At 38.8% G+C, this 144179-nt stretch overlaps 1 non-coding gene across 1 annotated transcript; it reads left to right on the top strand.

Annotated features, from left to right (window-relative positions):
- The first annotated feature begins 31130 nt into the window (after positions 1-31130).
- Positions 31131-31237, top strand: LOC131252483 (small nucleolar RNA R71). The gene has a single exon (XR_009174502.1). It is a non-coding gene; the product is annotated as a small nucleolar RNA R71 (small nucleolar RNA).
- The last annotated feature ends 112942 nt before the right edge of the window (positions 31238-144179 follow it).

Here is a 144179-nt window from a genome sequence, read left to right as displayed (position 1 = left end):
ATTTTTCAAATCTGATCGTTAACACACCTAATCCTAGTTTTATTTAAGGCAAATTCAACAATCATCTCTATGATTGGTTACCCATACTTATTAGTTAAACTAGTGATTATGAATTTCAACTCCTGTATAACAAGATTACCAACTGTCACCAGAGTTAGTCGAGGCACCTAAGTGAAATTTGAAATCTAATGATTAGTCTTGATGATCAGACCCTAAGTAGATGATGAGAGGTCCTAGAGACTATTTAAGTGAAAATCCAATCATTGATCCTGTACTTGGATGGACGGATTTCTTATAGGCTTAATCAACGCCGAACTAAAGGATTCTAGGAGTCCTAAATCTAAGATGGTTGGTTAGATTTGCCCATCAGTGAAGTAGGAATCCTAAGAGTAGGTTTTTCTAACGATGGGGTGATCCATTTTGAAGAATATTTGATGGATAGCTTAATATATGGATGTGAACTATTTTCAGCAGTCGGATTTAAACTTGATAGCATGTGAATGTTGACTTGAGATTAGTTTGTATTTAAAGTTAGGTTACGCGGTAGCACCTGAGGATGGAAAAGTATGGGGTATTACAAATATCATCTTTTCAAAAGTATATGCTATCTTGAGATAAAGACGAATAATTGTTATAACCATGTTAGCATTGGATCACCGTTATGGGTGTTTCACAAAGATAAAATCATGATCGAGAAAAAGTAATCACTTTTTCTCTACTGATTATATGTGAAGGTGTTACGTGAATAAATAGTTGTTCTCACATCTCTTATTGGAAAATTAGAAATAGTACATACGAAAACAAGGGTTCGAATCTTCATTTTAAAAAATAATAATAATCAAACGCAACTGTTTACCGTAGTTTAGTTTTCTTATCGCTCATTTGTAGTGGACCCTTAGCATAGGGTTAGTTTCAGCTTGTTCCTGCGTAGATGCTAGACCGACTATTAGCTGTAGTTAGTAGTTATAATTCCATTCCATCTGCGCCTGTGTGTCAAATTTGAAGGAAGATCTTAACATTAGGATCCATCCACCTACACCGGCCATTATCCCAAAACAACTCCGCAGATGTTAATTGAGTTTTGGACAGCATTAATGTTAGTTTATGGGAATTAATAGAACAATCTAAGGCTCAAACTGATGCTATTAATATACTTGTGACATTCCTTAATGACATGTTGCTTAACTACTATCATTATAATATGGAATTACCTCAATTCGGTAATACTCCCATGGAGCCACCGATTATTCCTCCACAAAACATCCGGCCAAACCCAAGTCTGATTAGCTGAAACGTGCCAACTTAGGTAGGCATTAGAAGAAATGGATGAAATAGCTAAAATGAAAATGATATAAATCATAACATACTTGCTATGGAACATTTCATGTCAAACAATGAGACACTTGAGGAGTAGGTCCCAATGGTGCAACCTGTCCAAGGCATGCAACCTCCTCAGATGGTTAACCCCGTACTCCCTCTAGTAGGACGAGATGAGTTTATTAATTTGATAAATAAAGTGACTGACTAATGTCATGGTTGTCACACTAATTGACCCGTTTACCGGAAGGCATACCTAGACTGGGTTGATCGACTAATCGAGGTGACAAGAATACTAAAATTTTGTAGTTTTTGTTTTTGCTTTTTTTGTAGAGATATAAGCCTATCAATAGTTGAGCACATTGGTCGTTTTGCTATATGATGTGGTGAATTTTTAACTAATGAATATGTGAAATTAAAATGATTCACAAATTCATTAACTAACATCGCATTACATATAATATTAATTTGCGGGCGAATTTAGCTTAGACTTGGCAAGATATGGAAGAGATGTTTGATGCTTAGTTCTTCCAAATTAAACCTAAATTTTCTTTAGATGACTCATCATTGCTTGCCAAATCGGCACACATGTGCATAACTAGATTAAAAAAAAAAAGAAGCAAAGAACAAATGTGAGTATTACTTCTAGAGACTTAGTTTGTCAAATTAGCTATGGAAGGTCTCAATATTGAACTTTAAAAAAAATTTAGAAGGAATGGACTATGAAGATTTATTTGATCTATCTAATAGAGCAACCAGATATGAATGACTTTTTTTTTTTTCATGAAAAAAAAATTAACGAAAAAACTCATCAGTGGAAATCTATCACTGAGATCCAAATTATGAGTTGGCATTGGCCAGAATAAATTTCAACAAACTTTTCATTTGTATGACCTTGTCAAAGGTTAATAACGAATCTCACTCTCATGGTTCCAATATTGCCAAATGAATTTAGAATAGAATATGTGATTTTCCTATGATATTATGAATGCAGACAAGATTTGGAATCTCTTATTGAATGCAAAATTTATCAAACTTTCACCGAAGCAAATGATTCCGTTAGCAAAGGAATTAAAGAAAATTGAATATTATAAATGCAATGAAACATAGACTCACTCAAATAGAAATTGTATTGCTTTCAAGAGCGTGATCCAAAATAAAATAGAAAGAAAACGAAGCCATGTTAGTAGATATTGACCGAATCCCTCCAACGATGAGAATCAACGTCGTCTCCACTAATATGAGAAACATGAATGCCCCTAGGAAGAAGGTGGACCTCATATCGGCAACAAAATGACATGCTCATCAACTAAGTCACGCCGATAGGAAATCAAAACTTTTAAGAAGCACTAGGGGGCATTGTCATTCTAGTAATGAGTCGGCGATTAAGGAGAGTAGACTATGTGAATGATGCAATGAAGACATTCAATGACTGTATTTGATAAAGGTGTATTACGCATTGAAGAAATAAGTGAATGTACATGGTGAAAATACTGTTCAGAAAAATCAAGCCGGATATTGGAGAGGGCAACAATCATGCTTGAAACAAATGAACTTTCCTAAAAATTATAACAGAAAATGAACAAGGATAGTCAAGCCTATCAAAACCACATTAACCAATGGTTTATGGTCATTCATCTAAAGTTTCCACAATACCCTTTGGAAATGACAAGACCTCAAAAATGTTGTTGGCAACGATAGAGAGCAACAAGGAGAGTTAATTAATTGCAAGATCAAACGTAGAATATACCAAAAAGATCAACAACTCATGGTCAACAATCTTTTGGTTGAAATTGAAAGTGAGTGATTAATTTTAGCAAAAAGCAGAATGCTAAAATAAACATGACATCTGGAGGTGCACTTGTTGACCGGATGAGTCAAAGCAAGTCGATAGGATAACGAAAGATAACACCTTTGAAGAAACTTTACGTGACCCAAATTCTCTAAAAGAAGGCTTGATAATTGAAGAGATGTTGGAAAATAATTTTTTAAAAAGAAAATTACATTGATTTCTAGCAGGTAAAAGACCTGAAAAATAATTGAAACTCTATTAAATAAGGGACGTCAATCATTACATTCAAAAAATCATCGTAATTATTTTTTCTATATCATTAGCCAATTGATTCTTTTTTGCCTTAACCCGACCTAGTTGTTTAAAAGTCCATCCATTTAACATAGAGATGGTCATAGGCCTCTTGCAAGTCCTCATCTTCTCCATCTTCATCTTCTTCATTAGAAGAGGACTCTTCCTCTTCTTCCGAGGTATTATAGTCAGAATCTCCTCCTAAGTCTCTAGGGAGGGAAGTACTGGTAGATGGAGGCCATCAATACTCTAAAATAACCGAGGTCTTCATCACTCGGGGAGTCTCCTGAATTGGATTCAGACTCATTCGTATCATCTTATGTTGTTGTCATATCTTTGCCTTTAGATCTTACTTTGCTAGTGCATATGGAGGTAAATTTTTATAACCCTCATAGTTGGACCATTGGGTTACACTCAATTTTTTGAAAAATTTACTTATGAGTACAAGTTTAACCGATTTACCATTTGTGTCACAAACTTTCCATTTGTTCTTCTTAAAGAAATTCATAAAGTTTTTTTTTTTTTTTTTTTTTTTTTTTTTTTTTTTTTGTGATTTCCTTCATTTCTTCCTGATTATCATCACTATCATTTTTGAATTCCTATTCTCGTGCCTATGTGAAGTTTTCAAGACAGTTTGTTTCTTCGTAGAGGGTGTTTTAAAGTGTAGTTCATATGTATGTAAGCAACCTATCAGGAATGGACCTATGTGAAGTTTTCAAGACAGTCTATTTTTTCTACGTTAATTCCATCTGTCTCTACAACATTCTATAGAGGTTATATTAGGAATAAACTTATCAGGAATGGACCTAAGTATTTTCTTATATATATATGACCTTCTTGAATTTTCTCCTAAACTCCACATGGAGTTGTAAATATTATTTAGTTTCGAATAAAATACCATGAAAGTTTCAGACTCTTCCATCTTTATATTTTCAAATTGTGTGGTCAAGAGTTGAATCTTGGAACGTTTTACTATGTTAGTTCCCTTATAGGTAGTTTTTATTATGTCCTACGTTTCCTTTTTCATTTCACGTTTACAAACACATTTAAATTCATCAGGAAAAATCATATAGTAAATTGCATTGAGAGCTTTGGTGCATGCCTAGCTCTCTCATCAATACTCCAATTTGATTTGTCTTTGAAAGTATTAATGGTTCTATTGTTAGACACTTGTTCTATGGGCATAGTCCATCATTGTTCAACGATTGCCCAAATCATAGGGTCAAGGGACATCAAGAATACCCTAATCTTAGTCTTCTTATAGGTGTAGTTAGACTCATCAAAATAAGGTGGTCATGTGACGGCACTCCCCCATGGGTAGACATAATTTTAAAGCTCTTAATGAATTTTATTCTAAACGGTTAAGTCCTTGAAGAGCAACCCTCTCTGATAACAATTGAAATTACATGAATTGTTTACCATGGTATGCGGAAGTCTTGTATAGCTTAAAATTAAATAGGACTACTTAAAAAATTATGTCAATTAAAAAATAATTAACACTTAGGCTTCTAAGCCAAGTGGGTCTAATTGCATAGACTATAAAATGATACAATTAATTGAGTAACTAGTTTATGTGAGATACATATCTTGTGTGTGTATGTGCTAATAATAAAATGCTTAGCATCCAATCCATTAGCCTTCATATAATTCAACTAATTAAACTCATAAGTATGAATAGAAATATGCTTAAATCATAATCGCAAACATAATGATATATAATAGTTCGGATACTTACCCTACTAAACTTTTGGCGGATGTACTCTCCTTGAGTGTATCGGATTTTACTATTTCAAGAGTTTTCAATAGGTTCAACCCTAACCTTTACAAATATATTCTCCCACAAGAGGCTCCCAAGGAGACTTACATATATACACTCCCATCAGAGGCCTATATAAGGACTTAACAGATGTACACTCCCATTGGAGGCATATACAAGGACTTAACAAATGTATACTCTCGTCGGAGGCTTACACAAGGACTTAACACACGTACATTGCCATTAGATGCTCATATAAATACTTGATCGAGTTTGAGTTATAAACTTTATACTCGATTCTACACAATGAAAGACTATATAATGGACTTTAAATTTGATAACCTATTTGTCGGATTGAGTCCCGTTGTAGCATCTTGCTTGAGATGCATCTTCCTTTCTTGAATCTGCTTCTCTTGTGCTCCCTCAAACTTTGATACCGATCTCATTTAGCTTCAAATGATCGGCTACCTAAAGGATGTACCTATGAAGTGCCAATGTAGTGAGAGATAGGTTGAATCTCTTATAACTATGAGATAATTAGTTCTAATTGAGGATTTTCCTAAATAGGCATTCTAGATGACGATAGGCATGAGGATTTACTTATAGGTTTAGTGTCTAATATCTAGAGAATGCTTGAAATCATGCTCTTCTTGAAATGGAGCTTGAAATGCTCATTAGAGTGAGGAATCACTAAGAAGAGAGCATAAATTTCTTTGGGATAGATCCTATGCGTAATAGTAAGGCTTGAGATATACTAGGGCTCTAAAATACCAAATTTCATCATTTGCTCAAAGATGCGATTGCAAGTTATATGGAGAAAAAACTTTAAAAGATTTATAACTGCTAGCTTAATCGATCGAACTTAATTCAATAAAAAGGTATAAAGCTCGTTGGGCATGTTTGCACACTTTCGATTGATCAAACTTGATATGTCGATCAATTGAGCTTTCTATGAAAATAGGGAAGAAAGCTTGCTGGATGTTTTTGGCCATCTTCAATAAATCAAGTGAAGGGCCTTTGATTGATCGAGACTGATCAAAGGTTCCCTCAATTGATCGATGATCAATCGAACTTATGCATATTGGTTTTATTTATTTTACATATAAACTAGCCGACACAAACCTGATGGCTAAGGGTTTTTCTATATGGATCAAGTCATCTAAGGTATGTTGTTTTGGACATAAAGAGGTTTAAGGTTAGGATTACCAAGGAACCTCATGATTTACCTATTGTCTTCAACATTGATATTTCAGTCTTCAAGCCTTCGATCTTCAATTTCTTATGAAGGCTCAACCGATTCAAGACACCCTAGCTCACGTCATTGAAAAAATTGAGGCATTAACACGATTATATCATTTAACGAACCTTAGCCGTTCAATGAACAAATTATCATTCACTATGACTGTTTTACCTATGAAGCTAGCCAAGAGACAAACCAGACATTTGTATTCGATGACTGTTTTGCCTACGAACCCTGCTATTTTTCCTATTGATGAATAAACTGTCATTACTTATTATTATTATTATTTATTATTTATTTATATTTTAAGTCGACTATAGTTTTATATATAATAATATTATCGGCTTCGACTTTGTTTTACTTTTAATTTATATTGCTTTATAGTTGAACTGTGCAAGCTATCTTGTAGTTAATTGAAAGTCCTTTCATCGTAAAGGTAAAATGAACTCGTAAAAGGACGAATCATCCCATTTGCAAATCACTGGATTCTTTATAATTGGTAGTTGAATAAATGGCCTAGTCCATACGAATCTCGGTCTCTCAATCTATTTGGTACCTATGGTCACTAGGTGTTGGGTTCCTTTTACACTGCATTTGGCTCTGCCCAACACAAACACATTGTTGTTTTTGATGTTTTCAATCTTTCCAGAAGTATGGCGTGTTAATGCCACCGACAGATTGTTCAATACCACTTTCGATGGCATCGAACTATGTTCGATTTCATCGAATATTTTTGAATTTTCTCCCATTGGCCACTAGACTATTAAGGTGTTTTTTTCAGTGCCATCGGAGGGTGTTCAATGCTATCAAAGGAGATGTTCGATGCCATCGAACATAACACGATACAATTGTAAATTTTCGAAAAATCATGTTTTGCCTATGGACAATTGAGGTGTTTATTCGATGCCATCGATGTGGCTTTGATGCCATTGAAAGATTGGTTTCGAAGACATCGAAGTATGTTTGATGCCATTAAACGATTCCTCGTAAATTTTCGTAGAGTTACGATTTTGTGGGATTTATTTTCGATTTCGTTTGGGATTCTTCCATAGCTTATAAATATGGGTGTAAATGGGATTAAGAGGTGATTGCTAGGGTTTCTAATTCGTCCAAGGGTTTTTAAGGGTGTAGTAAGGGTTTGATTCGATGTTGTTCGAATTGGATAAGCTCTCTTCCTTTGTAATTGTTGGGATTTGGTCTGTGGAATCACACAGATATAGATGTAGGATAGCAATCTAAGAGCACTAAGCAATCACAAAAGAATACAAAGATTTAACGTGGAAAACCCTTACGAGAAAAAACCACGGTACAAAATAATAGAAAATTTTTCACTATGAAAGCATAGATTACAAAGATGGAGGACTTATCCGGTTTGAACAATCCTCAAATCTCACCTTCTTTCCACCCTTTGAAACCCTAGAGACCTTTTAGAAATCCTAGCACTCTTTTAGAAATACTTAAAACCTCTTAGAATACCTCCTAGTTCCGTATACAACCCTTTATATAGCTTTAGAAGAAAGTAGACTCGAAATAGGAAACAAATATCGCAAAATCTGCGTTTCCGCAGAAAATTTGTGTAAAACCTTCGATGACATCGAAACATTGAAAAATGACAAAAACAGTATAGCGACCGGGGCTGAAAAGTGCGGAAAAACTCGATGGCATTGACTGGCTTCAAAATCTTCGAACTGGCTTCGATGACATCAAAGCTGGTTCGATGTCATCGAGCCATGCTGACTGATAGATTTATGAAATGTATTTCGAACATTAATTTCTGCTTTCATAGTGATCATCTGTCGCTTTGTGCTGTGGTTTTTTCCTGAAAGGATTTTTTCACGTTAAATCGCTATGTGTTCTGTGTTTTCTTGGTACGATTGGATTACTTTTTTCAATTCTACTTTGTGTGCTTCTGCAGTCCCTCAACATACATTAATATAATGATTGAATTTGAGTGACACAAGAAGATCTTATCAATGGCTCACAAAAACAATAATTGATGGAAACAGCTCATGTTTGAAGGAAATGATTTTAACTATCAAAAGCTTGGAATATTCAAATCTGATAGATTTTTTTTTTGGCTATCGCTCTACAATGAGGCCCATAGTATAAACGGTTTATATTATTGCACCATAATCTCAAGTACAACGGCGGAATCCCAACCTAAAAAGTAGCAATAAGTGGATATGAATGGTACCAAATCTACGCTTTGCATTTCTCTTTGGCCGACTCATAAGGATTTGGGACACTGCTCATCCATACGCAGGCACACATGCCAAAAAGGAGCACGGAAATATATTGAAAATCTCACAATAATACTATGAGCAATACACTTAACCATTTTATCACAATATTTTCAAAAAGTCGCTATATCAATTAAAAAAATTAATAAAAACATTAAGAAAATTATATATATATATATATATATATATATATATATATATATATATATATATATATATATATATATACACACACATATAAAATTTATATTTATTTAATAATTTAAAATAAGTATTTTTAAATATTTTATTTTGGGCCAGATTTTCCAGACAATATCCCATGAAATTAATACCTCAAAATTTCCAAAATCTTTCGAGAAATTCCTGGCCTGAGAATTTGCCGATTTGTCACTATGACCCACATTTGTGGAGCCCAGCCAATCTATACTCACAAGCACGCTTGAAATATGGCACATGCTTGCAAGACATGATATTTCTCTTAGGTGGACCACAGTACGTGTTTATATCTTCTATCCTTAGTGGGCCACAACAAATAACTAATAAACAACCAAAACACATTTTCTAGCCATTCATTCGTTTTATCCACTATGGCCCCTTGACCAATGGAAGATCTTGATTTTCAGGCCAGAAGATCTAAAAAAATGTGACCCACCTGATGGAGAGCTTGGATTTCACACATGTGCCATGTTGTCATTTGTGCCTGGGAAGGGCGCACCTGTTGTTTGTAATCTCATCATTTCTAATCCCATTGGCGCCATAATTAAAATATCTTTCTATCATCATTGTAGAAAGGTTAGGTATCTCTTGGATTTCAGTGCAAAGGACTTTTAAAAGTCAGAAATAACTTTGAAAATTCATATCTTTTTGTTGTATTGTGAGTTGGAACCATATTCAAGTCGTTGAAATCGATTGGAATTCACGCTCTTCCTGTAGAAAAATTTCTTCTTGGTGTCTTTACCTTTGGACCCTTTCAACTTTGGAATATTTAAAGAAAACCCTTACTACTTAATTCTCTTTTCTCAATTAAAAATTCTTAGATCTTAATTTAATCTATGTCCTTTTGGTTTGTGGGGCAAGCTCAATTAAGAGATACCACACCATATTGGATGGGTCCCATATGGTTGGTATAGATGGTATGATGTATTAAGTATTTGGGCCGACAATGTATTTCTTAAAATTATTATTAGGGTGCTAACATGGATTGTTGACAAGCCCGAGTTGACTCGGACTCGTTTGGGACGTATGTGGGTTGGTCCAAAATCACCCATTGACTGACTCGGGCTATTTACTCTAACTTAGGTGAGTCATGACTCATAAAAGTGAGAAGAGCTGCAGGTTGTTTTTTTTTTTTTTTTTTTTTTTTTAAAAAAAAAAAAAACTATGGGCAAGTACATTAGCACAAGTTTAAGTGAAATGATTGGGTACGAAGAATGTATCATGAGTAATGATATATTCTTTTTTTTTCTTCTTCTTTTTTTTTTTTTCCTACCAACAGAATATCTAATTCAAGCAAAATGTGTGTCATACCATGATTGATGTGATTGTTGGCGAGGATCCAAGGAAATAGGGTTAGAATGTTCAATCCAAGGTCTAGTGCACATTAAATATAGGTTTTAATGGCCATAACTCTGCAACCAATTATTTATTTTGCATGTATAATATGCCGAAAGCTAGCAAAAATCTCTACATGCTAGCCAGTGCCTAAAGCAATTGGCCCCAAATGGTTTTTTCAAAAATAAATCATTTTGGGGTTAATTGACTTTTAGGTTAACACTTTCTATCTTTAATAAGTTACTAGTTTGGCTATTTTTATGATGCTATTTTTAGGATTTTTAAGGTTTGAAAAGGCCTAGTTGTATGGAGTCTTTGTTTGAGTCATGGGAAATAATTTGAGTAGGTTTAGAAATCATTTATATATATATATATATATTTATTACGTTTACTCTTTTAGAAAAGTTTATTATTTCAAAAAATTATTAATTTAGGATTTAGGACATATAAAAGTTATATGAAAAGGTTTTATAAACAAACTTTTCATCAATAATATATATTAAATTTCTCTTTATTTTTAAAGATTTATTTCTTCTCATGAATTTAATGGTTATTCTTGAGAAGAAGTGATCTATTGTTTTTATCCATGCACTCGCTGCAGTATTTACCATTAGAGCTATTTACATCACAAACCTACAAAGATGAGGTGAACAAAAAGAGTAGACCTATTCAAAAGAGTGCCTTTTGAAGACAGAGACAGAGTAGACCCATGCAGATGAAGGGTACCTCTTGATGGATCTGCCATTGAAATGCTTGATGGATCCATGGATAGATGAACCAATAAATTCATGGTTGAACTAAACAAGTTTTAATTAAATAGGACTATTAGTTGACGAACGGCCTAATAGAAACAATCAATGAAATGGCAAATACGGATGACTTGATATCCAAAGAGATTGACACTTTCATGATAATCTCTGTCAAGTTCTAAGTATTGTTACCCCTCTACATCCTTCAAAGTGACTAAAGTACATAGATGGAAGGCCCCTAGTGACCGCAACAACAACTTAATTAGATAGTCAACATTAATTTAGAGCAACTAATTACGATTGTTGTGGGAGAGGTGGAAGTTAACACATAAGAAGGATTGCAAAGAAATGGAATGTGAGGTTTTATTTCTAAAGTTCAATCATATATAAATATGAAATTTCAATCCGACATATATGCTCTCATTATTAGTTTTTGTTGAAGGCGAAGAAAATGTGTTACAAAGGCAGCCATCACAATGTGATACTACCATTCTAAATTTGGAGACAAGTTTAATTTTTCAAGTAGATGGGTTTGATGTAGGACAAAGTCAAGGATAATCACATAGATGGCAAAGATCGAAGGAAATCTGACTAGAAAGTTTGATCCAAGGGTTTAAAATGCATTATAGCTTTAGATGGCCATAGCTTCACGAGAGGTCATTCGTTTCATACGTATAATAATTTGTTGGAAAGTAGTAGACAAGCTTTACATGTTTGCTATGACAAGCTTTGCATGTTTACTAATGCTAATGGCTGTTGGTCCCTGAATGATTTTCTCAAAATAAATTATTTTAAGATTTAATTTTGAGTATTGAGAATTTACTATTTTTAGTAAGTTAATAATTTATTGTTTTAAAATTATTTTAGGGTTTGCGGAAGTCCAATTATGTTTGGAATCTGTGTTTGAGTTATGAAAAAGAATTTGAGTCAGTTTAGAAGTTGTTTTCTATTTTTAGTATAATTACTATTTTAAAAAAGTTTACAATTTTCGAAAAATTATGAATTTAATGTTTAAGGGTTATATAAGTCATATGGAAAAAAAACTTTGTAAACAAAATTTTAATCAATAATATCAATTTTATTTATCATTTTAAAAAATATTTTCTTTGGCGCAAGACTTAAGGGCTATTTTTAAGAAGAAAATGATGATCTCTCTTCTTTATCCATGCAGCTGCTATAATAATAATAATCACTTTGAAAGGAAAATCAAGTTGATTCACTCATTCGGTGGGCAACACCAACACCATGAGTTATACCATTGTCAATCAATTAATTAATTTTAGTGTTGTGTCTAGGTGGATTAGCAGGTTAGCCTAATTTTCATATCAGCTAATCATCATCATGATTTGGTACACCTTCATATTCTTTAGAGGAAAAAAATGGTCGTTTCATAGCTTCTGATACAATTAACTCTCTTGTCATTCTCCTAGTTCCATATGGCATTTGAAAGTTTAGTTAGAATCTATCCCATCATTTTGCCTGTTTGGCTCACATGCAAAGATGGTAGTATAATTGGGAAACTTCTTCGGCTGCTTATTTTGAATAGCCTAGGATCTAATAACCATGCTGAGAAAATGATCCTCACCATTGGTTTATTGGATTGACTGTTAGCAGTTAAAACTTCCCTTTTAATGGTTTACATATTTAGGTATATATAACAATAGTAAATGTTATACTCTATTTCTTATCGTTCTTAGGAAATTCAATTAGAAAGGACACATGTTATGGTAAGGGAAAAATATAGTATGATAAAAATCCTTAAAAATACTTGGAATGCTTTTAATATAATCACGGCTTACATGACGATAAGACAGAGACCAATTGAGAAGTATTCAAAAGTAAACCAAGTGGCCGAGAGACATTTAAGAGGCGATCGAGCGGTGTTCAAAAGTAGACCAAGCAGCCGAGAGGTGTTCAAAAGTAGACCGAGCGGCCGAAATGTGTCCTAAAACGGAGTAAGTTATCGAGATGTGTACGGAAGTAGAACGAGCGACCGAGAAACATATAACCCAGCCGACAGAAGATGAATAATTGTTGTACACTATTTCTAGCTATTTTGAGAAAGCCTGTAAGAAAAGAACTTGTGGTTGCATGAAGAATAAAAATCATCCATTTTGATTTTTCTAATCAACTAACCATCACTGCATGTGGGTCCAGTGACAATATATACAAATTGGACGTGTTTGTATGTGAGTGCTTGTAAGAAAGAAAGAGAATATTAGTCGGGAAAAAAATCTAAATATTTTATTTTATTTTATCATGGCCGTGCTCGGGGAAGCAGATTGCCTCCCTGGATGAAAATCGGTCTAAGCAGGGGTTCTGTTGGGCCCTCCGTGGTGTTTGAGTTTTATCTCTACTGTTCATCCATTTTTCCAAGATTATTTTAGGGCATGAGCTAAAAAACGAGCCAGATCCAATGATCAAATGAACTGCACCACAGGAAGCAGTGGTAATAATGACGCCCTCCCTTGAAACTTCTTATGGCCCACCTCAATGTTCATTTTCCATCCAACCTATTCATAATGTGTTACATAGACCTGGATGAAGGGAAATATAAATTTCAGATTGATCTAAAGTTTTAATAGTAGTAGGTGATCAATCCTTACTATGTGGTTCACTTGAGCTTTGGATATATCTCATTTTTGTACTCCTACATTAAAATGATTTGGAAAAATAGATAAACATATTGGATAAAACCCATACATCACTGTGGGCCTCACAAAGCCCTTGCCTTGACCGATTCCCTTGAAATGCGGTTGGACGCAATCACGCTTCACGTGTTTGGATGTAAACTGAAACTGACGTAGGATGGGCCAGCGACGACTCAATGATGGCATATATAAAGCGGTTCATATCATTACCTACCCTGTGGGACTCTGTGGGACGTGGATTACGTCCTACCCTGCCCATCCAGCCACGAACGGGCAGTTCTGTGAGTGGGCCCACCGTGATGTATCTGTTTATCCACGCCGTCCATTTCTTCTCTGAGATCATTTTAAGGTATGTGCAAAAAAAATTAAAATGAGGCAAATCTAAGGTCAAGTGGACCACACCAAATAATAACATTGGATTGCATTAAATGCAAGAGTCATCTATGGTGTGGTCCACTTTAGCGTTTGATCTGCCTTATTTTTTTGCACATACCTTAAAATGATCCAAGAGAAGGGATGGACGGTGTAGATAAATTAAATAGATACATCACGGTTGACCCACCCACAGAACTGCCCGTTCGTGGCTAGAGATGGGCAGGGTTAGGACCCAATCTGCCTCCGACTGTGGTGTAGATGTCTTATCCATGCAATCTAACCGTTTTTCCAGCTTAATTAAGGGTATCCAAAGCTCAAGTAGATCACACCACAAAACAGTGGGTATTAACCATTCCCCGTTGAAAGTTTCTTAAGATCAAACTGATATTTGTGTTTTTCCTTTATCAAGATCTGTATAACTTTATGAACGATTGGATGATAAATAAATATCATTGTGGGCCCACATAAGGTTTCAACTATGGACGTCATTATTCCCACTGCTTCTTATGGTGTGGTCCACTTGAACTCTGGATATGCTTCAATTTTGGGCTCATGCCCTAAAATGAGTTAAAAAACGGATTGATGGCTTGCATAAGATACATACATCACAGTGGGCTCTGTAGAGTTTATTCAGTACTCAATCCGCATCCTCACTTAAGATGGCATCCGGGGTGAAAAACCACTCATATACGGCACCATCGTATTAAAACCCATGAAAATGCTATTCAATTGTAAGATAGCACGCAAGTCTAGATTTACAATGAGAGGTCGCCATCTTAGGGCTGAGTCGTGACCAGTTTAATACGTAAACAATTTTAAAGACCATGTCAAATGGTCAAGTCTACGTGCTTGATCCGGCCAAACACCATATCTTATCATGGTCGATTAGGAAATGATAGATCAGTTCCCTCTTATTGGAGATTGAAGAAGCTAGCTAGGACATTGCACCGAATGTTACTTGGTCTGTCACGGCCAAACTCTGAAATCCGGGCTTTACTACTTTCCAAGTCTCGAATTCGAATTGTGACAGCTTTCCCGTCACTTGGTAGACTTGGCGAATAGGTTAGCAAACTCTTACTAAACACCAAATTCAGCTCTTGACGGAGGAATTTTTTTCCCAATTAGACTATTTAGGCGAGGTACAACTAAAACAAAAAATCTGAAAAAATAATATCATCCCATACATGACCAACGGGTACATCCAAGAGATGGGTCTATTCATTCCTATGAAAGGTGGTGTTACATAACGGCATACAACATCCCACATCATATACATACAATGGTACAATCATTCAACAACGATAATTAGGAAAAGGTAACAAAGCTCTGATAGTTTTGCATATAGGGCTGTACACGAACTGAGTTAGCTCGGTTAGCTCACTCGACTCGACTCAAAAAAGCTTGATTCGACTCGGTTCAAAACTGAGTTTGAGCCGAGTCGAGCTGATTTTTTGAGCTCGAAAAAATTTCTAATGGAGTTCGAGCTTACTCGAGCTCGACTCGACTCAGATCGAACCCAACTCGAATCGAACTAGGATCGAATCAGTTCGGTGACTCGATTACTTTGATATTGATGTTGCTCACCAAGTGTTTGATGAAATGACTCAACGAAGTGTCGGCTAGTGGCAAGGAAGGTATGTATATGAAACAAATACCATTTTTTCTTGATTTTGATGTTGCCTACAAGGTGTTTGATGAAATACCTGTAAAACCGCTGCTGCTATTTTACATACAGTGAGAATTTGAAGGTGCATTCCATGTGTTTGTGAAAAAGTTACACAGGTGAACTCGGCTCGATATTGGCTTGAACTTGGCTCGAACTAGCCCGAGTTGCTGATCGAACTAAGCCAAGCTGGCCAGTTAGGCTCGAGGACCGAGTCGAGCCAAGTTCGAGCTGGGGTTAGCCAGTGGCCAAGCTGAGTCGAGCAATGCTAAGCTCGACTCAGTTTGACTTGTGTATACTTCTATTTGCATGCACCTTGCAACTAAACTCTTCTTGAAAAATGTTGAAAATTTTGATATGAGCAAAGCTTAGCTCATTGAGTCTACAACGTGTCGGGAGTAAAACACAACTTATTTGGGTGCTCCTGTAAAAAATTCAAAACAAACATATACATATTATCAAACAAACATGTTGTTATGAGTGACATGTTATTGTAGATGAACATATTATCACAATTAGACATATTGGCTTGGATTGGCATGTTGTCATAATTCAACATACCGTCACAGATGGATAGGTTAAGTTACTATAGATGAGCATATTATCTTAGTTCAACAAATTATAAGAGAAAAGCATGTTATCATCATTATGTACAACACAAAAGATGTGATCTATCGTGAGTCATAAAAGTACCAAGTCATTATATACATGATAGTTAAGCTTTCGATGTGCTATCATATGATGTGTTGTCATAAGAAATATGACATAGAGTAACATGAATAAAATGCTAAATGGATGATCGAAATGTAGCGTGCAATGTCATAGGATGGTAGGAGGCTTGCACCATGGGCCACAACTTATGTTAGTCTCATATCTAATGTGTATGGTGATTACGGTGTAATAGACTCACAATCATAAATAGTCCCATACCTATCTATGGCCCATGAAAGGTTACACATGGATTAAAATTGTGCTCATGCTATTCCGATGTGCATGAATGCATGCAATGACCATGCATGTTATGCCATAGCAAGTAGAGAACAAAACTAATATATGGTATAGTCAAGATGGTAGTATGCGGTTTTACAAGCCTGTGTGCAAAATCCTGACCGTTCATCAGGTTTAGACCACCATGAAAGTGGGCCACATGTGTATAAAATTGGGAAGAATAATCCACAACACCTATTTTAAGCAGCAACAGAAAATACCCAAGCTGTGTTGGGGCTACTATGTTTATATGTAAATCTACTCCATCCATAAGAACCATTATTTTAACGGTAGATGTAAAAGATCAGTGTGATAAAAAAATTCTGATGGACTACTACAAATAATGCCAAACTGCTCCTAAAACCTCTAAGTTCACACGATGGGGCACAGATTGGGTACTACCCCACTAGACTTAGCTAGAGATGGAAGATATTATCAAGGAGATTTGTGAGGTTGATGTATATGCTTTATCCACTCCATCCATCCACTTTTACGTAACATTTTAGGACTCAGGCCTAAAAAGGAAGCAGATTGAAGGCTCAAGTGGACCACACTACAGTAAGCAATGGGGATTGAATTTCTACCCTTCATAACTTCCCAGGGCCCACCCCGATATTCATTTCCCATCCAACCTGTTCATAAGGTCACATGGACTTCTATGAAGGGAAGAAAATAAATAAATATCAGCTTGATCCAAAATTTGTCTTTAGGAAGTTTGCAACGATAAGCTTTTAAGTCCCACTAATTCTTATGGTGTGGTCCACTTAAGCTTGTCTTCTTTTTGGGCTTACGCCCTAAAATGATATGCAAAAATATATGGATGGAGTGAATACACCCAACACACACTGTAAGCCCCGTATCCTAGATCGTACCGTTCCGTAGGCTTCCACGATCTTCCCGATCGAATTTTGGTAACCTTCGACTTTTATCCGATGTTTGCGCGCGATCCTAAGCCGAGTCCTGTCAATCCGAGTCGGCTCAACCCGAGACTTGTACCCTAGCAACCGCGCTGTCACCGCGGTTCCGATGCCGCGTCTCGCGCGCCGAGGCAATACTCAGGCCAGGAGATGTGGGCCTGCGTTCAGTTCAAGAAAAACACCGCGCGTTGCAAAACCCAAGAGAACAGCACATCAAATCCCATCAATCTCATCAATCAATTACACATCACCTCACATGTCAAAGTACAACCCTATCCCCAAGCAACCCCAAAGTCAAACTCTCTCTTACACAAAGTACACCCATCACATCACTCACCCATCTCTCTCTTTCAATCTCTCTCTCACTCTCTCTCATCTCTCTCCCCCTCATTCTCTCCAAGCAACCGTCCATGGCTTCCATGAGAGAGAAACTAGTGTGGCCCACCTTCCTACCTCCCATCTCCACCATCCAAGTCCGATCTCAACCGTTGAAGTCCATCCATTTGAGCTATAGCCTACATTGGCGGCAGAATGAAGAAAAAATCTAACGGTGAGTGCCTCTATTTCTCTCTCTCTCTCTCTCTATCCTTTGATGTGTGGCCCAACTATTGGATATACGCATGGATGATCCAGACCGTCCAGTAGGTGGGACGGTTTGCTATCCACCCTGCTGGACTGACTGTCCAGTTAGACCGTCTGGATGGTGGAAATGAATAAATATCAGCTGGATTCTAGCTTCATAGCCATCCGTGGGGCCCACCTTGATGGATGTATTATACCCACTCCGTCCATCTGCAACAGTGCAGATCCAGAACTCCTGTGGGCTGCGCCATAGCAGCAGCAGGTGCTACTGACCGCTGATGAAGAGAGATATAAATATCAGCTTGACCCCAATTGGGTGGGCCACACTGACGTGGCACCACCCTGCTGTATGTGTTCTATCCACCGTCCATCAGGGACGGTGGGACTCCACCTACCAGCCACGTATCCAGCCGTCTGTCTATTGCTGGACGCTGGATGGTGGTGATTATAATAATAATTATTACAATTATAATAACAACAATAATAATATAATATTTATATTATATATAGATATAATATCTCTGGTGGGCCCTACGTGGGACCCACCTTGGTGTATTTATTTGAAATCCCCACCGTCCAGAGATCTCTGGACGGTGCGGTGGGAACCACCTTCATAATGTGGTGTGGGGCACGCCATAATGTATATGTTTTATATCTAAACCATCCATTCATTAGACGACAGCGTGTGGGGCCCACCCTGTATTAATGTATGTGCATCCATCCGGCCATCTGTATGTGGGACGACCTGATGTATGTGCTAGCCAGACGCCCAGTCCTTGGACGAGATCTGGACCGTCCAGATCGTGTGGGCCCACCTTAATCTCCACCTGGGACCACCTTAAATGCATGTGTCATATTCGTACCGTCCCAGTGAAGTGTGAGCTGACAGTGCAGTCACCTAACCAGGTAACAGGTTGGATAGAAAATAACGTTATGATGGGCCCTACCTTGAAGATGTGTTGTATCCGCATCATCCCTGTGAACTGGACGGTGGAAACTAACCTTTGATGTGTTTATGGACCACCCATGAGGCCCACCTTTGATGTGTTCGTGGCCCATCCGTCAGGCCCACTTAGATGTATTTTGTGGCCCATTCGAGAGGCCCACTTTGATATACTCGTGGCCCATTTGTGAGGTCTACCATGATATATTTGTAGCCTATTAGTGCGGCCCATTGATGCAGCCACTCAATATGTATGAGGCCCATATGTAGGGCCCACCTATTATGTATTTGAAGCCCATGGGTTGTGGCCCATTGTGATGTATTCGAGGCCTATGGGCAAGGCTTGATGTGATGTGTTTATAGCCCATATAATGGGGGCCTATTGAGATGTTTTATCGGCCCGTGTGATGCGGCTCATTTGATGTATGAGACCCTTGAGTGAGGCCCATAATGAAGTATATCAGGCCCTTGTGTGGGGCCATGGGCCCACTATACGTTTGGCTCTATGTGATCCACTCCTTGGGAGTAATGTTGGCCAAATGACCACATTGATGGGCAATGATGGTTGAATGCCCACATTGTGACCTTCCCTCAGGCTTTGTTAGGCTCATTCTCATCGATCTTTGAGGCCGATTCCGATCATCGATTCTGATTGCCGATTTGCCGATTCTGATTATCGATCAATTCCGATTGTCACGACCGATTGCTGATTCTGATTGACGTGACCGATTTGTCGATTCTGATTATCGATCGATCCCGATTGTCGTGACTCCGATTGTCGTGACTGATTTGTCGATTCTGATTATCGATCGATCCCGATTGTCGTAGCCGATTGCCGATCCCGATTGTCGTGACCGATTTACTGACTCTGATTATCGATCGATCCCAATTGTCGTGACCGATTTGTCGATTTTGATTATCGATCAATTCCGATTGTCACGACCGATTGCCGATTTCGATTGACGTGACCGATTTGTCGATTCTGATTATCGATCGATCCCGATTGTCGTGACTCCGATTGTCGTGACCGATTTGTCGATTCTGATTATCGATCGATCCCGATTGTCGTAGCCGATTGCCGATCCCGATTGTCGTGACCGATTTACCGACTCTGATTATCGATCGATCCCAATTATCGTGACTGATTTGGCGATTCTGTCTATCGATTCCGATTATCGTAGCCGATTGCCGATTCTAATTGACGTGACCGATTTGTCGATTCTAATTCTCGATCAATTCCGATTGTCACGATCGATTGCCGATTCCGATTGACGTGACCGATTTGCCGATTCAGATTATCGATCGATCCCGATTGTCGTGGCTCCGATTGTCGTGACCGATTTGTCGATTCTGATTATCGATCGATCCCGATTGTCGTAGCCGATTGCCGATCCCGATTGTCGTGACCGATTTACCGACTCTGATTATCGATCGATCCCAATTGTCGTGACCGATTTGCCGATTCTGATTATCTATCGATCCTGATTGTCGTGACCGATTGCCAATTTTGATTGACATGACCGATTTGCCGATTCTAATTATCGATCGATCCCGATTGTCGTAGCCGATTGCCGATCCCGATTGTCGTGACCGATTTACCGACTCTGATTATCGATCGATCCCAATTGTCGTGACTGATTTGCTGATTCTAATTATCCATCGATCTTGATTGTCGTGACCGATTGCCAATTTCGATTGACATGACCGATTTGCCGATTCTGATTATCGATCGATCCCAATTGTCGTAGCCGATTGTCGATTCCGATTGACGTTACCGATTTGCTGATTCTGATTGACGTGACCGATTTGCCGATTCCGATTATCGACCGATTCCGATTATCGACCGATTCCGATTGTCGAGGCTGATTGTATAGGTCGATTCCGATTATTGAAGCCAATTTCGATTACCGAGGCCGATTGTCGAGACCTATATGAGGCCCATCATGATGTGTATTAGGCCCTTGTGTGAGGCTATGGGGTCCACTATATGATAGGCTCTATGTGGGCCACTCCTTGGGGGCAATGTTGGTTAAATGTCCACATTGTCGAGGCCGATTGTCGGTGGTGGTTATTGATGCCGATTATGAGTATGTGACGGCATAGCATCACGATACATGCCCATACGCATCATCTGCATGTTTGTTATGAGATGTGGTTGATCATTGCATATGTCATTTGGCATGTTGTTGTGAGACTTCCTGATAGGTGTAGATTGTCTCACATAAGGCACGGTATGCGTAAGATTGATGCATAACTGGATTGTATGACTCATGCATCGTGCATTATGATTACTGTACGCCCTAGCGACATCAGGGTCATAGCCTCCACAGGCATATCGTGGATGGCCAGATGGGACACCGAAAATTTATTCTACATGGGGTGCTATAGATATCCCTGGGTGAAAGTCCCTAAACCCTCTTGGTTCCAGAGGTTGCTCCAACGTCTAGACCGAGTGGATGTATGAGCGCATGAGGGTCGTATACCATTAGGCCGCGTCTCCCACTGTGTCGTAGTCGGTTGGAAGGGGGTGCGGCCTTACCTGCCCGAGAGGAGGGGGCAATGCTAGGCTGAGTCTGACCAGCTCGAGGAATGGGTCCGCTATCGATAAGCCGGGCCCGATATTGGCAGGCGGATAGTGAGGTCTCTTCCACTCACCTTATTGCGCGCGATGGGGCGGCAATCTGGTTTGGAGTGTAATAGACCTCGGTGATGATCCTAGAGAGTAACCGTACTGATATGTGGACTTATTGAGCAGGAATTGCATATTCATTCATTCACTATCCACTCGGGCTGGTGGTGCGTAACTATTTGTTACGTGTACCTTCGCATGACCAAGATTTCGGTTGGGCGCGCGACTAACCTGAGATTAGGAGTTTACCACATTAAGTCTGACTATCCAAATTTAGGTATGGGACTGGTTTGGATAGAAGTCCTTTGTGGTGGACCCCGTAGTCTGCGATACTACGTACTATCATCCCGACTTCACACTCCAGCATGGTCATTACATTCGCACCGTATATTACATTGCATCCGCAGTACTTAGAATTTTGGGTTACTATGTTTCTACATTTATATGGCCTAGACGGACTTAGCAGGATTTACATCTTGCTTTGTATCCTCAGTATCTGATATTTGGCTCTCTTTGACTCCTCATTTACATGGATAATCTGAATTGCGTACTCTGATATCGTATGACTCATGGGCTTACCAGTATAATTCTGCTTACTCTGATTTCGTATGATTTATGATCTTGCTAGTGTTTTTGATATTGTATCATTATGGGTTTATCAGTATTTTCGCTTAATCTAATTACTCTGACATTGTTTACTTGACACTTACCTTGTGCACACACCTACACCACCCTCTAAGCTTTCGATAAGCTTATGCACAATAGATGCGTGCAGGTGAGGTTAGTGATGTTTTATTTAAACCAACCTGATTTAAATGATTTTAAACTCGCAAGTATACGAATCAGATGTAAATATGGTACGTATTACGAGATCGTTCCCACGAGGACTGGTTGTCACAATTCAAAATTAAAGACTCTTCTTAACTAATCCAATAAATATTTGAGATAGTAATTGAATAAACTAAATAAAAATCAATGGAAAAATAACCAAGAGCAATAAGGAAAATTCAATTAAGGAGAAGACTAGGACTTTCGAATCCACCCCTAATTATCATAAACCTTGTTTTACCTGTTGATTCACCCTAATCCAGGTTGATATCAAAATAAATAAAGCGCACTCTATGTCCTTGGTCGGGCACACAGAATGTATAATTCCTTAAAGCATATGGATCACATCTTTCCATCCATGGTCAGGCATGAAGAGATGTAAATTCCTGTTTCTTCCTTTATAGGAACCTGTTCATGGTTAGACACAAGCACCTAGATAATGTTCCAAACAACATCCATAACTAGACTTTGGTTAAGCTCCTAGAATGGAGAAGCACAAAACTTTCAATTAAGCATACTAGAGAAAGAAAAAAATCAATTAAATTAGGATTAAATCAACAAACAAGGACTATTTAAGTTGGAGGCTTCATCTCAGCCCTAGCTAAGGGATTTAGCTACTCATGAAATCAACTGGAAAGAAGAAAAAATATAGATAATAAAAGAAAAACATCCTTCCAATCTCTCCCTTCTTTCTTCCTCTCTATCTCTTGCTTCTCCAAAACGAACTCTCTCTCTCTCTCTCTCTCTCTCTCTCTTGCTTTCTTCCTGGATCTGTCCCCCCTTCCAAACGAGCTCTCTCTCTCTCTTTCTTATAGCAGTGTAGGCGGTGGAAACGCTATCGCAGCAGCAGCCGCGTGCAGACTCCCTTTCGCTGCCGAGTTCAGATGCAAAACCACACATCTTTCCTTGCTCAGTTACCATAAAAACATCGTCCCTTAGGACGTTTTCAAGTTATCTTCATGATGGACGGATCAGATCTTTCATCTGATCAAGTATGGTGGGCCACAACCGGTACGAAAGTCGGACAGCGTCGGTCGTGTGTAAACAGGGCGTTGCATTGATCGCGCTGCGACGTTGGTGGGACCCATTCCTTCATTATTTTGGATAATCCGATCCGTCCAATGGATGCAGGACGGAATTTCGATCGAGAATGAACTGTTTTCACTGTCTGATGATGCGGCCCACGTGATTTTAAACCTACCGTTCATTCTTCTTTTGAAGGGTTAAAAAAATTAATCCTCGTTCTCTTTTTCAACTCTGTCAACTAGGCTTGGATGAGAGGGACCCAGGGACTCTGATGGATAGTTCGGATTATCCGTTAGAACAATGTGTGGAGCCCACAACAGGGGACCGCAAGTCCCTGTTTCACGACAGCAGCAAAACGGAACTTTCCGTTTGAAGTCAGTGGTGTCAGATGACCCATGATCGAGCTCTGATTGTAAATCCATGCCGTCCATTGTAATATACTCAAAATTTTAGTTGTAAATGACTATTTTGGAAAGCTTTTGATGCGGTCCACCTGATTTCCTGCTCTACCGTCCAACCTGCTTTTGAACAGTTAGATTTCCATAAACGCTCTCTTTTGAAATTCGGTCACCTACAAGTTGGCAATAGGGACACTGGAATTCTGGTGGACGGCTTGGATTGTCCGTTTGGGCAATGTATGGGGCCCACAAGAGCAACCGATGGTGGTGCTATGCGAACGCTATAACGGCAATTGCCGTTTTCGCTGAAGACAGTCGGTCAAACCGGCTTTTACTGATTTGAATGGTCCGGTGCGGCGCGGCTACACATGTCCTCAATACACACGCCACCCATGCGGGGTCCACTACGATGCTGTAGAGAAATCCAATCCATCCATCCTGTTTCATTTCTTATTTAAACCGTCTGGGTCAATTTTGAAGTATATCCAGATTGTAAGCGGGCCTAAAATTGGAGATTAATGGGCTGATCTGTCCGTTGGCCCACTTCTCGAGATATCCAATGGTTGAAATTTAATATGTACGGTTTATTTATGGCTTCTAGGCCATGTATGAAGTTTCGAGTCAATCGGATGATGAAAACCATGTGATCTTGCATTCTAGACCATTTTTGGGCCTTTTTAACGTGAACGGCTTGATTTTCTCGGGTCCCTGACATGTGAATTCTTCAGTCTTAGTTCTCTGGAGTACGTCCCTTGCTCTGGTGACTTTGGAACATCAAATCCATGCTTGTAGTACTCTTTTTCCATCAACGCTCCTGATTTCATCCTGTAACAAAAATATAATTAAAATATTCCATTAAGCATTATCATGTACGTAAAATCATGCACTAATTAGGGTCTGATATATAATATTCGACCCTTATCACAACCCCCAACCAGCATTTTGCTAGTCCCAAGCAAAACATGCGAAAAAAAAAATAATTTTAGAAATAAAAGACAATTCCTGAGAACCCGAGTGACTTGTGAATAGATCGTCAAGGCACGAGAATCTTAAGATTCATGAACGGTGCACAGAATTTTTTCCTTTTTGGAATCAAGCTCACGATAAACTTCAAATCAATTTCAAAATATTAATCCAATAATTAGAATATTCTAAACATTGAGTTCCACGAGCGTATAGTGTAATCTCGGCTTACTATCATTAAGAGATCCAATTGTCAATTTCATGATATCCTTAGTAATTAACAACAGAATGCATGACAACTGAAACCAACACTTGCCTGATAGGTTAACTTTTCATTCTACTAGCCTTTGCTTTTCTTTATGAATAGTAACGCCAAGGAGGGGAATCAAGTCCTCACCTATAGGGAGCAAACCTATGGCGAAAACTTGTCGCCTAACCTTTTCAAATGACAACCATAGGGAATCGAATCTACACCTATAGGGAGCAAACCTATGGTTAAGATTATATGACTTACGCTTTCTCTCAATTCTTAGTTATAGACCGAAACTAAAAATTTCAGGCTGGTTTCTTTCATGCTTAGTGATTACTAAGTTAATCATTCAATGTTGAAACGGAACCTTAATGTGCAACCGAGATGTGATATGTTAGATCATGACTCAATCAATGTTTAAAAGTTCTAATTATGGGTTAACAATTCAAACTTAACTGTGAAATCTAACGGATGGCTGAATCCAAGAGTTATAAATTACCGACATTCTGTACCTTGCAATGTTAAAATCACCCTTATCCTTCACAATCACTTCAAATGCACAAGAAATTCCAGAAAAATTTAAAAATTTTCACAATTTGTGCTCAAGACCAAGAAATACTGATGAGGTAACCTGATCACAGGTAGTCTAATCGCCCACCCCCAACTTAAAATCTACATTGTCCTCAATGGAAAAGAAATAAGCATGAAATGCATATGAGACAACGAAAATAAAAGACGAGTGATGGACAAATAGTATATGTATGAAAGAATCTAGAGGCATTCCAAAAAAAAAATATCCATGTAAGAGCGAGTCAGCATAAGAGAGAAATCAACAAAAGCAAAATGATAAAAACGCAAAAAGAAAATCCTATCTATACCACTTTCACAGGTGCTCTCGATTGCATTTAGCGTATGCAACAAGCCTTTAAACCCCTAGGTTGCCCCTAGTGGACGAGTTGTAGTCTCGTGAGGGTTTGCAGTAATGCTACCCACAAACATTGAACTCATGAATGAGAAAAGTGAAATTGAATGAAAAACTGGGTTGCCTCCCAGGAGCGCTAAGTTTAACATCTTCAGCCAGACAAGAGTGGACCATGAACTAATCAATCTTGATAACCTGGGTCCGCCAAATAAATTTCCTCCACATCTTTATTCACCAAATCATCTAAATATGGTTTCAGCCGTTGACCATTTACTTTGAAGATATTCCCGTCTGTTAAATTTTGAATCTCAACTGCTCCATGAGGGAATACTTTTACCACTCGATAAGGACCATACCATCTCGAACGTAGTTTTTCAGGAAAGAGGCGTAGCCTGGAATTGTACAATAATACTTTCTGGTTCGGTTCAAATGTCTTGCGAAGAATTGATTTATCATGGAAGATTTTTGTCTGCTCTTTATAAATTTTTGCATTCTCATATGCCTCATTTCGAATTTCCTCTAACTCATTGAGTTGAAGTTTATGGTGTGATCCGGCCTTGTGTAAATCAAAATTAAAAGTTTTGATGGCCCAATAAGCATGATGTTCTAATTCCACAGGTAAGTGACAGGCTTTCCCAAATACAAGCCTGTATGGAGACATTTCAATCGGAGTTTTGAAGGCCGTACAATATGCCCAAAGAGCATCATTTAACCGTTGCGAGCAATCCTTACGATCGGGGCGAACAGTTTTCTCTAAAATTTGTTTAATCTCCCGATTTGACACCTCAACTTGACCACTTGTTTGTGGATGATATGGCGTTGCAACTTTATGAGTGATGGAATATTTCTTCATTAAAGATTCAAACGGTTTATTGCAAAAATGAGTACCCCCATCACTTATAATAGCTCGAGGAGTGCCAAAACGAGAAAAGATATTCTCTTTTAAGAAACGGACCACAACTCTATGATCATTCGTTTTACATGGCACTGCTTCAATCCACTTAGAGACATAGTCGACGGCCACAAGGATATACACATAACCAAATGACGGGGGAAATGGGCTCATAAAGTCAATACCCCAAACATCAAATATTTCAACCATGAGAATATTGGTAAGTGGCATCATGTTCCTGTGGAAAATATTATCAGTACGTTGGCATTTATCACATGTTGAACAAAAGGCATGGGTGTCTCGAAACAGTGTAGGGCAATAAAATCCACTTTGTAAGACTTTCGCAGCTGTTTTCTTTGAACCAAAATGACCACCACAGGCATGATCATGACAAAAGGAGATTATACTATGAAACTCACTCTCAGGCACACATCTCCTAATAATCTGATCAGGACAAATTTTGAATAAGTATGGGTCATCCCAAAAGAAATGTTTAACCTCAGCAAGAAATTTGGATTTATCTTGTTTAGTCCAATGAGAAGGAAGTTGACCTGTAACAAGATAGTTTACAATGTCCGCGTACCAAGGTAATTGAGAAATAGTTAGAAGTTGTTCATCAGGGAAAGACTCATTCATTGGCAAAGGATCCACTGTGGACTTTAAGACAAGTCTAGACAAATGGTCGGCTACTACATTTTCGGAACCCTTTTTATCCCGAATTTCAATATCGAATTCTTGTAGCAAGAGAATCCACCGAATCAATCGAGGTTTAGCGTCTTTTTTAGAAAGAAGATATTTCAATGCTGCATGATCTGAGAACACTATAACCTTTGATCCTATGAGATACGACCTGAATTTGTCTAGAGCAAATACCACCGCCAACAATTCTTTTTCAGTGGTAGAGTAGTTAAGCTGTGCATCATTTAGAGTCCTACTAGCATAATAAATGACATGAGGCATTTTGTTCAATCTCTGTCCTAGGACGGCTCCAATAGCATAATCCGAAGCATCACACATAAGCTCAAAAGGTAAACTCCAGTCAGGTGGTTGGATGATTGGAGCAGAAGTCAGTAAATGCTTCAACTTATCAAAAGCTTGCCGACATTCATCATTAAGGACAAAAGCAACATCTTTAGCTAGTAAATTGCATAAGGGTCGAGAAATTTTGCTAAAATCCTTAATGAATCTCCTGTAGAATCCCGCATGCCCTAAGAATGATCTAATCTCCTTAACCGTTCTGGGTGGAGGAAGGCTAGAAATTAAATCAATCTTGGCTTTATCAACTTCAATGCCTTTACTTGAAATAACATGCCCGAGTACAATCCCTTTTTGAACCATAAAATGACACTTTTCCCAATTCAATACCAGGTTCGTTTTTTCACATCTTTCCAAGACAAGAGATAGATGATATAAACATTCATCAAATGAAGAGCCGAAAATTGAAAAATCATCCATGAAAATCTCAAGAAAACGCTCAACCATATCTAAAAAAATACTCATCATGCATCGTTGGAAGGTCGCAGGCGCATTACACAATCCAAATGGCATACGCCGATAGGCATATGTGCCAAAAGGACATGTAAATGTGGTTTTCTCTTGATCCTCGGGAGCAATGGGAATCTGATTATACCCGGAATAACCATCCAGGAAACAATAATAGCTATGCCCTGCCAATCTCTCAAGCATCTGGTCTATGAAAGGAAGAGGAAAGTGATCCTTCCTTGTGACCAGGTTCAATTTACGGTAATCAATACAAACTCGCCAACCCGTAGTCATGCGCGTTGGTACTAACTCATTATCCTCATTCTTTCTCACCGTAATCCCAGACTTTTTAGGAACAACTTGAACTAGACTGACCCATGTGCTATTTGAAATGGGGTAAATGATACCAACATCTAACAATTTTAGCACCTCAGCCCGAACGACCTCTTTCATGTTAGGGTTAAGCCTCCTTTGCATTTCACGCGATGTTTTCGCATTCTCTTCAAGATGAATACGATGCATACACACCGCGGGGCTTATTCCCTTTATGTCCGCTATTGTCCACCCAATAGCTGCCTTATGTTCTCTAAGAACATTAAGCAATTTACCCTCCTGTTCTTTGTCAAGGTTAGCAGCTATGATGACAGGCAGGGTTTCAGAATGTCCTAAAAATGCACACTTGAGAGTTTCAGATAATTGTTTAAGGTCGACTTTGGGTGGTTTCTCAATAGATGGGACCAGTTTAGACTCAAATGGTGGAAGAGGTTCCACTCTAGCTTTCCATTTTGTTGTATTCATTTCTGGATTAGAGTCAAGCAATGCATTGACTTCCTGGATGGAACTTTCTATGTCAAAATCTCTGCCAAAATGTGCTAAACAAGTCTCAAGAGCGTCTTCAGAAGTTTCAAGGAAAGAGTCATGCACTAGACTCTCAATCATGTTCACTTCAAATATATCATCCAAGTCTGACATTTGTTGTCCAGCATTAAAAACATTGAGTTTAATATTCATGTTACCAAAAGATAGCTTCATAACTCCGTTCCTGCAATTTATGATTGCATTGGATGTGGCCAAGAATGGACGTCCTAAGATAACCGGGATTTGACTTGTAGGATTCTGGACAGGCTGAGTATCTAGAACGATGAAATCCACTGGAAAATAAAATTTGTCAACCTGGATTAGCATATCCTCAATAACACCACGGGGCACCTTGACAGATCTATCAGCTAGTTGGAGTGTTATTTTAGTTGGTTTCAGCTCACCAAGTCCTAGCTGCTCATAGACCGAATATGGTAACAAATTAACACTGGCCCCTAAATCAAGCAACGCTTTCTGAACCTTATGCTCTCCTATGACGCAAGAAATGGTAGGAGCTCCTGGATCCCTAAATTTAGGAGGAGTGTTGTGTTGAATCATGGAGCTGAGTTGCTCCGCAAGGAAGACCTCCTTATGAACATTCATCTTATGCTTTTGAGTGCATAAATTTTTAAGAAACTTAGCGTAAGCAGGAACTTGTTTGATAGCATCAAGCAACGGAATGTTGATTTGCACTTGCTTAAACATGTCCAATATCTCATTAAAGTTGTTTCCTTTCTTAACCGGTGCCAGACGTTGAGGAAAAGGTGCTTTAGGCACATAAGATGGCACATGAGTGGTTCCTGGAGAGTCAGAGTGTTGTTGGACTTTGGATGCACTAGTATGTCTCTCCATTTCATTTTGATCTTCCGCATTGGACTTTGATTCTTCCCTAGGCATCTCTACTTTGTTCTCGATCTGTTTACTGGACCTAAGGGTAATGATTGATTTGGCTTGCTCATGATATTGTTCTTGGTTTGAATTAGAGCCAATCTCATACTGTCCTTTTGGATTTACCACAGGTTGACTAGGGAACTTGCCCTTCTCTCTCTCACTCAATGTGACAGCAAGTTGACCCAACTGTACTTCCAGCTTGGCAATGGATTGCGCATTTGCATGTAAACTCTGCTGGTTAGCTAGTAAGGTATGTTGGGTGTCTTTTTGAAATTGAAGTGAACTCTGCATAAAAAGATTGAGTGTGTCCTCAAGAGATGGTTTCCTAGATTGTGGAGGCACTTGTTGATACTGTGAGAACTGCTGAGGTTGTTGACTGCCAACTTGGGAGTAAGGTTGCATAGGAGGATTTCCAGATGGTCCTCCTTGTTGTGGTCCTTTTGCCCAAGAGAAATTTGGATGTCTAGCCCACCCTGGGTTGTAGGTGTCTGAGTAAGGATCATTCCCAGGTCTCCGAAAGGTGTTCATAGCATGTACTTGTTCAGGGAGAAATTCTGAAAATGCTGAACTAGATGGACAAGACGGCGTAGGATGGGCGGGACTAGAACATATGGCACATGACTCGACTTGAGTTGTTTGTGGAGGTCCATTATTTAACATTAAAGCATCCACTTTCTTTGTCAGGCTATCAATTTTGGCATAAAGATCTGGCGTGACTCCTACCTCATATATACCACCTTTCTTCTGTGGTTGGGGACTCCTTTCACCTCTATTTGAGTAGTCCCATTGCTGGGAATTTTCACACAAGGTCTCAAAGAAATTCCATGCTTCAACATCACTTTTGGTCATGAATGACCCTCCACTGGTGGCGTCAACCATGTGACGATTTTGGGGTGTCAGACCATCATAGAAGTATTGAACCTGTTGCCACTTTTCAAAACCATGGTGTGGACATTTAAGAAGTAAATCCTTCCATCTTTCCCAACATTCATGAAAGTGCTCACCCTCTTTTTGTGTGAAATTCGTAATTTCTCTACGGAGAGCATTAGTTTTGTGAACCGGGAAGAACTTGTTTAAGAACTTCTTAGACAGTTGGTCCCATGTAGTAATAGACCCAACTCCTAGAGAATTCAACCATGCTTTCGCCTTATCCTTCAAAGAAAAAGGAAAGAGGCGCAAACGGATCGAATCGTCTGAAAAGTTTTGGAACTTAAAGGTGGAGCAAATGTCTAAGAATTCTTTCACATGATGATATGGATCCTCCTTATCTGAACCATAAAAGGAGGGCAACAATTGTATGACCTCAGGTTTAAGTTCAAAGTATGCTGCCGTGGTGGCAGGCAACACTATACATGACGGCGTATTGAATTGGACAGGAGCTGAATAATCTCTAAGAGCTTTAGTTCCATTCTCTTCCGCCATTTCAAATAGGATGTTTCTAAATCTTCTATGAAATGTTCTTTCTATTTCAGGATCAAAAGGTGCTAGTTCTATGTTTAGAGATCTACGTCCTAGCATAAACTATGTTATCAATATAAGAAAGAAAACTAAACTAAGATGCAACCTAAGATGAATAAAACTAAAAGAAAAAGTTATGAATTCCTAAAAACAAGAGAAAGCTATGTAAACGAGAATTGGAAGGAAGAACTCGGAAAAGGAGATGATGAATGTCTGAAGATTTGAGAGCTCCTCCTTTTGAAGACAATGATATTTAGCAGCTTCCTTCCTCAATTCCTGTAAACAAAAAAAAAAAAAAAAACAAAAATAGATTAAATTTCCTAAAATAATGCTAGAAAAAATCCTAAGCAACGGTTAATTTCTAAAAAAAAAAAAAATTTTCTAATTTTAGAAATAAAAGCTAAGTTAGTTTCTAAAAGGGAAAAAAAAATTTCTAAAACTAGAAAATAAAAAGTTACTTGAAAGAAGAATCAAAATCTAAAATTAGAAAATAGGAAATTTCTAAAAAAAAGAAAGCCTAGAAATAGAAAATTTCTAAAAAAAATAAAAAAAATAAAACCCTAATTCTAAAAATAGAAATTAGAAAAAAAAAATAAATTTGAAAAGAGATTACCAAATTAGTAGTTTATATCAGGTCCCTACAAAACAGGAAATAGGCTAGTTTCTAAAAAAAAATTTAACCTAAAGTTAGTAAAAAAAAACTAAGACTATGAATTATGATAAGAGAGAATCCTAAATCCAATTGGACCGAAACAGTCCCCTGCAACGACGCCAAAAACTTGATGTTTTATTTAAACCAACCTGATTTAAATGATTTTAAACTCGCAATTATACGAATCAGATGTAAATATGGTACGTATTACGAGATCGTTCCCACGAGGACTGGTTGTCACAATTCAAAATTAAAGACTCTTCTTAACTAATCCAAAAAATATTTGAGATAGTAATTGAATAAACTAAATAAAAATCAATGGAAAAATAACCAAGAGCAATAAGGAAAATTCAATTAAGGAGAAGACTAGGACTTTCGAATCCACCCCTAATTATTATAAACCTTGTTTTACCTGTTGATTCACCCTAATCCAGATTGATATCAAAATAAATAAAGCGCACTCTATGTCCTTGGTCGGGCACACAGAATGTATAATTCCTTAAAGCATATGGATCACATCTTTCCATCCATGGTCAGGCATGAAGAGATGTAAATTCCTGTTTCTTCCTCTATAGAAACCTGTTCATGGTCAGACACAAGCACCTAGATAATGTTCCAAACAACATCCATAACTAGACTTTGGTTAAGCTCCTAGAATGGAGAAGCACAAAACTTTCAATTAAGCATACTAGAGAAAGAAACAAATCAATTAAATTAGGATTAAATCAACAAACAAGGACTATTCAAGTTGGAGGCTTCATCTCAGCCCTAGCTAAGGGATTTAGCTACTCATGGAATCAACTGGAAAGAAAGAAAAATATAGATGATAAAAGAAAAACATCCTTCCAATCTCTCCCTTCTTTCTTCCTCTCTATCTCTTGCTTCTCCAAAACGAACTCTCTCTCTCTTGCTTTCTTCCTGGATCTGTCCCCCTTCCAAACGAGCTCTCTCTCTCTCTCTCTCTCTCTCTCTCTCTCTCTCTTTCTTATAGCAGTGTAGGCGGTGGAAACGCTGTCGCAGCAGCAGCCGCGTGCGGACTCCCTTTCGCTGCCGAGTTCAGATGCAAAACCACACATCTTTCCTTGCTCAGTTACCATATAAACATCGTCCCTTAGGACGTTTTCAAGTTATCTTCATGATGGACGGATCAGATCTTTCATCTGATCAAGTATGGTGGGCCACAACCGGTACGAAAGTTGGACAGCGTCGGTCGTGCGTAAACAGGGCGTTGCATTGATCGCGCTGCAACGTTGGTGGGACCCATTCCTTCATTATTTTGGATAATCCGATCCGTCCAATGGATGCAGGACGGAATTTCGATAGAGAATGAACTGTTTTCCTGTCTGCTGATGCGGCCCACGTGATTTTAAACCTACCGTTCATTCTTCTTTTGAACGGTTAAAAAAATCAATCCTCGTTCTCTTTTTCAACTCTGTCAACTAGGCTTGGATGAGAGGGACCCAGGGACTTTGATGGACGGTTCGGATTGTCCGTTAGAACAATGTGTGGAGCCCACAACAGGGGACCGCAAGTCCCTGTTTCACGATAGCAGCAAAACGGAACTTTCCATTTGAAGTCAGTGGTGTCAGATGACCCATGATCGAGCTCTGATTGTAAATCCATGCCGTCCATTGTAATATACTCGAAATTTCAGTTGTAAATGACTATTTTGGAAAGCTTTTGATGCGGTCCACCTGATTTCCTGCTCTACCGTCCAACCTGCTTTTGAACAGTTAGATTTCCATAAACGCTCTCTTTTGAAATTCGGTCACCTACAAGTTGGCAATAGGGACACTGAAATTCTGGTGGACGGCTTGGATTGTCCGTTTGGGCAATGTATGGGGCCCACAAGAGCAACCGATGGTGGTGCTATGCGAACGCTGTAACGGCAATTGCCGTTTTCGCTGAAGACAGTCGGTCAAACCAGCGTTTATGGATTTGAATGGTCCGATGCGGGGTCCACTACGATGCTGTAGAGAAATCCAATCCATCCATCCTGTTTATCTGGGTCAATTTTGAAGTATATCCAGATTATAAGCGGGCCTAAAATTGGAGATTAATGGGCTGATCTGTCCGTTGGCCCACTTCTCGAGATATCCAATGGTTGAAATTTAATATGTACAGTTTATTTATGGCTTCCAGGCCATGTATGAAGTTTCGAGTCAATCGGATGACGAAAACCATGTGATCTTGCATTCTGGACCATTTTTGGGCCTTTTTAACGTGAACGGCTTGATTTTCTCGGGTCCCTGACATGTGAATTCTTCAGTCTTAGTTCTCTGGAGTGCGTCCCTTGCTCTGGTGACTTTGGAACATCAAATCCACGCTTGTAGTACTCTTTTTCCATCAACGCTCCTGATTTCATCCTGTAACAAAAATATAATTAAAATATTCCATTAAGCATTATCATGTACGTAAAATCATGCACTAATTAGGGTCTGATATGTAATATTCGACCCTTATCAGTTAGGTTGCAGCAGTATTGAGCTTGGAGCGTGCAGCGGTCTTCTGTAGCTTTGATTTCGATTTATGTATTTCCCTTTCAACATTGTACTCAAATGATTATATTAGTGGATATGTGATGATGATGTTGCCTTTGTGAATTGGGTAATCTTGTGGTTATGCTTATTATGAGTTAGATGTACAAAAAAAAAAATCCTCCTTGTAGGATCCGAAGATCGGAATTTGGCGTATGGACGTTAGGAGCCGAGAATGGGGTACTACGGAGGCTGTCGGCACCGTACTCGGCGATCGTGGTTCCTGTGAATCCGATTTTCGGGTTTGGGGCGTGACACAAACACACACACACACACACACACACACACACATATATATATATATATATATATATATATAGAGAGAGAGAGAGAGAGAGAGAGAGAGCTCCACATATCCCTGACATGACCGTTCGTATATATTTAGCCGGGTCCTAGAGGGGGTTGTACCTAGGGCTGTACATGAACCGGGGTAGCTCGGTTAACTCGCGCGACTCGACCCGAAAAAGCTCGACTCGGCCTGACCCAGAACTGAGTTTGGTCCAGGACGGGCCATTTTCTTCAGCTTGAAACTGAGTTTGGGCCGAGTTCGAATAGGTCCCAGTTCGGCCCGACTCGGTTCGAAACCCGACTTGACCTGGCCCGACTCCGCCGTTTTTATATATATATATATATATATATATATATATATATATATATATATATATATATATATATATATCCTAAATCCTTACCCTAACCATTTGAGACAGAGAAGTGAGAACGCCACCCCTACCCTAAACCCTAAAACTCTCTCTTTCTCTCTCTCTCTCTCTCTCTCTCGACTTCTGGGATAGTTCACCGCTCATCTTTGAAGTGACAGTGACTCATCCACCTCACAGGTGTCATAGATTTACAGCAATCCAGGCCGTCCAAATCGTGGGTCCCTTTGTAGATGAAGCAGGTCTGAAACTGGCCCGAACTTGGCCCGAACTCGCCCAATTGCTGACCAGGCCGAGTTCGGGCTGGACATGTTGGCCAGGGCTAGGCAAGGTTGAGGCCAGTTCGACTCGGTTCAGCCCGATGTACACCCCTAGTTGTACCTAATCCGCACTCTAAGTGGTTTGGTTTGCCTAGGAGGCGAATTTGCTACTGACAGCATGAGTAGCGAGATTCAGTAATGATGTGAGGTCACCAAGTTCCGTTGGCCCCAATATAATGCATTTGTTGTATCCACACCGTTCATCCATTTGGAAAGATGATTTTAAGAGCATGAGCAAAAGAATGAGTAAGATCCAAAGCTCAAGTGGACACCACAATAGAAATTAATGGAGATTGAATGGCTACCTTTAAAAACTACTTGGTGGCCACTGAAGTTTTCGATCAACCTAATATTTATGTTTTCCCTTCTTACATGCCTTTATTAACTTATAAACACATTGAATCTCAAAGAAACATCATAGCGGCCATAGGAAGGTTTCAACAGTAGGCATCTACGGTCTTCACTGCTTTCTGTGGTATGGTCCACTTGAGCTTTGGATCTATCTCATTCTTTGGATCATGCCTTAAAATGATATCTACAAATGGATGGACGGTGTTGATATAACACATACATCATGGTGGGACCCAAAGAACTTAGTGACGTCACTTCAGTAGCAAACCTCGCTACTCACACAGTCAGTAGCGAATCCACGTCCGTTCGCCTGATATTTTGGTTTTTCTTGGTCCTGATGATTGACACCTGATGAACGGGTCAGATGAAATATTCATACCCGTTGCCCCACAAAATCCTAAGGTTGGCATCCCATCGCCATTATTCCCTGTGCTGTGGCCTATTCGACTAATGGCCTATTTTCTACCTACACGCCCCGCATTTAATGAGTGAACATCTTACATTTAAACTGGTGCATGAGTGGCCGAGATTTCTTGTACGTGTGCGATGAATCACCACTTCAATCTAGTGATCCCTCACATTAGATTATACGTGTCGGGGTGCCACGTGGGACGCACTTGTCATTGCCTCATATCCTCTTGATAAAATGGCACTATATGACAATGTTAGGCGTAGAGAAGATGCGTGACACGTCATCTGCATGAAGTTTCCGTTGGCTTGTACGACACGGTTATGCAAAGACCCAATTGCCTACTCATTTTGGAAGGAGTGGATTAGGTGCGTCCCTTACTGTGGGGCCCACCTTGATGTATGTATTTTATATTCACCCGGTCTTCTTTTTTTCCAGCTCATTTTAGGGTACGGGATTAAAATTGAAATAAATCCAGATACTAAAGAAAACAGCGATGATATACCATTAAAAATTTCTAGTGAGCTAGGAAAGTTTTGAATTAAACTGATATATATATATGCGCTCGAGCTCACGATAAGCTCCCACGAGGTGGAGCTGTGTGGCCCCACCGTGATGCATGTCGACCATCAACATCGTGCATTTGATGGTTTCCCTTTAAATTATTGGATATCCCAAAAATCAGCCGTATACGGAACTCAGGTGGGCCATACTATCTAAAAAAATGTGAAGACATGCCAAAAACATATAAAAGCACCTGGTAGGGCCCACCTGAAATTTGTATGCATTTGAAACTTGGTCTGAAACCTCTTCCAAGTGGACACACATAATGGATGGGCTGGATTTTCAAACCACATCTCGGTTGGCCCAAAAAATGATAATGAATGTTTTAATGGTGCACGGCCCCTCTCAACTTCTGTATGTGGTGTGGCCCACAAAAGTTATGTATTGACTTGATTTTTGAGACCTAGGCCCATGATGGAATGGTGCATCTGACTGATGGGGTAGATGTTCGAAACGCATCACGGTGGGGCCCACACAGCTCGACCTCATGGGACGTTCCCATCCGCTCGAGCGCATAGTACCTTTTCCATATATATATATATATATATATATATATATATATATCGTTTAACCTTCATCTAGTTTTCTATGACGTTATCAATAGGTTGGATGGCAACTACACATTACAGAAACACTTGAGTAACCCTAGAATTTTTTAACGGTGGTGTGTTCAATCATCACTCTATCCTATAGTATGGTCCACTTAAGATTTTGATTTGCTTCAATTTTGGACTTATGTCCTAAAATAATATAGGAAATGGATGGTCAACATGAATATAGAATACATACATCAAGGTGGGCTCCATGGTAAGGGCCACACGTCTTGGGTGAGGCCGGGCTGCACCTAATCAGCTCCCCATCTTGGAGTAAAGGGTTTAGTTTGTTTCCGAATGCGTGAACCCAGATCCAAACAAGTGGTGCGGCCCACCTTGATGTATGTGTTTAATTTATATCCATGTTGGCGTGATCCAAAAAATGAAGCAGATAAAAATCTCCGGTGGACCGCACCACAAGAAATGTTAGTTATTGAATGCCAATCATAAAAAACTTTCTAGAGTCTATCATAATGTTTATTTGTCATCCAAGTTATTGTTAAGATAACACACGTGGATTAAGAAAAATAATACAAATATCAACTAATTGAAAAACTTTTGTGGCCCTCAAGGAGTTTTTAATGGTGGGAATTCAATCCCTACTGTGTCGTTCCACTTGAGATTTTTGTATCTGCTTTAGTTTCGAGTCCATGCCTCGAGATTAGTTGGCAAAACAGATGGATGGCGTGGACTTACAATACATGCATCAAGGTGGGCCCACAATTAGGGCTGCACCCACCTGGCTGGCTCGGTCACAATAATCTGTGCCCTTTTAAACATATCCTCAAAATATAAATTCAATGGTGGGGATTGGGTGAGTCTTGGGCAATAGCTTAGTGGGTATCCAACAAATACATCCAACCAGATGATAAGGTTATACTGTTTCCTGTTTTGTATAGTCCACCTGAGATTTGGATCTATTTCATTTTAGACTGAGTGGATATCCAACAAATACATCAAGGTGGGCCCGATGGTCAGGACACCCACTGAGTTATTACCTAAACTAAGTGTAACCAAAAAAGCAGGTGTAGAAACCTTTTTTTAGAACTACGTCAAAAACATGCTTTCAAAATGTTTTTTTCCTTGAAATTGAATAAATGATAAGATTACGGTCGAACTCATGTGGTTGCCTATGACATCCAACCTTTCCTTGGAGTGTATCCCACTTGCATTGATCAAACCAACAAGAAATCAAGCCAATTAGATCATCTGGTAGACCATACTATAAATATGTAGGCCACCCAAAAGCTTTCATTTCATGTATGGCACGGCCTGACACAACCCACAAGGATTCTACGGACATAATTCATTTCGATCCATACCATGAAAATAAGGGGATTTTACCCAAAAAAAAAAAAACCTAATTACTGTTTGGGAAGTCGTGGAGGCAAACCCTAATACAAATCACTCAACAATAAAACAAATACAAATAAAATATGCACAAGTACACATGATTTTTTATGTAGAAAATTCTTGCGAGAAAAAACCATAGCACAAAACAAAAGTGATTCATTATGAAAACAAAATTATAAGAGATTGATGCACTGATACTAATTAGAACTCTTTGGAAACTCTCCAAAACCTTTGCTTTTCCTCTATAGAACCCTTTATGATGTCTTAGAATACTCTAATTTCGATTACACTCGATATATGTAGCGTTACAATTGAAATAGGAAATAAATCGCATACTTATGTAGAACCGCGAACGCTGTCGATTTATGGATGGATCATTTGACATCGATCGAGCAGTCCTCGATCGATCGATCGAGTATATTTGATTAAACAAGTGCAAAAGTGTCGAGAGAGTTAATTAGGTTTTTCTGAATTCGTAGATCGATCAACCTGATAGTTCGATCAATAGAGACCGTCCAAAACTATCCAGAGACCAATATGTATAATTCGAGGTTCACTTGATTGATCGATCAGGGTGGTCGATTAATCGAACCCATGTTCCATGTACAGGTTGAAGACATCTCACAATAATTACTAATATAGAATTTACATTTTGGTACATTTTCAAAAAGGTTTTTAATGAGTTACCTCGTTTATCTAAGTATCATTCGAGTACCTTTCGTTCCTTTTGGTTGGCCCATGCGAGCAAAGGGATGGTGGCTCAGGTGGACCCTATTGTGATGTTTGTGTGAAGCCGACCTTGACCACCTAGTGTGTCACCCCCTTTTAAGCACAGGGACCAAAACCCAACTCCATTGTGATTCAGGTGGACTATAAAATTGAAAACAATGTATGAGATAATGTTTGCCCTTTAAATGGTTTTTCTTGGTGTGAGCCACATGAATTATGGATGGGCTTGACTTTTGGGCTCCAGGCCTAAATTCTCGTATCATACCTAACGGTTGGAGTATTTCATATAATCATCTTGGTAGGACTAGTAAAAATTAAGGGTGATTGTCTCTCTCTCAACTATTTCCTTTGGTATGGCTTACACTTAGGTCACAAATCGGCTTAATTTTTTAAACTTTCGGCCTAACAAAGGATGAAATATCTAATGTTGGAGTGGATCTCACATACACACTATTGATTTATTTTTATTTTTATTCTTTTAAACACCCATTCTTTGGAACACTTAGGAGAGGGACACTGAAATTCACTTTGACTACTTGATATGTAATCTCACGTTAGGTGTAGGGCCAAATAATCAAGCTAAATTTGATTCATATGGGCCACATGAAGGGAAATAAATTAGAAAAGAGATATCTACCCTTAAACTTTATAGGTCCACTATGAAGATTATATGAAATCATTAGATGACACACCTAGAATATAGTATTGAGCCCAAAAATCAGGACTATTTGTGATTCATATGGGTGACACTAACAAAAACATTTGGAGAATGGGTACGGCTGTACATAGAGCCGAATCGAGTTGAGCTGGCCTCAGCTCGGCTCAACTTGGTCACCAGGCACACCCAGCTCAAGCTCAGCTCGGCTCGATAACCGAGCCGGCATCTCCAGCTCGAGCTCGGCTCGCTCAGCAATCGGACCAGTTCGAGCCAGTTTCGAGCTTCGAGCTTTCGAGCCGAGTTCTCGCCAAAAATCAAAACAACAACAACAACAAGGAACATCATACAATAACATCTCCACAAAATCCAACCAAAAATAAAAAACAGGAACGCAAATTTCAAGAGAAAAAAATTAAGAAGAAAATCTGAAACTCACTAGTCTACAGATCTTCCTAGCGGGAGAAGACAGCAAAAAATCAGACATCGGATGGTGAAAAATCCTGCCATCTCGCTACAAAAGAGCCTCTGCTGGTCGCTGGTCGGACGGTGAGACGATCGAGGCAGAGGTCGGGTACGAGCAGGGAGAGGGACGAGCAGGGAGAGAGGGTTGGGGACTCGGGCATAGGTCGGGACGAGCAGGGAGAGAGGGTTGGGGACTCGAGCATAGGTCGGGACGAGCAGGGGCCAGGGCAGAGAGAGGGTGCTGAGGTCGAGCAGGTGTATTTGGAAAAGGGGGGAATGGGAAAGGATTTTAGGGTTTTTATTTTTAAGTTTTAACTTTGATATATATATATATATATATATATATATATATATATATATATATATATATATATATATATATATATATATATATATATATATATATATATATCCAAGTCGATCTGAGTATTAATCTAAGTCGAGTCGAGATGGGGTCAGCTCGAACTTGGCTCAAACTCATTTTCGAGCTGTAAAAAACGGCTCGGCTCAGATCGAACTTAGTTTCGAGTCGAGCTTTTTCTAGCCAAGTCGAGCGAGTTGACCGAGCTGGTTCGGTTCGTGTAGACCCCTAAGCATGGGTGTTGCCCTGTACATTGTTTCCAATTGTGTGGTCCACCCGAATCATGGATGGAGCCAAGTTTTGGGCCCTGGGAGTAACAAGGAGTGACACACTTGGTGGTCAGAGTGGATTTTATATAATATCATGGTGGGGCCAACTAGAGTTGCTAACCACCACTTTGCTCGCATGCACCAATTGAAATGAATAATTACTTAGGGGCCATTTGGATGGGATTAAATGGAGATAAATAGGGGGAATTGGGAGTAAATTGAGGTAAATGACATTTGAAGTGTGTTTGAATGGGAGTAAATGTGTGAAAATAAAATGAATTGGAAGTAAATGGGCTTGCAGATGAAATCTTCCCCACCAGAGACAATTTGAAAATAAATGGGGTAAAATGCCATTTTGAGCTCCCTTGCAGAGTCATATGAGTAAATAAAAGTGCCGTTATGTACATGTCCACCATACATGTGATACACTAATGATACTCCAAAACAATGTAATTATCGGCTACATCACTAAAATCACCAAAAAAAAAAAAGAAAAAGAGAAAAAAAGATCCAAACCGTACGTCCAAAGGTTTGCAATCTAAATGGATGGTTAAAAAGGTTGGCAAGTTTCTTGTTTATGATCCTTATGGTTGTGGTCCACCCAAGGCTAAAAAAATTCTCTTTTTTAGCCAAAGTATATATTTGAACAGGTTTATTATAATAATTCTATTAAATATTACATATGTACATTGATTTGGAATATTAAAGCTGATTTGAGATATCATATATGCTTGTGTGAATATATGAAAAGGTTTCAATGCATTCCCATTCCTCCCATTTACTCTCATCGGATATTTGGATTTCAAATGTATTTTATTTACTCCCATCCAAACATAACTAAGCCATTTACCTCCAATTCCATTTCTCATTTACCTTCAATTACAAGCTCCCAATCTAGCCTTTAGATTAGTAAGGCACTTATTGAAACCTTTTTGAAAAGATACTGGATTGTAAATTCTATATTAATTAAGTAGTTTATTTTATTTTTTTGTAAAATTTTCTAAAAGTAATTTATGCCGCCCAAAAACCTTCAAGTTGACAACAGTTAGTCTCATGCAAAGGGATTTGAGTCTCATTTAACCTTCTCCAATCCATTCATGCTCAAACGGATGAGTTGTATTACTGTTAAATAGAAAATATACACCTAACATACAGAGTTTACACTAGTACAAATCAGGGATTACAAAAGAATTAATCATTTTCTTTCATTATAAGAAGATGCAGTACTAGAAGATGCTTTGGCTGCAATTCATGTGGAGATGCCATACACCACATTTGCGGAGATGTTGTGGGTCTATCAAGAGATTATGGGCCACCACTGGATGATATGCTAAACTCTCGGAGCTTTCTCAAACTAACAACTTGTCCTAAAGAGAACCAAGCTGAGGACAAACCTTTGATGAATATTGCAACTTAATTAATCTTTGGTAGACAAGCAGTACACTAGTATCTTTGTGAGAGTGTAGAAGACTGCATTTAAAGCAAGAGAGATGGCACAGATGTTGTCATGCCAAATTACCAGACCAGCAAAGATGAATATTTGAAGCTAGCAGAGTACCAAGAGAGATGCAAATTTGGAGAGAGTTGATGTTGTTATTAGAGCTGTACGCGAGAGTAAGTTCAGTCAGCTCGCTTGACTCCACTTGGAAAAGCTTGATTTGCCTCGGCTCAAAATTGGATTCGGACAGAATTGAGCTGATTTTTGGAGCTTGAAACAATTTCGAGATAAGTTCGAGCTTACCCGAGCTCAACTCGACTTGGCTCAAACACGACTCAAATCGACTTGGATCGAATTGGCTTGGTGACTCGGTCATTTTGATCTTGATACTGCTCGTCAGGTGTTTGATGAAATACCTTAATGAAGTGTTGCTTTTTAGACTACCCTTGTATAAGGATGTTCTCAATATGGGTATTCAAAGAAAGATCGAAGAAACAAATCCCAACTAAAAAACTTTACATTGTAGGATTACGTTCATATCTTGATATTAATGTTGTTCACCAAATGTTTAATGAAATGCCTATACAAAACGTTCTTACTTATTTGCATTCGAAGTGTGAGTGTTTGAAGATGTAGTTTATATGTTTGAGAAAATATTGCACAGGCTTGATTTCAGCTGCTGAATTCAAGATGGGGTTGGCTGTTGGCCGAACCAAGCCGAGCTGTGCCAAGATCGACTTGGTCCAACTTGTGTACAACTCTAATTGTGACCCCAAATCACTTGACTAACAAAGATGAATATTACGAGATAACATTGATATTGTCACACCAAATCATGGCACCAGCAAAGATGAATATTTGGAGATCTTTTACGAGAGAATGAAAGGCTATGATTAATGCTGAAGTTAGATTATGGGAGAATCACTTATTTGTGGTTGTAAAAACAACACAAATGGTTTATATCCTCGCACAAGTTTAGCATGTCACCGTGGATCTAGTTTCAATGAATCCTTGACTATATGGCCACTGTGATGTATGTGCCTTATATTTATGCCGTCTAACCATTTTCACAACTCATTGTAAGCTATGTTACAAAAAGCAAGCAGATACAAATCTCATGTGGACATAGGAAAAAATGGTGATTGAATGCCCACCATTAAAAACTTCTCGAGGGCCTCTGAATGTTTATTTGCCATCTAACTCATTGATAAGGTCACAAGGATCTAGATGAAGGGACCACAAAAATGTCAGCTTGATCCAAAACTTCTATAGAGAGGGGGTTCAATCACCACTGTTTCCTAGGGGTATACAACGAACCGAATCGCGTCGAGCTGGCCTCAGCTCAGCTCGGCTTGGCTTGGCTCGGTCGCTAGGCACATCCAACTCGAACTCAACTCAACTCGGTGACCGATCCAGCATCTCCAGCTCGAGCTCGGCTAGGTTAGCAATCGGACCAGTTCGAGCTTTGAGCTTTCGAGTTGAGACGAGCAGAGGGAGGCGGAGGGCCTCCGCTGTTCGGGTACTTGGGTTGTTGACCTTACTGGTCGGGCGGGATGAGAAATAGAGAGAGAGATTAGAGAGGTGAGAGGGGCGCCGGACGAGCAGAGAAAGATGAGAGAGCTGAGAGGGGCGGCCGGAGATGAGAGAGAGAGAGAGAGAGAGAGAGAGAGATAGAGAGAGAGAGAGAGAGAGAGAGAGAGAGAGAGAGAGAGAGAGAGAATACTTTGCTGAGAGGGGCGGCCAGGCGGGATTCTGGGACAAGTGGGGGCCAGGGAGATAAAACCTATACATAATGGTGGGCCCCGCAAAGCCTCTACTTGGGCGCATTAAGTAGTTAATGTGGCCAGGCGAAGGCAGAATGCAATCAACTTCGGTCAGGGCCTGGTATATGGGCTTAAGTGGGATGAAAATGCATTTGGTCAGTCCAAATTCCATATGGAGTCAACAAAAAGGATTGGGACTACGTAGCATGGAAATACTTTTGGTCCCATGCCGGTGGATTTTGAAATCCACTACATTTATAGGCTTCACATTGATGTATTTGTTTTATCCGTGCAGTCCATCCATATATAGTTACATTTAAATTGTATACATGTGTAAGTTATTGACATCAATTATGAATCTAATTCATTGATTACAAATCCATGATCCACCAAATATGAATTTGGCTGAATATAATATTTTTTTTTCCAAAGGTGAGGATTGGATGTTCCAAACACCAAGGTATTTCCATACATGCAATCATCGTACAATAATGGTGTTATTCCCATCTAATACAACTCCATGCCATTTCATCCTTAGTGTATAGCGTCCATCTCATCCACTAAATGAGTACTATAACAACGATCAGATAATGAAATTATGAAAGGTGGGCCTCACCAAAAAAGTAATATACACTCCAAAAACATCCAAATCCATGTACAACCCACACAGTGATTCTATCCATCAGATCTTTTTGTTCAAGTGATTAACATGGTGGGGTGTTTATGATGGCTGGTTGAATGTCAAACGCATACGCATATCACGTGGCCCTTAATTCTCAACCTTATCACCTTTTAAAGAAAAAGAAAAAAAAAGTAATTTAGTAATTTTATTTCTTGAGAGTCCATTCATGTGAATTCCGTTTTTGCAGGCATTATTTGGTAAAATCTCAAATTCGGATGTATTTTGGTGTAAAAGTTTCTTTTAAAACAAATCTTACCCCTTTCTTTAATGCTTAATTAATTTGGCATGTGTGGCGTACGTGGAATAGATCACAACCGTTCATTATGTGCATCAGATACCAAAAGAGGAGTAATCGAAAAATTAAGATGTTTCGACATTTTCCTCCTTAAACAATGTGTCACATTCATTTGGTGGGACAAACAGTGTAAAAGATGAAATGTTGTAAATGATGGATGGTTGTGAAAAGGGGAGATGGAATGTTGCGGAGCCCACTTTTCATGGCAGCTATTCGAGCATCTAGACCTTTCCTCTCGTGGACATTATCATGGATTATCCATCTTTAAAATCACACTTCCTATTAAATGTACCCACGTGTACAAAATGAATGGTTCAGATCTATCCAACACATATCACTTCGGAATTGATGACATAAAGACTCACCTAAAGACAATGGGAAACGGATTAGGTGCAGCCCTGGCCTCACCCAAGACAGTGCGTCTCTTACTGTGGGGTCCACATTGATGCATTTAATCTATATCCATTCCGTCCATCCGTTTTTAAAGATCATTTTATAGCATGATACAAAAATTCAGAGAGACCCAAATCTCAGGTGAACCATACTGTAGGAAACACTTGACTATTGAAAACTTCTTATGGGCCACAAAAGTCTATTACCAAGCTTATTTTTGCTTTCCCCCCTTCATATAATATAGGTTTATGGGACCTTATTACCAAGTTGGATGGAAAATAAAAATTACGGTGGGCCCTAGGAATTTTTTAACGGTGGAGTGTTCAATTACCACTGTTTCCTATGATATGTTGCACCTGATCTTTGGATCTACTTCATATTTTAGATCATGCCATAAAATTATCATTAAAAACATATGGACGGCATGGATATAGAATACATACATCAAGATGGGCCCCACCGTAAGATCCGCACCTAATCTGCTCCCAATACGGGAGCAATATTATTTTGTAATTTTCTGAGAGAGATGACTATCATGGAAAGTAGTGGAGATTAAATTACGCGGAGACACGTGTCATATATATTGCATCTACAGTACTTTATTATTACAACGAGTCATGTTAGTTATACACGTGTTCAATCCTCCGCTCATCTATACGTGTTGAAAATAACTCATCGCTTTGTCCACACGCTTTCGATGCTCTGTACTCATCTGTACGTGTCGTAAAAATCAAGTCATTATGTCACAAGATCTAAAAATGGATCAACGGCCATAAAGCCCTCTTAATCTTAACCGTTCTTGTTAGGCAACTGGGTAATGTCTTCAATGATTTTCTATTGATCACAATCTTTAATATAATGATATTTATTTTGTAAATTCATCTTTAAAAGAAAATTTGTTATTAGCAATCCAATTACAAGATACAATAAAAATTTAAAAGAAAAATTCTAAATAATTTCTATTATTCTGGACAGCATACCACCAAAGTGATTCTCAGTCACATGAAACTCCTCTCCTAGTCTTTGAATATCGATTGATGACCATTCATTTGGTATTTTAAAGCTCAGATGTCGCTGTTGGCATATTTTCCTGCATGATGAGGGTAGAGCTAGCTTTCACCACACAAGTGGATTGTTATGCGTTATTATTTCATACTTGAAACTGCCAGAAATGCCACTACTACATGCAACGATAGTGGTCAATGCCCCACTAACTTGAAAACCGCGTAGATAAGTACCATGTAACATGGCCTTTGACATGTCTCCCTCGTGCATGATTGCTCATAAGTCGTTTCTTGAGTTGTATATATGGATCCCAATAAATTAAATTTGACTTTTTTCTATGGTCATCAGGGCTTATGTGTTCCAAATAAATTAATTAATTTTAGTACTTATATTATGTTGACTTAAATTAGATAGAGTAAAGCGTAGAAATTATTATTGTGAAGTCACAAATTTTTTTTTTCCACAAAAGGGCACTCGAACCCATGATGTTAGTGTTGAAACATAATATAGAATTAGATTGGTTGAGCAATCTTGAGCTATGATTCGTGTACACATGTTTATTGAAATAGAATCTTTTTTTAAGAAAAATAAAAAATCTTAAGCTTTTAATGAAATTCAATTAATTCAATAGTTAGATATTAAATAAGTATAGATTTTGATTCATAACACATTTAAACTAGGACCCATAGGTTGGAAAGTTCAATACAGACTACATATTATATAAAATCATTCAAGTAAGATTATTGAGACGATGGCTTTGGCATCCATCGATGAAAATGAAGAAAAAGACCAAAGAATAGAATGTATCATGAGAAAGACTAAAGATAAAAATTACTTTATTCCAAATATAAGATAAAGGAGAGAGATAAATCTTTTATACATGTTGTGTACGTACTACTTAGCCCTTATATAGAAGAGGACTCCTTTTTTCCTAATCCAACTTTAAGAAAAAAAAAAACTTCATAATTAATTATATTTTTAATTTGGTTCAATTAAAGCTTGCTTAATAACTAAGTATCATAATTAAATTATGTCGGTAGTAGTATATCCAAATTCCGATTGTGTGAACACCAATTTAGAGGAAGTGAATCGAACTGGGAGATGTAATCATTACTTTTGCGGTGGTGACCCAATCAAACTCCTAATATATGTGTTCTATGAGAGAAGGGTGAAACATTCTATGCCACTAGCAATTTTGGCCGTGATGGATGTTAGTACACTGATTTGTAAATCTTGTTCGTCAATTACGTGAGTTCATACGTTATGTAGTTGGTTGAACCCTTAAAAGCTAAAGACTGAAGAGACAAGTGGACATGAGCATTAATGAGAAAATAATAAGTAAATGAGGTACCTTTGTGATCCTATTAGTAACCCAAAACAACTCTTGAACGTCCAGATGATTATAACCAGAATAGGCAAAGCTTGTGTGATCATCTCTTAGCCTTAAAAGCCTAATTGGAACATGATAAGTAAGGATAAAATATGTGCTAAGATGTTGTGAAATTGTGTACCCAAAACAAAAGTTTTCGAGTAGTCTTTGATCAAATCGAAGGTTCAGTCGATATGATTGAATAATGAGTCCAATAACCAACAAAGATATATATGGAATTTCTCGATGGGATCTACAAATGATTTGATCCTATCGGATTACCTTCAATCCCATTGAAGGCTATTTAGACCATCTCAACATAGCTGTTAACTATATGTTTTATAATAGTTGCAAAACGGTTTCTCATAAAAGGGCATTCAATTCTTGGGAATCAGGATGAGTTTTTGGTGCAATCAGTATTCGAGTTGTTGGTATCGCTACAAGTTTCACTGGCTGGAAATAAAGATATAATATTATTATCGCCAATAATTGGAAATGCGGGGAAAACATAGGAAAACGATGTAATTTTTCAATGAAACTTCAAGAGATGCCTAATTAATATACATTTACATATTTAAGAATTAAAAAATTGTAAAAGGAATGCATACATAATAAGTTTATATTTAATTAGGGTGTAAAAGTATATGCTGTCATAAGAAATCATTCCAATAGTAGCACAACAATCACTCAAATCTCATTAAACCAATTAACAAGCATAATGCATTCATACATTTTACAACCATGCATAAATAAACATATATAAATTAAACAAAAATATATATGCACAATGATCCAACTATCCATTTCATCCATCTAACCACCCAACCATCCATCCCATCCATCCAACCATCCAACCACACAACCATCCCATCCCATCCATCACATTTATCCATCTAACCATCCATCCCATTTATCCATCTATTCCATCAAATCATCCAATAATCCAAACATTTATCCATCCATCCCAACTATCTAATAATCTAACCATCCAACTATCCCATCCATCCCATCCATCCATGTCATCAAATCATCCATACATCCATCCCATCTATCCATCCAACCATCCCATCAAATCATTCAAACATCCATCCTATCCATCCATCCATCCATCGCATCAAATCATCCAAACATCCATCCATCCATCCATCCATCTAATCATCCCATCCGATCATTCATCCATCCCATCCAACCATCCATCCATTTTATCCAATCATCCAAACATCCATACATCCATCCAAACATCCATCCAACCAACCCATCCATCCCATCCAATCATCCAAACATCCGTCCATCCATCAATCCATCTAATCCATCTAAACATCCATCCATGCATCCAACCATCTAACCATCGGGAGTGGATGAGGTGCGGCCTCTGCCTCACTTAAGAGAGTGGCCCCCACCTTGATTTATGCATTTTATATCAATTTATTTTAAAAGATCCTTTTAGGGCATGAACTTCAAAATGAAGTGGATCCAATTCTCAAGTGGACCTTATCATAGGAAACAATGGTGATTGACCCTAAATGGGTCATAAAAGTTTTGGATCAAGCTGATATTTCATTTTTCCCTTCATCCATGTTTATGTGACCTTAGCAACAAGTTGGATGGCAAATGAACATTATAGAAAGATTAAGGTGGACCCTAAGAAGCTTTTAATGGTATAACATTCAATCACTGTTGTTGTATGGTCCATGAGATTTGGATCTTCATTTTTGGGCTCATGCCAAAAACATTTTGGTAAAATGGATGGAAAATGTGGATATAGAATACATAGATAATGGTGGGTCCCACAGTAAAGGCCTCACCATCTTAGGTGAGGCCTAGGCTCGAGCGCACCCAATCGGCTACCCTAATTATCCCATTCTATTTTATTCTTTATTTTTTTTATTACGGTTTTTGTTCGTAAAGTGGTGGTGAACCACTTTTATTACATAATGTGAAACTCACACTCTAAAAGTAACTTAAACTATTAGTTTTATTTCCATTCAAAATAGTAGTGACCCATGCTTTTAAATGGTGAAAAAAGCACATTAAAATAAAAAATTAAAAAGTAAAGTTAATAGCAAAAGAGCTTCGACCTCTCCTTCAAAACCCTAAAAGTTAATGCACGTTCCCTCCACAGCGGCCACTGCAACGTAGATAGCTCCATTCGATTTTATTCGATTACCTTTATCTAATCTAATGTCTCTCGCATTTTTTTTTTTTGAATTTGAGGCTATATACAGAGATATAATCATCGGATTATCGATATTTTCGTTGACATCAACGTCATCGACAAGATATCGCTGATATTTGGAAAAGAAACGATTTTTTTGGTTTTTGGTATCGCAAGTTAGTGATACAGAAATTATCGGTGATAATATCGATTTTTCGCCGACAATACAAACATTGGGTGCAATAGAAGTCTAGGTGATTCCATGATCATATCGTTCATCTTAAGCCTCTAAGTTATCTTCCTTATGATTCATCACTTGAAAGAAGATTCTTCCTCAATGTTGAAGATGAACTTGGTCTCCACCTTATTCTAGATATTAGACTTAAACCTATAGTTAAATCCTTGTTTAAACCCTCTAGAACACCTATTTAGGTGAATCTTTTATGATTACAACATTTCATTAGTTGTACGAGATTGACCATACCTCTCATCGCCTTGGTTGCCTCAAAGGATCACTACATGCAAGGTGTTTAATCTTGAACCTAAAGCCTTAGAAAATCATCAGCTTCATGATTGGGGGAGCAAATGGGAGCTGATTGAAATACGGAAAAGTATCGATCAAACAACCCAAGATGGCACATCAATGGGGCTCAATTCAATAGTGAGTTGTCATTTATTGTGTCAATGTACACTCATTCCTTGTGTAAGATTGAATATAAGTGTTTAATTACTAAACTCAACTAAGTTCTTGTGTATGACTTAAATAAAAGTCCATGTGTAGGCCACCGAAAATGGGTGTGTGCATGTTAGTCTCCGAGGGAGCCTCCGATAGCAGTAAACATGGGTCCTTGTATTAAGACCAAGGTACTTGGTTAGTAGATAGAAAACCAAATCAAGCCTTTTGCGGGAGCATTTGGTAGGAGTATGTACTAGGGTCCTTATATAGGGCTATAAAGATTGGAAGTGAACCTGATTTAAAACATATGATGGTGAAATTTGTTACACTCATGGGTTGAATGTATCTACTATGAGTGGAGTAGGGAAACCAAACTACGATACATGCTTGTGTTTGGGATTGTATTTGAGTACTTGTTTAATTATGCTTATGTAATGAATTGATGAATTATATGTATGCATGATTAGATAAATGTTAGGATTATATATGTAGCACATCCCCCACACACATGTACATTATTGTGTTTATAGACTAATTGTTTAATTGCCACATCTTTTATAGTCTATGTGGTTGAACTCACTAATAGCTTAGAAGCCATAATGTTAAATTGTTTTATTTAGATTAATGTGCACATTAGTTTAAATTAAGAAATTGTGTTTAATCAAAAAAAAATTATTTGGTCCTAACCCCCTATAAGACATAGCCATCATTCTATATCTTCTATATACTTCCACATGTATAGTCATGGTATCCTATTCCATTGAATTTCAATTGGTATCAGAGCGGGTTCCTCCTAAAAGGCTAAACTGCCGAGAATGAGATTCGAAAGAGCTTAAGAATGATGTTTACTTAAGAGGGGTATACTGTCACACAACCATCATATATTGATGGGTATAACTATGCCTATTAGAAGGATATGATGATGGTCTTTCTAAGATCCTTTGACCCTATGGTTTCGGCAATCGTCGAACAAGGATGAACCTTGCCCATAGAACAAGTCGTGGTTGGTGGTAGAACCAATAACGCTCCCAAAGATAAATCCAAATGGAGAACCGATGAGAGAGCGTAATATACCTATGACGTCAAAGTTCTCAATGTTATTTACTATGAAGTTTTCCTGATGAATTTAAATGCATTTGCACATCTGAAATCAAGAAGGAAGTGTGAAACATATTGAAAGTCTCCCACGAGGGAACTAGCATAGTAAAGACATCAAGGCTTTAACTCTTAATGACCCATTTCAAAAATATTAGAATGGAAGAGTCTGAAACTTTAATGGAATTTTACTCTAAATTGAATGATATTTATAATTCCATATGGGGTTTAGGTGAGAGAATTCCAGAAGAGCATATATATAGAAACATAAATAAGATAAAATTAGAAGAACTCTTAGGTTCCCTACGAATATATGAACTACACTTGTCTTAGAGGCCCCACTAGGACTGGCCTCAGAGATGAAGGTGACGTTGCTACTAGAACTAGCTTTATGCTCATCCTCCAGCTCCAAGTGGCGTGACAACTGGGTGAACATCTTCACGTTCTTCTTGTGCATCATTAGGAGCTTCATCTGCCCTAGGAGTCCCGAAAAAATCTCAGAACAATTAGCACTTGTTGCTCATCGCTAACCACATCACGACTTCTTTCAGGTCACGAATAAGTGGACCCTACCATGCATGTGGTGGTCTAATAACCGGAACAATCCAGCCATATGGCTGCCACTTGGTACTAATGGTCTCAAACCCTTCATTTGATCTCACAAGCATGATTTTCCAGTTTATAAAGTACTCATTTATGAGGCCCAACTAGTTACTTCACAACATCTACTTGAAGTAATGCCACATTTCTGCTTCCTATGGGTCACACAAACACAACAAAACTTACATTGATGAAATTTGGGCCCGAATTTTCTAATTTTCTAATTCCAATTTATTAGATATAAAATGAAGCTTTTGCAAAAAGGATGCAATAACCAATATATGCAATATTTGTGGGTTGTAGTTCAGGTTGGCTTATATTGCTCCCGAATCAAGAGTGGTGGGTGTCAGAGATTTAGTTGATCACTTGAAAAAAATTGCTCTTCATTACTTGTATGGCTACTTTCTACTTGATATTTTTGTTGTATTACCACTCGATATTTTTGTTGTATTACCACTATCGCAGGTATGGCTTCCCTCTTGCGTAACACTATCACATTTTCTATTAGGGCTTGTTTAGATTGATTTTCGACCATGGAAGAGAAATAATTTTCCACTAATGTGACATTTTCTGCCTTTTGCGACAATAAAGTATGCCATGGAAAACAAGATTCATTTCCACAGTTTTCCTTGAAACACCTTCCATTTCCTCCAAAAAAAAAATTGTAATATCCTCATTTCCACATTGTAGAATTACAGATTAAAGAGAAGAAGTAAAGAGAAGAAAAGAGAGAACAAAGTTAGAAGAAGATATGAAAGGTGAGCTAGGGTTAGATGCCCATAATAACAAAAGCAAAGATACCCTATGTGTCCCAAACCAATATAAACAATTAATAATAACAAGAAATAATTTCAAAAAAAAGTGGAGAGTGTAGATGTTGTTAATTCCAACTTGGAGTATATGGGTGTAAATTGAATATGACTAAGGACCTTGATGAACATATCAACTAGTTCACCCTCAAATTAGACACATGACATATAGATTTCTCCACGGGAGACCTCACATATGAACTGAAGGTCCACTTCAATATGTTTTGTTTTCTCATGATAAACCTGATCGTTTGCAATGTGGGATGTTGCTAATTATTACAAAATAACTGCATAAGTAGATTCACCGTAAACTTTATTTCCTACAATAGTTTCTTGATCCACACTAACATATAAGTACTATGCGTCATTGTTCTATATTATTGATTAACACTTGATTAGGCCATAACACTACTTCTTACATTTCCACATAACTAGATTTCCTCCCACAAATGTATAGTACCAATTAGTAGGTTGCCTATCTGTTAAAGAACTTGCATAGCCTGCATTAAAGTACCCTAAAGGTTACAGTGACCCAAGCTTATATGCCATAAATTAACAACTTTGAACGAAGAATTCTTAGAAGGCAATTCCATTATAAAGACAAATAATTGACCTACTTTCCTTCTATAAGTAATGATCATATCATTATCCTTTAATAGGATGTCACATCATCATTATTAAATATGGCATTATATCTTTGATGTACAAGTTCTCCAATAGATATTAGATTATCTTATAGTTTTAGCTTGTGTAATACATTCAAAAGATGTTTTATGTTTCCATTGAATCTTGTTAACTAATGTTATCTTTATCTTCATCTTCAAGAGGGGTTGTCTTCGATATTAACACTTGATGTTTTTTTTTTTTTGGCTTGCTCTTTATTAGTTAAGAGATCTTCTCTTGGAGTCATGCGATTTAAGCACAATAAATTGATATATAACTCTTTTGCACCTAATTATGAAGCTTGCATTGCACAAAAGGACATCTTTGGTCCTCTTTTTTTTTCCCCATATCTTTGCTTATAGTGCAATTTCCTTCATTGGATATGTAATGCTTTGCATAGTGCCTATATTTTCACATTTATAACACTTAACTTGATTTTGGCTCATACTTATTTGAGAATTGCCTTGATTGTTGTTAGTGATGGATAGTCAAGATTGCTGTCGATTTTAAAATTATTAGAGATTTTGGTAAATTTCTTAAGAATTCCTTCTCGACTCACGATCTCTTCTTATTCCATGGGGTTAATTACATATTTTTTTAAAACAAAACATCATTGCTTGTCTTCACATTTTTATAACTAATTTGAGCCCCTAATCTTTGTCCTTCTAGAAGAGCCTCTTCCCGTCTCCTTTATAGGTGACTTATTTTGTTAAATCAACACCCGATCACAGTATCAAACTCAGTTGTTAGATTTTTTTAAAGATGATTGCTACTCAAATGTTGTTTTCCATCTTGATGTTAATTCTATTTTCCTGATTACATAGATCCTTATTTTTAAGAAAACTTTGTTATTGAGTCATTGCCTTACTTAATTACCACCACTTTTACATTAAAAAATGCCTTCCTACCATTGTTCACTTTCTTATGTATTGTGGCCAAGTGATTCCATGCTTCTTTTTATTGAATCTAAATTATAACATAAGAAGCATATTTGATCCATAAGAATTTGGATCGCATTTAGAACCTTTTATTCTTCACGTAATTTGCATGTCCTGCTTGTTCCATTGCTGGTTTAGAAATATTACTATCGTCAACGATATTTTAAAGGCCTTGGCTCATTAAATAGCTCTATAGCTACACTTCTCAATTTTCATACTTCTTCATTATAAAAAGTTTAGAAACAATAAAACTTGATGCTAACATGATCAAGCACACCAATATCAGAAGAAGAAAAAAAAAACCTACAAAAGAAGAGAAATAACACAAAATGAAAATGGAAAAACTTAAAACACGACCAATCTACTCATTGTTGATGCTCCAATACCATCTAGAAAATTATAAAAGCAAGGCAATGGTGAGGAAGCTCTTGACATCTATGGAGAAAGAAGAAAAGATAAAAAGAAGAGAGTATACAGAGAAAAGAAATAAATACTAAAGGATAAAAATTACTTTATTTAAAGAGTAATAAAAAGAAAGAGAGGAATTATAAATAACTTTTACATGTGTTGTGTACATATTAGCTAGCCTTTGTATAGAAGCGGGTTCCTTATTTTGTAATCCTACTAATGCCGTTACTCTAAGAAGGAAAATTCCAAGCTAATCATTTTTTAAAATTTGACTCAATTAAAACTTGCTTAATAACTAAATATCTAATTAAATTAGACTTTAGTGACAGTTCTTAACACATGTATTCTATGTATGCAATTTCTAAGTAATTGTTACGGACATGTGTATTATCGACCTCACTTTGAAAGTGTGAAGAATGCAAAAAAAATAAAAATTATCGTAGAATATATTTAACAACATTGAAACATGCTTTGTGTGTGCCCATGTTTACCAAACAATTTCTAAACATGCTTTACATGGGTCCCATCTCTAAGAAAGGGTTGCCATCCTATCACATCTTGCCACGTTAGGGGCCAATAGAGCTCAGTTCGGCCATGGGGACAATACCCAATCCGTGTCTCATGAGTGTCGATGTTACATAACTAAGAGATGATCAAGGCTTTTCATCATGTATGACACATTATGAAGATACTATAGAACAAAATTTAGGGCATTAAAGTGACCAAGTTGACACAATTTATGAAAAAAAAAACTATAAACGCTCTCTATGACATGACACGACCACAACCTTACTTTCCTTGTTTGATGGTGTGGTATTGACTCAAGGATATGATGTATTTGACTCAGAGTCACCACTAGCTAATTAAGCTTAGAATCTACGATCAGCTAGACACTATAGAATCATTATCAGTTGGCGAATTAAACACTCCCCACCTAGAATGACTCATGGTTGGTTTATGATTGAAAATTCCAAGTGAGGAACATCAATGATGAAGAAGGCTTTGATCAAGCTATTAGTTGTGTTTTACCTTCATCCAAGTATGGGTGACCGTATGAACATGTTAGATGGAATATATGACCCATGGTTGGCCTACGAAGGTTTTAACAATAGTTTATTCAATCCCCACTACTTTCCATGGTGTTGTCCATCTAAGCTTGGGATGTATCTCATTTTTTTGCCTCTTCCTCAAAAATTATCTGGAAAAATTAATGGACAGTTTGGATCCAACACAAAAACATTAGTGAGTTGCCCACCCCATTCATTATTTTAGGATTCTCTATGGCCTGCTTTCGCCCCATTAGAAACTAGGTTTCATTTGTCACTATTGTTGGGCGTCCATGCCACAAAACCTTTCTCTAGCTGACAAATCCAATTATTGATAGAATCAGAGCAGATCAAATTCATTGGCAGATTAAAAATCTACCATTTTCACACTCATAAAAAAAAAACTAGAAAAGAGGAGTGCTATAATGCGCAACGGCTTTTGCATTCCCTTTACATGAATTGGGTCGTCATCCTGAACTTGCTTAACAAGTCTGAAGCATATCTTATCTAACACAAGAAGATCCCTTTTTCACACTTTTCCACTTCTAAGCCACTTTTTGGTATAGATTTCGTTACGTTAGAAGAGCCCCTTAACGAATTTACCTTTGGATTGCACCACACCATTTAGTTAAGTCACCCTTCCCTGGGTCGCTGTAAGCTCGTTCATATATACTCTCATCCAAATACAAAGGAACTTCTACTGAGGAACAACAGGAGATTAGATCTCATAGATTTCAACTCCCGTTCTCAACCCATGACCAATATGAGCTCGAAGCTTCCTTCGTAATGAAATTGTGGTGAGGACCGCTTTAGTTGAAGTGGAAATAGCTCAAGGTGTCCTAGAGGGGGTGAATAGGACTTTATAAAATTTTATACCTTATTTTAAATCGTATTATATTAATCTTGATTTAATATGAAACTATCAAGATATCCCCAATTTAACTTTAATGGCTTCCAAGCAAAGTAGAGGATCAATCACAAGACTACTCTATATTAAGCATGATTCAACGTATAGTCTAAGATGGATGAGAAGTGTGAATGTGTGTAAGATGTGATTCAAATTAAGGCATTCGTATTATCAAGTTTGCATGTAAAAGATTAACATAATAAAAGTTCAAACAAGAATCAATCCCAAACATAGACATTTTATAGTGGTTTGGCTATGTGCCTACTCCATCCCGGCAGACGCACTCATCTCATGAGTGTACCGGATTTCACTAACGAAGGTTTCAAATTAGGTTCACCTCAAACTGTTACAACCTACACAAGGTTGACTCTATGACCTACACAAGGTACCTAAAACGTGCCTACAAAAGATACAAGTTTATGCCCTACAAAGAGCAAAGGTCAACATGAAGCACCTAAGTTTTATACCCTACACAAGAGCAAAGGATCTACACAAGGAACCTCCGTTTTAGGCCACACAGGTTAAGGATCCACACAAGGAACCTCCATTTTAGGACACACAAGCCAAGGACCCACTCAAAGGACCTAAGTTTATACCCTACACAAGAGCAAGGGTCAACACACAACATCCAGATGTACTCTCCCGTCGGAGGCCTCCTATGAGGACTTATAAGGGGTGAGATGTACCTATGACTCAATCCTACACAAGGAATGATCAACAGGGTCTCTGAACTCTAATGACTTACAAATAAGCAGATGAGCCTCATTAAACATGTTGATGAAGATCTCCTCCTTGATGATGAAGATTCTTCAGCTCTCCTGATCCGCAACACTTGATGATGTTCCAATAAAGGCAATGAGTTGGGTCAAGGTTATGTTGGAATCCTACTTTAATAAATATTTTCCTATTTCAGAGAATGAGTGATTCTAAGCATTCAAGCATTCAAGCATTCAAGGTATCCCATCTCAATGATTTGTCATTAAGATACTAGCTAGATGATCCTTGAATGGGAAAATTCATTCCTCAATCTATTCTATTGAATATCAATGATGAAGGTGGATTGAAAGATGAACTTCCATGAGAAAATGAGCTTAGGGTAGGTGACATGTAATTACTCTCTCAAAGCTCTCTCTATTTTTCTCTACCAAGCAACCAAGAACAAGCTCTCCTTATATAGCCAAAAAGTTCTAGAAGAAATAAAATTGTCAGAATCTGACTGAGCTCAATATCATCGATCTTGATTCGATGTCATCAAATATATACTTCCAATGCCATTGACTCATAGTTCGATTATACAAACTTACTTAAAAGTTATTCCAGGAACTTTTTGATAGACTATCGATGATATCGCAACCGATTCCATTTCTTCGAGATTTGAATTTCGATGTTATCGATTCATGTTTTGATTATAAGACAAGAGCTTTCCGGACATGAATAGGCTGGCTTCGATGTCATCGAGCCTACCTTGTCACGTCCCAAACTCAGAAACTGGGCTCACAAAATTCTCAATCGCTGAATCCGGCGCCGACAGCCTCCGTAGAACCTCATTCTCGGCTCCCAGCGCCCATTCACCAGGTTCCGATCCTGGGATGCTACAAGGAGGATTTTCAACATCAGTTTGATTCGTAATAAGCATAACCAAAGGCATAACCCACAAACAACAACCAAAAACTCCATCACATTTTCACTATAATAAAAAACTTTATAAGTACAATGAGCATAAGGGAAATACAATGAAGATGAACAAAACTCCAAAAATGATCTGCCACGCGCCTAAGCCTCAGCGCTGCTGCGATCCAACGTCACCTGCACGCAACAGTCGTGCATAAGCTTATAGAAAGCTTAGAGGGTGGTGAAAGTGTATGCTCAAGGTGGTAATGCAGTTATGCAGTATCAGAGTAATGCGGAACATGCTGACGAAGGCTAAGAATACCATAGCCGTACCAAGGCCATGCGATGCAAAGCATGAATGATGTCGACCATACCAAGGCCATGCAATGCGAAGTACAACTCAAGCATACAAATCCTCATCTAAGTCCACATATCAATATAACTCAAAATCTGGAATATCACCGGGGTCTAGTACACTCCAAGCCAGATTGCCGCCCCATCGCGCGCAATAAGGTGAGTGGAAAAGACCTCACTATCCTCCTACCAATATTGGGCTCGGCTCGTCAATAGCGGACCCATTCCTCGAGCTGGTCAGACTCAGCCTAGCATTGCCCCATACTCTCAGGCGGGTAAGGCCGCACCCCCTTCCAACCGACCACGACACAGTGGAAAGCGCAACCGTCTGGTAATCGGCACTCAGCGCTCATGCACCCACTCGGTCTAGACGTTGGATCAACCTCCTGGTACCATAAGGGTTTAGAGACTTTCACCCAGGGATATCTATCGCACCCCATGTAGAACAGTATTTCCGGTATCCAATCCTGCCAACCACGATACGTCTGTGGAGGCTACGGCCCTGATGTCGCTAGGGCGTACAGTAACCATATCATACAATGCGAATGCATGAATCACACTATTCAGTCATGCAGCAATCCTGCGCGTATCGTGCGCTCATGTAGGGCAACATCCCCTGTACGGGAGCCCTTAAACAATCTGTCCGAAGGCATATGCTATGATCAGTCATTTCTCATATCAAGCATACGTATGATGCATATGATCATGAATCATGGAACTAAACATGTTATATAGGATGGATGATGTGCATAACGAAGATGGGCCTAGACGGCCTACACATTACACGTACGAGCCTAACAATGGGCCCTCGGGAAAGGCATAATGTGGACATTTAACCAACACTATACTTGCAATGTGGACGTCAAACCGCCATTGCTCCCAAGGTACAGCCCGACGTAAACATCATTACATAACCCATGTTGGGATCGTACATTGCAATGGACCTTAGGTACATCCCATTGGGCCTTAAATACGTCAAATGGGCCATGTCATATGGGCCTTATATTCATCAAGTGGGCCACATCATTGGGCCGCACCAATGGGCCCTATGTGCATTGCAATGGACCATGACCCGTGGGCCTTAGAGTGCATCAAATGGGCCTACTCACATGGGCCTTATGTGTATTAAATGGGCCTTAACCCATGGACCCCTAACACATCAAATGGGCCTCGACCCATGGGCCTTACATATATACCAAGGTGGGCCTCCATCACAGGCCACAAGCAAACTGAGGTGGGCCTTACATATATATTAAGGTGGGCCTCAATCACAGGCCACAAGAAAATTGAGGTGGGCCTCCCACACCAGCAAATTATATATATAAAAAAATATATATATATATATATACAATATTACACATAATATAATATTATGTATATATATATATATATATATATAAATGTACATACACACACGCACACACAACACACGCATACAACAGGCCCACCGTCCCTGGACGGTGGGGATAAAACACTTACATCACTGCTGGCCCCACCGTCCGCCTGGACGGTGGCTATAGAACACATACATCAATGTGGGCTCCATGTGGGGCCCACCACATTGTTTCTATGCCATCCAACCCATTGATAAGGCCACATGGGCCTAGATGAAGGGTGAAAATAAATTTCACTCTGATCCAAAACTTCTGTGGGCCCAAAAAGGGTTTCAAAGGTAAAGGTTCAATCCCACTGATTCCTACGGTGTGGGCCGCCTGAGTCTTGGATCAGGCTGATTTTTGGGGTGGGCCCACGTCAGGGGGTGGCCCACACTATGAACGGGTTAGATGACATATAAACATCAAGGTGGGGCCCACGGCTACAGCCATGGTGGCTGTACGTCCGTCGATCTGTCAGCCCGCTGGCGCTGGTGCGCAGGCAGCACTGCTGCCCTCTCTGACACAGCAGCCGACGCTGCTATGTTGATCATTTTTTTTTTGGATTTCTATTTTTTCATGGTTTTCGCAGGTGGGGTCCACATCTAAACAATCTACTCCGTCCAACGGCCTTCCATAGCTCCTGACAAGCAAAACAAGCCCAATATTGGGCCTGTTTCGGCGTGTAGAAACAACAGGAAATAATTCAATGGTAAACCCGTTGTTTGCCATGCCATGGCCCGCCTAAAAGTCTGATTGGTCCCATCTTTCGGCTTAACGCCTAAAACAAGCTTGGGAAAGGAATGGACGGCGTGGATTGAAGACATACATCAAGGTGGGGCCTACATGAGTGGGCCTCCTCTATTAGCTTGGAACCAAGCTTATTTTTTTGTGTTTTCAGCAACCGTCCAGCGTCCCTGGACGCTGGACTCTCTGGCCGAGCAAGGTGTGCCTGCTCATGAGGGCCACCACTGATGGATGGTGTGGGTACAATACACGTAAAGTGAGCCCCACTTGTAAATGGTTTGGATAACATACTAACTTCATGGTGGGGTCCATTCAAGTGGGCCACACAATCTCATTATCATAACAAAAAATAAAAATAAAAATAAAATAAAAGGGAGAGAGATAGAAAGTGAGACCCGCGTAATGGAGGGACCCCGGCACTATGGGCCCTCCCTTGCACTAAATCATACATCAAGTGGGTCCCATTACATGTGGGCCCATTAAAATTAAATCCAACGGTGGAGATCCCTTCTCCACTAAATTAGATGGTCTAGATGACCCTAAATATGCAAGAAAGTAAACATCATGATGGAGTCCATGGAGAATGGCCCCATCATGGAATGATCATGATGATCCAAGTGGGCCATTGGCCATATCTTAGGGTCCAAAGTGAGATCCAAACCATTGATCGGTTGGCCTCACTTGGCCCATCTTAAAAACATCAAAATCTATCCTATCAAAACACCCACCACTTGATCTTCTTGCTCCCTTGGCTTCCTTAGCTCCTTGTGTTTCTCTTTATGGAGGAAGATGAGAAATGGATGGTTGAGATGAGAGATCTAAGGATGGAAAGGTGGACCACACATGTTGCTTGGGAGATATGGGGAGAGGCTCATACGCATGGGATTTTTGCTTATGGGAGAGTTTGAAATTGAGAGAGACTTGTAAGGGAGAGAGAGAGAGAGTGATGGGTGATGGAGTGATGGATGGGAGAGAGAGGGATGGGTGTGTAAGAGGCTTTTTGACTTTTTTGGCAAAAGTTATAAGAGAGGGTATGGGTGGTGTAAGAACTTTTTGACTTTGGAGTTTGCTTGGGAAAGGGTGAAAGGTGATGTGTACTTGACATGATGGGATTGATGGGATTGATTGATTGATTTGACACCTTGTAGAGATTTCCTCGGAATTCGCACACGTGGCGTTTTCCTCGCACCGAACGCTGGCCCACATCTCCCAACCACTGTATCGCCTCGGCGCGCAAGTTGCGGTAACGGAACCGCGGCGACGATGCGGTCGCTAAGGTATAAGTCCTGGGTTGAGTCGACTCGGGTTGATGGCATGAGAATCAGGGTCGCACGCAAATACCGGTTAAGGGTCGAAGGTTGTCGGAATTCGACCGGGAAGACCGCGGAAGCCTATGGAACGGTACGGTCTAGGATACGGGGCTTACATACCATCGGATTTCAAATGTCAATGTCATCAAAACCTAGTTTGATACATCGATCTTTTCAGAAGATTTTTCTTGTACGTTTGCTGGACACTTCTTTGTCCAAAATCGATGTCATCGACATAGTTTCGAGATAATCAAGATTTGAATTTCGATGTCATCAAAGGTATCTCGATTCCTCGAACATTTTTAGATGATTTTCCTATCAAGCTTGCTGGACCAGTCTTATCCAAATTTGATGAAATCGAAGCTCCCTCGATGTCATCAAATTTTGAATTCCGATGTCATTGAGGCTCGTTTCGAGACATCGACGAAATTCTCAATTTACCTTTGAAGCTTGCTGGACACAGACTAGTTTATATTCGATAACATTGAACCTTTCTCGATGTCATCGAAATTTGAATTCCGATGACATCGAAGCTTGGTCGATTCATCGAGAATATTGTCCAAATATCATGTTGGTTACTGGATATAAAAGACCTCAATTTGATGTCATCGAGGCTGTTTCGATGTCATCGAAACCAAGTGTTCGATGTCATTGATGTAAGCTCAATTCATCAAAGAAAGCTGAAAACTTAGAAAATTTTCCTGTTTGCAAAATCAATTTTCATACTTATATTCTTATGTTGTTCTAAGCTTTTTAAGGAGTTATATTCCTGGGTGTTTTGGGACATGGGATGTGAGGCTAAGTTTACCTTTGATGAGTTCTGAGCACACATCCAGTTGAGGCTGATGCTTGTATGATCTTGAAATGGGACACACCTAACTTATGACTCAACCCTCACGCTAATTGACGAACTAGGGCACCTTCAATCTCACCCTTAGTCAATTACATGACAAAACACCTAAAACACACTTAGAACAACATCCTAAATTGTGTGTACATGAGCTTGACATAATTTTACAAAGATACTATGGAGTTCATACACAATCTTGATTCAAGGAGCTGCTCCCCCTATCTTCTTGCAGTTGCTCCCCCTATCACCTATATCTCCATGCTTAAAATCCATATACAGTTATTCTCATGGTGGGATTTGTTCTCCCCCTTTTTGTCAGTCATTGACAAAGATTAGTATATACCTATAGCAGATTTAACTGAAGATAAACTTGAATATGGGAGAATCAAAATAATCATATTTCCAAAAATGCATAAGGAGATAGAAGAATATGCAACATTTCGATGAGCACATTTGCATTTGAACCATTAATGAACATTCGCATTTTAAACACTTTCATCATGCATGTAACAAGCAGTAGACAACCTATCATCATATTATATGTAGCATTTATCCCATAAACACTCAATACTATGCTCAAAAGAAAATATCATTCATCCATACGAGCATTCAAAAGAACTGTCCAAGCTTGACAGTTATAAGCTGTTTAAAACATCAAAATGGAACATTTAGCCCATCCATGGGCACATCAAAATTCCCAAAGTACTTTACCCATTCAAGGACATAGCCAAAGATATTCAATATTTAGAGCTTTCAATGGCACAACACACAAAATATTACTCGATCTAGGTCAGTAGGTCATCACATACACATATATACTTAGGGCATCCAAAAAGATATCCATACCCTAAGTTCTCCATAGATAATCTAGTGTACGTGATGAGGGAAAAGAGAAGCTCCTATGAATCATGAAACCTTGCGTCTGCATGACGATAGGGAAGTGAATCCAAATTTTGTTGTGCCGTATGTTGCAGAACTGTCAGCATCTGCTCTATGTCTGAGAGACGGCCTTCACAGGTGTCAAGACGCTCCGTCATGTGTAATTGCCCATCGAGGAGATGTCGAACGAGATCATTTTCTCTGAACATCTTGTTTATATTGACATAGTTGAGGGTGTGCACCGGATTTCTCTCGCCTGAGATCCGACTAGTTGGATGGCCATGAAAAACGTTATCAGTTATATTCAGTTTGCAAATGGTTTCGTAATTGAACTAGGCATAAGGGTGTGGGGAATCATTTGCTGGTGGCAATCCAACAAGTCGGGAGAGCTTGGACATAAGACACGAAAATGGAAGTGTAGTGAGATGTTCTCTTGTAATAACACGAATCAACTATTGTAGGAGAAGAGTGGGTAGACACACTTAAATTCCTTGGTGAACATCATATAGGACGTTAAGAATGTAGGGAGAGAGTTTGTTGCTGGAAACTTCACAGGGGTAGACATTTGTGCTAAAGATGTTGTGAAGTATTTTATAGGTAGGACCGAGATGTCTAACATGGAGGAAATTTCTTGCATTTCTAGATATTGTCATACCATTACATAAGGCTCGAGTAACTTCTCCCCACATTCCAATTGCATTCATATTTCGTTCAGTTACCGATATGCGAGTAACTTCCACACCTACCAAACGACCAATCAACACAAGGGTGATGTGTTTGGTCTGGTTCATGACGGTGATCGAAATGAGTGGGGGGTTATTCTTAACATTATAAATCGAGTTCAAAAACTGATATATAAGATCATATTGAAACTCACAAGCCAAATTTACGATATTGCTCCACCTAATCATTCTGAGGAGATTAATAATCCCAAAGGGTTCGATACACTTACTTTGGACAACCTTTTTGATCACGGGTTCTATGTCTAAAGATGAAGATAAGAAAGGTGATTGCTTCTTACTTTTCTTGCATTTAGATAACTCATCTTGTGGAGAGACTGGATCCTTGTCTTTAGCCATTTGTGCTGGAGAAGGAAGAAGAAGTAGAACGAGCACAAGAACCACAGATAGAAGAGGATAAATTTGTGGAATGGATCCTCTTGTGTATTTAAGCATAAGTACACGTCTTTCAATAACATTGGAGTTCAGTAAGACTTCGAGCATTACGAAGGTATTCGAGGAAGATGGCAAGGAAGACGAAGCGACAATCCGATTTGGGTTTTTCATGACCGTTCGATTTATACAAGTAGGAAAACTTTGATGACATTGAGTCTGATTCGATGGCATCAAAGTTCAAATTTTGATTTCATCGAGAGAATGGTTCGATGACAGTGAAGGCATGTTTGACGGTTGAACTTCCTAATGTACTTTGATAACCCCGAAGTACATTCGATGTCATCGAAGAGTCATTTGATTCATCGATTGACTTATCGAAGTGAGAAATATGACATTGATTTGAGTACTTTGATAATATTTCATATATGCATATCATAAAATATTTTCTTATCAACATATAAACACAACAAAATTTTGTATAAAAAGTTGTGAAACTCAAAATTATGACATTTGTTATGTTCATTGTTAAAAAGAGATTTTGAGGTGTAGAAACCTCGGATATATCATAGTAATCAAAAAATTAAATCATTTCACACACATGTCCGGGCCTAGATTCCATGGCCTGAACTTATTATCTGTGCTCTAGTGATATTAGGCAGAAAGAACATCCTTGCTCTTGTCTTTGACAACATAGCAGTGATCATTAGTGCAAAGACCCTTCATAATTAATTTTCGTGATAGGTCCAAGATCTTGCACTCTTGTTTGGAGAATGTCACCACATGCTTGTTGTCACATATTTGAGAAATGCTTAGAAGGTTGTGTGTCAGTCCTTCTACACAAAAAGCATTCTCACTTTTGAGCACCTCTAATCTAATGATAGTTCCATGCCCTAGTACCTTAGCAGTGGTTCCATCGCCAAAGGTGACCTTCCCATCATCAAGATTTGAATAGTTGGAAAGAAGGGTTTTGTCACCCGTGACATGTCTTGAGCACCCACTATCTAGGTACCACTTAGCATTATTTCCTGTTTTTGTGCTTGAATGAGTTATTAGGCAAATTTTCTTTTCTTTCTCTACCCATTTTGTAACAAGTTTCGTTGATGATGTTATTTTTGCTTTACAGTGAATTTGTCTGGGTATGTTAGGTGACTGAATCACTTTTCCTTGTTTCATTAATTTATTTGTTTTCTGATTTAGTTGAGTCACCTGACTTAATAGCTCCTCCATTTTCTTAGTCATTCTAGGTAGGGACGAAGGTAGCTTACCTCTTGCCATGTACTTTGATAAACTCTTGACAGTTTATATCATTTTTTCGGTTGATTTGTATTTTCCTGTAAGGTTCAAACTAGAATTGGATTGAGTTCTCCTAGTAATGAGGCATTCGAATTTATAATGACCCGAGTCGTCACATGAATGGCAAATAGGAGTAGCCCTGGTGATACTTCCTGATGTAGCACTTTTTCCTACCATTGGTGCTGCAAGAGTGAGGTTTGGTTTGGAATTTTCATATCCCAGTCCTCTCTTATCTTTTTATGGTTTCCTCATTCCTAAGAGTCTTTCTAATTTTTCACTGCTTTGGGAGAATTTGTAACTAAGCTCAACAGATTTTTTGAATTTTTTTGCATCAAACATAAGTGTGTGATTTTCATTCTTAAGATGCATGTTTTCTTCTTTCAATGATTCAATCTATCTGTTTAGTTTCATGGACTTAGATTTCAGAAATGAATTGATTCCTTCCATCCTATTATTATCTGAGTGGTATTGCTGAAGATCATTAATTATGTATGTATTGTTCTCTAAGGTTTTATTCAGATCCATTTGCAGCAATTTATTCTTATTTTCACTAATGCCAAGTCTTTTAAGGATATTGATACTATGTAAAGTTGATTATAGGCATCCTGTAAATTATTCTTTTCTTCTTCTTCTTTCTCCTTATCTGATGGAAGTGTCCGACTTGTGGTTCATCAATTTCCTCGGTTATCAATGGAATGTTTGTAGGTGTGGAGGCCATGAGTATTTTCAGGGATTTCTGGTCTCCATCACTCTCTGAATCACTGAAGTCTGAGTTTGATTTTTCAGTGTCATCCCATGTGGCTGCCATAGCCTTTCCTTTGATTTTTCTGTTGGGGCATTCAGTGGACAGGTGCTCAAATTTTTGGCATGTGTAACACTGTGGCTCTTTGGACTTTTTAATAAATTTACCTATATAATGCTTGTTGTCCAACTGTTTCCCTTTAAATGGTTGGCCACGGTTTTTGTGGAAGAATTTTTTGAACCGTTGAGCCTAAAGGGACACTTCCTCATCTTCGTTTTCCCTTTCACTTTCCTACTCCTCATTACTATTGATATGTTTTACAGCTTTGAGGGCATTGCTTTTGGATTTAGGAGTTGGTTTGAAGTGAAGTTCAACTTTTTGTAGGGAACCTACTAATTCTTCTACTTTCATTTCATCCAAGTTTCTACATTCTTCGATGGTTGTTACTTTAGAATTGAACCGTTCCGGTAGGGATCTTAGAATTTTCTTACAGATTTTAGATGCCGGAACTTTTTCTCCTAATCCACCCATGGAATTACAGATGATGTTTAGCTTTATAAAGAATTTCATGAAGGTCTCATGCTCCTCCATTTTAAGATGTTCAAATTGTGATATTAAGAGCTGCAATTTAGATCTTTTTACTGTGCTGGTTCCCTCATGGGTTGTTTCCAACAATTCCCAGGCTTGTTTTGATGTGCTGCACATACTAATTTGATTAAACACTTTTTGAGACACAACACAGTAAATAACATTCATTGCTTTAGCTTCAGATGTTTATTTTTCTTTATCAAATGCAGTCCATATTTCTTTGGATGTTGGTTTGGAGATGGTTGTGTCATTTTCAAGTACTATTTGTTCGGTTGGCGGCACATATCCGTTTTCAACAATATCCCAAACGTCATGATCCAAAGATCTCAAAAAGTAGTACATCCTAGCCTTGTAGTATGCATAATTTAAACCATCAAATATATGAGGTCTAGTTACAGATGAGCCCCTTCCTTTGGCCATGATTCCAACTTCAATCAAGATCACTCTCTAGGTAGTTAAGCCCTTAAGAGAGACCTGCTTTGATACCAATTGAAATTGCCGCAAGGACCGCTTTAGTTGAAGTGGAAATAGCTTCAAGTGTCTTAGAGGGGCGCGAATAGGACTTTATAAAATTTTATGTCTTATTTTAAATCCTATTACCTTAATCTTGATTTAATATGCAACTATCAAGATATCCCTAATTTAACTCTAATGGCTTCCAAGGCAAGTAGAGAATCCAATCACAAGACTACTTTATATTAAGCATAATTCAACATATAGTCTACGATGGATGAGAAGTGTGACTATGTGTGAGATGTGATTCAAATCAAGACATTCATATTATCAAGCTTGCATGTAAAAGATTAACATAATAAAAGTTCAAGTAAGAATCAATCCCAAACATAGTCATTTTATAGTGGTTCGGCTATGTGTCTACTCAACTCCCGGCGGACGCACTCATCCAATTAGTGTATCGGATTTCACTAACAGAGGTTTCAAATCAGGTTCACCTTAAACCGTTACAACCTACACAAGGTTGACTCTAGGAGTTACACAAGGTACCTAAAACGTGCTTACACAAGACACAAGTTTATGCCATACACAAGAGCAAAGGTCAACACAAAGCACCTAAGTATTATGCCCTACACAAGAGCAAATGATCCACACAAGGAACCTCCGTTTTAGGCGACACAAGCCAAGGATCCACACAAGGAACCTCCGTTTTAGGTCACACAGGCCAATGACCTACTCAAAGGACCTAAGTTTTTGCCCTACACAAGAGCAAGGGTCAACACACAGCACCCAGACATTCTCTCTCGTCGGAGGCCTCCTATAAGGACTTATAAGGGGTAAGTGTAAGTGCTATGTTTTCTAGCTCCTATTATTGTCAAATTTTGTAGTGCCAAAACCTTTTGGAATATGTGTCTTGTGTAGCTCACCTATAAGTTCAAGACATTGCATCTCATGTATAAGATCAAAGGTCTTTACCTCAAGAACTTCAAATGCAAGATCAAGAGATATATAAGTTCAAGTACATAGTTTACTCTTTCAAACTTCAAAGTTCAAGGTTTCAAGGCTTTATCTAAAGGCAAGACAATAGTCTTCACTTTGGTACTCAAAACTCAAGTTAGAATATAAGACAAGTACTTCAATTTCAAGCTTCAAAAGGTCTTAAGATCAAGCTTCATCGTATGTCAAGATCTCAAGCTTCGTGAACTTCAAAGAACGACTATCAACTGAAGTAAAAGAAGATTCAATGTTCATACATTGCTTACAAGGCATGAATGACCCTAGATTAACTATAGGATAATCATTTTGAATACATAATTTAATTGGGTCATTTTATAAGTGCATAGTTTGCTTTTCGACTAGTCTTAGACTAAGTTCGACTAATCCTATCACTGGCTCGACCAGTTCAAGAAATCCTCAACTAGTCCTAAGGTTGTTACTTATTTTTGAAATTTTTTGTTAAAGCCTCGACCAGTCATGGAGACTACTTGACCGGCCATGTGAACAGTGCTCGACCAGTCCCGTAGGCTCGACTCAAAGTCCAGCAACTAATTTGAGTTCCACATGACCAGTCGTGGACAAAACTCGACCGGTCGTGAAGGCTACTCGACCGGTCGAGCAGTTCCTTCGACCAGTCATGGAACAGTTTGATTTTATCGTGCCCAAATTTTCAAAAGTTTGTTGGTCCTTCGACCAGTCGAACCGACCTCAAGACCAGTCGAAGATGCGATTTCTGCACTTATAAATAGAGCAGGAATTTCAGAGTTTGATATCCAATTCAAGCAAAATCAATACGTCACTCTGAGAGATAAGTTAGTGATATTTTTAAGCTATTTAGTACTCATTTTATATTCTCTTTAATTAGCTTTTTACATTTGATTTTGAGTTTCTACATTCCAATCATATTTGAAGAAGGGATTGAAATTTTTCCATTTATTGGAATCAAAATCAAATTGAGCTAGCCCAACTTGATTTGATTTAAAAATCATTTAGAACCTAGAACCATTTCATAAGTGAGTGTGGACATTGAACTTTTACGTTAAACTTTTACTCCGATTTGGTTCTACCGGGCTGTATCAAAGGAGAAAATCCAGGTAAGTTTATTTACTTTTCTGTAAATTTTTGTTTTGGTTTTTGAGATTGTACCAGGAAAATATCTTTATTTTGGTTTGTCTGAGGTGATCCAGAAAACTCAGAGTGTGGGGTTTTTGAAATGTATAAGCTAACTTGAAAGACACAATTGTAAGGGTTTTAGGTGAACCTTGAAAAACCTATTTTTATAGTGAACGTTAATATCCACTATGTGAGGATATTAGGAGTGGAGTAGTTATGTGGCTGTTTTTCTAAACAGTTGGTGTACACATAAGCTAACCACTATAATTTCTGGTCTTGTGGTGATTGATTATTTATTTCATTGTGTGAATGTTGTAATTTCCCTTTATAAATTTGTGGAGAATACTATAATTTCTTTTATGCAAGTGTGAGAATGTTGTAATAACTTAGTTATTTCCTTTGCTATTTATTTTTTTATTCCTCTGTATCAGTTTGAGTTTTTGATACATAGATCGTTCTAGGAATCAAGTTGTCCTACCATAAACCTTTGGTTTTTGGTGTAAGGTTGTTCTTAGAACAACTTCTGTATCAACCTCTTAATACTTTGGTTTTTGGTGTAATAATGATGACTGAAAATCAACCAGTGGTGGTTGTTTCTATGTAGGGAACTGTTTAGTTTCTTGGCAAAGTAAGACATAAAGTTCCGTATTGCTCTCAACTGCTGAGGCTAAATACATCGCGGCAGGTAATGTATGTACTCAGCTTGTATAGATAAAAAGAATGTTAAGCGATTACGAAATTGCACAAGATTCTATGGTTTTATATTGTGATAATTCCAGTGTAATTAGTATATCCAACAATCCAATCCAGCATTCACAAACCATGCACATTGACATTAGATATCACTACATTTGTGAATTAGTGGAAGAAAAGACAATTTCTTTAGAATATATTCCAATCGAGACTTAACTTGCTGACATATTCACAAAACCGCTCGACAAAAGCAGGTCTGCTAAATTGAAATTTGATCTTGGTATGTGCAATTTGAATTGATTATTCATGCATTTCTATATTATAATGTACATATTTGTTATTTTAAATGTTTAAAATTTTAAATTTTATGAAAATTGCATATTTTAGGCTGTGCACGACTAGTCGAGTACATACTCAACCAGTCGTGGCACGACTGGTCGAGCATGTACTCGACCAGCCGTGTAGCGCAGGTTTGGTGCTTCATTTGGGGGAAAAAATCACTTTTTCCTCATTTTGAGTGTCTTCTCCAACGGCTCCTAGGTTAACCGGTCGAACCCATCTCCTATTTCTTCAAGGTTAGTGCATGATTTTCATTTTCCTTATAGAATCAAGTTCTTTGCACTCCCTTTGCATCATTGGTATGGTTTATTTCTTGATTCATAGTAGTTTTTGGGGTTTTCTTCTCAAAAATCTGATCTATTGGAAGCCCACTCTACCTTTCTTGCAATTTCTTTGTTTCTTGATATGTTTGGTGCATATGGATGGTAAAGCCAAGAAGAAAGGATCTCATGGTCCTTCTACTTCTCGATCAACTCCTATAACAGTGCGCCACCTTCAGTCACCCGAAGAAAATCCCTCTTATGTACAGGATATTAGGTTGCGCAATGTTGTAGTTGAACGACCCCGTGAATATTGATCATTTGGCTCTGTTTGATATCCTTCCTCTTCTTCAATTTGTAGGATGGGATAACATACTGCTTTGGGGTGGACTGGCATACCGATCCATTATGCAAGCTATGTATGCTTGTATTACTAATTTTTTTACTGAAAATCTAACATTCACTATCTCAACCAGAGAAGGTCCAATTGATGTGGATCGACATCTTATCTCTATCTTAGTAGATTTACCTGTCAAGGATGACGGTATTCCCATTAGTACTCTAATGGAAAAACCATGTGAAACTAAGAAACGTATGCTTACTAGAGAATTGTGCAATATAGATGTGGAATGGAATACTGCTGGAAATGTGCTTGCCTCAAAATATTTGTTACCCAGATATAGAGTCCTTCATAGGATATTCATTTTGAATGTTTATCCTCGTTCTGGTAACAAAATCGAACTCACTACGTTCATGGTTTGTATTCTTCATTTCATCATCTCTGGTACATCTGTATGTCTTCTTTCTTTGATTTGTCATTATATCATTCAGTTTCGTCTCCATCCAGGACACAATGACATTCCCTTTGCGTATCTTATGACTGTGTTGGCCACACATAGTTTAGTGGTTATGCCTGTAGGAGAAGCTCCGGCCCATTCATAGCCTGTCATTCAACAACTCCAATATTAACAAAATGAATTTGAAGTTGGCCCCTGGCCAAGTTAATGTGGGTGTTGGTGGAGCTGATGCCACAAATGAAGAAGAAGGTGATTTACCTCCAGATGACATCAATATGGATGATATTTTTGATGAGATCGAATTCGATTTAGTAGATGATCCTTATTATTAGCCATCTGACTTTGATGCACGTTTGCACTCACTTGAGGAGAAGGTAGAAAATATGAATGTCCCATGACTTGCAATTCAAATATATGCACAAGTATCTTATGCGCCTTAATAAGGAACTTCATTAACTTGATCCTACCATACCTACTCATTCTTCGGGTTTTGATTAGTATTTGCTTATGTGGTTTGTAATAACTTTTAAGATACTTGGATTTCTTTTATTTTCTGGGTTGAACATGGTTGATCATGTTTGAACAATGCTTGTTTATGGATTTTCTATCTTGCATATTTTGTTCATTTATTCCTTGTTACTCTTCTTATTCTTCCTTATTTATCTACTTCCACTATCATTTAATGGTTTCTTCCTTTGTCATGTTGTGACAAAAAGGGGGAGAATTTTATCATGCTTATGATATATGTGTGAATTGTGGATCGGTGGTCATCCAATTTTTTGTATGGGGGAGTAAGGGGGAGTATTGTTGGGGGAGTAGATGCGAATTGTTTTGACCTGTTAATAACTGGTGCATGATTCTTTAACTAGGTTGTAACTGGTTTATATTGATAATTGATGCATGATTCTTTATTCTGCATATTATGCTTATTTTAAATGAAGTGTGTTTTGTCACAAATTTGACAAAGAGGAAGATTGTTAGAGCTATATTTTTTAGCTCCTATTATTGTCAAATTTTGTAGTGTCAAAACCTCTTGGAATCTGTGTCTTATGTAGCTCATCTACAAGTTCAACACATTGCATCTTATGTACGAGATCAAAGGTCTTTACCTCAAGAACTTCAAATACAAGATCAAGAGATATACAAGTTCAAGTACATAGTTTAGTCCTTCAAACTTCAAAGTTCAAGGTTTTAAAGCTTTATCTAAAGGCAAGACAATAGTCTTTACTTTGATACTTAAAACTCAAGTTGGAATTCAAGACAAGAACTTCAATTTCAAGCTTCAAAAGGTCTCAAGATCAAGCTTCATCGTATGTCAAGATTTTAAGCTTCATGAACTTCAAAGAACGACTATCAACTGAAGTAAAAGAAGATTCAATGTTCATATATTGCTTACAAGGTATGAATAACCCTAGATTGACCATATGATAGGTCATTTTGAATACATAATTTAATTGGGTCATTTTATAAGCGCATAGTCTATTTTTTCGACTAGTCTTAGACTAAGTTTGACTAGTCCTAGCACTGGCTCAACTAGTCCAAGAAATCCTCGACCAGTCCTAAGGTTTTACTTATTTTTAGAATTTTTTGTTAAAGCCTCGACCAGTCCTGGAGACTGCTCGACCGGTTGTGTGAACAGTGCTCGACCAGTCCTGTAGGCATGACTCAAAGTCCAGCAATTAATTTGAGTTCCACACGACCAGTCGTTGACAAGACTTGACCGGTCGTGGAGGCTACTCGACCGGTTGAGTAGGTCCTTCGACCAGTCGTGGAACAGTCTGATCTTATCGCGCCTAAATTTTTAAAAGTTTGTTGGTCCTTCGACCAGTCAAACTGACCTCAGGACCAATCGAAGATGCGATTTCTGCACTTATAAATAGAGTACGAATTTCAGAGTTTGATATCCAATTCAAGCAAAATCAATACGTCGCTCTAAGAGATAAGTTAGTGATATTCTTAAGCTATTTAGTGCTCATTTTATATTCTCTTTAATTAGCTTTTTGCATTTGATTTTGAGTTTCTACATTCCAATCATATTTGCAGAAGGGATTGAAATTTTCTTATTTCTTGGAATCAAAATCAAATCGAGCTAGCCCAACTTGATTTAATTTAAAAATCATTTAGAACCTAGAACCATTTCATAAGTGAGTGTGGACATTGAACTTCTATGTTGAACTTCTACTCTGATTTGGTTCTACCGGGCTGCATCAAAGAAGAATATCTAGATAAGTTTATTTACTTTTCTGTAAATTTCTGTTTTAGTTTTTGAAATTGTGCTAGGAAAATCTCTTTGTTTTGGTTTGTCTGAGGTGATCCAGAAAATTTAGAGTGTGGAATTTTTGAAATGTGTAAGCTTACTTGAAAGACACAATTGTGAGGGTTTTAGGTGAACCTTGAAAAACCTATTTTCATAGTGAACGCTAATATCCACCGTGTGAGGATATTAGGAGTGAAGTAGTTGTGTGACTGTTTTTCTAAACAGTTGGTGCACACACAAGCGAACCACTATAATTTTTGGTCTTGTGGTGATTGATTATTTATTTCATTGTGTGGATGTTGTAATTTTCCTTTATGCATTTGTGGAGAATGTTGTAATTTCTTTTATGCAAGTGTGAGAATGTTGTAATAACTTAGTTATTTTCTTTGCTATTTATTTCTTTATTCCTCTATATCAGTTTGAGTTTTTTATACGCAAACCGTTCTAGGAATCGGGTTGTCCTACCATAAACCTTTGGTTTTTGGTGTAAGGTTGTCCTTAGAACAACTTTTGTATCAACCTCTCAATACTTGTACATTTGAGGTTGTTATTCATTTCAGCATTATGGAATTGTTTATATGCTATCTCTATTTATTTGTTTAAATTCCGCTGTTAATTTTTTAATTTAGCATAGTCCTATTCAGCCCCCCTCCCCTTCTAGGACTCTTAGCTCGGCCTTTTCAGTAAGATGTACCTGTGAACCAATCCTACACAAGAAATGATTAACAGGGTCTTTGGACTTTAATGGCTTACAGATAAGCAGATGAGCCTCATTAAGCGCGTTGATGAAGATTTTCTCATTGATGATGAAGATTCTTCAGCTCCCTTGATCCACAACAGTTGATGATGTTCCAATAAATGCGATGGGTTAGGTCAAGGTTATGTTGGAATCCTACTCTAATAAATGTTTTTCTATTTCAGAGAATGAGTGATTCCAAGCATTCAAGGTATTCCAGCTCAATGATTTGTCATTAAGATAGTAGATGGATGATCCTTCAATGGGAAAGTTCATTCCTCAATCCACTCTATTGAATATCAATGATGAGGGTGGATTGAAGGATGAACTTCCATGAGAAAATGAGCTTAGGGCAGGTGACATGTAATTACTCTCTGAAAGCTCTCTCTATTTTTCTCTACCAAGCAACCAAGAACAAGCTCTCCTTATATAACCAAAAAGTTCCAACGGAAATAAAATTATCAGAATCTAGCTGAGTTCGATATCATCGATCTTGATTTGATGTCATCAAATGTATACTTCCAATGTCATTCACTCATAGTTCAATTATATGAACTCACTTAAAAGTTATTCCGGGAACTTTTTGATAGACTATCGATGATATCGAAACCGATTCGATTTCATCGATATTTGAATTTCGATATCATCGATTCATGTTTTGATTATAACACAAGAGCTTTCTAGACATGAATAGGCTGGCTTCGATGTCATTGAGCCTACCTCGATGTCATCGGATTTCAAATGTCGATGTCATCAAAACCTAGTTCGATACATCGATCTTTTTAGAAGATTTTCCTTGTACGTTTGCTGGATACTCCTTTGTCTAAAATCGATGTCATCGACTTAGTTTCCATATGATCGAGACTTGAATTTCGATGTAATCGAGAGTATCTCGATTCCTCGAACATTTCCAGATGATTTTCCTATCAAGCTTGCTGGACCAGTCTTGTCCAAATTCGATGAAATCGAAGCTCCCTCGATGTCATCGGATTTTGAATTCCGATGTTATCGAGGCTCGTTTCGAGACGTTGATGAAATTCGTGATTTACCTTTGAAGCTTGCTGGACACAGACTCGTTTATATTTGATGACATCGAACCTTTCTCAATGTCATTAAAATTTGAATTCTAATGACATCGAAGCTTGGTCAATTCATCGAGAATTTTGTTCAAATATCATGTTGGTTGCTAGACATAAAAGACCTCATTTCGATGTCATCGAGGCTGTTTCGATGTCATCGAAACCAAGTGTTCAATGTCATCAATGTAAGCTCGATTCATCGAAGAAAGCTGAAAACTTAAAAAAAAATTCTATTTACAAAATTAGTTTTCATACTTATGTTCTTATGTTGTTCTAAGATTTTTAAAAAGTTATATGCCCGGGTGTTTTGGGACATGGGATGTGAGGCTAAGTTTACCTTTGATGAGTTCTAAGCACACATCCAGTTGAGGCCCATGCTTGTATGATCTTCAAATGGGACACACCTGACTCATGACTCAAATCTCATGCTAATTGACAAACTAGGGCACCTTCATGTAACTCCCGGAATCTAATGCAAAAATCATGGTGTGGCCTAGAGAAGTTCCACATGTTAAAAATTGTGTTGTATAGCACGAAATCTATCTAGGAGAGAGAAATTCCATGTATTTTGTGAACTAGAGTCATTAGCAAAGATGTGGACTAATGAGAAGTGTCGGTGCTGGAATTTCATGCTCTTTCAACATAGACGATATGCACTCTTCAAGGAGACAGTAGTTGTTGTAAAAAGGGGAAAGAAAATGCTTATAAGCTCAACCTGGTTATGTTCATGGAGATGACCTACTCGCATTAATCATAACTAAGGAATTGATTATTAAAGTAAAAGGCAACATATTTGATAACCTTAGGTTTCTGTTGTGCCATGATTCAAAAAGTTTGGCAAGGCACATAGCGTATGCTTGGAAGTTGTCCATGGAGAAGCACGGGGTGTATATGAGAAGGGAAGTAGTTCGAATTGGTATAATTGAAGTAAAAAAATTACATATATATATATATATATATATATATATATATATATATATATATATATATATATATATATATATATATATATATATATATATATATATATATATAGTAGTAGTAGTAGTAGTAAATAAAGCCACACTAGAGCATCCGGTAAATGGAGATGTGAGAAAGGGAAGAAGAGGCCCAGTACTCTTCATACAAGAGATGATTGAATCTCGAGTATACTTCATAAAAATTGTACCATTGGAATGACTTCTATTTGATTGAATGATGACTTAGGACAAGATGGATTGGCTTGGAGGTGAAATAGGATTTTGATGAGTTGCTTGGATGGAATAAATGGGATTGATGGCTTGGGTGCTCTCACTCACTCTCTCTCTCTCATTCTTTCTCTTTCTTTATCTGTGTCTTTCTTGTGTAGAGAATTCAAGATGTGTGAAATCAGAAGGGTTAAGGTGTTTATAGATGGGATGAGTGGTATTAGTGTAAATTGTGAGAGTTTAGATTAAAAAAAATCAATGCAACAAGCCAACAAGCCATGATTATTGGCTGTTAGCACCATTAAAGAGAACGTGGATTACTACTGTCAGGTTGAGTAGCGAGACTCCCTCCTGAAGTGACGTCACCAAGATCTGTGAGCCCTATTATGATGTATGTGTTGTATCCACGCTGTCGATACCCTAGGAGATATCATTTTTAGGCATTAGCCAAATAATGAGGCAGATCCAAACCTTTAGTGGACCCCACCACAGAAAACTGTGGGAAGAGTGACGCCCACCGTTGAAACCTTCCTAAGGCCCACCATGATTTTTATTTGAAATTCAACCCATTCACAAGTTAACACAGACATGAAAGAAGGGAAAAAACAAATATCAGCTTGATCGAAAACTTTTGTGCCCATTAAAATTTTCAATGGTGGGTTCCACCGGAGCTTTGGATTTGACTCATTCTCTGGTTCTTGCCATAAAATGATCTCTCCAAATGGATGGACGGCGTGGATTGAAAGAGATGATACTTCTACACTAATTGTTGGAGTGGTAAGTAGTGTAATTAGGAGAAAGTTTGAGGAGAACCGGTTGCCGGGGGAAATCTAATTTTTACCGTTGACTCGGCCACTTCAAACAATTTTCATCATCACTTGTCCCTCAGACACGTGGTAGCTCCCTATTGACCCAAAGTGGGCCAGCGAAAATTAGATTTCCGTCGTGCATTTTCACCTTGTCTCGATGTTCTGGCAGCTCTGTTAGTTCTATGGGTTACCAGAGTTTCTGGTAAGTTTTTAGGGAAACGGATGGGCTACTCCCCCTGCCACCATCCAGGTGGCTGGTGGTCGGTGCTCTGTGGGCCCCACCATGTTGTATGTGTTTCATCCATTCCGTTCATCCATTTTTACAGATCATTTTAGATCTTGAACCCAAAAATACTAGGGATAAAAATCTCATGTAGACCACACCACAGGAAAACAATAGGAATAGAGATTCACAATTAAAATCCTCCTAAGGCCCACTGTACTGTTTATTTGACATCCAATCTATTGATTAGGTCTTAAAGATCCAGATGAAGGATAAAAACAAATATCAGCTTGATCCAAACTTTTATGGCCCCAAAAAAGTTTTTAATGGACAACGTTCTTTCAAAACTATTTCATGTAATGTGTTCCACTTGAGATTGTGATATACTTAATTTTTGGTATCATACTATAAAATGATCTAGAAAAATAGATGGACGGAATGGAGGAAACTCATACATTATAGTGGGGTCCACAGAGCACCGACCATCAGCCATTGGCTGGTGGCAGGGGGAGTAGCCAATCCGTTTCCGTTTTTCAGGGGCTAGTATGGGACGCAGATTGCGTCCTACGCCGCCCGAACGGTAGTGCAGGGCTCTGTGGGGCCCACATTGACATAAATGTTTTATCCACTCCGTTCATCATTTTTCTCAAATCATTTTAAAATGTAATCCAAGAAAAGAGGCAGGAAAAAGGCTTAACTGGACCACAAATTTGGGATTAAATTTCCACCGTTAAAAACTTCTTAGGAGCTGGAGAAGTTTCAGATCAAGCTGATATTTGTTTTTTCGCTTCATCCACGTCTACATGACCTTATGAATAGGTTGTATGGTAAAAAAAAAAAAATTTAAATAAAAAATTACGGTGGCCCTTAAAAAGGTTTCAACGGTGAATGTCATCATCACTGCAGCTTCCTTTGGTATGGTCCACTGGAACTGTGAAACTACTTAATTTTTTGTCTCATAACTTATAATGATCTGCGAAAAACGATTAACGGCGTGGATAAAATACTCACATCACGGTGGGGCCCACAGAGCCCTGCCCGGACGGATTACCGTCCGGGCGGGGGTAGGACGGAATCCGCGTCCGCTAGTATGGATCAAAACAAGATTTTATAGGGGTTTGTTCTGCAATTTATAGTTTTCTGAGTCCCAGGGATACGTATTGCTGGGTTTTAGGGTTTTCGGATAATAAAACTAATGGTTTGTTCTAAAAATAGGGGTTGTCGAGTTCTATGTATTTTGAGTTATAAACTTACAAGTCATGGTCTGATTACCACTGCGACAGTTATCACGTGTTGGGTGGGTGCTACACATACAAACATATAAAAACGTCAGCTTTTCTCAAACCACTCATTTCTTTAAAAAGTCGTCGATCACATGATTCAAGATCCAAACCATCAAAATCGGAAGCGGATTAGGTAGTGAGTTACTCACTGCGCTTACCGTACTGAGTAAACTCTTTAAAGTCCACCATGATATATGTGTCTTATCGGCTCCGTCCATCCATTTTATCGTATAATTTTAGTGGCTGATACCAAAAACGAAGCATATCCAATGTTAAAATGGACCACACCACAGGAAACATTTGAATTTAATGTCTACCGTTGAAAATTTCTTGAGAGCCACAGAAGTTTTGGATAAGCTTATAATTTTGTTTACCCTTCATCCTGTCTGTATGATCTTATGAAGAGGTTAGATGACAAATAGACATCACTGTGGGGTGTAGAAAGGTTTCAACGGTGGAAATCATTATCCCACTGTTTCCAGTGATATGATCCACTTGATCTCTGGATAATTTTGGGCTCAACCCCTTAAATTAGATGGAAAAACGGATGGACGGCGTGGATAGACCACATACATTCAAGGTGGGCCCAACTGAGTTTACTCAGTAGGATAAGAGCCCACTGAGTAACTCAGTACGCAATCCGATTTCATCAAAATCCTATCATTTTACTGTAGTAGCTGTATTTATTATTATTATTTATCATCTGTCTCGTATGGTTCACTGGGCTAAGGACTAGATCTTCATGAGGGATTTGTTGGACACGTGTGGCCATCTGATTAAAGGTCTTGATCACAGAAACATGATCCCTAATTAGCTAAACTATGCATGAATACTCTATTTACATCCTGGTGCATGACCCTCCATTTAATCCTCTGGTCCTGATGGGATTTCACAAGCATTACTAGAATGTTCTCTTCGTGGGCCCACTCAAAAGGCCATCGACGAAGGTTGGTAAGAAGTCGTTGGGTTTGTGAGGGGGACGCTTGAGGGTATACCCGTTCACCTGCACGTTGCATGATTTGCATGTGTTTGTCTCCATCTAGTAAATCTTAAAGATATAGTACGCAGCCCCTATATCCTTGCACGGTATGCACTCTTTCTGTCAAAGTGGGGCCATTTTTTGAAAATTCATACCGTTGGTCTTTTTATTCTCACTGCATTTAGTGTATTTCAAAAACGAAATCTCAAATCAAAAGATCATATACTACGAATAGGAGGACCTTAATTAGTTGAACTTGGCCATTGTCTTATCTCTCTTCTAAATCATCTATCCTCAGGCACAAATCTAATTGGATGATATTGTTTTGTTCAGGATAATTTTGAGATAGGACCATAAACGATTGGAAACAACATACCAACGGTCTGGATTCAAAGAATGGGCTCCATCTGGAAAAACTGAAAACCCGTGCCTACCCTAGAAAGGTGCGGGCCATATTCATCCTTTTTTCCTACCGGGAATTTAATGCCATTGACCTTTTCTAGCTCACCAACCAACTGAAATGGCAAAAGGCAAAACTTTAATACTGTGGCTGGTTGTGATGCTTGATACGCAGGCACTCGGAGGTTGCATATATGACATAAAAACCAATTCTAATTAAACTGTCCAAATCACGTTTCTCAGATTAAATGTATAATGGAAAAAAATATATATACTCATTTGAGTATCTATAGGGTTGGTGGGCATTCAGTGGACGGTTAAAAATGAAAAAAATAAATAAACAAATAAAATAAAATAATCCAATAGTCTTGCTCCTACAAGATCAAAGATTAGGACAGTTCAATCAATCTGGATGCTTTGAATAATGCTTAGGAATGCCCTGAGAAGCTCTATTTGTAAGTGGAGAACTCCAATTTTCGTACAAAGTTGGAAAACTCTAAAAACCACCTCAAATTTACGCAGTTTTTCAAAATATTTTTCTCGCTGCATAGTTTGTTAAAACAGACTTCACTCTGCGTAGTTGTTCAAAATAGACTTCAGAGCTTCAGAATACACTTTTTCAGGACGATTTTAGGATTCTTGACTTCAAATCTTTGATTTTCTTCATTCCTCCCGTGGTTTTCTTAGATCTTTAGTATTCGAATTCTTCAATCTTGGTCTCCTAAGGTCCATCCCTTGCCTTGGTGATTCTTGAATACAAAATCTATACTTTTAGCACCCTTTTTTCAATCAAAGCTCTTAAATTCACATTGCAACACATACATGAGTAAAATAGAACATTAAACTGATTCATGTTCATAAAACCAAGATATAAATGGGGTAAATTATGCAATATTTGAGTCTCAACACATCCTTCAACCAACATTTTGCTAGTCCCGAGCAAAATAAGTGAAGAAAAATAAAAAAAATAATAATAATTAATTATAGAAACAAAATAAAAATAAAAAAATTCTAATTATACCACTTTCGCAGGTAATCTCGATTGTATTTAGCATATGCAACAAGCCTTTAAACCTCTAGGTTTTCTCTAGTGGGCGAGTTATAGTCTCGTGGGAGTTTTCAGCAATGTTACCCACAAACATTAAAAACATGAAAAATAGTTCAACACTAAGAAATTTATACAATTATTCCTTCATTCTCATATGAATTCCAAAACAAAACAATACTTACCCTAAGTCTGAAGTTAGTTAGAATCTCAATTTCCTAATCCATTACATCCTCGAGTTCAGAGACCTAATCAAAAAGTAGAATAGTTATGATTCAATATACTTAAGTGCTCTGTGACACTAGTCTAAATTTGAGAAATATACATGTTCCCTATCCTAACTCCTTTCAATCATCCCAAGAATATAAAATCTCTAGTTATCTCATTTTCTTCATGTCATTTATTCTTTTATTATCATATCCTCATTATTATAGACCACCCTTAAATGAAGATTCCCAGAGGGTTTGCTTCATAACCTAAGGTATCATACTTGTAATGGTAATAGTAATGGATACTTAGGTATCCTTACTTCGGATTACTAACACGATTGTTATGGACATTGCATTCATGCTCTATAATAATATTTTTTTTCTATCACTTTTTTTCTTCTTCAATATTCTCTCTTTTAAGCATATATCAATGGTACTAGTTCATCCAACCTTGTTTGAATTAAAATTTGTTATTTTAGTTCATATATCATATTCCTCACTTAGTTAGCTAGAGTGTATTATGAATTCAGTACATCAAATTACAATTTACTTTAAACTAGTGATTAGATGATTGAACTCAAGTTTATGATTTTCAGTTATCAAAATTCTGATTACTATCAACCTAGACTAAGCATTAACTTTACATTTGGAATTCGTATAATATTATGTTCACATTCTTGTATATAAAAATATTATTTTGAAAATGTTGAAAAAAATTCTCCATAAACCTTTAAAAAAAAAAAAAAACTTAAACCTAATTGAAACCTAAAAAATAAAAATAAAAAAATAAACAGAAACCTAAGAAAAAAAAAACTCACATGGATGACTATCCACAGCCCCCAACCTAAAATCTACATTGCTCCCAATGTAATGATAATGTAATGTAGAGAACAATAAAAATAAAAGAAAGGGTAGATAGTACTTACCATGAAGAACTCACCTGCTAGGTGACACTAAAAAAAATTAAATATGATACAAATTCTACATAAATGCTCCGTCAAACTATGAGCATCAATCTGAATATTCTAGCTTATGAAGAGGGACGGACTCCTTTCCCAAATGAAAGTTTTCCACATAAGGCTTTAATCTTTAACCATTAACCTTGTACACATTGCCATTACGTGGATTCTCAATTTTAACAGCCCCATGAGTATAAACATTCTTCATAATGAAGGCGCCTGTCCATCTTGATCGTAACTTTCTCGGAAAGAACTGGAAACAGGAATTGTACAATAGGACCTTTTGCTGAAGTTCAAAATTTTTTCTCAAAATATTTTTATCATGGAAAGCTTTGGTACTTTCTTTGTATATTTTAGAATTTTCATACGAGTCTCTCCTCAACTCCGGTAATTCATTTAACTCTAATTTCTTTTGTTCACTTGTTTGGTCTATATCAAAGTTTAATTTCTTTATTGCCCAGTAGATTTTATGTTCCAATTCCACAAGCAAGTGGCAAGCCTTTCCATATACCAATTTGTATGGAAACATTTCAATCGGGGTCTTATAAGTAGTCCTATAAGCCCATAAAGCGTCGGATAGTCTGAGGGACCACTACAAGAAAATTGACCTTTTAGTGACGAATTTATTTCTGACGAAATCAATTTCGTTGGTAAACATCACTTTCCCTAACGAAATCATATTTCGTCAGCAAAAGATTCCTGCCACAACCAAATATGTTCCTGCCACCATTTATAATGACGGCCTGGAAACTTTTCCCAATGGCATTATGTATCGTCGGTGAAAATTATTTTCCCGACGATTATTTCGTCAGTAAATGTAATTTTTCCCGTCGAACCAAATAGCTTGTCGACAAAAGATCTTTCCAATGACGGAGAGGCTATTTTTACTGATGTTATACAATATCGTCGGTAAAAGAACTTTTTACCGATGAAAAAAATCGTTGGTAAAGGAACTTTTTACCGATGAAATAGATACATCGTCGGACAAAATGAATGGTGGACATATTATTTCACTTTGTGTGGTTAATCATAGATGTTGAGTTGTAATTTTTGTTTTTGGTGTACCTAATAAGTATATTTAAAAACGTATGTACGAAATGGATGGGGTTGATAGAGCACGGGTGGGCCCAAATATTTTTTAATTATTTTACCGACGAATTGTGAAAACTATCACCAACGAAAATTTTCATCGGCCCTGAACGAGCGCTGCTGCCTGCCCGACGCCCCTATTCCGGTCACCCTAAACCCTAACTCGTTGCCTGCCCGATGCGTGATTGTCTCCCTCCCCGTCTCTCTTGTCTCAAATCTCTCTTACGTTGGTCGAACAAGTAATCTTTATATTTTTTCTCTCATCGATTTATTCTCTTTCACTTTTTTTCTAATTCTACTTTCTACCGATTCAATCTATTCTATATATATTACAATCATTTGATGGATATCTATTCTGCATTTTCCTGTTTTTGTCTTTTGATTTGATGATCGATGGAAGATAATAAGGTTCGGATGGTATTTTATTTCGTTTTTATAATTCCAGTCTTTTTGAAATGAGGGTAAATTAATTTTCGTTTGGATGCCTGTAAATGGTTTAAGTGGTAATCAATCATTACTCCATGTCTTGTTTTGGTTGTAAGGAGTAAATGATTGTCTGTCTTTGGATAGCCTGTAAATTTTTTAAGTCCTGTAAATGGAGAGCCAATCTTTCCATTTGGAGAGCTTGTAGTTGAAATCTGACCTTTTTGCTTGTATATGAAATGAGTGTAAATGCCTTACCCACAACACATGTCAAAAGTTTTTACGAAATTCCTATCTTAGGAGAGCATTTTGGTATATGTGTGTGTGCCTAGGGATACACAGACATTAGTGGCATCCCCTCCCATGTTTGGTGTTAGACGGATTTTTAGCCTCTGTTGAATAGGGTTGGAGCAACTGGAAGGGGCTTTTAGGAGCCCATGTAACACAATGCTTGGTTGGACCCATCACAATGTCCTTAGAACATCCATTCCATCCATCAGTCTCTTTAGCTCACATTTATCCCATGCACGGGGCAGATTTAAAACTCAGGTTGGCCCCACCACAAGAAACAACATATATTAAATGCTTGGGGCTGGCAAAAGTTTTGGATCTTGCAGATATCTCATTTTCCCTTCATCCTGGTGGAAATCACCTTGTGAATGGGCCAGATGGCATATAAACATCACGGTGGACCCCACATCATGGATGACATATAAACATCATGGTCAGCTCATCACATTTCTTTTTTGTTATTTCACAGCTCAACAGAGCAATCTGCTTGGCTGCCATTTTCGAAAATGATCCATGCCTTGTTCTGCCTTTAAAATAAGGAAAAATCCCATTATGCTTTGTTGCATGTAGATGTTTGCTAGAATACATGGGTGTATTTTAACGGTATATGTCTAGAATCTAGCCTTTGTATCCAGGGTTATTTCTAATGATCCAAACCTTTTATCTATTGGGTCTACTGTCCATAGTCCATATGGCCTACCCCAAAAAATCAAATTACTCAAGTGATTCTATCTATTAACAGGCTCTCGAGGATTACAAAATCCTCAGACTAGTGGCTAGGATCATCTGATTGGTGTGATTTTGGCATATGCTCCATTCATGCTTGGGTACAATATATGAACAATTTAGATCTCATGTATGCTAGTGGACAGAGATTGAGTGCTTGACAACAAACTTAGATATTAGTATGTAGCACTGGAATTTGGATGCTTTCTTTTGAAATAGGAGAAATATTAAAATGTCTAAAAAAGAGTATCCAATAACAACACTATTAGAAAAGTTGGACCTACTTGAAAATCTAGACAGATAGACTGTTGAAGTGTACCACTGTAACTAAGAGCACTGAAACTTATATTAATAAGATAGATTGTTGAAGTACCTGAAATGTGTGTTGGACCTACTTGAAAATGGTGGGGCCAACCTATTGGATGGGGTGGATGCTGCACGCACGTTAGTAGTTATTCACTAGGTAGACGATAACTGTTTTTTTTGGTAGACGATAACTTACCGTTGGTTGGACGTGAGCATCTCTCTCTCTCTCTCTCTCTCTCTCTCTCTCTCTCTCTCTCTCAATACATGCATACATATGCTCATGTTGGAATGATAGTTGTTTAAACTTCTCATTTATTTTGGATATTTTTTTACAATCATTTTTATCCTTAAAATTTTTTAATAATTTTTCATACTTTCTGAGATTTGAATTAATCATCATCATCATCTAAGCCTTTATCCCAACTAATTGGGGTCCGCTATCCTGTTCTGCCATTCCACTCCAGCGAACATATCCTCAATTAAACATAGGTCATGAAGTCTTTGTTACTACCTCCAACCATTTCCTTTTGAGCCTTCCCCTCGACTTGAACCAACTCACTCTTAACTGGCACAGTTCTTGGTCGCCGTTGCATGTGACTGAACCAATTAAGTCTACTTTCCCTCATCTTATTACCTATTGTGCTACTCTTAAGTTTTTTCAAATGCATTCATTTCTAATTATGTCATTCCTTGTCTTGCCACTCATCCATCCCAACATGCTCATTTCAGCTATGCTCATCCTATGAACATGTTATTCCTTACATTGCCCACCATTATGTCCATAAAGCATGGCTGGTCTTATCTCTATCGTATAAATTTTTCCCTTGGGTTTGATTGATATGTGACAATCACATAAAACTCAAAATACACATCTCCACTACATCCACCCAACTGTAATTCTATGAAAAACGTCCTCCTCAATTCTCCACTCATGAATTATCAACCCAAGATTGAAAAATGGCCATTTTTGGGGTACTTATTCCTCTTCCCACTCTTATTGCTACTAAAATTGAATTCCACATACTTTGTTTTAGTCCGACTAATTTTAAAGCATTCATCCATAGTTTTAGCTTTGTATTTACCTCCTTCCTTGTCACGTCAATCAAATCTATGTCATTTGTAAACACAGCAAGACCTCTTCTTGCAAATTCCTTGTTAGGTCGTCAATACCCAGTGCAAAAAGATATGGGCTCAGTGCCAAAGCCCTGGTGTAAGCCTACAATAATTGGAAACTCACTTGTCACTTGCATAAGGTTAGCAGCCGGGCATTAAACTTCCACAACTTTTTTCTCCTGAATCCTTACAATCTGGAATTTGAATTAGTAAATGAAATATATATATATATATATATATATATATAGGACAACAACTAGCAATGTGTTGAATGTTTTGCATCATATTGGCTAAGGATGGTTGGTGTGGCTTCCATCCCACCATAATCAATGTTTGGGCCTCAGTTTTAGGCTTGCAGCTAGGATCTAGCACAGGGTTTACTTTCAGGCCCAATAAGCAAATTTGCCGGTCCAAGATCCATGTGACAACCATTCAATTTTGCCTAGTCTGGACCCAGGTTGCCCTGCATATGAATGTCTTCTTGGTCTGTTCTCGAAGCCTGATTTTCAGGTCCACAGGACACAGCACAGAATTTCAGGTCCAACATATAAACAGGTTGGGCTCAGGTTGACCTTGATGCAGTCTAAACCCTGCCTTTTGAGAACTGCATAATATAAATGGAAGTTCTGGTTTCTGACACTGATGAACAACTGAACATCGATGAGAACATGTCAAACTGGCTATAAAGTTCGTTGGCGACATTTTGCCTTTGGCATTGGATCATGAAGGGGCACTAAACACCTTACATATGGCAGGTGAGCTGGTGGATCCAAACACCAAAAGCCTGTCAGTCCTAGCCTTGGATTGCCCTGGGTTGAAAATCACATGAAGCATCCTAGCCACACAAATAATAACCTTGGCAAGGATGGAGAAATGAAAATGTTGAGCAGTCAACATCCAATCAGGAAAAAATTGGTGGCTAGTAGTGTCTATTTTGTATGATTTCAACTAATGTCCATCCATGGATATGACAGACAAGGTGCACGGTTTGGATTCATTGCCCTTGTTAGATATTTGCCAGTGAGCCTCTTCCTTACCCACAGCCATCTCATAGATGGATTTAAGCTCATTTGGCCCTTTTGACAATTTTTCCAGTCCTTTTAATGGAGTGGTCTATTATACTTCAGTCTAGGCTTTTGCAACTCAATGCCTTCTGCTTCCTTTTCAGATATAGGAAAGTGGCTCATTTGGAAGCAGATGTTGGACAGCCAGAGTTCACAACTCCTGGCTGTCTCTCACTACATCTCATTGATGAACAAATTCTAGGTACAACTCTTCCTATTGTTTGGGCATGACCTTTCTTTACAAATTTGGATGAATCCTGCATTGCTTTGAATTTGATTTGTTATTGCATTCTTTGCATCTTTTTATGATCATTCTTTTTTGTGTTTCCGTTTGCAGATTTGACGATTTTGACTCTGATAACACCTGAGAGGTATGTATTGAAAACTCCTGTGGGGTATGCATTGCTGAATTAAAGCATCCTTTCTTTTTAATATATTTGTCTCTGAATTCTTGGTTGCTACTGGATTTATACTACCACAAGTGAGGGTTTTTTAATGAAAAGGATACTAAAATGCTGGTCTGGGTCATGCTGGCTTGACCATATATTTGCTCAAAAGATTAAAAATTCTGGTCCAGGTGGGACCATTGTTGGCATGTGAGTGTTGTCAATGTGAGGCTCTCCCATGGCTGGTTCTAGAACCAGGATAACAGAGGAAGGTTGATGTTCATGGGAAAATTTTCCAGTCTAATATTTCGAAGCTGACCCCAAATTGCCAGGATAAAGAAATATCTTGAATGATAATGATGATGACTGGAAAATATGAAATATCTTGAAATGGCAAGGGATGACTTCATTTAGGTCAGTTGAAGATAGAAAGAGAGAGAATAGAAACCAAGGAGGCAGAATATTTCTATGGAAAACAGATCTCCTTTCACGTCAGTCCTAATATATGTGTCACAGTGCAGTTATTTTTTTTATAGTTTTGTTTTCATTGTCAATATACCAATTTAGATGCTATCATTGATAATTTTCTTAGTTAATGTCTTGAACAAATTTCGAACCTGAATCATTAATCTACAGATAATACATGCGTACTGCAACATTAAAGCACACTAATGTTCATTGTTTTCGTGCATCTGTAGCAAAAAATTGACTCTAATGACCACATATATTCATGCATCATGAAGCATATGTTTGAGTGAAGCATCAAAACATCAAGAAGCATGAATGCTAGTGTTATATTAAATGGTAGAGTGAAGGGTAGAAGGAAAAAGGAGAATAGAGAAAGGTGAGGGAGAGGAAAGGATGTAGAGAGATTAGTCTTCCCTATCTCATCAGGCATCTTATTAAAATAAGCCTAATAAAATGGGTTTGAACCCATACCTCAATGGTGGATAGGGGGTGTTTCAACATTGAGGTCTCAGGATCGAGCCTGACTTTCCCAACAAAAATTAGGGTTTGAGCCCATACCTGAATGGTAGACGGGTGTTTCAAGATTGAGGTCTCAGGATTGAGTCTGACTTTCCCAATAAAACAAACATAAAATAAAATAAAAAAATAACATGATGTTTCATAGGAGCACCTAAAGCTGTACAATACACCAACAATACCAAAACCATCCTCTACACATAAGCTCACAGACATAAAATCTCGCACATGCCCATCAATATCATCAACTGTTCATTGGATTGAAAGAATGGAATGCAGTCCTCTAAAGATTACTGCAAGACGATCAACAGGTCTTGGAGAATTACCTTCACCATGACCTCTTTGTGGCAGGTAATAATATAGAAGTGATGTGCAATATCTATTACTCTCACTGTAGTAATGTGTGTTGAACCTACTTGAAAATCTAGACAGATAGACTATTGAAGTGTACCACTGCAACTCAGAGCACTTAAACTTATAGTAATCTAAAAGCACTATAGCATCTCCCAATAATCTGTTTGAAAAATGCTTTAGGGATAAAATTACTATCAATGGGCTGTGTTTGAGCCCGCCAAAATCAAAATTTTGAATAGGACTGGCCCATCAGGCCCAACTCAAACAATTTAAAATCCATGAAGAAGCCAACCCCAAGCCTATAAATTAGACATCCAAATCCCAACAATTGTATAATTAACTAATTGTATTACATTGTTTCTTCGTTTTTCTCATTATTGTGCACTGTATATAGTTAGCTTAATATGTATTACATTTTTTTCTTAAATTATTATTGTGACTTGTTAGTTTATAGTTGTGACTTGTGAGGCAGTTTTGTCTCAAAAGTCAGGCAATTTTACTCCTTGATGGGCCACAATATGCAAAGTGAACTGACAATCAAATGGATGCTTTCTATCCATCCATTTGTTCTATATGCTTTAGCCCACCTGTGTTTTGAAAGAGCATGATCCACCTGATGGAGCATACCCGGATGTGCGTCGGAGCTATTCGGATGTTGAGCTGTAATCCCTGGAGGGTGGGAACCACTGTTATGACCATGATGAAGCTGTCCATTTCCTATGAACAACAATATGGGTGGCCTGGCCATTTGGACAGGCCCGTGTTTATGTTTTAGCTCAAACTTGATGGAGCAGACCCGGATGTGCGTCGGAGCTATCCGGATGTTGAGCGAGGGTCCCTTGAAGGTAGGAACCGCTGATATTTATTTTTTTCCCCTCATCAATGTCTGTGTGATCTTGTGAACAGGTTGGATGATAAATAAACATCACTACAAGCCCTAGAAAGGATTCAATGATGGAAATCATTATACCCACTATTTCCTGTGGTATGGTCCACCTGAGTTTTGGATATGATTCAATTTTGGTTTCAACCCCTTAAATGATCTGGAAAAGCAAATGGACGGTGTAGATAAAGTACATATATTTACAGTGGGTCCAACTGAGCGTACTGAGTAACTCAAGACGCAATCCAATTTCAGGCGTAACTAGCTTAGTGGGTTAAGCCTTGACTGTAGGACCTAATTCGATCTATGTGTTGTACATCTACGTCGTTCATCTGCATTTGCAACAGCTCATTTTAGAGGATGTCCCATATTGAGGCACATCTAAAGATCAAGTGTAGATTACACCACAGGAAAACAATGGTGATTGAATGCCCAGCGTTAAAAACTTCATTGGGCCCACTATAATGTTTATTTGGAATCAAACATGTTGATAAGGTTAAATAGATCCCTAACCTAAACCTAAACCTAAACTCGAAAACCTAAACCTAAATCTGATCCCGAACCTGAACTCGAACCTGAATTCCTAAACTTAAACCTAAACTGAAACTCAAATCCCTAAACCTAAACCTACACCTAAACCTAAACCTGTAACCCTAACCTAAACCTAAACCTAAACTCAAAAACTTAAACCTAAAGCTGATCCCGAACCCAAACCCGAACCCGAATTCCTAAACCTAAACCTAAACCGAAACTCAAGTCCCTAAACCTAAACCTACACCTAATCCTAATCTCAACTCCCTAACCTAAACCTAAACCTAATCTCGAACCTAAACCCAAATCCGAATCCCTAAACCCTAAGCCTAAACCTAAACGTAAACCTATTCTCAAATCCCTAAACCTATACCTACACCTAAACTTAAACCTATAACCTATAAAATAAACCTAAACCTAAACTCTAAAACCTAAACCTAAACCTAAACCTAATCTCAAATCCCTAAACCTAAACCTACACTTAAACCTAAACCTATAACCTTAACCTAAACCTAAACCTAAACCTATTCTCAAATCTCTAGACCTAAACCTAAACCTACAACCTTAACCTAAACCTAAACCTAAACCTAAACTTAATTCACTTAACTTAAACTTACACCTAAACCCAAACCTATAACCCTAACCTAAACCTAGACCTAAACTTGAAAACCTAAACCTAAACCCGATCCCAAACATGAAACCGAACCCGAATTCCTAAACCTAAATTTAAACCTAAACCTAAACTCAAATCTCTAAACCTAAACCTACACCTAATCCTAAACCATAGCCCTAACCTAAACTTAAACTTAAATTTGAAAACTTAATCCTAAACCCAATCCCGAACCCGAAACTGAACCTGAATCCCTAAACCTAAACTTAAACCTAAACCTAAACCTACACCTAATCATAAACCTATAACCCTAACCTATTCTTAAACCTATTTTCGTAAACTTACTCTAATCTTTTGATTGTAGAGATAGATAAGAGTTGGATGCGAGCTAAGAACAGGTTTGGCCCAGAGTATAAACGAGGGGTTCAAGAGTTCATGGAATTTGCGCAATATCAGGCAGATTCAGGCAATAAGATTAGGTGTCCATGTCAAAAATGCAAGAACATGGTTCATAAGGCTTTAGACAAAGTAGAAGACGATTTGTTCATAGTTGGGATTGACCAGGGTTATACTTGGTGGATCCATCATGGTGAAGAGTTACACCAAAGAATTGAAGTACTTGCTGACCCAATTATGCCGAATGACGAGGATGAAGATGTTGATGAAATGCAAGATATCATAAGGGATGTGTTCAGGGGAACAATTACGAATACTGATTTTGCAGTGACAAGTAGTAGCCAAGATATTCCTCTTATGGGTGATGTCGAATCATAAAAGTTTAGTAGGTTATTGAGGGGTGTATAACGTCCACTCAATCTGGGGTGTGAGAAATTCTCCAAGTTGAATTTTCTTACAAGGTTACTTCATTTGAAGATAATAAATCGTTGGAGTAACAAATTATTTGACATGTTGCTTGACTTGTTGAAAGAAGCATTACCAGACGGTGAGACATTGCCTAAGTCTCATTATGAGGTAAAATCCTTGGTGCGAGACTTAGGCCTTGATTACATCCCCATATATGCATCTATAAATGATTGTGTATTGTATTGAAAAGAGCATGACAATGTTGAAGAGTGTCGAGAATGTGGAGAGTCTAGGTGGAAGTATGATGAAGCCAAGCATAACAAAATCCCACAAAAGGTGTTAAGGTACTTCCCATTGAAACCCAGATGGCAAAGATTGTTTATGTCTCGTAAGATGGCTAAAGATATGAGGTGGCATAAGGAGAAATGCGTTCATGATAATAGTACACTGAGGCACCCTGCGGACTTTGAAGTCTGGTAAAATTTTGACAAGCAATATGACTGGTTTACAGAGGATTCTCACAATGTTCGACTAGGTCTTGCAAGTGATGGTTTTAATTCATTTGGTAATATGAGTAGCTCGTATAATATATGGCCAGTGAAACTTATAGCCTACAATTTACCTCATTGGTTATGTATGAAGGAGTCAATTTTCATGATGTCATTGCTTATTCCTGGACCTAGGTCACCCAAGAATGACATTGATGTATATTTGCGACCGTTAGTAGATGAGTTAAACAAGCTGTGGAGTCAATGTATACAGATGTATGACACATTTATAGGACAGATATTTTGATTGCATGCAGCGGTCTTGTGGATAATAAATGACTTCCCCGCGTATGAGAATTTGTTTGGGTGGAGCACGAAGGAAAAGTTGGCTTGTCGTACATGTAGTATTGAGACTTGTTCATTGTCATTGAAACATGCTAAAAAATGTGTTATATGGGCTTTCGTCGCTTCTTTCTGAGAGATCATAATTGGTGCAGGAAGACGATAATCTTTGATGGCAAATAAGATCATAAGTTACTATCGAAAGAGCAATCGGGAGAAGATGTGATACAACAACTGAGTAACGTTAGAGAAGTTAGATTTGGTAAGGCATCGCACTTGAAGAAGAGAAAACGTACAGTATTGGAGTATAACTGGAGAAAGAAGAGCATTTTTTTTTAGTTGCCTTATTGGAGTGATTTGAAATCGTAACACAACTTAAATGTCATGCATATTGAGAAGAATATATGTGATAATGTTTTCGAAACATTGATGAACATAGAGAAGAAAATAAAAGACAGTTTTAAAGCTCGATTGGATCTACAAGCAATGAGTTTAAGGAAAGAGTTACACTTGCAACCACATGAAAATTCATATACTATACCAGCAACCTACTACACATTGACAAAACTAGAGAAAAAGTGTTTATGTGAATGGTTGAGATCGGTGAAGTTTTTCGATGGGTATGTGTCAAATATCTTTTGGCACGTAAACATTATAGACTGTAAGGTAACAGAAATAAAAAGTCATGATTGTCATGTCCTTCTGTAACGTCTATTACCGGTTGCGATTCGTGGATTCCTGAGTAAGGATATCAGTTCGGCACTGATTGAGTTGGGGATATTCTTTAAAGATTTGTGTTCGAAATCGTTGAATGTAGAGGTTATTAAATACTGGAGAGGGACATTGTCGTAATCCTTTGCAAACTTGAAAGAATATTTCCACCTGCGTTTTTCGATGTCATGGTAGACCTAATGATTCACTTGCCACACGAAGCGATGCTTATAGGCCCAGTACAATATCGTTGGATGTATCCGATCAAAAGGTGGTAGAATTTATTAAAATTTTTATTCATTTCATAAACTATATATATATCCATGTTTTCATACGTATAACATAATGGTTTTGTATACAGATACCTTCACACACTAAAATGATTTATGAGGAATAAGGCACATCTAGAGGGATCCATTGCTGAGGCATACATTAATGATAAGTGCCTGACATTTTGCTCAATGTATCTTCATGGCATAAAGACTATATTCAATCGAGAAGATCGGAATACCGATGAAGGACAAGAGCATGAATAAAGACTCATATCTGTATTTGCACATAACATCTGTCCTTTAGAATCCCCAACGTTTTAGGATGTATAACATTGGGATCAAGCAAAGGCGTGGTGTTATGTGTTGCATAATTGTGAAGAAATAGAGTCGTATTTAGAGTAAATCTTCCCTCGATAATTGTATTTCTACATACGATGATCTTAATGTTTCTTGCTGATGACATGCCAATTATGTGTAACAAACACGTTGAGGAGATGAAGTCCCAATACCCTACAAATTATGATCGAATGCATCAGGATAGTTTCTAGAATGGTTCACAAAAATTGTAAGATTTCACCTTGTATCTCATCACACTTAGAATTTTATTATATTACACAATATTTAAACCTAAGAAAATCCCTAAATAATTATATTCTGTACGTGATAATAGATGAAGACGTTGCACGCTAGCAATTCTGTGGATGCGTCTGATGCACTCTACTCACTGGCGTGTGGCCTTAATAGACGTGTATTTAAATATACAAGTTGTATTTTAAACGGGATTCGGTTTCACACTGAAGAGTGTGAGAAGTATAGCACCACGCAAAATAATGGGGTGGTTGTGAAGGGAACGCATGTGGAGGTAGAAATTAACTTTTATGGCATTTTGACGGATATTATTGAGCTGAGTTATTGTATGAGAAAGTGGGTGTACTTATTTAAATGTGATTGGTGTGACATCGGAAATAAGAAGTTTGGAATATATACTGACGACTACTTTATGAGCATAAATTTATCTTGGAAGTGGTTTAAGGATGACCCATTTGTCATCGCTAGCCAAGCCAAACAAGTATTTTACCTCACTGACACCAAGTTAGGAGGATCTTGGCATGTGGTGCAGAAAATAAAACCCAGAAACATATTTGATATTCCCGAACCAAATGTTGAAGATAGCAAGGATAGAAAATAAAACGTCTAGGGTTGAAAAAGAATATTAAGAAGACATGACATCTAGGGATAGAGGGACTGATCCAAATGTTGATATTAATGTGGTACAATTGGATAGAGATGATGTGCCACCTAATCATGTTGATGCCTCAATAATACATGACATTGTTAGAGATGATAGCGGTTTCATTGATAACGACGTTGCAGATGATGAAGAGGAAATAATGATCAGCAATAGTAATGATGAAGAAGAAATAATCTTAAGCGATAGTGATATAGACGACGATTATTAAATGTACACATGATTTACATGTCATTTTTCAATTCACATAATTTGATTATTACATGTATACATGTTTTACAAGTCATGATTTATTCCTTTAATTGACTTGTTTATAATCCACATTTGCAGTTGAGTCAATTTCTAATCATGCGTCCTCAAACCGGAGCATAGCGGAAGCACACAACATACTTTATCAGCTATTATGGATGGAATTTTCAGCCATATCTTCTTCTAGTAGGGCCAAAGAGATATTCGGTCTAGTCGATGAGTGTAGGGAGGAATATGTCGACGATGACTCAGATGAAAGATTATATAATCTCAAAGAAATTTCGGACATGATGGAGGAATATAACCATGGGAAACTTCATATGGAAGATGCGGTTTTGTCACTTGTACATCTGAATGAAGTCCCGAGAGACTAAATTTCTCCTATTGTGACTGGTATGTTGGCTGTAACAACGTTGAGTGCTTCACACAGCTTGACATATACTTCTATAGCATACGATAACTTACATAGAGAGTACTTCGGATAGTTGATCTGAAGTTGTTTCATATTACAATAAAATACAAGTATTTAATATAGAATAACAATGTGTAGTGAAATTTTTAAATTTTACTAGAATGTTTACGGTGTTATTGTATTCTACTTGCATTATAGTGTAATGGTCTAATCAAATTTTAATCATCTCTCTAAGCATAAGCACAAATTCATTCTACCATCAACACTACTTGTACAATGTTTTAGTATATTCCACTTACTGTAAAGTTTAATGTGTTTATTATATTGATGTTCATACACTTGTATTGACATTGTTTAAATTTATAAGTTCGTAGTTCGCACATATTCAGTCATGACACCACGTGGGAGATCAAGTCATTCGTGCACTGGATCTACCCCTCCACTCGTGATGCGACGGAGATAGCATCGATGTCGCATGTTGCATCATAGGCATCTGAGCCCTCGGTTGAGTAGACATCGGGCACTGCATGTAAGTCTAGACATATTTTTATTTAGTGACTTCTCTTTATGTTTAGACTTATATATTTCTTTTACGACAGTATCGTCGACTAGCCGACGAGGACGTGGACCCACACGTAGGTTAGCTTTAGAGCGACTTACGCGTAAAGGTAGGGTAATGATAGAGTTCCCATAGGACTACCTTAGACCTGTTGGGGACAATGCCAGGTTGTTTACGTCAGAAGTTAGTGTCCTATACTGATCTTTGATCCCCGCCACCACCCCCCGTTGGGAAAACGTAACAAATGATGTGTGGCAACTCATCCGTTAGCCCCTTCAGGTAAATTTTAGTAAATTAAAATTTCTTTTGTGAAAGTTCATTTACGGTTAAGCTATTTTTTTAATAAGTTTATTGCCTTAATATATTATTTACGAAACTGCAGTAAAAATTTGTCTTAGATTTGAGTGTTCCTTACATTTCTCATGCTGACGATATGATCAAGGAGCGGTTCAAGGAATACCGCGGAGAGTTACACCAGCAGTACAAGCGGTGAATGACCCACGATGAGGCCGTACTATCTGCACCACCGCACGTGACTATAGACGACTGACCGATACTCTACGAGAGATTTTCGTTTGAGGCTTTTCAGGTAATATTTACATATTTACGATATCTTAATATAACAATTAAATTCGTAATTAATAACAATGTATTATGAATAATGTATTCAGAAGAGGAGCAGATAAATTCTGCGAATAGGAAAAAGTTACAAGTGAACCACGTAGCTGGTTCAAAGTCATTTGTACGACATCGTTATAACATGATAAGATATAATGGTGATTATTAAGTTGATATATTCTTTCCATGCATTTATATTAATTTTATTGTTCTTTCAATTGTGCAGCGAGATTCCGTCACCAGCTAGGAGCTTGGACCAATAGACCTCTATAGAGGGACTCACTGTCTGTAGGCGAAGGAATTTTAGGTTCATCCTAGAGCCAGTGAGAATTGGGTAAAAATTCTTACATTATAAAATTTAATTGCATTGAATTTTCATAATAAATTATAATAATGTCGTTCATTATGAAAATTCATATGTTTTCATTACATGCGGCGATGGACACCATACGCAGTCAGCCCACTCCCGATAGTAGTCAACGGAGTTAACCAGATATCCTGAACGAGGTGCTTGGCACTCGTTTTGGATATGTGTGCGGGTTTGGCCATGATGCCAAGCTCATAGCACCCATTAGAGCTGTCTTCAGCCTATCCGTCGCTGGGGAGAGCACCCTACGCCGATCTGATATCACAGAGAGAGAGAGAGAGAGAGAGAGAGAGGTTCAGCGGTTACGGGTTGTCGTCGATGAGATCAAAGAGTAGTTAAAGAGGTAGAATGAGGGGGAGCAGAGGCGTAGGGAGGAGGAGGAGCAGAGGCAGAGAGAAGAGGAGAGGCGACGGGATGAGCAGGAGAGGAGGATCGAGGATATGTGAGTGGAGCATGAGCGAAGGATGCAAGAGATGTTTCAGGCTCTCGTTGCACGCTTTACCACCGTGCCCCACCACCTCCGCCCTTATCTTCATGATTTTTTTTTAAAATTTTATTTATGATTTATTTTATATATGAATGTTAAACTTATATGTATTTGTGCGTTGATGAATGTGGGTTGTATGTGGATGTGGATATGATTTTTTTATTTTATTTATGATTTATTTTATATACGAATATTAAACTTATATGTATTTTTGTGTGGACGAATGTGGGTTATATATGGATGTGGATAGGATTGTTTGTGTATGGATGGATGTGGTTTGTGTTTGGATGGGTGTAGTTTGTGTTTGGATGGATGTGGATGTGAATATGTATTGTAACAAGTGTATTTGGATGGATGTGTTTGGATGGATGTGGATGAAAATGTACTGTAACAAGTGTATTTATAGGTGTATATTAGGAATTTTTTCCTGAATTTTGAAAATAAATGAAACCATGAAGAAACAGACTATTACAGATGAATTATTTCGTTGGTAAAGTAGGTTGAAAACTTAATTATACTGACGAAATATTTCATAGGTACAAATTAATATAAAAATTTATACCAACGATCTATATATGAGATATACCGACGAATTATTTCGTCGGTAATAGCAAGCTTATGTCGACAAACATACTCATCGATATTATTGTTTTACCGACGAATGTACTCGTCAGTAATGTCCTCTATCCACAATTTTATCGATGAAGATATTCGTCGGTATAAGTTGTGTGTACCGATGAAATATATTATTTTTTCCTACCAAAAGAAACATGTTTGGCCGATGATTTTAGTCATCGGTATTTGTTTTATCATTGCCGACAAAATCATATTTCGTCGGGAAAAGCCTTCGGCCATGATCTTATTACGACGATCTTAGCGACGACATATTTCGTCGGTAATAATCATTACCGACAAAAAAAATAAAATAACGACAAATTATGTCGTCAGTAAAAGAGCAATTTCCTGTAGTGGACCAATTCTTCCTATCTGTCCTTACAGTTTTCTTTAAAATGTGTTTGATTTTTCGCTTAGAAATCTCAGCTTGCCCACTCATTTGTGGGTGGTATGGGGTGCTCACTTTATGCGTGATGCAATATTTCTTTATCAAAGCCTTAAATGTCCTATTGCAAAAGTGAGACCCGCCATCACTAATGATAGCCTTTAGAGTTCCAAATTTAGAAAAAATATTTTCCTTGAGGAATCGTATGACCACTTTTTTGTCATTAGTCCTACTTGGAATTGCCTCAGTCTACTTTGAAACATAATCCACACCAACCAATATATAAAGAAATCTAAAAGAAGATAGAAAATGGCCAATAAAATCAATACCCCAACAATCAAATATCTCCAATGGTAAAATTGGGAATAAAAGCATCATATTGCGCTGGGACACTCTTCCCAACTTTGACATTTATCACAAGCAACACAAAAAGCATGGGTGTTTTTAAACATGGTGGGCCAGTAAAAATCACACTGCAGGATTTTTGCAGTTGTTTTCTAAGTAGAAAAATGGTCATCACATGCTTCCACGAGGCAAAAGGAAATAACACTCTGAACTTCATCATTTGGGACACAACGTCTAAAAATCTGATCAGTCCTATATTTATATAAATATGGATCATCCTAGAAGAAGTTCATAACCTCAGTTTCAAAACGCTTCCTATCTTGTGACTTCCCATGATAGGGCATTTTTCCCGTTACAAGATACTTCACTATATCCACATACTAAGGCAATTTGGAGATCGCAAATAATTGTTCATTAGGGAAAGTGTCCCGGATATGCATCTCCTCAGCGGAATCATCTAACACCAATCTGGAAGATGATCAGCCACTACGTTTTTTACTCCTTTCTTATATTTTATCTCTAAGTTAAATTCTTGGAGTAGGATAATCCATCTCAAAAGTCTTGGCTTTGCATCCTTCTTAGATAGCAAATATTTCAAAGTCGAGTGGTCTGTGAAATTGACAACTTTGGATCCTAACAAGTAGGACCTAAACTTATCCAAAGTAAAAACTACTGCAAATAACTATTTTTCAGTTGTTAAGTAGTTTACTTGGGCCGAGTTTAGAGTTCTACTCATATAATAAATAACGTAGGGCCGTTTATCTTTCCTTTGGTCCGAAACAGGCCCTATGACATAATTACTTGCATCGCACATTAGTTCAGAAGGAAGTATCCAATCTGGTGGACGCATGATAGGTTCAGTGGTAAGAGATGATTTAATTTTATTAAAGGCACTTGCACATTCATCTGTCCACTTAAATGGGACATCCTTTTGAAGAAGATTAGTCAATGGTCTAATAATGGCACTAAAGTCCTTAATGAATCTTCTATAGAAACCAGCATGCCCTATAAGTGATCTAATATCTCTGACAGTTCGGGGGATAGGGAAGTTAACTATAATGTCCAGTTTTGAGCGATCTACCTCGATTCCATTTTTGGAGATAACATGGCCCAAAACAATTCTCTTTTTAACTATGAAATGGCATTTCTTCCAATTTAAGACAAGGTATTTCTCTTCACACTTAGACAAGACAAGAGATAAATTGTTGAGGCATTCCTCAAAACTACTCCCAAATATAGAGAAGTCATCCATGAAAATCTCAAGAAACTTCCCAACCATATTTAAAAAAATACTTAACATATAACATTGGAAAGTTATTAGGGCGTTACACAATCCAAATGGCATCCATTTGAAAGAAAACGTGCCAAATGGACAAGTGAACGTGGTTTTCTCTTGGTCTTCTAGGGTTATCTCTATTTGGTTATATTCAGAATATCCATCAAGAAAACTATAGAAGGAGTGACCTGCTAGCCTCTCTAAAACTTGATCAATGAATGGTGAGGGAAATGGTCATTCTTTGTGACCTGGTTTAATTTTCTATAGTTAATGCAAACACACCAACCAGTGGTGACACGTGTTAGTATGAGTTCATTATTAGAATTCTGCACAATAGTTATTCCGGATTTCTTTGGGACTACTTGAGTTGGACTCACCCAAACACTATCAAATATTGTGTGGATGATTCTTACATCCAACAATTTGATCACCGCACTTTTTACAACGTCCATCATGTTTGGATTGAGACGCCTTTGAGGTTGTCTAATTGGTTTGGTATCCTCATCGATGTGGATCGGATGGATGCATATGGAAAGGCTTATACCCTTGATGTCAGAAGTGGTTCAGCCCAAGGCTTCTTTGTGGTCCCTTAAAACATTCAACGATTTAATCTCTTGATCCTTGTCTAAAAATAAAGAGATCACCATAGGATAAGTTTTATTTTCACCTAAGTACACATACTTAAGCTCGTTTGGTAGTGGTTTTAAATCAAGTTTTGGAACATTGGTTGGTGATGGCAGAGGTCACGAGTCCTCGATAGATAGGATTTGAGTGCGTGGTCTCTATTGGTATATACCAATGTCCTAGGTGATAGTGCTCTCATTATCATCACAAATTTCAGTAAGTACTTTTTCTAAATCAGAATTTTTCAAGTCACCAAAGACTTGAATCAATTCCTTAATCAGACTAGGTTCCAATTCCTTTTCTTCTATCAAGCAGTCTATGAAATTCAGCTCGTGGATCTCATTATTATCAATGGGATTGCATTTAAAGTTGCTGAGAATGGGCGGCCTAAAATGATGGGAACTTGAGCGCTACCATTTACACATGGTTTAGTGTCTAGTACAATAAAATCCACAGGGAAGTAGAATTCTCCACTTGGACTAACACGTCCTCTAAAATTTCTCTTGGTATCTTAATGGAGCGGCTAGCGAGTTGGAGGGTAATCGTGGTTGGTTTAAGCTCGCCTAACCCCATTTGTTTGTAAACCAAATAAGATACTAAGTTGAAACTTGCACCTAAACTTAACAAAGCATGCTCAATTTAAAAATTTCCAATAATACAAGGAATAGTGGGACTTTCCGGGTCTTTATATTTGGGTACGACCCTTTGTTGAATAATAGCGCTAACTTTCTCAGTAAGGAAGGCCTTTTTGTGCACATTTAATTTCCTCTTTAAGTGCACAAGTCTTTGAGATATTTAGCATATGATGAAATTTATTTAATGACATCAAGCAAACGAATGTTGACAGTAACCTTTTGGAGCACATCTAACACCTCTTGATATTTCATGAGGACAGTTGGATTCCAAAGTCTAAAGGGGAACGAAACTGGAGGCTCATATGACTTAGTCTCTTTATCCTTTTAATATTGCGGCTCTTGAACCATAGTCGGTTCATCTTTCTCTTGAGATAGTGGCTCATCCTCTGGTATTTCTACCAATTGCATTATCTTGTTATCGACCTCTTTTCCACTTCTCAAGGTAATGATGACCTTAGCTAGTTCATAATGTAGCTCACTTAGATTTGAGTCTCCAATGAAATGTGTGTTTCTAAGGTTTGACATAGGTTGAGAAGGAATGGTGTCTTTTTCCCTAACATTTAGTTGAGTCTCAATCCTAGCCACAACCGTTTTTAATTCCTGATTTGATTGGATTAGAGACTGATTCATTTGAGCTTGAGATTTAATGAATGCGGTCAATGCATCCTCCACGGATGATCGCTTTGGTGGAGGCACATATGGTGCATTATTAGATGCCTCAAAGAAGTTATTTTGTGGAGGCATTTGAGGTGCATTAGGTGTATTAATTTGTAGTCCATTCCTCCAACTAAGATTAGGATGGTTACACCAATTTAGATTATACGTGTTTCCTATTGGTTGCATAACTAACCTATAGTAGTTATTTATAGCACTTGCTTGCTCATGCCCATGCTTGATATTTTGTACAACTAGGATTATTGGACAATCCTTTGTGTCATGGTCTGCACCACCACAAATGATATAAAAATTACTTAAGAAAGTGTTTACTTTAACCATATTAACCTTCCTAATTTGTAAGGCTTCGATCTTTCTAGCTAATGCAGCGAATTTTACATTAAGGTCGTCTTCCTCTCTTAGGACGTACATCCCCGCTTTCTCTCTAGGAATGTGTCTAGTTTGGTCTAGTTTAGCAGAGACATCCCATGTCTGCATATTCTCTGCTAACATGTCTAAATAATCCCAGGCTTCATTATGATCTTTGTCAAGAAAGGTTCCACCATACATCATCTCTATGAACTGACAGGTATCCATGATGAGCCCCTTTCGGAACGCATTAATCACGTGTCATGGTTCATAACTATGATGTGGACAAGTAAGTAGAAGGTCTTTGAAGTGCTTCCAAGCTTGGAAAAACAGTTCATTCCCCTTGTGGGAGAACGACATGATTTCTTGTTTAAGTACATTTATTTTGTGCTTGGGAAATTTTTTTTTCAAAAACTCTTTACTTAAGGCTTGCCATGTAGTAATGGTATTAAGTCTTAGAAAGTTGAGTCATGTTTTAGCCCTATCCGTTAGAGAAAATGAGAATAACTTAAGCTTAAGTGCATCCCTATTGCCATTGTTTGCCATTGTTTACTAGTAATGTTCCAATTACTTCCTCAAAGTCCTTGAGGTGCAAGTAGGGGCTTTTAGAATCCAAGCCATGAAATTTGGGAATCAAGTGAATCACACCTAGTTTAAAATCAATGTTCCTTGTGTGAGCAGGGAATACTATGTAAGATGGTAAAGTTGATCTCTCAGGGTGTAGACGTTCATGTAATGTCTGTGGTTGGTTTAACACATTCCTATAAACTTCATTTTCATCCTTAAGAGGAGGATTAGGTTGATTTTCTCTATTTTAATTTATAATTGGATCTAGCAGATTTGGATTTGGATTATCAACCGGGTCTGCCATGAAATCCAATTGATGTTGAGTACCTCTTTTAAGTGAATGATCAAGGCCTGGAATTAGTTCGCTTTCAGAGGAGAGTCGATTGTTTTGATCCCTACTCCAACGGGACATAAACCATCCAAACTACACAACAAATATCACTAATTTAAATAGCAAGTATGATACTTAAAATAAAAATAAAAACTTAACCAACAACCCATGCGGTAGGGCCGACCATGAGGGTTAAATCCACAAAGTAAAACTAAATCAACAACCTAGGTGGTAAGGCCGACTACGAGGGTTCAATCCACAGCAAAAATAAACCAACAACCCAGGTGGCGTGGCCGACCATGAGGGTTCAATCCACAAAGCAAAATAAATCAACAACCTATGCAGCAAGGCCAACCATGAGGGTTCAGACCATAAAAAAATAATAAATAAATAAATCAACAAAAGTAAAAATAATGCAGAAATTAAACTATGCTAATCTGGAAAATATATTCAGCGAATGATCTTTGTGATCAAACAGCAACTGTAGGACAATCATAGCACTTAGGCGATAAAATCCCAAGCAGGGCAACCTTATGTCATATTTAATGCTTGAAAGACCCAACTGAATTTATTTTCAAAGAAAAATAGAAAATCTACAGAAAATTTGGAGGGTTTAAAAGAGAACTTACCTTAGAAAAGAACTTACCTTAACTATCTTGCACAAATCTGATCTATCTCAGTCTCTCCCTAGCAACGGCGCCAAAAACTTGATTGCTTGCCTCCAAGTGCAGAGGTTCATAAGTAGCATCCCGTAAATACAAGGTCGATCCCATAAGGAGATGAATTGCGAGAAGGAGAAAATCAAATGCAAAACAAACTAAGTAATAAAAATTAAACTGATGATTTGATTTTGAGATTTTTAAATGGACATAATTTAACTGAATTAAAATAACACCCAAGCTTCCAAGTTCCACACATAGGTTAATGTTCCAAAATCATAATGACTTGGATAACACAACTAGGATCTGAGCACTATGGTCAACCTAAACGGAAAATATAACAGTTTAAATATTTTAATAAATGAATAAAAGATTAAAAAATCATGGATTTGCACCATTGATATATATTCTCAAGCGCCAGTGATTTTAAGAATTCAATATCAATGAAATAATGAGAATAAAAAAATATAGCAGGTTGAGAACCTCTCCTATCTAGAAAATCTGATTGATTTAGGGTAAGCCTATCCATCAATGTGGATCAATCTCATATGATGGAAACATATGAATCTCACATTAGGATAAAAAACTAAACTTAAACAGTAGATAATGTGCATACACCATTCTTCTCATCATTAAAATAATCAATCATCATAAGTATGGAAACATTAAACCAATGTGCTTCCATTATAGCTTGGGCTAGAAGGAAACTAAAGAAACATAATTAGAATAGAAAAAGAAAACAACAAGAAAGAAATAAATGCAAATAGAAAAGATCTAAAAAAAATAATTTATAAAACTTAAATAAAATTGAAAACCCTCTAAGAACCCTAAATGTTGCTCTTGGATGCTTTGAATAATGCTTAGGAATGCCTTGGAAGCCCTATTTATAAGTGGAGAACTCCAATTTTCGTACAAAGTTGAAAAACTCTAGAAACTGCCTCAAATTTATGCAGTTTTCCAAAATAGACTTCAAAGCTTCAGAATATAGTTTTTCACGATGATTTCAGGCTTCTTCACTCCAAATCTTCGATTCTCTTCATTTCTCACTTGGTTTTCTTGGATCTTTGGAAGTGAATTCTTCAATCTTGGTCTCTTAAGATCTATCCATTGCCTTGGTGATTCTTGAACATCGAATCCATGCTTTTAGCACCCTTTTTCAATCCAAGCTCTTAAATTCACCTTGCAACACATACATGAGTAAAATAGAACATTAAACTGATTCATGTTCATAAAACCAAGATATAAATGGGGAAACTTATGCAATATTTGAGTCTCAACACATATCACTTCTAAAGGATAGAAAGTGTGCATGTGCACCATCATCTCTCATAGATCCAGTACATATTGGACCCTTATCTGTCAAACATCATCCACTCCATGAAAGGAGATGACACCATAGATCCTGAGGAGCAGGAACCTGATATAACCATCTTTCTAAGGAAGCGAATTGGCTGGTGTACCACACACCAGCTATGTAGCTGGTGTATTGACATCAACAAATTTTGTGGGTCTCATCATGAGGTATGGGCTCGAGATGAAAAATAAGACAGATATAACTATCAAGTGGACCACACTGCAAAAAGCAGCGAGGACTGAACATTTACCATTGAAACCCTTTTAGGGGTCACAACAGTTTTGGATCAATATGAAATTTTTTTCTCCTCTTTTTCCATGTATTTGTGACCTTATGAACAGATTGGATGGAAAATAAACGTTATGGTGGGACGTACGAATTTTTTAACGGTGAAAATCATTATCCCCACTGTTATTTTTGGTGTGATCCATTTAATCTTTGGATATAATTCATTTTTTGGATAATGGTCTAAAATGATTTCAAAAAATGGATGAACGGTGTGGATATAATAAATACATCACTGTGGGGCCGTGTAACTTTGATCTCCTTTGAATAGTTCGTACAATTTGGAGCTCGAGGAGCGTCAGTGGTCGTTACCCACACTAGCTATATAGCTGATGTGTGGTACACAAGCCAATCCACTTCCCTTTCTAGGATGCAGCCGAACGCGGTTAGCTACTGACAGGTTGAGTAGCAAGACTCGCTACTGAAGTGACGTCACCAAGTTCTGTGGGTCCGACCATAAATGTATGTTTTGTATCCACACTGTACATCCATTTGGAGAGAACATTTTAGGACATGAGCCAGAGAATGACTCAGATTCAAAGCTCCAATGGACCCACCACAGAAAACAGTGGAGAGAGTGACACCCACCATTAAAAACTTCTAAAGGCCACAAAAGTTTTCGATCAAGCTGATATTTGTGTTTTCCCTTTTTTTTAATGTCTTTTTTAACTCATGAACGAGTTAGATCTCAAGTAAGCATCACAGTGGACCTTAGGAAGGTTTCAACGGTGGATATTACTCTCTCCACTCTTTTCTGTAGTGGGGTCCACTACAGCTTTGTATCTTACTCATTCTTTGACTCATGCCCTAAAATGATCTCTCGAAATGGATGGATAATGTAGATACAACACATACATCATGATGGGACCCATAGAACTTGGTGATGCCACTTCAATCTCGCTACTCAACCTGTCCATAGGTGTTTCGCGTCCCTTGCATGGTGTGGTGAGTTGATGTGGTAAAGTTTCATGCCTATTTATGTGTTATATTCATACTATCCATCCATTTTGCCAGATCATTTTAATGTTTGAGCTCAAAATTTGGGAAGCAGATTGGCTGGTGTACCACACAATAGCTATATGGCTGATGTGGGTACATGTCGTTCTAAGACTGGCACTGATGCTCCTCGAGCTCCAAGTTGTACGAACGGTTCAGTGATGTATTTATTATATCTACACAGTTCATCTATTTTTAGATATCATTTCAGAGCATTATCCAAAAGATGAATCATACCGATGATCATCCGGATCACACCATAAGTAGCAGCAGAGATAATGATTTTCACCATTAAACAATTTGTAGGGCCCATCATAACGTTTATTTTACATCCAATTTATTCATAAGGTCATAAATACCTGAATGAAGAGGAAAAACAAATTTTGTATTGATCTAAAACTTTTATGACCTCAAATAGGGTTTTAATGGTAGACGTTCAATCCCCTGCTGTTTTTTTGCAGTGTGGTCCACTTGATAGTTATATCTATCTTATTTTCTGTCTCAAGCCTTAAGACGAGCTCGCAAAATTGATTGATGGTTTGGATATAACACATACCTCATGATCAGACCCACGTAACTTGTTGACGTCAATACATCAGCTATATAGCGGTGTGAGGTACACTAGCCAATCCGCTTCCCAAAATGTGACGTAGATCAAGAGCTTAAGTGAACTACACTAGGTAAATCAGTGGAGATTGAAATCTATATTGTTGATGCAACAATTTGGTTCACCCTCGCTTCGAGTCCTGAGCACTCGCACCAAGCCCTATAAGCCTACATAGGAGAAGGACAAAGGAGACCCTGGCAAGATCAGGGGACTTTCCGATGCCAAAGTCAGGCTAGGAATCTAGGTCTATGTAATGTAGGTAGGTTTTGGGTGAGAGATTTTGCATACCTATTTATATGCATTTGATGGCTATTTATACCTTGCAACCAATGTGGACGTGCCCATATTTCTCGGCATAATCTTAACCACCAGATCCTGTGTTAATAAGATGTTGCGATGGTCACGCCCACTCTTTTAGTTAACCTTGGTGAGTGAGTTCGATGCCATGCCTCGGAACTAAACCTCAATCCTTCAGGCGAGCGGAATGACGTTGAGCTAAACATGATCCCGCCAGACCTTGCTACTTGTAAATTTCTCCCAGGTTGGCCATGCTCCAAGTTTTTTCATAACAGAAGCCCCCTACTCTCTGAGTACGAACTCAGGCTTTGAGAGTAAATACACGGGGAAACAATCCCCGACCCCTGACATTGAAGAGTCGGTTCGTTTAAAATGTACAGCTACAATTATGGTTCCCTACCATCGGGATAGTGTATCGTCATGACTCTTCAACTGTAGGCTTGTAATCAATGGACACGTGGTGACAGTTGTGGATATGAATCGTCAAATTAACTGTGGAGCAGTCGCGTGGATTCCAAAGGACAGGGTATCGTTGTTATGGCTACTCGAAGCGTGGTTCGACATTCTTAGCTAATTGTCTGTCGCCATGTGTCTCGTAGGCTCGGCTCATGACGGTTCGGCTTCGGATGAGTCGATTCGTCATGATTGCAGATGACAACCTCGGGCTATATAAACCCCTGTACCCCTTCTTTGAGTAAGTTTGTTCTTGATCATCTATGAAGGTGTCTACTACAGAAGTTCCCTGCAGCAAGCGATTTCCAGTGAGTCTTTCCTCCTCCCAGCCTTCTTTCAGTTTTTTTTCCTTTTACTTTCAATCTGCAATGTTGAACGGATCGGATGAGATTCGGGAGGGATATGTGTATGAGGGTGACTCTAAGAAAGAGAGCTTGGACTCTAGGCTTGAGGCTTCTAAAGGTCCCCTGGAAGTGGTGCCTCTCCATCCCCGGCCCCAAAAGGGGAAAGGCCCCAAGGCAAGTGCTCATCCCAAGGGCACAAAGAGAATACCCTGAGATCTGATGGGGAGAGTTACGCTGGGCCTTCTAATGGTCGAGCTACGGAGCTCGTGCCTAGGGGCTCAGTGCTCTTCGAGTCCCAAATGGCTTGGGTCTGCAAGGAGTTCTACATCCCCGACTTCGTCCACATACGAGCCCCTGCCCCTCATGATGCCCCTGGAGACCCTACTATGGGTGATGTTGCCATCTTCATCTGCACTCTGTAATGTGGGCTTCAGCTTCCATTGCACCCCTTCTTGCGCGCCCTGACAGCACGTCTGAAGCTAGCCTCGGGCCAACTTGTCCCTAATGCCTGGAGGATCCTAATGACGTCATACATAATATGACACCAAGCCAAGAACCAGAAGCTGACGCCCGACAAGTTCTTGTCGCTCTACCAGGCCAAACACAACCGTACTAAGCCGTGTTGGTATTACTTTGCTACTTGGGCCCATCAGGGTTCCGGCCTCGTCCTCAAACTTCCTTCTTCCAACAAAGATTGGAAGAACAAGTGGTTCTAGCTTCGGGTGAATGGGAAGCGCTTGTGACTGAGCTCGGAGGTCTGTGAGTTCGAGTGCCCACTACATTCTCCACCCCAGGTTAGCTCCCGAGAGATGCTTGTTTTCTCTATGATTATCCGACCTGAACTGTTCTGACCGCTCCTCATTCTTATTACAAAATATCCAAAGGGAGCCCCCCAGCTCTCTTCTCTTCTCCAAGTTCAAGTTGCCAGAGCGAGGCTACGTACAGAAGAGTAGCGCGTCTGGCACTACGTAATCACCCCGGATAATCTTCATAAGTTTAGGTTCTGCAAACTTAAGCCCCTCCCTTTCGCTCTAAGTAAGTATCACTTCATTATACTAGTATTCTGTAGACCTGGAGGTTTCTTTATCCTCTACTATCTACGCCGGTATGGCCGAAGCTTCCGGGTCCAGAAAGAGAAAACCCCCACCCCTCAAGGAGATGCTTCTTACCAAGCCCCGAGTGAAGGTCATAACTTGAAAGAGGAAGGATACTCCTCAGGCCGAGGTTTCTGTTGCTGCAGCTCTAGGCACTGTCGCGGGGGTCAAAGCTACAGCAACATCCGGGGCTAAGGACGCTTTGGTTCCTATTGCTACAACTCCAGATGTCACCTCCCCTCAAGCCCCTGAGGCACCCCTAACAGCTCCCAGACAACCACCTATCGTGATCCCCTCCTCCTTCGAGCGGAGGGGGCCGGCCAAGCTGCCGGAGGGATGCTCTCTCCTCCCGAGGACGGTAGTGCCGCGATGGCCGAGGCTCAGGTCTCGACAGCAAGTGGCATTGGAGAGGTGGCAGGGTCTTCTCCTCTCCCTGAGGCTGGAAAATTTCCTACAGGCTATCACATGTCCAGCTTAGTCAACTGGCGACGAAGCATGCCCCCGAAGAGGAGATCATCGAGCTCCTCACCTACCGGCACAAATCCTTCATTAATGACCTCGCCTGTTTGTTACAAGGTAACTTTACATATGAGATTTTTTCCTCATTTGATTTTGTATCGTCCCTGACTTATGCTCTCGTCTCAATTCAGCCGATGCCCATGTTCCTGTCTACTCGAGAGAGATTGAGGGAAGTGATAAGGAAAGACATGGAGATTGAGACTCTACGAGGCGAGGTCGGAGTGCTCTGAGAGGAGCAGGAGGAGCTTTGCAGCTTAGTAGCCGAGGAGAAGGTGAGGGAGGTGCTGTACCGGGGGGACATCAACGAGCTCCAAGCTTGTTGTGATGTTGCCGAGTCCGAGCTTATGAAGATCAAGGCTCATCTTGGCTCGGTTGAGGGGGATAATGCTCGGCTGGTGGCCGAGATAAAGTAAGCCAAAGTTGATGCTACAACGAAATTGGAGCTTGAGGTTGAGAAAGAGAAGGCGGCCCAACGTGCCGAGTCTGAGGCTTCGGTCACCTCAATGATCGTTGCTGTCGTTAAAGAGTTCAAGTCTTCAGCAGAGAGAACTGTTGAGGCCAAAAAGTTCTACTGCTGTGGCTACAACGCTTAGACAGATGACGTCCGAGAACTATATCCGGACCTCATCCTTGACGCCCTCGCGATTGATGGAGCCGGGGAGGAGCCAGCCGAAGGAGGTCCCTCCGGTCGAGTTCCCGACTCCAAGGTTCCTCTTACCTCATAGCTCCTTAGCGCCGGCTCTCCTCCTGCTGAGTAGCTTTTTAACCTCCCCCTTTTCACAGTCGAGTTTAAAGGATATTATGATGCCTTCGCGTTACTTTAGATATTTTTATGATGATTCATCGATGATAATATTTTGTATGATGATATATGTTTTTTTTATATATGTCAATGGTTGAATGGTGATTAATGGTTATCGGTCTATCAAATGTTGATTTGTCGAGTGACGAGTCGACCTCTTCTATAAGAGTCTGCTTGTCGAAGGATTCCGACTTTGCACATGAGAGGCGGTCCCTCGTAACGCACTCAGAAAATGAATCGACTGTCCGATCAGACGGCCGACCTTCCCACAGGATTTTATCCCTTACGGGGGTACCTTATAGACTATGTAGAATTGAATAGCTTCTGTATAAAGACGTGACTTTTATTGAAACTATAGAGTTATAACAAGATGAGTTGACCCTAACATTGCTCCTTCTAGGAGTAGTAGATTTTCAAGTGCTTGGCATTCCATGGATGCGGCAAAGGGTGCCCATCTAAATTCTCAAGTTAGTAAGAACCAGGTTTAGCCGAACCGACCACTCGGTAGGAGCCTTCCCAATTATGTTCCAAAGATCCCACTCCAGGTTCCGACATGTTTTGGAACACACGTCGCAAGACTAGATCTCCTAGTCGAAAATGTCTCATTTTGGTCTTGGAGTTGTAGAAGCGGGTGACCTGCTGATGCCCAACAGTGATCCAATTTGGCTATGTCTCGCAATTCCTCTAGTAATTCAAGGCTTGTTGCGACTTGTTCAGTATTATGCTCGCCTTGGAAGCTTCACACTAGCATGGTAGGAAGTCCTATCTCGACTAGGATGACAACCTCTGAGCCGTAGGAGAGAGAAAAGGGATCTCTCTTATAGTCAACTGAGCTGTGGTCCTGTATGCCCAGAGAACAAATGAAAGCTCATTTACCCAGTTATCCTTAGCTCTCTATAGATTTGTCTTGAGATGATGTTTAATGACTTTATTCACAGCTTTCACTTGTCCGTTAGACTAAGAATGACGAGGCGACGAGTAAGCGTTGACAATGCCGAGCCTTTGGTACATACCCCTAAACTTGTCATTGTCGAAATGTTTTACATTATCAGACACAATAACATGTGGGATGCCGAACCGATAGATGATGTTCTTCCAAACGAAGTCCGTTATCCTCTGCTCGGTAATCTTTGCCACCAGCTTAGCCTCTGCCCATTAGGTGAAATAATCGACCACTACGATCGCATATTTAGTCTGCCCCTTGCCTTGTGGCAGAGGTCCAATGATGTCGATCCCCCACTGCGCAAATGACCATGGTCCACTCATGGAGATCAGCTCTTTCGCTGGCTGCTTGGGGACAGTTGTGAATCTTTGGCACTTATCACATTTTCGAATGAAGTCTCTTGAGTCGGCCAAAAGTATCCCTGACAAATGATCTTCTATGCCAAAGCTCTGGCATCAGAATGGTTTCCATATATTCCTTCATGAATCTCCTTGATTATGGGAGAATCCCTTCTTGTATAAGATATCGCCGATGATAACGTATCGTGCCGATCTAATCCTCAGCCATCAGGCTTCTAATCTATCCTCAGGAACCTTCTCATCCTTGAGGAACTCGACTATCGGGTCCATCCAACTTAGAATCGCTTGCACGGGTTGGACGACTTCGTGACCGTCGATGCTTGGCCTGCTCAAGAACTCTACTAGGATGAACCTCAGAATTCTTCCCTTGGTCACCGAGGCGAGTTTGGTAAGCTCGTCTACGGAAGAATTCTCAACCCTTGGTATTTGGCTGATGCAGCACTCCCGGAATTTCCCCATTAGCCTCCGAGCTTCATTTAGGTAGGCTAACATCCTAGCTTCTTTTGCCTCATACTCCGATGATACTTGATTTACGATGAGCTGCAAGTCACACTTAACACTCAGAGATCGGACTCCCAGGGCGGCTGGCAGTCTAAGTCCAGCCAGTAGCGCTTCATATTCTGCTTCATTATTGGAGGCTCAAAATCTGAGCCTTATCACGTACTGAACTATCATGGTGTCGGGAGTGACTAAAACGATCCCTGCTCCCCCTAGCTTCAAGTTTGCTAAACCATCCATAAACAACACCCACTTGTCTTCTACCTCGGTCTCCTCGACGCTCCGAGGGGCAAGAGTAATTGCGAGGTCCCCTATCGAGCTCATAGGTGAGTCTGAACTAGAAGCCCCATTATCTTAAGTGGTGAATTCTATTATAAAGTTAGCCACCACTTGACCTTTGATGGCTATCCTCGGTCGATACTCGATATCGAACTCGCCAAGCTCGACTGCCCATTTGGTTGATCCGTAAGGATGATAATGGGGTTAGCTTGGAAGTATGGGCGCAGCTGGTGAGCCAAAACGATTAAAACTAAGGCAAGTTTCTCCATATCTGGATATCTTGTTTCCACTAGGAGCAACACCTTGTTAACGTAGTAGACCGGGTATTGCTTTTTCTTGGATTCTCTAACGAGAGCTGATCAGACAGCTGTGGAAGATGTTCACACCCCAAGTATAGGGTTGTGATGTAGTAATAATCTCGGTAAGACCAAGGTCGAATCCACAGGGACTGAACCTTGTACGTAATCTGAAATGAAGTAGAACTAGAACTAGACTAAGATGAAATATAAATCGAATGAAATTGAGGGAATAATGGTGAAACATTTGTCTAAAACGTAGAGAAATCAAAGGTAGGAAACTAGGGATTCAGAAGATCCACTTGTAGAGATCAGGGAGATCTTTATACTTGATTCAAGAACTCAACTGGACTTAGAGTCTCATCTTCATCCAGTTGGAGGGTGTAACCATGAATATCAAATCTGAACTTCCTTTGATCTAGTTTTCAAGAGATGAAAGGTATAAGAATTAGAATGGATTCCATCACCAAACCATGCCCAGGAGGCAAAGTAAACAATGGAATTAAACCAATTGGTAACTAATCAACAAGATATATGAAGGTTAGGAAAAGTTTCGTCATCTAACCATGCCCAGGAGACGATGGTGACTAACAGGGCTTCCTGACATCATAATCAAAATAAGGAAAGGAACATACTCAAAGCTATCGTAGACACATTGTAATTTCAGTCACAACAGACCATTAAAAACAGAAAACATTCCCCATAATTAAACTAAATTCAAGATCAGTTCGGTCTAAATAAAAGGCTACAACAAAAAGTCTCCCCATCACGGTACAAGCTTCACCTCTTAGCCCTAGCTAAGAGGTCTAGCCCATCATAAACATAGTGAGGCTAAAAATCTTAAAAAGCATTAAAACAGAAATAATCTAAAAAGGAAGAAGGAAAAGACTCTTGAGATGGTCAGCCCACGCTTCACGATCTCTCTCCTTTGCTCCCACGTCCCAAAGATGGCCTCCACGATTGCACTGATGGTGGATACCCCCTCTCACGTCCTTCTCTCTCTTTTTATAGCCACAAAGAAGTCTGTGGGAGAGCTTTTACGCAACGAAGAAAAATGCAAACTAGTTGCGTTTGGATGGGAGTTTTAGACGGTACACGGCTAAGAAACCCATTCTGGCTCCATGGTTGAGGTAAAGACCCCCTGCCTGATCTTTTGGACGGTTTAGATCATCCAACCGACCATTATCTGGGCCGTACAATGCCCCACTGCAGCCAGATTTCACCGACGCGGGCTTCCTCTGAATTTTCTTGCACTGACATGCTTGGTGGGCCCCAAAGTGATGTTTTATGGAAAATTCACCCCGTTCATTGGATTCCTGGTAAAATTTCAATTAGAAAGGAGTAGTTTTGGTCGAGTTTTGGTGTGGTCCACTGTATAAAATTAACTCACCGTTCATCCTACATTTTCTGATGATCCACGTGTGTACACGTGAACGAGGCCAAAAGGAAAGCTTAGAAAGGGGCGTGGGCCCCCTTTGGAGTGAATGAATGGTCCGAATCATTGATACGAGTGATGGGTGGGGCCCACTACACAAAAATGAATGGATAGCATCCGTCCGCTGTCTCTGTGTGTGAGACCGATCGGGTCAGCGGGCGCTGACCAGTTGTCTCGGTCTAGTGCACATCGAGTGCACTTGTGCACTATGCACTGGCGCTACCACTGGGGTCCACTCATGATGTATATATGAAATTTGCTCCATCCATCCGTTTTTCCACCTCATTTAAGGAGTTGAGACTTGAAGTATATCCAGATATCATGTGGGCCCTAAATCAGAGATTTGTGAGCTAATCTGTTCGTTGGGATACTTCCACAAGGATCCAATGGCTGTAATTTAATGTATAGGGTTAATTTATGGCCCTCAGGCCATATATAAAGTTTCAAGTCGAACGGATGGTAGGAACCCTGTGATCTTGCATTCTAGATGGTTTTCAAGCTCGTTTAACGTGAGTGGCGTGATTTTCTCGGATCTCTAGCATGTAAATTCTTCGATCTCAGTCCCTTGGGGTCCATCCCTTGCCTTGGTGATGACGGAACGTTAAATCCATGCTTGTAGTACCCTTTTCAGTGCACGCTTATAAATCCACCTTGCAACATAAACATGATTAAAATAGGCTGTTAAACAGTATTATGTTCGTAAAATTAGGTAGTAACTGAAAAGGCCAAGCTAAGAGTCCTAGAGGGCGGGTGAATAGGATTATGTCAAATTAAAAAATTAAATGTGGAATTATACAAATATAAATAAAAATAGCACTAAACAATCCCATAAAACAGAAATGAATAACAACCTCAAATGTATGAGTATTGAGAGGTTAATACAGATGTTGTTCTAAGGACAACCTTACACCAAAAATCGATGGCTTATGGTAGGACAACCTGATTCCTAGAACGGTCTGTGTATCAAAATCCCAAACCGATACAGAGGAATAAAGAATAAAAATAACAAAGAAAATAAACTAAGTTATTACAGCATTCCCATACTTGCATAAAAGAGATTACAACATTCTCCACAAAAGCTTAAAAAGAATTATAACATTCACACAAAGTCACAATCAACCATCCACCACAACACTTGATATTATAGTGGTTCACTTGTGTGTACACCAACTGTTTAGAAAAACAGCCACACAACTACTCTACTCCCAATATCCTCATACAGTGGATATTAGTGTTCACTAAGAAATAGGTTTTCCAAGGTTCACCTAAAACCTTCACAATTGTGTCTTTCAAGTGGGTTACACAATTTAATAACCCTACACTTTGAGTTTTCTGGATCACCTCAGACAAACCAAAAAGAAAGAGAGATTTTTTTTTGGCACAACCTCAAAAACCAAAAAGGAATTTACAAGAAATGTAAATATACTTATCTGGATATTCTCCTTTGATGCAGCCCGGTAAAACCAATTCAAAGTAGATGTTTAACGTAGATGTTCAATGTCTACACTCACTTATGAAAAGGTTCTAAGGTCTAATTGATTTTTAGATTAAATCACATTGGGCTAGCTTAATTTGATTTTGATTCCAAGAAAGGGAAAAACTAAAATCCCTTCTTCTAATAAGATTGGAATGTAGAATACAAAATCAAATGCAAAAAGTTAAAATAAAGAGAAAATTAAATAAGCACTAAATAGCTTAAGAATATCAAAAACTTATCTCCAAGAGTGGTGGATTGATTTTGCTTGAATGAATTATAAAACTCTGAAAATCGTACTCTATTTATAAGTGCAGAAACAATTCACTTGACTAGCCCAGAAGTCAGCTCGACTGGTCGAAGGACCAATAAGAATTTAAAATTTTTGAGCGCGATAAGATAAGACTATTCCACAACTGGTTGAGTGGGTGGTACGACTGGTCGAGCCCTGCACTCGACTGGTTGAGCCATGCACTCAACTGGTCGAGTGGGACCGAAAATGGTTGCTGGACTTTGAGTGGAGCCTGCTCGACTGGTCAAGCAGTCTCCAGGACTGGTCGAGGATTCAACAAAAAATCTAAAAAATTCATAACAACCTTTGGATTGGTCGAGAAAATTCTTAGACTGGTCGAGCCAGTACTTGGACTAGTCGAACATAGGCTAAGACTAGTCGAGAAACAATCTATAAAATTATATAGTGATCCAATTTAAGTATGCAATCAATATGACCTAGCCTATGGTCAATCTATAGTCAATCATACCTTATAAGTGATATTTGAACACTGAGAGCTCATTTGCTTCAGTTAATAATGGATCTTGAAGTACATGAAGCTTGATATCTTGACGTACTTTGAAGCTTGAACTTGAAGTACTTGTGACTTGTATTTCACCTTGAGCTTTGAGTTCTAAAGTAAAACACTTTGTCTTGACATAGGTTGAAGCTTGAGAGTTTGATCTATCACTTGATGTTGAACTAGAACTTGTGTAAGAATCTATTGTTCTTATACATGTGCTGCTTGAATCTTGACTTGGAATATCTTAAACTTATACAAGAATTGCATGATCTTGAACATGAACATGAGCTAGACAAATATAGATTCTAAGAGGTTTTAGCACACCAAATTTGACAATCATAGGAGCTAGATAGAATAGCACTTACAATAACTGGGGTTTAATATGCAATATTTGACCCTTAACACAACCTCCAACCAGCATTTTGCTAGTCCCAAGCAAAGTATGCAAAAATTAAGTTGAGAATTACAGGATAATTTCTATAAACTCAAGTGAATTTTGAAAAAAACAATCCATATACTAGAATTCTAAGATTTATGAATGTTGGGCATTACTTTCTCCTGGACTCAAGCGTACGGTAAGCTTCAAATATCGATCTATCAATTAGAAAAATTCCAAACATTGAGTTCCATGGGTGTACTGTGTAATCTCAGCTTATCATCATTAAGAGATCCAATCATCAATTTTATGATAACATTGATGATCAAAAGGACATTTAGGATAACCATACCTAAACCAAAACCTGCCTTGTAGTTCAATTTCTTTCTTTTTCTTTTTTTTTTTCCCATAGTTTTCATGTCATGTCAACTTTAGGGAATCGAATCCTAACTTATAGGGAGCAGACCAATGGTGACGACTGTTCACCCACAACCACATTTATCGGGTAGAGTCAAGGAGAGAAATCAAATCCTCACCTATAGGGAGCAAACCTATGGTGAAAATCATTCGCCCAACCCTTTCTAAAGACAACCTTTCTTAAACATAATGGACAAATTCCCCAAGTTGGCTCCTTCCATGCCTCATGACTACCAGGTTAACAATTCAATATTAAACTAAAACTTAATCATGTAAGCTCGGTGTGATCTGTGAAATCATGACTTAATCAATGTTTAAAACTTCTATTTATGAATTAACAATTCGAACTTGACTGTGAAATCTAACAGATGGCTGAATGCAAGAGTCATAAATTACCAATATTATGTATCTTATAGTTCTAAATCAAAGATGGTCATCAACATCACTTCGACTACATAAGAATTTTTAGAAAAATTTTAAAAATTTTCCACAATTTTCGCTCAAGACCGAGAAAACACTGATTAGGTAATTTAATCTCCCACCCCCAACCTAAAATCTACATTGTCCTCAATGTAAAAGATGTAAGCATGCAATGCACATGAGACAACGAAAATAAGGGATAAGTGATGGAAAGATAGTACCTAGATGAAGGAATTAAGAAGCTTTGTCCAAAGAGAACGCAGCGTGAGAGCAGCTAAGCACAAGAGTTTAAGCAAACTATCCTAAAGCAACTGGAGAGCAAACTAACCTAATGGCATAAAACCATCTAGCCTAGAACGACATAAGCAAACTACCTTAGTCTTATGAAAGTAGAGGAAAACTATTTAGTCATGCTGCAAGGTTCCTCTTCCGGCCAGTATCTTGATAAATTTCTAGTAGGTTTCTCAACAAGATCATCCAAAAGCCCTTTTTATAATAGGCTTGGATGCCTGGAGCATGAATTTCTAGAAAAATTTATGGACCTCAACATAAGGTTTCCTTTTAATTTCCTAAGATGTCCAAAGTATATATGATTCACCTGTGATAGAGAAACTTTAAGAGTTAGTACCCCAGGTGAATTGGAGACTACAAGTAAATAAAATTTAGAAGAATTCTCAGGAAGTAATGTAGTCTCAACATATTCCGAAGTTCCAGACTTCGGTTCAATTTTCAACTCATCTTCCTTTAATGGTAAACATTCAGGGTGTGGCGAATGAGGGGCTTCAAAATGAGGGTTCTCTTAGTCCATGACATCTACCGAGGTATTGTCTTACGAGGCATCCACTTTGTCTTTTGACATGGGATCATTTGAATCTGCAAAGTGTGTCAAGTAATCATCCAAAGAGTTGGGAAGTTTAGTTGAGCGTGACTTATTTTTCACATTGGAGCTCGTGATGATCTACCCAAGGAATCCATCGTCCTTGAAAGTGGATGGAGGTATGCTCTCTTGCTTCAGTCCTGCATAGACAGATTGAAGATCAATAGGGGAAGCATCGATGTGATCACTCTGTTCATTGAAACTACTCAATCGAGGAGTTGAATTGTTAAACGTGTACAACTCAGATGGTAGCCTCAACTGAGTGGTTTCAAATTTCAGGGTCGTAGCGAGCAACTTATCCTTCTCCCGAATCACATCGTCATTCAATTCAGAGGAGTGGTCCAAACATGTTTCACAAGAGTTAGAAGGGTCAGTTGTAAGGGGCTCATCCTCCACTTTTAAATCAGACATGTCAAGTGAGAGGAGTGGCTTATTATGACCGACCACTTCGTGTACATCTTGATCATTAACCTGAACCAAACTTGAGATTGATTCTAGGAGAATTTGGGCTACACATTCATAATAGTCATCCCAATACGCATCATCGTCTAATTCCGTGCAGTAGTACATACTTGGGATGGGATCGCTTTCCTCACATTTCATTCTTGAATTGGGTTGAGGTTCGAATAAACTAACATTTACCTCATCATTGAAATCCTGTGTGTCATGAGAGGGAGGTGTGTCATCATCACTGTATTTGAAAGATACCCACGTCTCTTGACCATTCCTTTGGACTATCATCGAGATCGACTCATCGGGAAATTGAACCATATGCTCATTAATGGACTCCAACTCCTCATTTGTAATTCCAGAGTTCTTCAAAAGCGAGTTAGAATCATTTTCTTGCATTATATTTCTAGAATGAATTGTGGCTGGGATGAACGAGCCTCCTCTACCTTATCAAGACACGAATTAAGCGCTTCCATCGATTTTCTAATTTCTGCAAGACAGGCCATGTTACGCTAAAATGAATTCTCTTGGATCGTTTCTGGTTGGATCTCAAAGGTAAGGGATCTAAGAGAATAATCATTATAATATGTTGTTGGTTCATTTATTCATTTTTGATGTTTCTACTAATTATAGTCATACGGATCATAGGTGGGAGAATCTGATGGTTGGTAATACATATTATCACTCATAATATAATCATGAATTATTTTCTTTTTATCGGATGGGTGATAACAATTCTCACTCCCATAGTTATGATAACCCCAACACTCACGTACTATTTTGTTAATCTATGGGGTGTAATTGGTCTCTTGCATATGATCGTGTAAGGACTTCTTAACTGGTGGATCATTATATTCCAGTCGGTTCTCGATGATAGTTTTAGAAAATTTTTGAGATATAGGTTGATTTCTATCATAATCATCATCCCAATATATCTTATTCTTCTCAGCATACTGACGTTCCCACTCTTACATATACATAGTGAAACCCTAACTTTGAATCTAATCCTAAAGGAAAAATCCTACAGCAATATAGAAAGTAGAGGAGAAGTTAGAAAGAAGTTACCAAATTGGAGTTCATACGTTAAAAACCTGCAAAAGGAAATAAAAGAAATTAGTTTCTACAAATAAAAATCCTAAAATTAGAAAGTTTCTAAAACAATTAGGAAAGTTCTAAACCTAAAATTAGAAAGTATGTTAGTTTCTAAAAATAGAAGAAATCCTAGAATTAGAAAATTACTAAAAAATAGAAAATAAAGGAAAGATGAGTTAGTTTCTAAAAAAGGAAAATTTTCTAAAACTAAAACCCAATTCTAAAAATAGAAAAAGTAGAGAATTTAGAAAGGGATTACCAAATTAGACGTTTAAGTCAGGATCCTATAAAACAGGAAAACAGGTTAGTTTCTAGAAATCAAACAGAAAAAATTCTAACCTAAAATTAAAAAAAATCCTAATCTTAAACTAATCTTAAATCTAGTTAAGCTAAAAAAAAATGTAACCATCAATCCCTAGCAATGGTGCCAAAAACTTGTTCACACCCCAAGTATAGGGTTATAATGTAGTAATAATATCGGTAAGACCGAGGTCGAATCCACAGGGACTGAACCTTGTATGTAATCTGAAATTAAGTAGAACTAGAACTAGAGTAAGATGAAATCTTAATCGAATGAAATTGAGGGAATAATGGTGATATATTTATCTAAAACTTAGAGAAATCAGAGATAGGAAACTAGGGATGTAGAGGATCCACTTGTAGAGATCAAGAAGATCTTTATGCTTGATTCAAGAACTCAACTGGACTTAGAGTCCCATCTTCATCTAGTTAGAGGGTGTAACCATGAATATCAAATCTGAACTTCCTTTGATATAGTTTTCAAGAGATGAAAGGTATAAGAATTAGAATGGATTCCACCACCAAACCATATACAGGAGACAAAGTAAACAACTGAATTAAACCAATTGGTAACCAATCAACAAGATATATAAAGGTTAGGAAGAGTTCCGTCATCCAACCATGCCCAGGAGACGATGGTGAACAACATGGCTTTCTGACGTCATAATCAAAATAAGGAAAGGAACATGCTCAAAGCTATCACAGACCCATTGTAATTTCAATCACAACAAACCATTAAAAATTGAAAACATTCCCCATAATTAGACTAAATTCAAGATCAATTCAGTCTAAATAAAAGGCTCGAACAAAAAGTCTCCCCATCATGTTGCAAGCTTCACCTGTTAGCCCTAGCTAAGAGGTTTAGCCCATCATAGATATGGTGAGGCTAAAAATCTTAAAAAGCATCAAAACAAAAATAATCTAAAAGAGAAGAAAGAAAAGACTCTTGATATGGTCGGCCCACATTCCATGATCTCTCTCCTTTGCTCCCACGTCCTAAAGATGTCCTCCACGACTGCACTGATGGTGGATACCCCCTCACACATCCTTCTCTCTCTTTTTATAGGCACAAAGAAGTTGGTGGGAGAGATTTTACGTAGCTACAGCGTGCGCAGCGAAGAAAAATGCAAACTAGTTGCGTTTGGATGGGAGTTTTGGACGGTACACGGCCAAAAACCAATTCTGGCTTCATGGTTGGGGTAAAGGCCCCCTACCCAATCTTTTGGATGGTTCAGATCATCCAATCGACCATCATCTAGGCCGTATAACGCCCCACTATGGCTGGATTTCACGGACGTGGGCTTCCTGGGAATTTCCTTTGCACTAACATGCTTGGTGGGCCCCAAAGTGATGTTTTATGGAAAATCCACTCCGCTCATTGGATTCCTAGCAAAATTTCAGTCGAAAAGAAGTAGTTTTGGTCGAGTTTTGGTGTGGTCCATAGTATAAAATCAACTCGCCATTCATCTTACGTTTTCTGACGATCCACTTGTGTACACGTGAATGAGGCCAAAAAGAAAGCTTAGAAAGGGCCGTGGACCCCCTCTGGAGTGAATGAATGGTCCGGATCATTGATACAGGTGATGGATGGGGCCCACTACACCAAAATAGATAGACAGCGTCTACCCACTGTCTCCGTGTGTGAGACAGATCATGTCAGTGGGCACTGACCGGTTGTCTCGGTCCAGTGCACATCAACTGCACTTGTGCACTATGCACTAGCGCTGCCAGTGGGGTTCACTTGTGATGTATATATGAAATCTGCTCCATCCATCTATTTTACCACCCCATTTAAAGGGTTGAGACCAAAATTGAAGTATATCCAGATATCATGTGGGCCCCAAATCAGAGATTTGTGAGCTGATCTGTTCGTTGGGCCACTTCCACAAGGATCCAATAGATAAAATTTGATGTGTACGATTAATTTATGGCTCTTAGGCCATATATAAAGTTTTGAGCTAAACGGATGGTGGAAACCCTGTGATCTTGCATTTTATACGGTTTTCAGGCCTGTTTAACGTGAGTGGTGTGATTTTCTCGGATCTCTGGCATGTAAATTCTTCGATTTCGGTCCCTTGGGGTCTATCCCTTGCCTTAGTGACGACAGAACATTAAATCCATGCTGTTAGTACCCTTTTCAATCCACGCTTATAAATCCACCTTGCAACATAAACACTATTAAAACAGGCCATTAAACAGTATTATGTTCATAAAATTAGGTAATAACTGGGGTCTAATATGTAATATTTGACCCTCAATACAAGACATGGCTAAATAGAGGAACAATGGTTCCCCTTTCTTTGGCTTAGACAGCAATGGGAGTGATCCCAAATACTGCTTTAGTTGCTGGAACACTTGCTCGCAATCGGGGGTTTACTCTGCCTTCTTACTACCCTTCAATTGCTGAAAAAAGGGGAGATACTTATTTGTGGCTCTGGAAATGAAGCGATTGAGCGTGGCCACCTTACTTGTAAGGCATTGGATTTCCTTTAAATTCTAGGGCGAGCTCATACCTAGGAGAGCCCTTATTTTCTCAAGATTAGCCTCAATTCCCCTCTAATTGACTTGAAAACTGAGAAACTTACCCAAACCTACACCAAACGTGCATTTTGCCGGGTTTAGGCTCATCTAATACTTTTGAAGTATAGAAAACACCTCGGCCAGATCTGAGATATGGTCAGCTGGCTTAACACTTTTCACTGACATGTCATTGACGTAAACCTCCATGGTCTTGTTAATCTATTGAGCAAACATCTTATTCACCAGTCGTTGATAGGTAACCCCTGTATTCTTCAACCCAAACGGCATGACCCAGTAGCAACAGAGTCCTTTGTCCGTGACAAATGTCATTTTCTGTCTATCCGAGGGGTGCATAGCTATCTGGTTATAGTCGAAATACACGTTCATGAACGTTAGGAGCTCGTGCCCAGCTGTGCTATCGACTAGCTGGTCGATCCTTGGGAGAGGAAAACTATCCTTCGGGCAGGCCATGTTGAGGTTGAAATAATCTATGCAGACCCACTATTTCTTGTTGGCTTTTTTTACGAGCACAAAGTCGGCGATCCAGTTGGGGTAGTGGACCTCTTCTATGAAGCCAACATCAAGGAGTTTGGCGACTTCCTCAGTGATCATCGTGTACCTCTGAGGCTTAAAGGCCCCTCCTCTTCTGCTTGACTGGCTTATGTTCCGAATCCACATTTAGCTTTTAGACCATGACTTCTGAAGAGATGCCCGACATGTCCTAATGGGACCATGCAAAGACATCTTTGCTGTCGTAGAAAATTCAGCATCTATTCCCGCTGCTTGGTACTTAATGATGACCCGAGCTGGACTGTTCTGGTCCAATCAGCGCCATCGAGCAGGATGGTTAAGAGATCCTCTGTGGGGGAGCTCTCTATAAAGTTGTCTTCCCTGGGGTCGAGCATACCTATTGTTAAGAGGTCCTCTGCAAAGGGTATTTCTACTGAGGTGTTTCCCATGGGATCAAGCATACCAATCGTGAAGGCTTGCTTCACCCAGCCCTTTCTGACTACTATTGAATAGCACCTTCAAGCTTCTCGCTAATCACCTCTGACATAGCCCACTCCTCCGATAGCAAGGAATTTCATCATCAAGTGGTACATAGATACAACCACTCTCATGGCGTTAAGAGATGGTCTCCCGATGATAACGTTATGAGCAGACGGTACATTTATTACCAAGAAGTCTACTAGCAAAGTGACTTGATTCTGCCCCTTTCCTGCTGTGACTGGGAGAGAAATTGCACCTTACAAGACCACTTTGTCGCTTGCGAAGCCATGTAATGGAGTCTTCACAAGTCGGAGGCATGACCTGTCAATATTCATCTTATCGAATGCCTCGGAATATAATATGTCAACTGAGCTCTCAGTGTCAACCAGGTTATGATAAACCTTATGGTTGGTTATCATCATTACGACTACCAAGGCATCATCATGGGGATGTTAAATCCCATGCGTGTCATCCTCTGTAAATGTAAGATTGCATGGGGTTACTTGGATCTCCTTTCTCAGCCTGTCGGCCGAGTAGATGTAGTGTTCAGGGTCAGTGCTCCGGGAATGAGTTTTACAGGCTTAGTTTGAGTCACCGCCTCCTAACAGACCGCCATAAATCATCCGAATCTCTGTACCTTCATCTATAGCTCTGCCTAATTAATCATCCTTCCGAGTTTGCTTCTCTTCTTTTACATACTGACGTGAATGAACCTTACGGATGAGGGTCTCGATCTCTTCCTTCCAGTCTACATAGTCGCTAGTGTTATACCCATGGTCGCGATGAAAGCGACAATATATGCACTTATCCCGTTGGCCTGCCTTTGTCATTATACAGATCGGCTAATGCAGCAGCCTCTTATCCCAGATATCTAGTAAGATCTGCTTTGGAGACGTGTTGAAGAGGGTGTGTGAGATGAATTTAGTCTCATGCCTCTTGCTTGGCTTCCAATCATGAGGGGCGTTGCCGTCTGACCTTCTCTTATTTTCCTGTGGCGCTACTTCGTCCTTCCGCCTTTTCTCTTTGGACAAATGTTCAAAGCCTTGGTTACCTTTTCGCAAGCTGAAGAACTCTTCATCGTGCGTGTATTTCTGAGCGTGATTGATGAGTTCTCCAAGTGTAGTTGGCTGGTTTTTCACTATCGAGAAGAGGAACCTCCCCTCTTTAAGTCCGTTGATCACTACAGACAAAGCCATTTTGTTAGAGTAATCATTGACCCGCAGAGCCTCCTCGTTGAAGTGAGAAATGTAATCTTTCAGTGACTCTCCGTTCTGTTCTTGAGGGTGAGTAGGTGAGTTGACGGTTTACTGTTCTTCTTTCCAATGATGAACTGCATCAAGAATGCTCGGCGGATGTGCTGATCGACCTCGGCTTAAGTTGCCGACTCATGGCAAAGGTCAGTCGGGGCCAATGCTGAGGTCTCAGACACATAAGTCGGGACACGGGCTTCCGCTTCTCGCATTTGGGTCGGAGCTCGGGCCGATATGCTCCGAGATACTCTTGCTTGCGAACCTACGAGGATGGGTTGCTCTACAGCAGACGGAACGACCTCACCTTGGTCTGGGGGTGGATATTGACTTGTCGCTTCATCTGATTGATCTCATCAACCAACGTCTGCACTTGGTTCTGCAATGCTCGATACTTGCCTCCATGACTCCGGGTCCGTTGAGATGGTCCCGTTGGGGCTAACTTGACATAAAGTATCGACGACGAATGTCCTTGCTCAGCGGGCCTGAATTCTGCTACTAGTGTTGGAAGTGCTTTCCGTTTTCCCTTAGCCATTTCTGGTAAAGCTACAACGACTCTTTTGTCTCACTTTTCTCACAAAAGGCGCAAAAAAAGTTGATGCAAAAATCTAGTTCAGCTTCGCTTCAAGCTCTGAGCACTCGCGTCGAGCCTTATAAGCCTACATAGGAGAAGGACAAAGGAGACCCTAGCTAGAGTAGGGGACCCTCTGATGCCAAAGTCAGGCTAGGAATCTGGGTCTACGTAATGTAGGTAGGTTTTGGGTGAGAGATTTTACGTACCTGTTCGTATGAATTTGATGACTATTTATACCTTGCAACCAATGTGGACGTGCCCATATTTCTCGGCATAATCTTAGCCACTATCCACGACTGACGGACGTGCAGGGCTCGGCGGTCATGCAGTCATTACCAGATCATGTGTTAATAGGACATTGCGATGGTCGCGCCCACTCTTTTAGTTAACTTCGGTGAGCGAGACCGATGCCATGCCTCGGAACCAAACCTCAATCCTTCAGGCAGGCAGAATGAGGTTGAGCTAAACATGATCCCGCTAGACCTCACCACTCGGAAATTTCTCCCAGGTCGGCCATGCTCCAGGTTTTCCCATAACATATATCATTGAACATTTTGATTAAGAAGTTTTCAATCAAGTTGATATTTGTGTTTTCATTTAAGTGACCTTATGAACATGTTGGATGGAAAGTAAACATCATAATGGCCCTTCGGAAGGTTTCAACAATGGGCATTATTATCCCCATTGCTTTCTATGGTGTGGCCTACTTAAGCTTTGGATTTACCTCATTTTTTCGTCGCTTACTTAAAATGATCTAGCAAAATGGATGGACAGGGTGGATATAACACATACATCATGGTGGAGCCCACAAAACTTTGCCATGTCTACTCACATTGAGACCACATAGTCGACTTCCATCTTTCTACTTTACACGTAGCACTGTGATATTTCAATCTTAGATGGGCAATTTTATTCTAGATGGCCATCACTTTTCCTCGCTTCCCTTTCACTCCTGTTGATTGAAGAATTGTCTTCAGAAGGTTGTGATGATCCAATCTGTATCTTAAATGGTTTTCCATCCATAGTAGGGCTAACTAGATGAACGATCTCGATTGAGACATAAACCTACCACCTGTGTCAAGATGGTTGTACCACATTACTCTTTGTTGCATGGCCAATTGACTTAGCTCATGTGTATCAATTTTACCCACATCAAAATGATATGGCATCCACTTGATTGCCAATGGGTATGAGGATGATGAATAGAAATCAATGCATTTTTTGGGGAATTTTATCAAATTAAATTTATTTACTTTTTTATTTAAAGACTACTTAAATATAAAATAAATAATTTAGTAAAATCATTCATCCTCGTAAAAAGTTATTCGAAAACACGTTTTACCTACTCCCATTGCCTTCTCCACTAACCACAAAACTTTCATTTGTAATAATAATTCTACGAGAGAATACAACAATGTGTAAGAAATATAATATTGTGGACCGAAGCCACTATGTTGTATTTTTAAAGTGTATTAGATAGGTTAATCAGAATTCCCAATACTTCCAGAAAAAACCAACCAGATTTAAAATCAAGTGGCTAGGGCCACACCATAAGGAAAAAGGGGATGAGATGTCAACTATTTTAAAATCACAACAAGTCCTAATATAATTTATTGAGTGCAAAAGTAACCTCAAACATAATCAAACAATGTAATTGAAAAAGAAAATTTAAGCAATCATGGATAGCACAATTTTTACATGGAAAGTTCTTGCGGGAGAAAAAATTACAGCACAAAGCGACGAACAATCCACTATTATCAAAAAGTTACAAGAGATAGAACAACTTACAGATATGAAAACCCTAACTTTCTCCCTCTTAAAATCCTTAGCTCTCAAGCGTTTGCGTTGTGCATAACCCTAATCACATAATAACATAATATTTATACACCGCATACACAATAATAAATAAAATGTACACTTAAATATAAGTTGTTATTTTAAAGTCCATATACTCTTTCCTTATTTAGGATTGAGCATAGAGTTTGTGATTTAAACTTGACTAGGTCATTTTGAAGGACCATCTCCGGTGGGAGTTTATATAAGTTCTTGTTTAGGACCGCCATCGGGCATGGGTGCATATGTGATAGTCTCTACGAGAGCCTCTGAGGAGAGTATACATAGGTCTTTAGATTAGGACTGTAGCGGTTGTTGATTAGCAGATAGAAAAATAACTAAATCTTCATAGGAGCCACCAACACGGGTGGAAATGGGTCTACCGACACGGGTGTGTACATGTTTCACTAACACGAGTGCATACGTGTAGGTTCTTGTGTAAGACAAAAAGTTTGAGGTGAACCTATTAAAAACTATTGTAAATGTTAGATGTAAACTTATTGGAAATATCTAAGATAGTGAAATCCACTACACTTGATGAAAGTGCATCTGCTAGGAGTAGAGTAGGCAATTAGCCAAACCACTATATATCGTTGTGTTTATGGTTAGCTTATCGAGATGTATTTCTATTCTTGTTTATGATTGAATTTGTTTAATTCATATAAATGCATGAATAAAAGTATATGCTAAGTACTTAATTTGTAGCACATACAATTAGTATTTTACATCCCACTCACATAGACTAATTGCTTATATATTTGTATTATTTATACTCTTAGATCTCCCATTACGATTGCCTTCTTCTCCTTCTAATGAACCCCATCTCTAATTAGTTGAGCACACCAAATTAACTTAGATTTTTGTCTAGCACGTTGTCCTCTAATAGCCGATTTTGGTCGAACCAAAGGTGGATTGGGTGGGACTAAAAGTTGCTGAAATTGTGTAATTTTTTCAACAACTCGGGACCTCTAAAACCAATCTAAGCATATTCAATTAAAGCTCCTAAAACTAAGGGATGATCAATAAAATATTTATCCATTATGGTTAAGATCATCTAGAGTTTTAAATTATTTTGGTTCAATGCTTAAGGTCACTAAGGCACCTCATATACATGTTCTTTGCTCCTTATGTCTTCAGTCTTTAGCTTTCAATAACTCAATCGATTCCCTGACACATGGACTCGCGTGACTGACAAATAAAGTGCACAAATCAGTGCACTAACACATGATTTGATGGATCAAGAAAGATAGGAAATAAAGGTAATTGAATGATATGGTATTCCCTTCTCCATCAGTAGATATTATAAGGACGAAGTAATGTGTGACATGATTGATATGGAGGCTTGTCACATGCTACTTGGTCGAACATGTCAGTACGATATTGATGCCACGCATAGAGCCTAAGATAATATATTTATTTTTGTTAAAGATGGTAGAAAGATTATCATCCCCCCTATGAGAACAGAGAACCAACCCAAGACTTCTAACGTAGATGGGTAGTGTCTCATCAATGTATGGGAATTTGTCAAAGAATTTAAGAAGAGGGAAGAGATCAATGCAATATTAATTATAAACGGAAAAGAAGTAGAACCCATGAACATTTCAAAGAAGTTAAAACTAATATTGCAGAAGTTCAAGGAGATTATGCCTGATGAATTACCCGACGAGTTACCCCCATGTATATTATCGAGTACCACATTGATATTGTCTTAAGGATAAGTCTGTATAATTGCCCACATTATCAAATGAGTCTGAAATAATGCAAGATCTTATAGGGACAAGTGGAGGAATTGATCAATGAGAGTCTAGTAAGGGAAATCATAGTTTGTGTGTTGTGCTAATCTTGTTAATGCCCAAGAAGTTTTAGGAGTCTAATGTCAAATATAAGGAAGACATTCATAAACATCAATGCCAGAAGGTGCTTGAAATAGGTGAGGTTTTCGATGGGGACTTATAATAAGTTAAGGAAAAAGAAAATCAGTCATGTCCCAATAATCGGGAAAGTCAATGATAACGCCTATGTTGTTGATCTTCCTGAGAGCATGGAGATCTCATGGACTTTTAATGTAGTAAACTTGTATGAGTATCAAGAGCCAAGTCCATTGAATAACTTAAGGATAAGTTCTTTGTAAGTAGAGGAGACTGATATAGGACATGCCACAGATGCATTCTTCGCACGACTGGACCACAACAAGCCAAAATAAAAGGAGAAGTAATTCGTCAGATCCGGGCCCAGTTCTACATAGGGCATGATGTAACTAGGTCCCAAACATGTCCAAATTGAATAAATTCATTCCAAATATGGAAATTTTACTATTTGAACTTTTGACTGTAAAAGAGTTATAACTCTTGACTTGGCATCATCACCACACAACCTATTGAGCTTAATGTAATGATGGTTCTAGAGTCAATCAACCTGCTTAATAGGTCACACATCTCCATTTTATAAGAAAATGCACACTTTTGATTTAAGATTGTGATTTTAGAAAACATTACTATTTTTTGTAATTTTTTCAAAGTTTTAGGATTTTCGTCTTTTTTAAAAATTATTTGTAATAATTTAAGAAATTAGGCTTTACAAAAGTTTTTCCATTTTGTGTAATTTTGAATTAAAGTCGAAGTTTTCTTTATTAGTGGTATAATCCAGAAATCATACACACATTATTCAATAAAATATCTAAATTTTCTCTAATAATTCTTCTAGCTCAAAAACACTCCTTACTTGAGGAAGTCGATGAACTTTTTCTTATTGTTTCATACTCTTCCCAATGTCAACTTCAAATTCAAACACCCTTACAAATTTAATAAATCATCTTCCATCACAGTTATAATATGATATAGATTTAAAACACGGATTGTAGTCCAGAAACTCTATCAATAAGATCCTTTTCTGTGAGATTTCTATAAGCTGCTAACTCTTTCAATAGCAGCCGCCACACTCTCATCATTTTGTTTCTATGCTTTGAAAGTGCAATCTTTATAGTACATTTACTTTGTGCCACCGAATATTTCTCATCTCCGACTCTGTTTGCAGCGCCTGATCTAATTGCTCACCTCATATTGTAATCAACACTAGCAAATTTGGTATATTCATACATCGTCTTCTCCTTGTTTGGTATTTTTTGACTGTGGACTTGTTTACGATATTTAGGACTTTTTTAATCGGGCCTTTTTTTTTCCTTCTTATTATTCCTCTTCTTCCTTTTTTGTTTTTTTGCGGACTTTTTATACTTAAGACCATGATGGACACATTAAATCTAGGCTCCACGTGATGGGCAGTGGACATTGAAGGGGCCCACATGGACAATTAAGATTGATGGTGGACCCCACATAGTGTAGGACTTACATCAAGGTGGGCCCACATAATGGATGTTCCACATCAAAGGTCTACCCCTAATGATTAATGATCACATCCAAGGTGATGGTTCACATGAAAAATGGGCTCCATCATATGGATCATGGAAGATCCACATCCAATATGGACAGCCCACATCCTAGGTGCGAGGCATGAAGGGGTTTGCTTGTTTGAGGTAGAATTGTTATAACTTTTTAAAATGACAACAACTACACTTCAACAGATTCTCTAATGTGAATGTTTTAAAAATTAGTTTATTTCAAATAAGAGCATTTTTCTGTTATGAGAAGGTGATTTCACTAAATAAACTTATTATAAAACAAGAGAACCAAAAAGTCTTAATTCCCTTGCTCTTATTAGTGTAGTTTTTATTGAATTAGATAAGAGATGCCAAACGAGCCCTTACTGACAAAACATAAAATTGAATTTCTTAACATGGTGGGGCCACTTGAATTTTTTCTCTAGCCGATTGGATTCTAAGGTTAACATTATTGCGTGCACTTGATGGACAGGAGTGGACGCCACACATACAACAGGGTTGGCCCCACGCAAGCTCAGGCTCAAGCATTATATGGTCGAACCTAGGATGGCCTTGGGCTTACTTTAACCAGGCTGAGGGTAAGCTGACGCAGGGATGAACGTGATGAGCCGATCATTGTCTTCTTCAAGTATAACTACTTCGAATACATGAAGCAACTCCAGACTTCTTATGGAGACTTCTTGAATCCACAAGGAAAAAGTAAGAAAATAGAAATAATGTTCTTGAAAATTCCTAAATTGATTGATGATTGAATAAACAAGTTTACATCCCTTTAAATAGGGATACTATGCCATGGAAGAAGTTTCGGAACTAAACTACAACAAAAACTCTTAGAAATTGTGACTTACTATAAATAGTAAGCTTATTATTTATAAATGGTCATAATTCCTACTACTGCGCATGGTTTTTGGCAAAAATAGTAAGTGTCCTATTTAGCTTTACCACACTGTTCTCTTAATTATTCTAAGCACTTTTCATGTTGGGCACAACTCCTAAAGCCCAACGGATGAAGAGTTATAGCCTAACTAAAACTTACTATAAATAGTAAAAATGGAAATAAAACAGTAATTCGACTGTTGATCTGATGATATTTCACAAATTTGAGGTGCGCCAGGTTGGGTGGCTAAAGTAGCTCACCCTACTCCAAAATCATATATGGCACGTCGGATAACTCATTTCGGTTTGTGAGATATGCCCGTTTTAATGCCGTGTCGGTCCAGATCACATTTCATTGTCCACCAAAATCAAAATGTTTCAGGTGAGTCAACTCGGTTTTGGATTATATTTAGAATCATGACAAGACAATTAGGACATGTTCTAATATTGAGCAGGCAACATTAGGATTGTGGGTCAGGTCAATATCAGTCCAGCCCAGCCCCTGAAAACCTAAACCAATTTTGAATTGTAATCGTGCTGGGCTCAATCAGGGCTTATGACTCGATCGGTGATTGGGACCAACTAGTTCGGTCTCGAGTTGAGTTGTGAGTCAGTTGACTCATGGTATCAAACTAGATCAGGTCCTGCCAAGTCCAAGTCGACTCGGAGTCGCATTGGGACTGCTCCTAGTCTTACAACCTTGAGCTTAATGCTAGATGTTTTCAAACAGAGATCCAGATCCAACTTAGTTATTTATTGGGCCTCTGTATAGGCCCAGGCTAGTACAGCCCACATGATAAAATAAAATAAAAAATGGGTCCATGATCCATGCATTATGACTGGACCCAGAAACCTAAAAAGATAGCCCTAACCAAACCCATGATTGAGCCACCGTATTTGTGCAAATGATCATTTATTATTATTATTTTTTTTTAAATGTTTCTAGAATATGAAATTGTAATGACATTCCTTTCAAGTGTTCCTTGAAAGCTATGCCATTGCAATTCAGAACCTTGGAGAAATGATCAAATACAACCGTTGTATCATAAGTTATGATACAACCTTTTTTTATCCATCAACATGTTTCATGCTTAGAATATCCAATCTGTGTAAAAGGTCACACTATGGGCATAACCTGATATGAAAATGAGGTAGATCCGCTCATTGGTTGGGTTGTCAATTGATTTTGTTGTTGGTTCTCAGTCGGTAAGTGGATTGGCTTGATTTTTCATATTAGGAGATCATCATGGTGTGGACTATTATTGATGTCTTACATCTATCAATAATAGGGTCTGCTGATGCCATCGGAAAAATTCAAAAAATCCACGGTGGTTGCTGAAATATTTTAATGTTGCCACTCGATATCATCGAAGGTCCCATCAAAGATGTGTGCAGAATTGCGTTAAGTATGAAATTTGTTTCTTATTCCAGTTGTAATAGTATATATATTGGGTGTATTCGGTATTAGGAAAAGGAGAAGGTGTTCCAAGGCTTTCTAATTTGTTCCTAAGGGTTCAAAGGGCATAGATAGGGATTGTGAAAAGAGATTCGAGGTTTGTTCGAATTGGTAAGCTACTATCTCTTGTAATTTTTGCTTTTAGAGTATAGTGCTCGTCACTTTCTACCATAGCTTTTTCCCACAAGGGTTTTTCCACGTAAAATTTGAATTGTTCTTATTTGCACTTGGTTGTGTGATTGTGAGTACTTTGCTTTATTTGTATTTGTGTGCCTCCACATTTCCCCAACAAGTGATATTAGAGATAACGTTGGGAAGCAGATCGAATCTAAAAGCAAGGTATTAATGGCATCTAGTATGAAGTTCGATGTAAAAAAAATGCTTTGGCAAAAAAAATTTTGAACTATGGAAAGTTAAGATGAATGGTATCCTAATGCAACAAGGATTAAACAAAACTCTCCTTGAAAAGTAATCAGAATCTATAATAAAAGAATAATGGAACAAGATGGATAAGAAAGCTTAAACCTCTATCCATTTGTGTTTAATGGATGAGGTCCTCTATAATGTCTTGAGAGAGAAAACTACAGCAAGTACATGGGCAAAATTAAAGAATATCTATGCGAAGAAATCTCTTGAAAATAATTTGTATTTGAAGTTATAGTTGTTCAATCTGAAGATGGTGGAGGGGCTAACGTTGAGGTCCACATTAGTAACTTAAATATGTTGATTTTTAAATTGTTAGATGTGGAAGAGATGATGAAAGATGAAGATCAGGCATGTGTACTGTTGAATTCTCTCCCAGCTTCGTATGAGTCATTCAAGGACTCTTTGTGCACCAATAGAATGACCATTAGCGTTGAAACCGTTATCTTAGCTCTTCATTTAAATACGATGAGAAAGAAAAATGGTAATATGGGTGCATCTACAGATGCACTATTTACGAGGGGGAGAAATTCTAAGTGAGACAGTTGATCTTTGCGATAGATGTTCAAATCCAAGGATAAGGGCAAAGGCAAGTTAAAGTGCTGGAATTGTGGCATGTCAGGGTACATGAAGAAGGATTATCATAATCTTAAGTCGAGAAAGGAAAATTCAAATAGTTCTTCCAGGGAAGCCAACACTGCGAAATTCAGTGAAGAAACTAATGGTAGTGACGTGCTGACTACATCAAAATTTAGGTACTTCGATAAAGAATGAATTTTAGATACAGGGACTTCTTATCACATGACTGTTGAGCGTCAAATATTGCATATTAGACCCTAGTTATTACTTGGTTTTATTCACATGATAATGCTTAAAGTTCCATTTTAATTATGTTTGTGTTACAAGGTAAATTCAAGAGCTTGGATTAAAAATAATGCTAAAAGCATAGATATTATAAGACCCGTATCCTAGTCTGTACTATTCCATCAACTCCCACGATCCTTCCCGTCGAATTCCGGCAACCTGTGACGTATAATCGATATTTGCGTGCGACCATAAGTCGAATCCCGTATATTTGAGTCGGCTTAACCCGAGACTTGTACCATTGCGACCGCACCGTTGCCGCGGTTCTAATACCGCGTCTTGCATACCGATCCGATACCCTAGTAGGGAGATGTGGACCTGCGCTCAGTTCGAGGAAACACCCCGCGTTTATAATCTCAAGAGAATCTCTACAATATATCAAATCAATCCAATCAATCACCTCACATGTCAAGTACATGTCCCATCCCCAAAAGCAATCCCAAAGTTAACTCTCTCCCTCTCTCTCTCTCTCTCTCTCTCTTACACACCCTTACATGTCAAGTACATGCCCATCACCCCATCACTCACTTCCCCTCACTTCATCACTCCATCACACATCACCTTTCCTTACAACCCTCTCTCTCTCTTTCTCTCCACACTTTCCAAGCAACACCAAAGAGAGAAAAGAGTGTGGACGTCCAACATTTCTAAAGAGAGAAAAGTGATTTTTGTGTAGCCCACTTTCCCAACCCAAATCCTTCATCCAATCCATTCAAACATCATCACCCTCCATCAAAGAGAAGCACAAGGAGATCGACTTTCCAACAGACCAGGAAGATCGAACGGTGGGTGCTTCTATAGGCTAGTTTCATGTTTTTATGATGGGTCAAGTGAGGCCTACCGATCGATGGTATGGATCTCACTTTGGACCCTAAGATGTGGCCGATGGCCCACCTTGATCCTCATGATCATTCCATGATGGGGCCATTCTCCAGGGACCCCATCATGATGTTTATTTTCCTTGTATGGATAGGGCCATCTAGACCTTACACTTGGTGGAGAAAGGATCTCCACCGTTGATTTTTGGTTTGATGGGCCCACATGTATTGGGACCCACTTGATGTATGATTGAATGCAAGAGAGGGCTCATAGCGGCGGAGCCCTCCATCACACGTGCCCCGTCTCTCTCTCTCTCTCTCTCTCTCTCTCTCTCTCTCTCTCTCTCTTTGATCATTTTGTGGCCCACCTGATGAGTGTATGTGGTGTCCTAACCGTCCATCAAGAGGACCCCATGGTCGTCCAAGCCATGTGGGCCCTACCCTTTGATAATGGGGAAAACACAAACATCAGATTTATATAGGTGGGCCACATCCACACGGGGCCCACCTTACATGTATAAGTGTTATGACCAAGCCGTCCAGCATCCCTGGACGTGACTTGTTATTAAAAAAAAGGAGAGAGAGAGAGAGAGAGAGAGAGAGAGATTTCCTTGGTTTTGGGGTGGACTGCCCATGCAGGCCCCACCTTGATGTATGTTTCAAATCCAAGCCGTCCATTCCATTCCTTAAAGTATTATAGGCGTTGGGCCGAAAAATGAAGCTGATCCGAATTTTGTGTGGGTCATAGCATAGTAAACAGTGTGTCTACCATTTGAAATCCACCTTGATGCTTTGATGCACGAAAATATATTGAATATTGGGCTCGTTTGGTCTGTCTTGAGTAGTAAAGACCAATGGCTGGGGTGGATTTACCTGATACGGGCCACACATATGAAAAACCGCAAAAAAAAATACGTTATATATATATATATATATATATATATATATATATATATAAAGCATCACAGGCGCTGCTGCTAGGCGGTAAGAGAGGCCAGGGACGTGGGTCCTATACGTGGGCCCCACCTCGATGTGTTTTGAATATCCACACCGTCCATTTTTTAGGTCCCCTTTGGGACAGTGGGCCTCCCAAAAATCAACTGTATGAGGCACTCAGGTGGCCCACGTCATTGGAAACAGTGGGATTGAACATCTGCCATTGAAACCCTTTTTGGGTTGATAGAGGTTTTGGATCACCATGAAATTTGTTTTCCCTTTTCATCTAAGTCTGTGTGACCTTATTAAGGGGTTGGATTGCAAATAAACGTTATGGTGGGCCCCATGTGGAACCCCCCATTGATGTATGTGTTCTATTCACACCGTCCACGTTTGTGGACGGTGGAAACCACCCTGGTGTGCACCGTCCACAGCACCAGACGGTGGGACCCACCTGATGATGTATGTGTTCTTGCCTCACCGTCCACAGCACTGGACGGTGGGACCCACTATGATGTACATGTTCTATCCTTACCATCCAGCCGTCAGTCAGGTGGGCCACCCCGCAAAAGCAATGTGGATTGAACGTCAACCATTGAAACCCATTTGGGGTTTTCACTGAAGGTTGGATCATTATGTAATTTGTTTTTTTCCTCAGGTTTGTGTGACCTTATCAATGTTGGATGGAAAATAAATGTTATGATGAGCCACACGTGTGGACCCACCTTATGAAGCAGATTGGCTGGCGTGCCACACACCAACTATGTAGCTAGTGTATGTGATGTCACCAAGTTATGTGGGCCCCACCTGTTTCACCCTCCCCGTCCATCTATGGGACCCACCATGATGCATGTGTTGCATCCAAACCGTCCAACCAATTTGAAAGCTCATTTTATGGCAGGGGCTAAAGAATGAGTCAGATCCATGGTTCAAGTGGATCCCCACCACTGTTATTTGAAGTGAGGATCGGTTGATCTTTTAATATGATTCATATATATGTGTGTGTGTGTGTGTACTTGTGGCCATCCGCTAAGGCTCACCTTGATATTTATAAGGCCCATTTGAGGAGGCCCATCTTAATGTAGTTATGGCCCATCCATTGAGGCCCACCTTGGTATATATATGAGACCCATGTGATTAAGCCCACCTTGATGTATTTGTGGCTCGTTGTTAAGGCCCACCTTGATACACATGAGGCCCGTGTTGTGAGGCCCATTTGATGTATTGGCGGCCCATGGGTCGAGACCCAATGGGATGTACATAAGGTCCATTAGATGTGTGATTCCACCATGGTTTGTGAAATGATGTTTATGGTAGACCATGTCTTATGAGCAATGTTGGTTTCATGAGCAATGTTGGTTTGACGTCCACATTGTAAGATTAATGTTGGTTAAATGTCCGCATTGTCACTCTCCCTAGGGCCCATTGATAAGCCCAACTTGTTGTGTATGAGGCCGATGTGCAGGGCCCATCTGTGATGTATATTAGACCCAGGTGTAGGGCCCACCCATTGTGCATTAAGGCCCATGGGTTGTGGCCCATTGTGATGTATTTCCGGCTCATATAGGAAGGCCCGATGTTATGTATTCAAGGCCCATTGGCGAGGCCCGTTATGATGCATTCGAGACCCATGGGCATGGCCCAATGTGATGCATATGTGGCCCATGAGTGAGGCCCATAGCGATGTATGTTAGGCCCTTGTGTAGGGCCATGGGCCCACTATACGTATGGCTCTATGTGGACCACTCCTTAGGGAGCGATGTCAGTTAAATGTCCATATTAATGGGTAATGGTGGTTGAATGTCCATATTATGACCTTTCCTTAGGCCTTGTTCAGCCGATTCCAATTGTCGAGGTCGAGTATCAAGGTCGATTCTGATTTGTCGAGGTCGATTGTTCTGCTGATTCCGATTGACGTAACCGATTTACCGATTCTGATTATCGATCAATTTTGATTGACATGACCGTTTTGTCGATTCTGATTATCGATCAATTCCAATTGTCGTGACCGATTGCTGACTTCGATTGACATGAGTGATTTGCCGATTCTGATTGACGTGACCAATTTGTCGATTCTGATTGTCAAGGCCAAGTATCTTAGCCGAGTCAGATTGTCGAGGCCTAATGTAATGTATATAAGGCTATGGAGCCCTTTGTAATGTATATTAGGCCCATATTAGAGGCCCATTGTGATGTATATGTGGCCTGTGTTAGAGGCCCATTATAATGTATATGTGGCCCATGTGATGCGACCCACTTAATGTATATGAAGCCCAATGTGACGTATCTATAGCCATCCATTGAGGCCCATCTTGATATGATGCATAATGGACCCGTGTGAGAGGCCCATTGCGATGTACTTGGGACCCATGGGTTATAGCCCATTGTGATGTATTCGGGGCCCATGGGACGTGGCCCATTCGATGTATATAGGCCCATGTGATGCAGCCCATGTGATGCGTATTAGACCCATGTGACACGGCCCATTATGATTGTATGAGGCCCATTGTGGTGTATTTGAGGGCTAAGCTATGGAGCCCATTGTGATGTATATTAGGCCCATGTGAAAGGCCCATCGTGATGTGTATTAAGCTCTTGAGTGAGGCCCATGGTGTTGTACATTTGGCCCGTGTGTGAGGTCATGGGTCCACTATATGTTAGGATCTATGTGGGCCATTCCTTGGGGACAATGTTGGTTAAATGTCCACATTGCTGAGGTCGATTGTTGATGCCAATTATTGATACCGATTATGAGTATGTGACAGCATGGCATCATGATACATGCCCACACGCATCATCTTCATGTTTGTTATAAGATGTGGTTGATCATTGCATATGTCATTAAGCATGTTGTTATGAGACTCCCTGATAGGCAGAGGTTATCTCACATGAGCGCACGGTATGCACAGGATCAATGCATGACTGGATTGTATGACTCATGCACCTTACATTATGATTACTGTACGCCCTAGCAACATTAGGGCCATAGCCTCCACAGGCATATCGTGAATGGCCAGACGGGACACCGAAAATTTGTTCTAGCATCAGGCTGCCATAGATGGCCCTGGGTGAAAATCCCTAAACCCTCTTGGTACCAGAGGATGCCCCAAAGTCGAGACTGAGTGGATACATGAGCTCCCGAGTGCCGAATACCAGGAGGCTACGTCTCCCACTGTGTTGTGGTCAGTTGGGAGGGGGTGTGGCCTTACCTGCCTGAGCGTTGGGGGCATTGCTAGGCTGAGTTTAACCAGCTCGTGAATGGGTCCGCTATCGACGTACTGGATAGGTATTGACAGACTATTGGCCAGGCAGATAGTGAGGTTTCTTACGCTCACTTAGACTGTGCGGCTGGGAGAGCGGCAGTGCCATTTAGAGTGTACTAAACCCCGATGATGATCTCAGAGATGAACCGTACTAATATGTAGACTTATTGAGCAGGAGTTGCATACTCATTCAATCATTCATTCACTATCCACTCGGGTTGGTAGTGCATGACTATTTATTACGTGTACCTTCACATGGCCAAGATTTCAGTTGGGTGCACGACTAACCTGAGATCAGGAGTTTACCACGTTGAGTCTGACTATCCAAATTTAGGTATGAGACTAGTTTGGATAGGAGTCCTTGTGGTAGACCCCGTAGCCTGCAATACTACGTACTATCATCCCAACTTCACACTCCAGCATGGTCATTCCATTCTCACCGCATATTACATTACATCCGTGGCATATGACATTTTGGGTTATTGTGTTTCTGCATTATATGGTCTTGATACGGTTGATGCTATTCGTGGACTCATCAAGAATTGCATATTGCATTGCATCCTCAGCATCTGATATCTGGCTCTTTATGACTCCTCATTTGCATAGTTATTCTATATTGCGTATTCTGATATTGATTGACTCATGAAATTGTCCGTATTTTCGCTTACTCTGATATCGTATGATTCATGATCTTGTCAGTATTTCCACTTATTCCGATGATGTATGATTTATGGGCTTTATGGTATACTTGGCACTTACTTATGTACACACTTTCACCACCCTCTAAGCTTTTGTAAGCTTATGCACGATAGATGCGTGCAGGTGGCGTTAGGTTGCAACAGCGTTGAGCTTGGAACGTGTAGCTGTCCTTTGGAGCTTTGATTTCGATATATGTATTTCCCTTTTAGCATTGTATTCAAATGATTATATTAGTGGATACGTGATAATGATGTTGCCTTTATGATTTGGGTATACATGTGGTTATGCTACTTATGAGACAAATGTATATTGGAAAATCCTCCTTGTAGGATCCTAGGATCGGAACCTGGCGTATGTACGCCGAGGGCCGAGAATGGGGTACTACGAAGGCTGTCGGCACTGGGTTCGGCGATCGAGATTCCTGTGAATCCAATTTTCAGGTTTGGGGCATGACAGATATAACGCTCAAGAATCACCAAAGCCAATGGACAAATCGACCATTAATAATTTGGGGCCACCTGATCTTTGGATATGCTTCAATTTTGGACTCAACCCCTTAAGATTAAGTGAGAAATCGGATGAACGGAGTGGATTTTATTTAGTCAGTAAGGTGAGCCCCACTTCGAGTTGGCCGGTGTACACAACAGGAGTACTCCCGCTGTGTACCGGACCAGCCAAAGCGATCAAACACCGTTGACCCGTAGCAGCACACCCGAATTCGGAAAGTCGAATTTCCCGATGCAAAACGTTCGAGCAAGGGCTTGCGGATGGTCTGGATGGGCCATGATCTTAGATCATTAGTCTGATCTGAATCGTCCAATAAATTCCAACGGTCCACCCGATTTGGATCAACAAGAAAAGATTGTGAAAGAGCAATGGGAACGGATTCCACATATCCAAACTTAAGATGGACGCCAGAAAAAAGATTCCATGGGCCACCACAGAGTTGATCCAAATCGCACTTTCTAGGGCCGGGATTTAGAGGAGAATCCAATGGACGGAATGGATTTCTCCGCCGGCATTGATCATGGGCCCACCAATCATCACAGCGCAAGAAGCGTTGCATAGGCTCCGTTTTGCAAACAATTTATGCAACAAACGAATGATTGATTGGATCAGTGGGGCCACGGACGTTCACCTAGAGGGACCCGGGATTGTCTCACGATCAATTCGACCCTCTAATGAAGCCGGGACGAAAGATAAATGGGGAGAGATGGATCTGCCATGCGAAGAGAATCGTTCTTTCGACCAAGAATAGG

This window comes from Magnolia sinica, chromosome 7 (genome assembly GCF_029962835.1).
Source record: "Magnolia sinica isolate HGM2019 chromosome 7, MsV1, whole genome shotgun sequence".
Taxonomy (NCBI): Eukaryota; Viridiplantae; Streptophyta; class Magnoliopsida; order Magnoliales; family Magnoliaceae; genus Magnolia; species Magnolia sinica.
This window is presented reverse-complemented; position numbering and strand designations above follow the sequence as displayed.